Genomic DNA, 144,179 nt, shown 5'->3' with positions numbered 1-144,179 from the left:
AGTTTAAGTATCGAACCCCCGTGACTTCCGGCCCTTAGCCGAATGCGGTGAATGCGCTCGGAGTTTCACCATTGAGCTCAGCGACCACGAAAGCTATGGATTTGATACTTATATCGGTCATTTTAGATAATTGTTACATGTTTCGGTAACCTCCCTCCACATGTGACCCGGGCCCGCATACAATTTCACCTGAATTTGCAAGTCATTAGCGAATGAAAGTGTCACCATTGATCTCAGCGACCGCGAAAACTATGTATTTGATACTCATATCTGTCATTTTGGATTATTTTTACATCTTATAAACCTCCTTCCCCACATGTGACCCTCGGTCCGCATACAATGGTAGCTGAATTTGCAAGTCATCGCTAATAAAATTGTCACCATTGACCTTAGTGGCCGCGAATATTTTGAATTTGACACTAATATCGGTCATTTTGGGCTATTTTAACATGTCTCGGTATCCTCTACCCGCTGACCCGCGGCCCGCATACAATAGTAGTTGAATTTGCAAGTCATCGCTAATGGAAGTGTCACCATTGATTTCAGCGAGCGCAAAAACTATGGAATTGTCACTAATATCGGTCATTTTGGGCTATTTTTTACATGTTTCGGTATTTCTTCCCCCCCCCCAATTGCCGCTGACTCCCGGTCCGCATACGTTTGTTATTAAATTTGCAATTCATTGCTAATGGAAGTGTCACCATTGATTTCAGCGACCGCGAAAACTATGTATTTGACACTAATATTGGTCATTTTGGATTACTTTTATATGTTTCGATATTTCAGCTCCCCCCCCCCGGTGACCCCTGGCAAGGAGCCGAATAGCGTGAATTTGGAAGTTTATTGCGAGAGGAACTTCATTATTGATTTCAGCGACCGCGAGAACTATGAATTCGACACTAATATCGGAAATTTTCTACTACTTTTACATGTCCCGATAAACGCCCCCCTGCGACCCCTGGTTCGAATTTTGAGAAAAACGTTTAACTTTGATCTGGAGCGTGGACCAAGGTATTTGTGACTAAAATTTGGTAACTCTCGGTCTATTTTTCTGGTTCCCTAGCCGGTTCTGGTAAAAGCCCCCCTGATACCCCCCTGGTTCGAAATTTGAAAAAACGGCTTCGTCTTGATCTGGGGCCTGGGCTAGGTACCCCTGACCAAAATTTTGTAACTCTCGGTCCACTCGTCTGATTCCCAGGCCGCACACAGACAGACAGACAGACTTACAGACAAACACACAAACAAAATCTTTTTTTTATTTATATTAGATAAAGAATTGATATACTGAATATCAGCTCTCCAACTTGAACGGCTTGCGAGATACTAAATTTTTCGCAAAAATTCGGACCCTCTTAGAATATGTAGTATAATGAAACAGATACATGTATGATAACTTCCTAGTTGAGATTGAGGCTGAAGTATATACCAAAAATCATTTCATTTGACTTTGCAATTTGGATATGATGATCATGCACACATAGTCACATTCAATTTTTTATATAATAATTCATATATTACACATGATTCAAACATTTTTCCCAGTAGTTAGCTCCTCTACGAAATCACAGGCTGCGTCTCAAATAAGTCCTATTGCTATTATTACAATTGCAAATATCAATATCTAAAATTGCCTGAAGTTCTTTCGTCAATAGAAACAAATGAAAAGAAAAAGGATGCCTTGAAAGTAAACAAATTCACCAGTGTTCAGAAGCTGTCTACAATGCACTGAGCAGAATGAGTCTGTGGGTCGTAATACGTTATTAAGTCAGAGTGGGTCCTGGTGGGTTTGGGGTTGTAGTGGGTCACGTTCTGTTGACCCGCGGCCCCCGACCCGCTCCATCTCTGGACTCTACATACGGATAAAACAATCATATATATGTATTTTAACCTTCTTGATTTTACTGAACCTTCACTAATTTAAGATAATTTACAAAAAATGCAAGAAAGCAATTATTAATAACATATATAAAAATATAGAAATGTATTTTGAAGGAAAAAGTAATTGGTGTACTCGAGGTTCGAACTCGAGTTGCCTACTCAATAAGCAGACACCTTACCGACTTATCCAGGGCACAACGTGCAAGTTGTCGTTTCGAAACTATTTCTAATGTGTGTGTTACGTAACACCGCTACCAGATGTCAGTAGTTGTGCGATCATCCATTTCGCAGTTACGAAATCACTCTTTTAACCCCCATTAATCCGATTTTTATATACCTCTCTCTCTCTCTTTCTCTCTCTCTCTCTCTCTCGCTATATATATATATATATATATATATATATATATATATATATTGACACAGTAAGTAAGAGTATAGATTAAGTTATTCTTGATTTTAATCTACAGAACAAATGCTTTTAATGAAAACATGGGGCCTGTTGTCGTAGATGGCTAAAGGCCGTAAATAAAATTCAAACTTCAAGTGTAACTGGGGTAACTCCCGACAATAGCTGATTTAAGACGTTTGATAGCGCGGGTAATGGCTGGTTTATAAACATACTAGCTATAGCGTGTATAGGTAAGTGGTTACAGCGTCTGACTGTTATGCTAAGGGTCCGGGGTTCGAATCTCGGCCTGGACTGAGTTACATTTTTTTCAAGGAGTTAAACACTATAAATGATGTTCGCGTTTGATGCTGAATGAGATTTATCCTATGAAGGGAGAAAAACCAGGACGGATACAGGGGGCAGGAGGAAAGACGGACACTGTTTATCCTTAAGTGTTAAAATTTAATTTATTCCCATGTCTTTTGCTCTTTCCTTTCCCTCTTTCCTTCTTTTCTCATTTTGTTTAGCTTTCCATACTTTTTCTGTCTCTACATGATGCGTATTATTCTTTTCTGTTTCCTTTGCATTAATTCCTATCTCTTTGATCTTAAAGTGAATGGAATTTCTGCAGATTTATCTCGTGGTTGTTTCTCTAAGTGATGCTCTCAGATAGTAATACTTTTTCCTCCAAGTGGAGGAATATCCTGGCATGTTATGTTTTCGGGCACGTATTTGCTGTCATGTTGGTTGTCCAACTATCAGACATAGAGTGAAACTATCCTGCTACTGGAAAAAGCTATCATTTCTTATGTATCCAACCTCCACTTATTACAGTCGCTGACTGTACATGTTTCATTCATATACAACGTCTTTCTGATGAATCACCTTATATACGAATTCTCACTGATAGTTTCCTTCATGAGTGATGGATGGATAGTTTCTTGGCAAATGGATCATCCTGGTCTACATAGAATGGCCAGTAGGGTGGGCCGAAAACGGCCGAAATTTTTTTTTTTTTAGAAAATTACGATTGACTACCGTGCAAAAGTTGTATAATGTTATATTATGTTTCCTCACCAAAACAGAGCCGGATTAAAAGATATTTTACCGGGCCTTGGGGGCCCCAAAGAACGTTAATTTTGAAAAAAATATACCCAGCAATGAAAACATTATTAAAATATATTTTTTAGAAAGTTAAGTTTGAGTACCATGCAAAAGTTGTGTAATATTACGTCATGTTTCTTCACCAAAATAGGGCCGGATAAAAAGATATTTAACCGGGCCCCGGGGGCCCGAAAGAACGGTAATTTTGAAAAAAAAAAGTAGCCAGCAATGAAAATATTATTAAAATATATTTTTAGAAAATTAAGTTTCAGTACCGTGCAAAAGTTGTATAATGTTATATTATGTTCTCTCATCAAAACAGAGCCGGATTAAAAGATATTTAACAGGGCCCCGTGGGCTCCAAAGAACGTTAATTTAGAAAAAAAATAGTTGCGAGTAGTGAAAATATTGAAATATTTTTTAGAAAGTTACGTTTGAGTACCATGCAAAAGTTGTATAATATTATGTTTCTTCACTAAAATAGAGCCGATCAAAAGATATTTAACCGGGCCCCGGGGGCCCGAACGAACGGTAATTTTGAAAAAAAAAGTAGCCAGCAATGAAAATATTATTAAAATATATTTTTAGAAAGTTAAGTTTCAGTACCGTGCAAAAGTTGTATAATTTTATATTATGTTTCCTCAGCAAAACATCCGGATTAAAAGATATTTAACCGGGCCCCGGGAGCCCAAAAGAACGTTAATGCTCAAAAAATATGGTTGTGAGTAGTGAAAATATTATTGAAATATTTGTTTTCAGAAAATTAAGTTTGAGTACCGAGCAAAAGTTGTATAATGCTATGTTTCTTCCCCAAAACAGAGGCAGATAAAAAAAATATTTCACCAGGCCCTGCGGGTCCGAAAAGTGTTATTATTATTATTTTTAATATATATACCATTATTTTAAGTATGTATAGAAAATTGGTTAAGATTCCTAATACTTTAACTTGACCCCAGGATTTTAAATGTTCTGATCTGATGTGCAGCTCTTCGCCTGATTGGTGTTTAGTAGATATAATAGTACGGACACAAATACATAAGGTAAGGTTGAAAAATTGACCAACAAACACCAAACCAGCGCAGAACTCACCACGTGGAGATGGCTACACAGCGAGTTCCTCCCGCCCACCCTCCTCTTACTTAAAGCTCCTCAGCGGAATCTTGGAACAAAATATTGAGATTTATGTCCGAAGCTTGGTAGATACTTTCGTGCTTCCAGTTTTGCGCGAATATAACCGTCTCGTGCAACACTACCGCATACTTCTGAAGAAGTTTCTGTTACTACCTTTAGACACTTCTCCAAAGCCTGCGTGTGGAAGGGGAACGTGACAAACTGAAACGCCCTCTTTTCCACAATCATTTCGGTTGGTTCTTCTATTGATACGTTAGCCGAAATTGGAGGTTTCGTTACTATTACTTCTGACCAATCGGTCAAATCGATATAATCCGCATATTCTTCAGTGCTTTGCCTATTGCAATTGTCAATTAGAGCTATAGTTTGGTATTTTCGGCCATCAAAATAGAGACCCTTAAAATTAGTAGCTTTACATTGTAGACGGTTTCTTTTTTCTTTTTTGCTAGTTTCGTACGGATTTTGTTTTTATCTACTACCTTGTCTTAGTTAGTTTTGTCCAGTAAATTCATATCTTCTAAAACAGCGGATACAATTTTAGCAGCCGACCTATTCGATATACCTGTTAAATCTTTTGCGGTACTCATTTGCTTAGGGCTCACTATTGTTTATTTAGGTTTACTTTAGATTTTATTCTCCAAACGATAGCTCCATGCGAACTCTTCATTGTCTGAATTCGGGGTGGAAGCGCTTAATGTATGTTCCAAGTACGGGATTGAGGCTAACGATTGTAACCCTCTTGTAATTGGTACCGCAGCATCATAATCGATCTGTGTGTCATGCTTTCTTTTGAGCCTATGGGTTTCTGCTTCATCTACATTGCAACTCGTCATTTGTCTCTGATTTCTCTGATCTAATATGAGCTCCCACTCCAAAAGCGGTATATAATTTGATTTACCACACTTACAGGCTAATCTATCGCAGCATTTGCAAGAGAAAATATCACATAACTTCTGAGCACCGTTCTTAAATTTCTTTAATTTGGCTCTTAATGGGGTATATCTCATTTCTTAATGGGGTTAATGATCGTTTTGCATTTTGAGTAGTATTTCAAAATCATATGCTTAATTCGAAGTCAAGACAATACAGGAAGAGAGGCTCGCAGCCATATTGTTTCTAGTTTATTTGAATTCAGCAATGTAAGCGCCGCCTTCGGAAAGCCAGTGTTATGTATTTTGCATCCAGATGCGAAAAAGTGATATTCTCTTAAAGTTTAAGAGTTCTGAGCTGGGCTCAATACAAAGGTTTTTCGTGTGTTAATATGGTAGTTATGAAAGTTAGTTAAGCTCTTAATAGTTATTTGCGTATATTGAAACCATGTATTTCATGTTTTATGTATTAATAGTATTGTCTGGTAAAATGTTATTATTACCTAAAACCATTTTATTTGAACAAAAAATTGGGAACTTTAGGGTCACGGGGGCTCGGTTAAATATTGTTTTAAAATCAACATATTTGACATGGCTTCATTTCGTACCAATGCACAACTTTTGATAACTACTCAATCCTGAATATCTGAAAAAAAAATTTTCGGCCCACCCTAAGGGCCAGCCAAAAGCCCTAACGTAATACCCTTCAGCTTTTTTTCTTTGGGGTTGGTTAAAGAAGCAAATCCACTCTACTAAATCAACGACTTTCGCAGAACTTGAAGGCAAATACGAGACGTCATGTCTTCCATTCTATGTCAATTCGTGCTGAAATGAGTTCAGGAAGTTATTGAATGCCTTTAGAAGATGGTGACCAATAATAGTGCTTATATCGAATTTTAAATAAAATTCCATGCTTTCTTCTGATATTCATTTCTTTTAAAAGTTGTATTTATGAAATAAAAGATAGGAAGTTTAAAACAGGGAGTTACTTTTCAATCACCCTGTAGTTTGATTCGAAATCCAACATACAGTAGCTCCGATTGTAGAACATCAAAGCTTTATGCCCATGCTAATTTAGCAACACTAGATGCATTGGCCAGTCATGTAAGTTATGTGATATGAATTTAATTCTGCTAAGCAGTGTTATTCTTTGTATTGCAATTTTCACCAACAGCAGTATCTAATATAAAGCATTATTTTGTACCTAGGATTTACATATAAGGTAACCAAAATAAAACTGGTAAAAGTGATTACAAACTATGTTCATCTATAGTACAGTATTTGTTCTTTGCGTTCCTCAGGAAGTCATTAAACATTTCCAGTAGTAAGGTGTAAGTTAGAAGAAATGTAAAGCTGCTATTACAATAAGAAATTTTAAGGCAATAGGGTATGGATTAACATCACAGATATGCGATGTAAATGAAAAAGTGAATGCAAAATGGCGGTACATCCATGATCATGATTCCTAATCAAAGTGAACCATTTTTGTGTTACGATAGAAACTGTTAGCGTTCTCTTTATTTGAAGCCAGAATGGTTCTCACTTGATCATAAGTACATTTAAAGTTTTGCTAGTAATTCTAAGTCACCGAAAATCTGATAACGAAGGTAGATACTGATGGCTGCGAACATATATTAAGATTCTCTAAACAGAGGCTTTTTGAATTAATGTGCATTTCACCATACAGTATATCACTTGACATTGGCCATGGATTGGACTACAGAAAGGCCTGTGCACGTAAAATTGTTTGCATATGTGAAAAGAGCGATAAGATGGGATGTATTTGCCCCATGACTATATTTTGAAACTCAAGAACCCTATCTTTTCTTTGAAAACTTGATTACTAGAAGACAAACCAGATCTCTTTTCCAATATCTTTAGTTTCTTGAAGAAGTGTATCTCACGTAGATCTACAGCTTAATGTGGAATCTAAACTACGTAAACTCCAAGTGGGAATCGAACCCTGGTCTCAACCAAGAAAGACATAGCTGTAGACCGTGTAGCTACGAGGAACTTTACAAATTGGTTAGGTTCTACGTATTAGTATTTTCTCCACTTTTCCGTTTCATCATTGATTTTTGCACGAGTACGAGTACTGAGCTTGTAACGATACGTGAAATTTTACTTGTATTTTATACTTGTATTTCAACATCTTTAGGCAGAATGTATATTTTCAATTGATACACAAGCTATTTAAGAAAAGGAAGAAGAAATATATATATAAACGAGGACCTTTATATAAGTGTCGTCTTATAAAATTTTGCTGGTCCTCGCCGCAGGATTGTTGTTATAAAATTTTGGTGGTTTGTCGCCAGGAACCTTGGGAGATTCAGACGAAGTTTAGTAGACAATCTCCTAAACAGTAGAATTCAAGTGTGCAGATTGACTTTATGGCTACATAATAATTTCGATAAAAGAAATATCAAGACGGAGTATACTTTATTACGGAGTGGCACGAAAATTTTCAGGAATATCAAAATGAGTCGTCCTGATATGGAAAATACATCTGAAGCAGATGGCAACAGGAAAATGAGCTTTTCTGACCTGGCCGATCTCATTAAACAACAAATGGTACACATTGATGACCCAATGGATCAACAAACGGAACAAATGAAACAACTCGACAGTAAAATCGATCAACAGATGGGACAATTAAAGAAAGATTTTGCTGAACAAATGAATCAACAGATGGGACAATTAAAGCAGGATTTTAGTGATTGCATGAATCAACAAATGGAGCAAATGAAACAACTTGATAATAAAATCGAACAAACGAATCTAAAAATTGAACAAAGTGGCATTAAAATGGAACGTATTATACGTAGATTCAATGAGATGCAAAATTCTGTTGAAGTAATAGAAACTATAGTTAATGAACGCACCAACCAAGCTAAAGAGTTACAAGAAGATTTGCCAGTTACTGAAGAAATTTCATCACAGGCTAGCATGAATGCTTTAAGTGAACCTGAACCTTCCACAGCTACTACAGAAAATACAGATCCTGAATTTGCATCTACGAAAAAGTATGGCATCATTGATTTAAATGTATGGATGAACTTTGCTGAGTGTTCACAACAGGGACGGCGCCAGGAACGCTTGATGGGGTGGGCGGAATGAGGCGGACCTAGTTGCTGGGTGGGCGGACAACGAAAATGAGAACTGGGCAATGTAGACATTTTTTGACAATAATTACATTTCAGTTTTTATACTCTTTAGTTAGCTAAGGCTCAGACCGAAATAGGGGAGAAACAAGGATGTGGAAAACAGCTGTGTTGGCCTTATAGAAGGTGCCATTCCAGCATTCACCTGGTGAGACTGAAGAAATGCAGGACTTAGGATGGGTGCGGGAGTTCGTGGCAATATGCTCGACCTACCGAATTCCGCGTGGCACACACACTACCTCTACTTTCAGCTTTTTAAATAATAATAACGGTGTATTCTGTGTAGTCGAAGAAGTTCAAGACTGCTTTAACTCCTCTCCCTCCAAGAAGCACATGAATGCATAGAAATAAAAGAAGGTTCAAACAACGCAGACTAACAGATAATACTCTACTTTTCGTTAATAACATAAAATACACAATAAGTAGGTAAAGTAAAACAAGGATAAAATAGGCTGCTGCAAACATTTTTATCTTTGAAGTATTTATTACAAGAAAGCAAGAGGCAAAAAATATAAATGAGTAACTTCAGAAGCAATGCTGTCGTCTTCGCTCTCTCCAACATCTAGTTCATTTTCACTTTCCTCGAAATCGAACACTTCAAATTGCGAATCCTGGTTGTCACATGTATTTGTATTTTTTGTCTTTTTCCCCATTGAAGAAGAAGGATTATCACTAACATCAACGGATTGAAAATCGCGCTTCTTTGAACACGAGAAAGACACCGAGCCTGAGAAGGAATCGCTAAATTTTTTCGACATATTAGCTGAATAAGCACCGACCGCCAAGACTTCTGAACGCAACAAAGATCAACTCAACAATGCTATAATAAGGGTTTTTACAAATCTGTTTAATGCCACACGGGTAAGACATGTGGTACATTGCTGTAAACAATTGCAAGTTGGAACCCTCTTATAAGAAGCTATCGCGCCAACACAAAGCAAGGGCGCCGATTTCTCTGTAAATTTGGGGGAGGGGGGCATTCAGATGCAGAAGGCATGCATGAGGATTTTAAGACAAATTGAATTCAAATTATGCCAAATATTGTATATTCATAAATAAAATGCGGGGGCGCACATGGGCTTTGGGGGAGCCCGGGCCCCCTTGGGCCCCCAGGATCGGCGCTCTTGATACAAAGCACTACTCTCCTCCCTCTCTTTCTCAAAATGAGACAATAGATAATACTGGCCAGCTCTGTCCATTATTTAGTTGGCTTTTTAGAAAGCACTTTTTTTTTTCAGTGCAGCACATACAAACACTGGCGTTTCAATAGCACGATTGTGCGTGTGTGTTAAACTTCAATTCATTAATCACGACTTTTGGCATCATTATATTACTACAAGTATCTGTCTTAAAATCATTGTCCATTGCAGAGTTAAACAGAGTCATAGAACCTATTACATTACAATCGAAAGTAATACCTGTTGCTTGTGAAGTACAGGATGTCACCTTCAGTGCCGGATTTGCGTATAAGCTAAACAAGCTATAGCTCTCTTGGGGGCCCCAAAAATTTTAAAGAAAAAGTGGCTGTAATGTCATTTCCAAATAATAAGAAAAAGCAAATAAGATAAAACGCACATACAACAACGGTGTTCTGTACTGTTATGTATTAAGCTCTCATGAAGCAAGTAATAGGGCCCTGTTTTCCAACGCGCCTGCAATGGGATTTCTGTTGCCCAGTCCCGCTTATAATGGAACCCTCGTTTCCCAGCTCCGCTTGTAATGGGGATTTTGTTTCAGAGCCCCATTTGTAATCGGGACCCTGTTTTCCAGCCATTACACTTAGCTACTTTAATAAGACTTCACAGCATAAGTGATACAGTATCTTGTATGCGGATAGAACTCTAGTGCTACCAGTGGCGTATTTACGATTTTGTTTCGGGAGGGGCTTTGCTAACTTTCGGGGGGGGCCTTTGCCTGGAAATGTGAAAATTCTGCAAGATATTTCATTTACTTTACTCTACTAAGTAAGATTTGGGGGGGGCTTAAGCCCGGAAGCCACCCCCCTAAATATGCCACTGAGTGCTACCCTTTCTTGTACTATTTGGAATTCGACAAGAAATTGAATCTGGTAACAGTGGATGCTTAAGAAGAAGGCATGAAACGACAAGCTCGCGAAATAATAGTAAAATATAAAGGAATTACAGCCCTAAGCGGCAATAATCTTTACATCGCGAAATTATAGCTATTTTATTTCGCTGTACGTAAGTATGAAAAGTAGTTTGCAGAAGTATTTTCATAACTTTCAGAACTTGGCACTGATTTTCATAGTGATCTATAGAGTTGAGTTGATTTTGAGCTTAACGTCCCTTTCAGCAGCGAGGCTACATGAGACGGGACCTACTGATTAACGTGGAATCCAAACCACATGAGCTCCCACCGGGAATCGAACCCGGGTCTCCCACGCCAAAGGTGCGTACGCTAACCGCTTACCTACGGAGGAGCTCATATAGTGATCTATAGAGTGCGATAATGGACCACTAAAGGCAGGGGCGGATAGGTCTACGATCCCAGTTTTTTGAGTGACAAAAATAATTGAAGCCATTACTTACATATTTTTGAAAGTTTAGAGTAAACTCACGATATATCTATCATAATCTGGGTTTTAGTTGCCCCTTCTCCAGTTTAAACCTTCTAAGTTCGCCTCTGGTTTCAGCGAATTTGTGTCGTATTATACCTTGTGTAATCTTCGAGGGTTGCATTCCATTTTGAGTTACTCCAGTAACCTGACCTGGAAAAAGCTCACACGATTAGTTGAGCTTCAGGCAGTAATTACCAACCCTGGATGATATTTAGACTGTATTTACTTACACGGATCCCTGGAAACGTTTCAAACTTTACCAAACTGAATAGAAACAACTTGAAATGAGAAATGATGCGGTCTCCACATATTCTAGAAGCATGGCGTGGAGCGTGGATCATAGTTGGTGGAAAAAGATCGGCAAGGGCAAAGATTGGTACCAAATTAAACTACCGCTAATTTTACAAATTTTACAGTTTTTCTGTAATGTATTCAAAACAGTAAGTTAAGTTAACGAAATATACACGAAAACGTATTTACTTAATAGATATGTATTAGGTCCATAAATTACCATATAGCATATATTCAAACAGAAAAGGCGAAATTTTGTCGCTGGAAAAGAATGCTAGAAATAAATTGGCACAATTATCTTCAATAGCTTAGGGCCCCATCAAACCGAAATCCGGCACCGGTCACCTTTATTATTCTTCTTCTGTTGCAGGGGTGTCATTTCAGACTTCGCTTGAGGGGGCAAGAACACCAACAACATAAGACTTTCACAGTTTGCACTAGTATATTAGTAGACAATCGATAAAGTATATCTATCCCTCAAAATCTTGCGGGGGGCAATTGCCCCCTTCTGTCCCCCTTCAATGACACCCCTGTTCTGTTGGGGTGGGCGAATGGGTGGGCGAGGCCACCCATCGGGTGGGCGGTTGCCCACCCCCGCCCACCCTTAGCGCCGTCCCTGGTTCACAAAAAATACTGCAGTATTGATTGAATCTGATTATCCCGACTTCCCTCTTCATTCGAATGTTTTTGATTGTCTTACTAAAACGAATATTTTAGTATGCATCAATATGCAAAAAGTTATAGTCATCTTCGTCTAGTGAATGCTATTGACTGCTCGTATTCACGGTACATTCAACATGATATTAATCATGGAGATGAAGTAATTGTAATGAAACCGTTTAATGATATGTACACGACTTTGGTTCATGTAGCAGGGAGAAAATTGATTCCAGTATTCGTGAAATTCAGAAAGAGAACGTGTGTTCCCACCAATGCTTGTAATGATTGGTTGATTGAGTTGGAGCTGTTGAAATGTTCACTCAACGAAAAGACCAAAATGATAGTAGTGAACAATCAGATGGTGATTTTACCGAACGTGACGCAGTGCGTTGACTTCAATCATCTAGGTATGATATTACAAAATTTTGAAAATCCATCAATGGTGCAATACAGTACTAATCTGAACCATACTAACCTAAATCGAAACCAAATTCGAAACATCCATGTGAGATTAAAGTGTGATCCCAATGTAAAAGGTTATGTTAAATTCATGTGTACCGGTAATGTAACCGAACCTAATTACAGAGAAAACAAAAACCGTGGTAGGACAAATTACCATGAATATTGTGGAAAGAATAGGTACAGATCTGTTAGGAGACGCGACATTTTTCCTCCAGTAAAACGAATGAGAACTGAACCTAATTTTACCGGTAAGATAACCGAACCTAACCTTAATATAACAGTAATAGTGATCGCGTAACCGAACCTAATCCTGGTGTAGTTCGATTACTTACACTTAGAAAGCATGTAATCCGAGGAAACCGTACTCAATTGATTTTTGTTGTACTTTACTGTAAGTACCGTTATGATTTCGTTTGTTATTTATACTTCATTTGAGTTCTATGAAGATAATATAAATAATATATAACAAAAGATCCGGAATATGAATAATGCTTATCAAAGTTATGATAACTATGCTAATTCCTAATATAATAATTTCTTTATAGTAGTTTATGTTATGATGATGATTATCGTTGTGTGTTCTAGATATTGTCGATATTTCATTTATAAATTGCATTTTGTTTGAATATATAATATATTTGATCCTTTCTCATTTAAGAAAACAAACATACAGACATCATAATAATATCCTTTTCGCAATCTTCTTAGTTTTCCCCAAGAAAATGACATAGATTTTGTTAACTTCCAACTTGTAACACGTATCGATGGCCTCGAAAGGACTTTAAATTAAACAACTTTTATAACGTTATTTGAATGCACCTTCTATTGTCGATGTTGAATTGTATAAAATGAAATTAATTATAAGAATTAAGATAAATATGAAAACAATATTGATATAAAAGTAAAATATGATATATGATCGTATGAATTGTTATTATTGCATATACGAGGGTTATTCGAAAACTCAAATAGCCCAACATGTTATAACCAACGGTCCAGGATTTCTTTTTTTTATTTTTAAATAAAAAGTCCCATTTTTCGGGTGACATTATGTAACGATACGTGTATTTTTACTTGTGTTTCAACATCTTTGGGAAGAACGTACTTTCAATTGATACACAAGCTATTTAAGAAAAGGAAGAAGAAATATATATATATATATATATATATATATATATATATATATATATATATATATATATATATTGTAATTGCTTTGCTGTTGATATACGTTGCTATTTTGCGTTAATAAATAGAGATTGATTGTCATAGCAACAAAGTATCAATATTTATAATTCTGGAACCATTTTATAAAAAAGAAAGCTGCAAGCATAATCTTTGAGGTGTGTATTTATTTGAGTAATTATGAGCCATAATAAAAAGGAAAATATTAAATGTAATATAAAATGTGTTACGGTGGTTACAGTAGCCTAGTCTAGATATAAATATAACTGAGGACCTTTATATGTGTCGTATTATGCTCCACACACCTTATTTTCCAAACATTTTAAAGTCCCATTTTATTTTTGCGTCTTTGTACGAGGCGTTTGCTTCGTGAACCACAAAAGTGTAGGGTTGCCAGATTTGTAAAATCAGAAAGGAGGACATTTTGACTATTTAAAAAAAGTCACTAAAAAATTGCTTTTACCGAAACTTAAGTTTTCTTCCAGATTGTATCAAACAGCATATTTTAGAGAAAAACAAAAAATAATGTAGGAAATAATACATTATTAAAGTAAACTAATACAAAAAATACAACTACAAAATGATATGTATCTTACCAAATACAGTATTTTAGTGTCCCGCGATCAAGTATTTAATAAAGTCACGGTAGAAAGAACACATGAACTGTATATCTCCATTGTGGCAATATTTTATGCATATTGAAAATTTGTTGTCTTGTTTTATTAATTATTCTCCAAACTCGAAAAGGAGAACTAAAGCGAGTCCAGCTTGAGTACAAAACCGGACATCAATATTTACGTCCAAAAGCCGGACGTCTGGCAACTCTACAAAAATCACAACTATAGTGCTATAGATTTTCCGTTTCGAATTCTTTTGAGTGTAGTCGCAATGATAAAATATTTTTTCGTAATTTCCACCTTTAATTCTTCTTTTTTTTTTTTTGGTTAATTAGTCCTCATTTGTTCAAGTTGCACTCAAGTAGACTTATTAACTATTATTACATTAATTTACTTGCTTTACGTTATGATTATTGACTAGAAAAAGTTCCATTTGCTCCTTTAAAGTTCCTAGCAAAGGTTTATTTGCAGTTTGGTGGCTCTATGTTCACATTTATTGTAAACTAGGTCTGGGATCAGCAAAAAGAAATCAAATTCTAACTGAAAACTGAAGAATGAGAAAAACCTTAAAGAAAAATTAAAAAAGAAGGCGAAATAAAAGGAAATGTGAATAATAGTGTAGTAGTGAAACAATGTTTTTTTAAAAAGCAGAATGGGTGTCCTAATGATCGTTTCTTAGAACGTTGATGCAACTTCTTTCGAAATTAAAATTAATGCACTAACGTAACAATGAGAAACTGCCTCGATTTGTAATACAATGGAAGTATTAGAAACAATTGTATCTATTTCAATTTGTAAACAGTTGATGATCAAAATGAAGTGATAAAAAATATCTCGAACCTAGTGCTAACAACGTTCATAAATTCACTTCAAACAGTTCAGCCGTTTTATCATGAGATGGACACACTTTGTTGATTTCATTTCTATTAATATACAGTGTTGACCCAAACGAAAAGGAGACTGTGATTATATCCAAAGAATAGTTTATTACAGAACATGTGAAGTACAGTTAATATGTAACATGGCACCTACAGATAGTTGCCATCAAAAGTGTGCACTTCCTGTGCGTAGGAACAAAATGAATGGGTTCGCTCTAGAATCCGCTGGTTGCTGATGGATTTCTATCGCGTCCTTAGAGCGGAAAGGTTCTATGTCCAATTTTAGAAATTTTACAGGAAAGTAAACATAATGAACATAGGAGGACAGGAGGACATAGGACATAGGAGGACATATGACATAGGGCAATATTTCATTCATTATTTCTTGTAAATAATAACGATTTCGTACGCTTTTTTGTCGCTATGTGAAAGAGCACATCATGCGCCATCTATAAGTATAAAAACTCAATTTCGATAAAAATTGGACTTGGAATATTTGCGCTCTAAGGAGCGTCTTGTTCTACGGTATTCTGCACTTCCTAGTTACAGGCGAACCGTTAGTTCTTCAGTGGCCATTTTAAGAACGGAAGCAGAATAACAGATCTTATCGCTGTTCTGGAAAAACCATCTCGCACTCGACTGCGCTAAACAACTTTCCCCAACTAAGGTAACAGCAAGTTACAGCGTTCGATACAAATGGAAAATGGGAATCAAAGCGCGCCATTTATTGGCAAGTTCGTTCCCCCACTCCGATTAGATACTACGTCGCTACACTCAAATTTCTTTCCACATGAGTAATCCTTATAGTTTATTGCTCTCTTTGAGGTGAATAAGGTAAATATTTCTCTTTTTGATTCATTATTTTGTTTACTTCTTCTGTTTTTAACAAAAGACAAATGCATTCAAATTTTTAAAACTCTCCTTTGGATTTTCCTTGCTCACTACCCTGTGAGTCTTCCTTTGAAAAACACCAGTTAAAAATTTGATCTGACTTGATCTGAATAGTGCAGAACCCCTCTAATCCATCACCTTTGGGACTGGGTTATGGTCGGAACGCAAACGAGGTCGGATTATCAGAAAATACAGAAAATTACGGATTAAAATAAACTCAAATATGACTCTATTGTCTCTACAGTAAAAACAAACGAACAATGAGCACTAAAAACTGTACACTACAGTACAGGAAATATGCACAACGAAAGAAACGATACAAGAAATAACGGAGCACTAAAGCGGACAAGCGGTAACAGCAAGTAAACAACAATGAACCGACGGCAGTAAACGACAATGAGTCTCGTGAGCAGGGTTGCCAACTTTTCTTAAGAAAAAATCGGGACAGGGCCAGGAAAATCCGTGTTCCAGTTTCCCCTTCCGGAGACGATTACACTTACGGCGAGCCGTTGAAAACAATGTAAATAATTAGCTGAATAACTCGAACCTGAATGAATGCGGCACCTTGTTATTATTATTATTATTATTATTATTATTATTATTATTATTATTATTATTATTATTATTATTATTATTATTATTATTATTATTATTATTATTATTTTCCCACCTATTCTCATCACTAGGTATAAGCAATATAAGAAACAAATTTAAACCAAACAACCACAATTATTTAATATAAATAAAGTTTAGAGATAATTATATACAATTGATTCCATACACACGAGTGAATTAACTTATAGAATAACTTAAAATAGAATAACTTAATAACTTATAACTTATTCCTTTGTAAAAATGGTCCAGTAAAATATTAATTAACTTTGAAAATCGATAAATCGGGACAATATGCGTCCCGGCGAATGTTTGGTCGGGACGCGGGACAAATGAGTCAAAAATCGGTACAGTCCCGACAGAATCGGGACGGTTTGCAGCCCTGCTCGTGAGTCGCCGACGAGTCAGGATAAGTTCGGCTCGAGTTCGGACTATCCTAGGGCGGACGAGAGGGGTTCTACTGTACTTATAACTGTAATGTATTCTTCATTATCTTTCTTCTTAACTTAGCGCAGCAGCGTTATTTCATATTCTGTCAACAATAGTGTGGAAAGAAGGGGGAGGAGGAAATTTGTCCACCGACATAAGAGTTTCATACGTTGTATTAGTATATTAGTATACAATTGATTAAAAAGTATGCGATTCTCAAACTCTGGGGTTAATTGCCTAATCACCCTCCCACAAAAGGCCTCTAATTTGGTAGCAAAGTATCATTTTGTTCGAACGGTTCTTTGTTTAAAGGCAGGATATTTGAGTTTATGGCAAACAGAATCGTGTTCGTGAATTTTCTCGGGTACCTTTTTAATTTACTCGTTCTATTAATTCTGCCATCATCATTCACATGTGATCCGTTGTCATGTTGTTTGTGGAATGGGTGTAATTAACATGAAGATTTCAGTTAGTAAATAAATAGCATGCAAGTTTATTTTTATTGAAAAGGTCGACATATTAATGAGAGACATATAGCTACACAGTCAGAGAAAAATCCAACAAACATGGAACATTATCAATGTCATTCTGGTACTTTTGCATTCAAGGCCGAGGAAATTTCTAAGAACGTATTGAGTTCTCAATCATTGACAACACTGATATGTCAAGGTTAAAGAAAAAGCAGAAACAGGGAAGAAGTAACCGGAAGGAATTTCTCATATAATCTTACAGTTTAATGTATGCCTTGCGAACTTTAATTTTCTTTCACGTGGAAAGGTTCGCTTCAAATGTTCATTTTTGATGTTTTAGTGTTGTTTTCACAAATGTTATAGTTTTATATTTCTTTATTGTTACTATTATTAAAATGTCTTCTTACTGTTATATATTTTCTCTGATTTTCTGTGACCAGTGGCGTATTTAGGATTTTGTTTCGGGGGCTATGCACAACACTTGGAAGCAGGGAGGCAATTGCCCACCTGAGTTTGAGAATTAAATGTATTTTAATTCATGCATAAATTGCAGTTTTAATGGCAAGAATTGCGAACTGGTGAATCTTGTTACACACAAAAATTTAGCACTGATTCTAACATTTTATTCTATTCATAGAAGTAAACGGAAGCATCCTCTTTGGCTACCTAATTTCCCAGCTACTTATGCCCTCGTCTTGATTTTCTTTAATTCAAATATTTACCTTTCTTTATAACTAAACGATGTAAAAATTCCTTTGCTATAATAACTAAAGGCCTGTTATGTTGATATCCGTGCAAGTTGGGAACGGAACACCAGTTTCACCTACGTATCAGTTTCTCTTACTTTTGGTGTTTCTGACGACGCCCGACTTGAAACGGTTGAAAGTATGATAGGAGAAAAGAAAGAAAGTAACAACTAAGAAAAAGAAACAGAAGAGTAGAATGAACGAAAGCTAAAAGAAAAAAAAAAAAGAACACAATTCTTACACGGAATGAAATTTGACAAATACACTATTATTTCTGATCAAAGATCATAAGAAAGCGGAAAGTCAATGAAATTCTTAGAAATGGTAAAAAGGATTATTGTTGTACGTGGAATGCGAAAAACTAATAAATTTATTTCGGGGAGGGGGCTTGATCTCTATACTCCCTAAAGACGCCACTGGTGTATTTATTATTATTGTTATATATATATTTGTTATTTTCATATATTTATTATTTTATCTCTTTTTTCAGATTTTCATTTCTCTTTAGCAGCAATTTTTTAAGTGCAATTTATATCTCATCTGAAGATGGACGGCCCGCAGAAGAAAAACTCTTGGGCCATGAGGTTTTGCAGCAGTTTTTTTTTATTATTGTTTTGATATGTTATTTTTTAACTTTTATTTACAGCAGTTGTAGTGATCATGAGAGGAATAAATAGCCTCGGCTGACGTCCTCATTAAACCTCAATCAATCAATTAAATCACAATAAATGCATCCTCTAATTTGACCTCCAAATATTTACGTAAACTAACCAGTCATATGATCTTTTACGATTGATAACATTATCTACTAGCAATATTTAAAAACTGAGCTACAAAAATTACACATTTCTCCCGTTTGTTCAGAAACATGGGCGTTCGCAGAGTTTTTCGCAAGAAGGGAGAAAGTGTGTAGTCATTTGTTTTATTTTATTTTTTTTTTTTTTTAAAAAGGACTATAAAGATATATAAAGTTGAACTTGGAATAAGAGAAAGATTATTATTAACTATTTTTCCTTTTGGTAGGTCCCGGGACTAATTACATTTTTTTTTTTTCCTTTTTCTTGATTTCAATTTTGGGCCTACAAATGTTTCTTCCGGAAATAAGTTTCTCGATTTTCAGGTTCCTCTTAAAACTCCCAATTATTTTCTTCTATTTTTCAAATCATCCATTATTTGTGTTCTTCATCTTCCTATTCCTCGCTTTCCTTCCACCTTTCCTTTTATGGTGGTATGAAGAAGATGTGTCCAAGCCAATTGGCCTTTCTACGAAGGTTGGTGGCTAGAAGCGTCCTCTTTTCTCCTATCCATTTTAAACTCTTTCTGTCCATTTTATCTTCTTTATCTTCCTCCAACACCACATTTCGAAGTTCTCTAAATACTTTTTTCTTAACTTTTGTAATGTCCAAGTCTCTGAACCATGAAGTCCTATGCTCCATATATAGCATTTGACCAATTTCTTCAAAAGCAACCTTTTCTTGTTGAATGGTTCTTTGGCTATGCCAATTCTCGACCTGATCTCTCTGATGCAGTGCGCGTCTTTCGTCAAAATATTTGAAATGATATTTGAAATGACCGACCTCTTCATGTTTCCTCTGTTCTACTCTAACCCGTAAGGGCTTATTTCCACGGGATATTCTCCATGACTTTCGATTTTTAGATGTTTATTTCCATTCCATATAGAAGAGAAGGGTTAGTATATGAAAAGGATATTTATTGCGTAATTTTCAGCGAAAAAAATACGAAATTTTACTGGTCATAACGTAAAAAGTATTTTTACAACGGAAGTTGGAAACGTAAAGACAAAGAAAATATTGGAGAATTAAATTTTAAAAAAATAATGCTTGTGTATGGAAACTTAATTAAAATTATTCATTCACTTGCAGCGTAGGAAGGGGCCAGGGCTTCGTGCTCATATATATATATATATATATATATATATATATATATATATATATATATATATATATATATATATATATATATATATATAGATAGATAGATAGATAGATAGATAGATAGATAGATAGATATAGATATTTTTAAATACTACGAATGGAAAAATAAATTAATTTGCTTTGTTTAAGGGTCTTCACTACAGCGAAATTAAACTACCGCTAATTTTAGTTTTTCTGTAATATGTTCAAAACAAATAAAATAATACTCGAAGAGCAGAAACGTAGTAGACTAGATAATTCGATTTTGCATGTGACACCATCACAACTCATCTATCAGCTTTAGATTTGCAACTGTAGAAAGATTTAGCATTTTTTACGGGTTCTGTAAATAGTGGGATACCAAAAGCGGATAGGTGAATTGTGGTAAAAGTATCACGTGTAAAATCGTATTGTCTAGTTCACTACGTTTCTGCTTTTCGAATATTTTTATTTGTTTTGAAGATATTACAGAAGAAAAACTCTAAAATTAGCGGTAGTTTATTTTCACTGTAGTGAAGACCCTTAAGTGAATCATTGTTATTTACACTTAGCTGGAAACTAAGATTGGTTGCTTGGCAAAATTGCTAAAAATTGCAAAGTTATTTAATTAATTACAGGTGTATAGGATGTACGTGACACATACAGAGATATAATACACCTTGCAAGAGGTTGAAGAAACGCCAATGTCAGGTCAAAATTAATTCAGCTCTCGTAATATTTAAATTTGCAAAATATCAAATGGTATTGTTATCCACAGTCGGATTTATATGAATCATTTTTTTGGGGGGGGGGGTCAATCAAATTCTTTATTTAGAGCCAAGTATTAGAATTTCATAGACATAGCTGCCAGAATACAGACTTCTAAAGTAAGGAAAGTAAATATATTTTGGACATAACTATACAAGAAAATTTCTGGATAAATGTATGAAGAATATGAAGAATATAAAATCTGAATCTTGGTGTCATTTGAATCCGATTTTTCTATTCGAAAGCTTTGTGTTGTATCCACTATTTAAGCTCGTCAGTTTAGTAAGCTTCTAATATATATACGCAGTTGATACAAGCAGAATTAACCACAAACGCTTAAATTATAGGATAGGAAAATACTTATAGTATAAGAAGCATAGTGTTAGAACCGTAATTAACTTCGGAATTTCATAGCAATACTAATTGTTAATTAAGATGTTATTACTTGTAGTGACATACGAATCCACTGTTTGAATATTATGTGCAGGTAGTATGATGGCTAATGAAGTTTTAATTGCTTTTTTAGTTTATTTAGACCTCAGGTTAACTATTGCTCAGAGTTGGTTCTCATCACTCACTCTTACTACATTAAAAAACATTTACTCATTGTTTATGACGCTATGTTCTCTGTTTAGTAAGGATATTATGTAATCTTTCATTATCTTGGCTTAATACATCATGCGAAATTACACGTGTATTTAGTACCTGTAGTCATCTGCAAATAAAGTTAAGTTTTTAATAGTTAACATTATCATTTAGTACAAGCAACAGTGTTTTATTTAAGAGTTATCTGGAATTGTGCATGTGACTCTGCATAGCCTAATCGCTTACGTTCTCGCCTTTGTTGCAAGTGGTCCTGGGTTGCGGACACTTGGTCCAAAAAAGTGCACAATTACTTTTTTACAGGCCAGCCATCTTAATTGAGGTTTCCCTGGGTTTCCCTCATTTACATGTCGGGATGTTATCTAACACAACGGTCCCAGGCTGCTTACTTCCATCTCTATTCCTTTCTTACTCCTCGATTCCCCAGGCAGTGGGATCAACGAGATACATCTCTCATACGCAGGGTTGCCAACCGTCCCAATTCTGTCGGGACTGTACCGGTTTCTAACTTATTTGTCCCGCGTCCCGACCGAACACTCATCGGGACGCATATAGTCCCGATTTATCGATTTTCAAAGTTAATAAATAATTTACTTCACCATTTTTTACAAAGGAATAACTTATTCTCTTACACGCACAGTTTTATATATAGAATCAATTTAACGAATTTGTGTTTTAATTTGACTCATGAAAAAAAAATAGTCTTTAATTTATAGTTATTCCCTACTTGTTTTGAGTTGGTAATCCAACCGATTAGGATGAGAGTATATTCCATGTAGTGTTAAAAATGTTGTTTTTGCAACCTCTACATGAAAGCGACTGCTACTGCAGTGGCACTAACACTAACGCTGACTTCAGTGGGTGGTCGTCACGGTAACTATTAGTCATTTGTTTGTCATAAAAACCAAACATTCTGTATAGTTTTCTTTTTAAACGTTGTTTATAATAAAAAATTACAATTGTTTTGGTTTGAGTTTGCTGTATGATAATAATCAAAGAGTAAGCCTTGATTTTAGTAATACTTTTTATCAATAATTCCTTAACAATGTTATGCCCTCATTTGTGATAATCTATATAGTTTTCTCTTTAAACTTTGTTTATATTAAATAAATTGCAACTGATTTAATTTCAGTTTGTTGCATATAATTCTTCATATACCTAGTGATGAGAAGTGGATAGGAAAATAAAATAATAAGGTACCACATGCACAAGCCCGTATCCACGGGAGTCTAGGGGTGCCACCCCCCTAAAATTTTCACGATAGGTTTGCAAATGAACTATAATATGGTGATGAACTATAATGTGATTGGGTCGCCTCAACCCACTACATTTTTGGGCTGGCTACTGGCCTGCGCATTCATCCAGGTTCGTGTTATTGAGCTGATTATTTACATTGTTCTCAACGACTCGTTGTACAGTCACGAACATTAATAAATGGAAGCTGAAGCCATTATTTCTTATGGCTCTAAGTTCCATTTATTAATGTTCGTGACTGTACATGTAGTCGTCACCGGGGGAGAGGAAAAGGGGGCTCCAACACTAATAGTCCCGTCCCGCTTTTTTCTTTAGAAAAGTTGGCAACCCTGCTCATACGTGACAGGCTAACATTATTCTAATCTAACACAGAAATCTAATTCCTAATTCTAATCCTGGAATTTTGCATACCTGACAAATTTGCAGAAAGTTATAAATGAATATGATAAAGGAAAGCAGGTGTAGACATGTGTTTAATGTTTGTGCTTCTTGCTGTAGAAAATTTTTGTTCAAATCCGGTGACAAATACTAACTTGTGAGGGTTGCTAGGCTCTTATGTATACCATATTTACTATGGAGTATCTTATTTGTACCTTATGTATATCTTATTTACTACCCCAAATATAACCATAGACAGACTTTACGTCTCTCCATTCCGTTCGGTGTTAAAGCTACATGAGACAGACCTACTGCTTATACAGGATTAAAAACTACATGAACTCTCAGCAGGAATTGAACTCAGGTCTTCTTCGTATAAGATGTGTACACTAATTCTTGTTGGCTTCCTAGGTTCTTGCGTATGCCTTGAAGTGGCAATAATAATTAGCTGATAGGATCTATCTCAAAATTGTAGAGTATTCGGGCTTTGTGCCCATTGAGACTTTTCGTCAGGGGACTAAAATACGCAACATCCTGCAATACCTGCCAATTTAACGGAAATCGAATTTCCATAAGCTCTGAGCGGGGTCAATTTTCACAGCTTTGAATGCAACGTTGTTTGCTGCTTGATTTCGCATCATGGGAAAGAAGCTGAACAACTTGATTAGGATTAGAAATTAGATTTATGGGCTTTTGGCATCTATGCCCCGTCATGTATGAGGATTGGCGTCCCTGGGCGATCACACTATCCGTGGACAGGGAAGGAAGGAAGTGCACTGGCACCTATATATGGGGTACCATCCTGACATTTGCCTGATATAAATTAGGAAAACCTCAATCAGGATGGCTTGTCTGAAAAAGCTTTTACACTTTTTCGACTGAGTGCCCCCAATGGGAATCGAACTCGGGACGAATAGCATCAAAGACGAGAGCATTAGCGACTACGGTACGCGGGGCCACTATTACAGAGTTATTGGAATTTCGCGTTTTAAGAGGCGTAGGAAGGGAGAATTTTTTAATAATTATTTTCGCCAATTTCAAAACAACATTGTCTGCTATTTGTAACAGCATCGCGGGAAAATAGCTGAAAAACCTGAAATGGATTTTGAAACAGAATTATAACCAACCTAGAGCCAAATTAAGGATGTTTCAAGGGGCTAGGGTGTTTATCATGTATGCCAAAAATAGATGGGGTCTCATTATACATTCATTGAAATGAGAATCCTGAGTGAGGAATGGGACTCATATATTTTCCATAAATCAGTTTTGGAATTTGGCTACGCTCATATAATTTGAAGTACTCACCAACTACCTCTATAAAAACTATTGCGGAAGTACCGCAGGATTCTAAACATTGATTTTTGGATAGGGTACATACTACTTCGTAAGTGATGTCTTGAGCCGGCTATGGTACGTCCAATAGTATTCTATCTATGGACTTTTAAAGTTCACTTTTTTCATGTTTTCGGCAGGCTATAACTCCGAAATGAAACATTTGTGCACCTAGGTTGGTCTATACTTTTTGCCTTATCGGAATGTCAGGAATCACGTTCCAAACGTTGTCGGTGTGTTGTTTTTAAACACACACACACACACTCATATATATATATATATATATATATATATATATATATATATATATATATATATATATATATATATATATATATATTAGGGTGGTAACCAGTTATATGGGAAAATTTTGAAACTTATTTTTACCGAGCCTCACCCCCTACATTTATTCCTTTTGTTTGCTTAAGCATGCGCGAATATTTTTATGAAACTATTTTAATATTTAAATATCTCAACGCACTCAAACTTACAGCTATGTTTACGTTACTTCAGTGAAATCAGTACCTGCAAGCGTACCCTTAACAACCAGTGAAATTCTCGTGTTTTGGGAAAAGGCTTGAATACCCACAAAGCAGGATTATCACTTTTTTTCAAGAAAGTGAAAGGTTTAAATATCGAGTTGCAAAAACTAAAGACAAACTCACATGAAGAACTGAAACGAAGAAAAAGGAAGGAAAACCAAATAAAATGGATTTGTGGACACTCTTAATAATCTTTTCCATGTGGCTCATGCCGAAGCTCTTCAGCTTATTAAAATGCCAGAAGATAGCGAATTTTTATTGGCGCAGAGGGAGAAGGGCAGACGAGAAACGATAGCAGGAGTTGATATTAAATTGACAAGCCAAGAAGAAAGAGATAAGAAATAGGAGACCAACCTCAATCAAAAATGATGATAATGATAAGGACAGTTTATTCGACGCTGCCGAAAATCGCAACGACTCAGATTATGCAGGTCCTACTTCCCGAAAGCTGTCCATTACAAAGAAGCCAAAGATGTGTCGACCAGCAACCTTCATTACACCAGAGCTGTTTTCAACACTGGATCGTGCAAATTTCAGCGACAAAAATGCTTCTCATGTTCCTATAGCTGCTGCAGCTCAAGCTTTGGAAACAGCTCACGAGAAATCTATGTTAATATGAAATCTATTAGAAGAGCACGCAGAAGAAACCGCAAGGAAATCGCCAGTGAAATTTGTTCGTATTTTCCATCTGGTGGTTCACTTAGAGTCATTGGGATGAGTTGTTACCTGCTTTCACTTCCAAGGAATCAGTTAATCGCATGGCGGTTCTCGTTTCTGGGAATGGTGACACGAAACTATTAGGAGGTCCTGCTATTCCAAATGGAAGGGATGCTTTCCAGTCGGAAGCTGTTTTTAAATTTCTGTAGAATTGGAACCTAACCACACGTGTGCATTTCATGTGCTTTGACACAACAGCATCTAACACGGAGTGACAAAATGGAACTTGTACCCTGCTGGAACAGAAAGTGCAGAAGGATCTGATCAGAGTCCTTTGCAGGCATCACATAATGGAACTAATTGTGGAGAGAGTGTTCGACATGGTTTTCGTTGCTTCAATGAGTTCACAAATAAAACTTTTTCAACGTTTCTCTGAGACATGATACTTAAGCCGGAATCAAGGACGAACTCATCGCAAAAGTTTCCATCGCACTAAAGTATGAATTGATATCTTTCTTCAAGAAGCACTGATGCACTATCAATCCAGACATGATTACAGAGAACTTTTACAACTTGCTCTCATATTTCTTGGAGGCGTTCTTCCAGGAGGTATCACTATCTACGTTCCTAGAGCTTACCATCGTGCATGATGGATGAAGAAATTGATTTATTGCCTGAAAATATATCTTTTCCGGTCACAGTTTCACCTTACATTTACAGAGCTGAGCGGCCTTCGCGACTTCATCATATTTGTCGTTGTCGCAGTGTATTTAAAGGCATGGTATTCCTCTCGTTGTGCGCTTTCAGCTCCAAGGAATGACCTGAATCTCTAAACACGCTTTCATTCCTACAAGAATGTTAATGCAAAAATTGCAGAAGCAATACCATCGTGCTTCACAGTTTCTCACAACATCTGTGGTATTTGAGCGAACCAGTCAGTTCCTTTGATTCTGAAGTCCCAGTAGCAGTGAAGAAAGACATGGTTACAGCGTTATTTAGGGATGAAAGTGAAGGAGAACTCGTGAGCTGAAGATATGAGCAGACCAAGAGGGATATAATCCTTAGTGACTTCGTTTCCAGAAATACCAGGAAACTCTTTGAAGTACTATAAATCTCGGATTGTTTATTAGAAAACCCTGAGACACTGGAAACGTACGATACTTTCCTTCATACCTGAGAGCGTGTGAAAGCTCTGTATGTTTAAATGATCTGGCAGAATGAGGAATTGCATTGATTCAAAACTTCAATGGAAAACTGATCAATCAGGAAGAACAGGGCCAATTTCTTCTCCAAGTTGTAGAGAATTCACATATAAAACTATAGAATTCAAAAATATGTTCGGAAACATTTTTTAATAATATTTTTTTTTCCGAATGTATATTTTTTCAGTATTTAAGTTTTTCAATGTATATCCAACGCCAATGTATATCCAAACTTTGACTGATAATGAATTTACTCGGGGTGAGGAAATTTCTTTCTGTGGTGCTCTACAACTTTGTCCAAATACAATAGGAGAAATGAATATAAAAGAGAATAAGACTTTCCTAACTTGATTTCTTCCGAAGTGTTTGGACAGTCCTGGAAAAATGTCTTCTACCTTTTGCGACATAAATCGCAGACTAACTTCACTTACATATTACTAAATACGAAAGTTAGCATCACGTGTTAGTCAAGCTCTTAAACCGACTTTGCATAAGGATACATGAATTTTATTAGCAAAAGCATACAATATATTCAAATCTAATACTAAGTATTTTCCTTAAGATTTACATGGCCGGAATGTCAATCTAAGGAGACATTCGGGCTTGAAGGAGTTTGACTAACTTATAATACTTTTATTATAGATCGGACTCCCAGGATAGTTCAAAACAGGGTCGAAATTAAAGTGATTGGACCGACTGCTTTGAATGGGGCCTCACGCTAAAGTGAATTCTCGGTTATCAAATACACACAAAACCACATTTGCAGTATACGCTTTTCTTGATAATACCAATGATTGTGGTATCTGGAAAAAGGAGTGTTTTCTTAAGTTGATACTAATCAAAATTTAGTTCATATCGTCAATTTAATAAGAACGACTTGAATAGTCGTAAAATTTTGTCAATTGAACCTAAAATTAGCAGGAATTTGAGATAGCCAAATTTTAAAAGACTTTGCAGAGAATAAAGCAAGAAAGATGATTTTATTAAAAGGGACCAATAATAAGACTTATTTACAATTTAATCGATTTTCTGAAGCTGAAAAAAAATATAATTTGTTTCCAAAATACATTTAAATTTCATTTTATTTATTAATTTATTTTTGAAATAAATCATTTCACAGGCACTAAAAAGGTGGTATTGTGACTACATACTTTTCAGAAATAATCTATAAATATAAGTTGCTTCTAATATGCAATTTTATATCAAATTCTTACATCTGTTTGATCTGTTAGCTTAGATGCATTTTTAAGCATACAGTTTGATTGTTCTCTATTTTGCCATAAAGAAGTAAAGTCTATATAACTCTATGGTACGGTATTAATGAACTATAGGAGCAAAACATTAACCTTCAAACGCCGGCCAGGGTTTTCAACGAAATTATACTATCACCTAGTGATCCCGGTAATTATCAAAGAGTCGTGACTTATACATCGTTGAAAAGCTTATAGATCAAAGATTCCAACGAGGTGACACTTATGCAATTCGTTCTTTATTCGTAGAAGGAGAAGAAGAAGAAAAATCCGGAAAAATAGGAAAAGTAGAATTTGGGAGACCCTGGCTATCCAAAATTGATCAACTTTGAACCTCCCCTATTCCACACACATAACCAACAAGTACTTTTGCAGGGTATTAGCGTATAGTATACTACTGTATTGTTCGTATACCAATTTTTATGACTGTACCCCAAGGGGGAAGGGAGCATGCCCCAAAAAGCCGATGAAAAAAAAAAAACAACGAAAAACACGAATTTTACCTTTTACATCCTCTGCAGTGGCACTCTTTACATACATAAAATGCATGTCCTTGGAAAGCTTCATCCTTCGCAAACACATTGTTACCAAAATTGTCTTCGTGTTTTAATTAGGGGCTGATCTATGAAGGTTTAAATCCATGACGTAGATGTGCGTCAAAAAGCGTTTAAAGGTTAAGAGGTGATTTCTCGCATCAAATAATGATGCAAAAATCATATTGATCTGTTGGGAGGAGTTTCAGAGCAAGGGCTATCCAAAAAGTGTTGAACACAGATGAAATACGCGTTATTTCAAACACTAGGACCTATGAAGTGCTAGTCCCTAAAACTTTGGATATTCCAAAGACGCATTCCGTATTCACTGTTGTTAATGCTTATCTTTTGTCTTCTTTGGACTTATCTTGAAATCAGAACATATCTGAGAATTCTACCGCGAGCATACTATTTTGGGAATTATGTCCAGTGTTGCTTGCGCATCATGGAACGTTGCTGAAACTTACAACTGTGGACGGCGTATGTGTGACTTTCTTTATACACTACCTTTTCCAGAAATGGCGTGGGTCTATGAAAACTTGACCTATGACCCACTGTCTCACCACCCATGGTGACCCATGAACCACCATGACCTACTCTGACCCACCACCCACCACAACCCATCGTCATCAACTCTGACCCATGATCCACGCCCTCCTCTCCACTGACTGAAGAGTTTACACTTGTAACAAAAGAAAGCTGTATAATTATCACTAACCGGAGCTCAATTTTTACGGTCAATTTTTCAAATACCACGCATTGTTACAATTCCGGTAGATCTAATCTGCACGATATAAAATTGTAAAGTGTTTTTCATGGATCATATTACGATGAATTTCAATTTAGGCAAATAGTCTCAAGTGAAAAGAAAGTAGGAATTCTATTGTGTTTAAAAGCCAAATAGTAAGTCCAGTTGCTGTTATTACAATTACAAATATCAATATCCAAAACTGCCTGAAGTTATTTTTTCACTTAGATTATACTAATCTCAGGTAAGTAAAAGAAACAAATCAGAAAGAAGAAAAATGGAAGTCTTGAAAAATAAAACGTAGATAAATTCACTAGTGCTCAAAAGATGCTGTCTACAGCGCCCTGAGCAGAGTGGGTGGGTGTGTCAGAGTGGGTCAGTGGGACAGAATGGGTCATAGTAGGTAGCGGGTCGCAGTGGGTTACATACTGTTGACCGACTTGACCCACTGATTCACCCATCTCTGGCCGTTCTATGGTTCCTCGTGTTTGAAATAACTCGTGTTGCAATTTATTTTGTCCACGCCTTTGGACAGCCCAAGCCCTGAATTATGAACTTTTCTCCACAGGCCCATGTGAACTTTTATTTTGCCATATTTTGATGTAAGGAATCCTCTCAAAGTTTGTTGATATACACTTAGTTCATTAGTACCCTGTTGAATTCAGTACAAGTTGACAGGGAATGTGAAACTTCCCTAAAATGTTCCAATTGGGCCCCGCACTTTCTAAGATCGACCCTGGTCCAAAATACTTGTTAAAAAGAGAATCAACTAATGACTTAACAGAGTTTAACACAGGGGCGGATCCAGGACGGACTTCTGTGGGGTAGGCGGTGGATTGTAATATTGCTACTTGGAGCTATTTTTAAGAGTTTCAAACTCTGAGATGGGTCGATCGTCCCCCTGGATCCGCCCCTGGTTTAACATAACAGGAAACTTTGACGCATTTTTCATCTGGATTTAATAGATATTAAGGGATACCGTTTTAGCCATAGGTAGCAGGCACCTCACAGTTCATATTAACAGAAGAAATGGCACTTTCAGACGAAGTGAACTTATCACTTTTACCATGAGTGCTTATATATTGGGAATATTGTAATAAGTTACTTATTACAATGTCAGAAATATGCATTTTTCCTCATCCTCACTCACATTTACTCTCAGTCAACTCCCTCACACTCACACTCACCGCCCTTACCCCCATCATCACGCTCTTACCCTCAATCAACTCCCTCACACTCACTCTTTCACTCAAGTAGTACTTATTTCCTCCACTCTCACACTCAAATATTATGGGTGCCCTCACACTAATTCACACTCACTCTCAATCAAATCGCTCACGCTCACGCTCACTAGCGCTTACATTAACATATTAGACCCTTACTTACATTCAACCTCAATCGACTCTCAAACTCATCTTCTCTCGTTCTCATCCCTATCTACCAAAATGAGGGTGAGTAAGAATGGGAACAGCGCTCCTGAGCAAGGGCGCCGATTTCTCTGTAAATTTCAGGAGGGGGCATTCAGATGTAGAAAACATGAGGATTTTAAAACAAATTGCATTCAAATTATGCCAAATATAGTAAATTTACAAACATAATGAGGGGCCCACATGAGCTTTGTGAGGCCCGGGCCCTCTCGGCCCCCAGGATCGGCGCCCTTGCTCTTGAGGTCAAAATGACTGCAGAGGGTGCCCATGTCTGCAAAATTCTATTATCTCTCAGCGAAATAACTAATAAATGAAAACTAAGTCGCCATCTCTCGATTAAATTTGTAAACAAACTCAAACTCAATGAGCATTTAACTGCCATCTCTCGGCGCAACTACTAACGACATATAAACCGACCGTTTTCTGGAAAGTACCTAGTATACCTTTGCTTACAGGTATGTGCGTCGCCTCTGCATCCGTAACTATTTAGTGGGTAAGAAATAAGGAGATACGTAATTAATCTGTGTGAAATTCTTTAAATGACTTAAAATTTGCTCAAGCCATAACAGAAAATGAATAGCAGGAAAACTGAACAACGTACTATTCTGAGCACATTTTCCAGATTTCATGTACTATGCTTACTTGGAAAGAAAGGAAAAGATATACGATTAAAGCGCAATGGATCGACTGCAAAATCATCCAGAAAGCTAAAGTGGTCAAGAAACAACACAAACGAGTGGCAACAAGAACATGAAGAATGAAATCGGATATTGAAGTTCGGAATTCATTGCGGTCCTGACAGTGGAAAATTACCGAAGCCATTCCGTATTGTTCATTATGAGACTCTTGAATGACGGTATGAATCCTTCAGAAACCTTATTCGGCACTTTTATTTCAAACACGGTCACCTCAAAGTCCAAACAGAGTCATGTTGGGACGCTGAACATTTTTTCCAAAATCGGGGCTGTCTCGACAGAATGGCCACAATAGGTGGCTCACATAACCCTAAATGTAACGCGTTTAATATTTGTAAAGATTATTGAATAAATTTGTTTTTCTAAAGGGATTATCATTTTTTTTTACTTAAGACATTTCTTTTTTTAACCTCATGTAGGCCGTTCGGAGTGCCGAAGGGTATCCGACTCGCTATTAATAAAGGCAATGTGCAATTTTTCAGGTATTACCATATTTTTTTCATCCCCTGTAATTTAGTTCACCTCAGTAAAATCTATTGATTTTCATACGTAATGTGACCAGATGCTCCGTCTTCGCCGGAACAGCCCTTTATTATTCAACCGTTATCCCATTTTTTTTCTGATTCTCAAACGGGATGCCTAAATATCTCGTCTTTCAGCAAATATGAGCAAAGTGTTCTGTAATTGTTATTCAAAATACAGGGTTAGCCAATAATACCTCCCACACTTTAAAGGCAAATAAAACAAAAAGTATTCCAGATAGGTTTTCTTCAAAAATATATAATTGTATTGAAAACAGTTTGTAATAAGTCTGGAAGTGCATTTTTTTTTTTTTTGTTTTGTTTTTACAAAATTCTTCTTACACTCTCCTTACAAAGCGAAACATGCTTTCTTGCAAAACGTTTTTGAGAACTGCAAAACAGACTGTCTTACAGTCTCAATATTCTCAGGCGTAGGGGTCTACGAGCGCTATTGGATCAGCCAAATGAGATTTTTTCAACGCTGAGCCTGTTGTTTGGACATTCTCGACCCACTACAAGATAGTCTTCCTACCAGGAACATTTTTATTACGTAAAATAGAAAAATTAAGAGAAAAGCTCCTTACACAGTATACGCGACATAACTATAATTCTCCTCGCTTCATGGAAACCTGGAATATTTTCATCTGGATTAAATTTTCACCTTTTAATCACCTGGAATAAATTTTCTAAAAAGTTTCTTGCAACTTTATTTTTCCAGATTCAAAACTTGGCTACATTGACTTCCAGGATTGCATATTCCCATTCTATATGTCAAAAAATATAGTACAAAAATTTTGTGGTTGTGTGGTCAGTGTTTGAAGAAAAACAAGTGGTATTAGTAATAAAAAATAATCTCCTTACCGACTATAGGGAATGACGTTATATTACACTTTATCATACGTTGGAGTGTGCATACAAAATTTCAATATCCTACCGCAGGAAAAAAAAAAAAGCTTCATCTTCCTTTCAATAATTTTAGACGACAAATTTTACAATACCCAATCTTCTCTGTAATTTGCACTTCGAGAGAAACAAGTGTGCTAAATTTCAATTTACTACGCCAAGTAGTTTCGCAAATCTGGTGAAAGGCTGAAAAGTAAGATTAAATCACTCCCCCCTCCCTTAAGAGTTGCTTATTGTAAAGTTAAGTCTAATTGTAGCCTGGGGTTCAAGGAAAACAAAATTTGAAGTTCTTATGCCCAACAGTTTCGTGGAATTGAATAAGATATATGATATTCAAATCTACATTTTATCTCGTGGTGGTTGCATTTCGTAATACTCTGTCGTATCATCAGCCTATGTTTTAAGTAGAACATGTGTACAAAATGCTCCTGTTGTTTCAAGTTCCTGTTTCTAGCAGTTCTGTTAATCTGATCAAAGGCAAAAAATCATTTCAAGCTCCTTTTCAAACTTACGTTTTCAAGTGTTTAGTATTTTTCTTTCTTGTTTTTTTTTTTTTTTTTTTTTTTAAACACAAGTAGTATTCCTTCAAACCTATTTGTTCAAGGTAAAATGAAAATGAACAAGTCCTTTAAGGCGCTTACGAAATAAGCTAGTATTCAATATTTAGAAGAAATTTGCGCTATCATTCAAGGCTATATTATTCACAATAGTACATTAATTTAAAAATTTGTAGAAAAAAAAGTGACCCTACAAAACCTAGCGCGGATATCAAATCTATATAGAAAATGAGAACAATTCAGGGCAAATATTTATTTTTCTTTCCTAATATGTAAAACGTTAAAAAGTTGAGCTTTGTAACATACTTTAACGTTAAAAATTTGTACTTACAAGGGAACCTTCCGAAAATGATAGTTGCAGTGGAAGATGTGACCTATACCAATTGAAAGAGCTGTAACAGAGATGAGCATTCCCAAAATATTAGCTGCCCATAGCAATAGGTTCAAGAAATATAAGGGGTGGAAGTTCGGGAAACAGCAAGGTTGGACAAGGGGGAAAAGTGCAAATTCCGCAAAGAAGGAGGGCACGGCAAAATACAATACTGACAAGTAATGTATAGAAAGAGACTTGCCTCAATAGGGAACAAATGAAGGCCACCAGGGGGTTAACAGTGTTGCCAACTGCAATGAAAAGTACATGTTTTGTAAAGAGCACTATATGAAGTGAGTGCAATATTCAGTGTCAACCTGTCATGTAGAACATAAGATATGACGTGTATAATCAGTGGTACAATCTAACAAAAGAAATAGAAAAAACAGAAGTACGAAAAATACGGAAAAGACGGAGTTGGCCATAATGCGCAACATTTGATCACGAGCTGTACATATTAGAATGAACAAAACAAGAAAGCACCAACTATGCAGGAAACCGACGTACCTAGAATCGTAAAGAAAAACGAGTTCGAAAGTTGGCAACACTGGTCATGAAAATCCAGATAATTCTAATATAGTTAGGCCACTCGCTTCACAAAAAGAAAATTCCGGCAACAGGCATCACTCGGAATGCATCAATGCTGGAGTGATTGAGGTAATGTCAAGTCGGGGAACATGAAACAGTTGGGTTGAGCCAACAACCGATAGTACAAGTAGTGAACATTATGTCATGGTTGGGTCGTATGTGGGAATATACAGGGTGTCCCACCAAACTTTTGACCTGATAGATTTGCGAAACGAACAAAAATGTGATGGATCCAGTTGTGCAGGAATGTATCAATGTCAGGGGTGATAAAAGTCTGTAAGAAGCAAGTGCCCACAGGATCCCCTTCATAGGGCCCCAGGAGCTAACTTCAAACTTTCAAATGGCAACAGAGACCGAGTGGTACCTCTTTCGATAGAACATGGAATGTGCAACAATGCCTATAGGAAACATTTGCTATATGAAGCACGGGTTTCCAAATGGCCGCCAAAAATGCACATTGTTCTTGTCACCGAGCAGATATTTTTGGCGGTCATTTTGACTTTTCGTCAACTCTTCCGAATATTAAGGCCTTCCCAAATACAACCGCAAATATGCGAAAGTGTGATTTAAGCGTGTTTTATGCCAACGTGTTTTGGCCACGTTTGGCAGAAAGAAACCGAACTGATGTTGTGCTACTTGTTGATTCTTGGACAGCGAACAAAGACACCAACTTACTCTACGAGCATGTACTATTCGGAGTGAATTTCAAAGTTGAGCTGATCCCTCCTGGTTGTACGGGTCTGATACAACCACTTGGTGTTTATTGTTTTAGACCATGCAAGAACTTTGTGCGCTACTTTACAAAGCTTGTGTTATCAGATACTCACTTTAACATTTGGTCCCGCGAGAACTTTCTGAAACTTCAAGCGTTAACCTATTACCAGTTTATGGCATATTTATTCAAGCCTTTGATTATGTATGCGTTCTACAGGTGTGGATATGTGACAGAAAGACCACCAAAGCTTCCGACACCTCTAGAGTATTGTTTCGAGACATTCACAGGCGATCATTGTACCATGTGTGACAGATTGGCAGTATTCCACTGTGCTCACTACAAATGTATCTTCTGTTTGGACCATTGTCTGATCGAACAATTGCACGTACAATGTTGACGAGCATGCACAAATGATGCGAAGGTCAATGCCTGTTGCCAGAATTTTCTTTTTGTGAAGCGAGTGGCCTAACTATATTAGAATTGTCGGGATTTTCATGACCAGTGTTGCCAACTTTCGAACTCGTTTTTCTTTACGATTCTAGGTGCGTCGGTTTCCTGCATAGTTGGTGCTTTCTTGGTTTGTTCATTCTAATATGTACAGCTCGTGATCAAATGTTGCGCATTATGGCCAACTCCGTCTTTTCCGTATTTTTCGTACTTCGGTTTTTTTTATTTCTTTTGTTAGATTGTACCACTGATTATACACGTCATATCTTATGTTCTACATGACAGGTTGACACTGAATATTGCACTCACTTTATATAGTGCTCTTTACAAAACATGTATTTTCATTACAGTTGGCAACACTGTTAACCCCACTGGTGGCCTTCATTTTTTCCCTATTGAGGCAAGTCTCTTTCTATACATTACTTGTCAGTATTGTATTTTGCCGTGCCCCCCTTCTTTGCTGAATTTGCACTTTCCCCCCTTGTCCAACCTTGCTGTTTCCCGAACTTCCACCCCTTATATTTCTTGAACCTATTGCTATGGGCAGCTAATATTGGGAATGCTCATCTCTGTTACAGCTCTTTCAATTGCCTGCAGCCGTGCACCCAAATATTTTTGTTGGGCGGAGTCTAAGGTTTGGAGGTGGACGGAGTCAAACACTATAAGCCACTACCCGTCTATGTTGTATTGAACGGATACTATTCTGTAACCGATAAGTAACAGTAAAATATTTTCACCTATATTTTCAGAAAAAGTTGGTACAACTAGGTTGTTTTTATAAGAGAAAGAGTACACATGAATTGCAAGAGCAAATTTTCATGCTACATCAAACATTTCCTTGTTAAACAAGTAGAGTTCATTGAGAAAGTGTACAAATAATGTTGAGTTAGTAATTTTGAAGTGATCCATACGCTGTGCACCTCCGTGGGTGTGCACCTGGCGGTCTGTGCGAATCCATTAACCCATCATCTTATATAAAAACGATTACGTGTGACTCAACCAACAAATCAACAGTGAATCATGCAGTCCTTCACAAATTGAGGCTGCAATCTGTCCGCAAAGTGACCATGCCTATGTTAACATCAAGCATGTCGGGGAGCAAATTTAGAAGGCTGTACGAGCGCCAAATTTACTGAGACAATGGACGATGCATACCTCGGATTTGCCTAAGTGACCGAGGAAACTTTTGGGCCTTTATTACGTGTTCATGAATTTGTGCATAAATGGAAGAAAAATTTCTCGAAAGGATTTATAGTTGGTGCTGCCTTTCGCTAAAGAGGAGTACTGTCCAAAAAAAATGTTAAAATCAATGTTACTTATTACTAAGAATGTGTTCTATCCACAGTTTACACAAACCAAATATAAGTAACACGTGACAATTACATAGCTTCATAGTGTAAATCTGCACCAGGGCAAAGTTTGAATTCAGAGTCTTTACCGATGCAAGACAGCTGCGAAAGGTATCAATTCGAGAACATATCCGTTAACACTGGTTGGATTGGAGTCTATCGTTACTTTTAGCAAGCAGGCTATGTGAGACTTTGACCTAGAATTTCAGGTGGACTCCAAAACACAATAAATCGTTCAAATACCAAACCGTGCCACCGACAATCGAACCTAGGGACCCCTGCACTAAAGGTGCCCACGTTAGCCACTAGACTAATGATGAGATATTTCAATTACGAATCTCGACACGAGTTCAGTGAACTGCTGTGTTTTAGGATTTTTCAACCGGTACCTTCCTTCACGTCGGGTTCGCATGGGTTCGTAACCTCCAAACAGAAATCGGGAAATATTCCCTTATTTCAGAACACGGGTACCCATCATCGAGTCCTGCTACAGTGGAAACTGCGATGTCGTATAATAGTCCATACCACTGGTCATCACATTGAGCACGGTCGGATGGTAACGGAGTAGAAATGTCTTAAGCAAGCAACAACTTCAATTTCTTAGAATGGAAACAGATCACCGTCTGTATTAGAATGAAACGTCTTACTTTTATCAGATTTAGAATCCACGAAATTCTGATGAGATCAGTGCTAAAATTTACCAATTTTATTTTCTCTTAACTGTGTTGACATTCCAGTGAAAATAATGTTTCTCATGCATGACACTGAACACGCATAATTCCTTTTTTTACGTTTCTTTACTATTCTTGTTTGTTTACTTAAAGAAATACAATTTGAATAATTACGCAATATATCTTGCGTAACGGAGAATAAGAGGTTCTTTCATTTTTAACAGAGAAAACCTGACCATTGTCAATACCAAAAATATTTCCTCATATCTGTGTAAATATTCTATATAACTATGACTTTGTATTCAATTTCCTTGAGCATCTGGGCTGAAGAATATCACATTTCTTCATGTAATGTCCCTTTGTCAAGGATCCGTATGCTTGACACTGTGAGAAGTCGAAGTGTTTTACAATTCATGAATAATAATTAAATTAGGTAGATATGCGTAATTTCACCAGGCTAAGCTTTGATTGTTCACTGTAAAATCCTGATCATTGATATGGTAAAATAATGATTGCATAAGGTAGTTAGGTATTTGTAATATCTAAGACAATCCATATGACAACAGCTAATGCTTTGCAAACAGGGAAAATAAAACCATTGCAATTGACGAAATCGCCAGACAGGCTATAGACAAATTTCCCTGTTTACTATAGTGTATCCATAAAATCTGGCTACATAGGGAATTCTATTTTTTTTTTTTTTTTTTTTTTTTTTCAGATTGAATGATGGCTCTGTCTAAAGAAGAACTAGAAATATCAGTTTTACTAAAGACTGTTTGTTGTTCAGTGATGAAGTTGTATTTTATGTCAATGGTGAAGTGAACAAACAAAATATTTCATTCTGGTCTCAAGGCAATCCACATTGGATGAGTCCATCCAAACAGCAGGGCTGCCAAAAAGTGATAGTGTAGTGTGGTTTGTGGAAAGCTCATATGCTAGGACTTTTCTTCTTTGGTGAACATAAAACGGGTGAGACTTATCTGAACATGCTGAAAGACAAATTGATGCCTTAAATTGAGCGTTTGGGTGAGGGACATCCAGACTAGTTTCAGCAGGATGGGGTCCCTGTCCATTTTGCTGCAGCTGTTAGAGATTAGTTGAATGACAATTTTTCTCACTGGATTGGAAGAAGAGGTTATGTGGAGTTGTCCTCTCGTTCATCAGACCTTTCTCCTTTGATTTATTTTTCTGGGATATGCTGAAAGAGAAAGTTTACTCGATGAAGATTAGAAATTTAAACAATCTGACAGAACGCATTACCAGTCAGTGTGCTGAAATCGACGGCAATTCAGACCTATTCAATCGAGTTCACCTTAATCTTGCAAAGCGCATCAAATTATGCATTGAACAGCACGGAAATTGTTCAATATATTATTAAGTAACATTATTTTGACCAAAATGTGCCTTTTCCTATGTATCGGTACCCAACCTTTATGGACACCCTGTAGATTGTTCGGGAGCGAAGTATTCTATTAAAGGAAGAGAAGGAAGCTTGCTGCAAAGCTTAATTTTATAGTTTATACAGTTTTTGCATGTTAACTTAAAAGTTTTTACACAGTTTTAGAAATGAAAATTAAGTTAAAATTAAATCTTCCAGTTTAACGTCTCACATTTTAGAAATCAAATTATTATTTCAACACATTTCTTCTCGATATAACCACATTGATTATTAATTAGCATGTGATGCTTTGTACTCTTTACTCTTTAGAACGAACATATGATGCCTAGATTATTGCAGTCTTTGAAAATAAACAAAATAATTCACTAAGCGAATAATGACAACCAATCATTTCTACTTAGTTCCTATTCCTGGTGAATTGCACATTTTGAATAATCATATACTATATTAGATTTTCATAATATTAGCGAAATAGGAAACATGGCAAAATTGCACACACTACCTTGTTTTTGATGTGTGAGTGATGAAGCATCGATTACTCATTTCTAGTATATGTATCTGTAATATTATTTTTCAGTTCACATCTGTCCTACATCGCATTAATTTCCAGTTTTGCCTTTTATTCTTTTGCCATTTTTGTCATAAAGGCTGCAACGATGAAAGTATTGTTGCTCACGAGACGACGGAGACGTGAAATAACGTTTTCTCGTCTCGTCTCGTAAAGTTTTGTTGAATTCTCGTCTCGTCTCGATTCTAGAAGAATTATTTGTAGTCTCTATTCTCGGAACCCTTCTTTTCTCGTCTCGTCTCGATTCTAGAAAAATTCCTATTTAGTCTCGTCTCTAGTCTCGGATTCATTCTTTCCTCGTCTCATCTCGATTCTAGAAGAATTTTTTTTAGTCTCGTCTCTAGTCTCGGATTCATTCTTTCCTCGTCTCGTCTCGATTCTAGAAGAATTCTTTTTAGTCTTGTCTCTAGTCTCGGAATCTTTATTTCCTCGTCTCGATTCTAGAATAATTCTTTTTAGTCTCGTCTCTAATCTCAGAATCCTTCTTTCCTCGTCTCGTCTCGATTCTAGAATTATTCTTTTTTAGTCTCGTCTCTATTCTCGGAATCCTTCTTTCCTCGTCTCGTCTCAATTCTAGAAGAATTCTTTTTAGTCCTGTCTCTAGTTTCGGAACCATTCTTTCCTCGTCCTGTCTCGATACCAGAAGAATTCTTTTTAGTCCTGTCTCTAGTTTCGGAACCATTCTTTCCTCGTCTTGTCTCGATTCTAGAAGAATTCTTTTTAATCCTGTCTCTAGTTTCGGTACCATTCTTTCCTCGTCTCGCCTCGAAATGATCTCGTCTCGGTTTGTAAATTTATGTTCCAAAATATACATGTCCTGATTTTCTTCTTAATTTCATCTAGAAATTATCAATATTCATTCTTTTTACGAGAAGTCTTCGAAGGTACTGTGACGATTTCTGTATGTTATTGCGTTTATTGCCGGTGAACAATGAATTAAAGCATAATCTATTATAGATATTCCTCAAAATACAACTTTAGTATATCCCAGTTTTCTAAATAATGGACTCTCTTCCAACACCATCCACCTCTTCGACTGCTTTGATCACTGTTACTTTGGGGCGGTTCTTCTGGTCATCTAGATCCTTTATGTTGTTCCAGATCCCAAGGACTCTTTGATGCTCAGTGACTACATGACCTTGTTGATCTTCAATTCCAAACGTCCATACTCTTTGTTCCCTTTAGCAGTCATGGATATTTAGCAGCCCTCAACACTATATGCTCAGGCCACCTTTACTTTCCCAGTTTACCGAAGGTAGACATTTCAAAGAGGCTGGGTTAACTTCAGAACCACATTTGAAAAAAAAAAAAAAAAAAATAGAACATAAACCCCAACTTACCCATGTTCTGCGTAACTCTGTGATAAGGGTGTAACACTCATCAACATATGCTAGGTGGTCAATACAAACTATAATACTCTCATGTGAATCTGGATCGCAACTGGAAAAACTGTTTTGTCAGATGAATTCATATTCAAACATCGAATGAGGAGCGCCATTTTCTGTATCGCTCGAGGGACACCCGATATAAGCCTGGATATGTGGTTGCAAGTAATTGCGGTGTTTTTGTGTTTATTTCATGTTTTTTCACCAGCACCTTCTAACAGACAGAGGCAGATCCAGGGGGAGCAATCGGGGCGATTGCCCCCCAGAAGAGATAACTTTCTTATTTTATACATAAATAAAACCCATCCCAGAGTTTGGAGCACTTAAAAGTAGCTCTAAGTAGCAGTATTACAACCCCCAGATCCCTGTCAGAAGTCCGTCCTGGATCCGCTCCTGCTAGCGGATAAAAAATCATTCGAATATATCTCTTCAACACAGCGAGCAACTAACCTATACGTATCAACACACGAATCGTGGAAGACAGGTAAGGTCGTGCAAAATGTCCCAAAATAGCAGGAAAGTGAACCGTTAAGCTTCTGCAAGAATCTCCAAGCTTAGAGAATCTCTTTCTACTAATGGTACAGAGAAGGAAATGGCTTTGTGATTGCCTGGAAAATATTTAGAGCTCCATTTAGCAGTGACTTGCGTCAATCTGACAAAATCTGCGCTCTTGTTTGAGGTAATAGGCATTCCTGTTATAATTGATTTATGCACGTTTTCTTTTACGTTACACTCCGTAATTTTTTTCGAAGGTTGGCATGGAATGTGATGCTCTCGAAACTGTAAACGTACGACGTAAAATCTTTTGCTTCTAACAATATAAAATTAATTGTATTTTTTATATTTTCTCTTATTCACTAGTTAAAGTTCACCAGTACTTGTTTTCAAAAATGTAAAAACAAGAATATAAAATTTATATTGCAATATCTTGCTCTTTTTATTAGTTCAACGTCGCGCGATTATGTGCAGACTAAAGGAGGGTGACGAAGAGCTGTTCGTTCAACACAAGGTGAATGCTCTACTACTGAGCCGTCGAATCTGTTTATGATTTCCATATTTTGATTTCATATTACTTAGGTCTCTCTTTGGTATTACCCACAAAAATAGAACAGAGAATGTACAGTGGAAGGAAACGAAACATGTAGTTGATTGAATGATTACGTTCTATATCGTAACGAAGGTATATAAAACGAACGTATGTTTGAAATGGGCAGTTTGTTTGATCCGGGACAAAAGGAACCAACAGTGCGCACTCTGGTCACTAGGCTGACAACGGAACATCTTATATTGATAGTAGCATTGCCCAATCAAACAATGTGCAATCGATAGAGGAGTGAAGAAAAGTGAGAAATCTGAAGTTTTACGGACGACACCCCAAAACACAGGAGATACAGAGGAAAGAAGGGTCTAGAATCGTGTGAAGATAGCAATGCAAAAGATACACTGACACAGAAAGAACTTCAAAATGATTAAAGTAATCAAAATGACATTTATACAACAGTATAGTAAGCAACTGTACCCACATACATGCTCAATAACATCATATGTAATTCAGTGTTGCAAACTGAGCACAAAATGAAGTTTTGTTAAATGGCACCGAACATAAATTATAACATGTATAAAATCTAATTATGTGTACTTAGACCATACTCATAGAACCGTACCCATAGTTAGATTAGCGTTCACCTCCGGTGCGTGGGGTCCCTGGTTCGATCTCCGCTGAAGGCAAGTGAACGTTGTGGTGGACAAACACCGTGTGTGTGGGTTTTCTCGGGGTTTCCCCGTTTCCTTCCACTTTCTTCATTCCACAATTTTACTCATTTCTCATAATCATTGTCTCCTTTAGCCTAGTTGGCATAAACGTGGGACGCAGAACTCGAAGATTTTCATCATGTCTAGTTTCTGCCTTTGGAGAATTTTGTTGATGTGGATTTTACACGTGTTGCGTATATGAAAAATTACGTATGTTACCATTTATCTCTTTCAGAAAATATAACGCAAAAGATCCCACGAAATGAGATTTACTCCATAAATTGGTATCACTGGCTGTAATACCAACACTGTTTTCAATATATATCTCTCTTAAATTTTTCCCTCGCGGTGTTAAATGTGGGGGAGAAGCAAAAACCCAGACTATGATAGGTATATCATGAGTTTACTATAAAGATTCAAAAATATATAACTTAAATAATGCCTTAAATTATTTTTGTCAGTTAAAAAGCTGGAAGGATTAGTTCCCTTCCCCATTCGGTATCGTCCACTGCCCTCCTAGGATGGGTCCGCGCCCCTATATACCCGTACGAAATTACAGACCTGCTTACATCGTTATGGTTTTTAGCCATTTTACCTGTAAAATCTAATTCAGTGCTTACTTATTGCTGAAAACGTGTGACTGTAGATAAGTGTAAGATATAACTGTAAGATATAAAATCAAATAATGTTTATAGTAAATAAAACAAGGTAATTAAAAAGACACAATTCATCATCTGATTATTGATTTCATTTGTTTGTGGTATACCATCTGATATACCACTGAGTATGTTGTCTTAGAACAAAAAAACAAACCAACAAATACATGAAAAAATTACATCATCTTTTTGATAATTGGCAATTTTTTACAATTAAACTTACAATTTTATTACCTAAAATATTTTTAAAAATATTTATAGACCTGAAAATATTTTCTTATAAGGAACAGTTTCAAATAGTCTTTTCGTAATTCCCCAATAGAGCTCACTAATAGCATCTTGAATTCCAGGATTCATTTCTCTTATCACATCTTTGCTATTTTCATTCAGGAAAGTGTTCATTGTTTCACCTGAAACAGAGAGAGAAATTAGTAAAATTAAAATAACTGACAAAGTGTTAAAAAAAAGATCTTCTAAAACCTTGTTATGGGTTCAGACTTGTTACAAGTATTCCCGGCGGGAGCTCATGTGGTTCGGATTCCACGTTAAGGGTCTTCATTACAGCGAAATTAAACTACCGCTAATTGTAGAGTTTTTCTGTAATATCTTCAAATCAAATAAAAATATTCGAAAAGCAGAAACGTAGTGAACTAAACAATATGATTTTGCATGTGACACCGTTATCACAACTCATCTATCTGCTTTCGATTTGTAACTGTAAAAGGATTTAGCATTTTTTGCGGGTTCTGTAAATAGTGGGATACTAAAAGCGGATAGGTGAATTGTAGTAAAGGTATCACATGCAAAATCGTATTGTCTAGTTCACTACGTTTCTACTTTTCGAATATTTTCGTTTGTTTTGAAGATATTACAGAAAAACTCTAAAATTAGCGGTAGTTCAATTTCGCTGTAGTGAAGACCCTTAATCAGTAGGTCCACGTCTTATATGGCTTCGCTGCCGAACGGGACGCTAAACTAAAATCAACTCAACTCAACTCAACTTGTTACAAGTAAGTTACGTTTGATGGTGATGTTCAGTTCAGTGTAGTAAATGTATTAAGAATTATTGTGATATTTTGCTCCATGTAAACTTCACATTTCCATTATTTCAGTACCTACAAAATTAGCATTCAACTGGATACCGAACGATCAAGGACATGGGAATCCGCATTCCTGCGAGACATCTATACCGTATGCCAACACAGTCGCAGCAGTGAAACAACTGAGTCAGCATTAAGACAGTGTTACCAGATTGGGCTACAAGTTGCAAATTGGGTGATCTTTTAAGTGACCTCGCCAGGCACGTAGCCAAGGGGAGGTCCGGAAAAAATTAAGGAAGAGTGAAACAAAATGAATTGAGAAAAAGGATCACCGTTAAGAAAAAAGCTACAGGAAGCTTTTGGTTACTCTTTCTTTTGAGGAGATTTGTATTACTTGCAATACATGGTGGCGAGGTGAGCGAGATATCCTGAAAAAGTAAGGGAATTTGAAATTTCTAGAAAAGTTACGGAATTCTCAGAATTTCCGCTACTAGTCAGGGAGATTTCAAGCTTCCGAAAGCATAGTGCTTTTGCGTAATAGCGTGGACATTTTTTATCATAATATTTCGTCATTGCATCCTTGCAGTATTAACCATGTTATTTCAAAAAGAATTTCTGCTGCTCCTTTAACCTGTCATTTGAAACAGACAGTAATTGACGGAAAAATAAAAACAAAAATTTATGTGGAAAGAAAGTTCTGTTAACATTTGATTCAACAGAGAAAGGGACGCAGATATTGTAAAATATTTTACAAGATATTATTGAGTATGTACTTTTCATAATAGTGAATATGTATTTTTTATAATAGTTGTGGTCATAATGAAAGGAAAATTGTTATATTTGAATAAAGAGAGGAAGTACGTAAATACTGTAAAATCTTTTCAATTCGCTTTTTTATTATTTTACTCGAGATTTCTTCATAGTTTGCTATTAAAATACTTACCAACATATCCTCATTTTATTGTCCTAACAAACCAATATATGTTGTTAGTAAAGTAGTTTAGATTGATCGAGCTCCTGGCCTTTAGAATTTTATGTCACCCCTCCCCACATCCGAAATCCTGGCTAAACGAACGAATATATGTTCCAGTAAAATAGTCTAGAATGGTCGAGCCCCTGGTGTGATGACAACAATATTTCATGTCACGGACCCCTTCACGAAATCCAGTATACGTGCCTGCCTCGTTACAAAAAATTCGAATTGGGCGACACGCTACCTTTTGGGCCACTTTTAATTATCTGCTAGCTACAACTCTTACGAATGCGCTACGTTTTTATTTTCATATATATCATGTGTAACTTTACAAAACACTATTAGCTTTCTATAACACAATAAAAGTTTTATTTGTTGAATAATTCTATTTGCAAAGAACAATAGCTTTACTGAAATTAAAATGTTCGATACTGGTTTATTCCTTGTTTTAGTGCCTTTTAATCTTCAGATCTGACAGCACTAGACTTTTGTTTAGTTTGTGCTGTTGCAGCACAACCAAACGTGTTACAGTCTTAGTTAATGCTTAGCCAAGTAGTTGAACAGGGTTGTCTAAACGTAAGCATTGTGAATTTAATTATGTTACTGTATTATCCATGTTATCATATAGGAAATTGGATTAAGTACAGTAAAAAATTCAAAATTAATGACTAGCGGATAAAAAATTTAGCAAACGAATTGCAGAAGTCCGGAATAACAATGAAAGAGGTACTGCATATTTCGTAAAGTGTGGCTTAGAGCTCACAGACAAGACTGACTTAGGCAAACATATATCTCTTGTAACAAAGTTTGCCCTAATACCCCCACTAACAGCCCGGAGCTTTGCTCACTCCTTGAACGTTGCCATTCACGTATCTGATATATTTCCGGTTCCAAGTGTAAGTGGGCTACAATCCGGATGTTATAAAATAGAGGATCTGCCCATACGTATCTTCATCATATGAACTCAATGAAGCCAAAAAACCAACCGAGCATCGTCTGAGCTGATACGTCTGATTGGCTACTCTCGCTTCCGTCATGATTGTTGGCTCGAAAGATTGCGATCTTACTGGTGCGGAGCGAGCGGAGTAGGTGTGGCGAAACTGTGACATATGGCTTCACGATTTTGTTGTATGGGCAGATCCTGTATTTTATAACATCCTTGGTTACAATTAATTCAAATCCGTTACTTTTGAAGCTCAACTTCGCTACTTTTTAATATTCAAATCTGGCAACATTGGATGAAAACACAGGGATCTGCGGAAGTTAAGATCCCCTATTTTCCTAATCTTAGCAAACAACTGCTAAGGAAGAAACACATATAGAAGACATGGGTTCAGTCCTGAAACTTCCTGCAAGCAAAACTCGTCATGAAATGCTCAATACATGAGAAAAACTAAGAGATTTAATCTCTTGGCATTAGAAAATATCAAACACACTTTCTGTTGTCGAACCGAGCCTGGCCATCCAATATAACGATCTTTAGTTTCTAGGCGATGAGCTGTTCGCCAACCGAATTTCGTTCAGATCTAGTGAGTAGTTACCGACAAATAAAACGCTATATAGTTTATAAGATGAGCAGACCCAGCCTGCCCCAAAATACAGTAATTTTTATTCCCAACTCACCAAGGGTGAAATTTGGTTCAGTAGTTATGGAGAAATAAAGTACCACATACAAGGTAAGCCGATTCTGTCCCTGGCCGTGTTGGATCCAGGGATCCAAACTACAACTCGTGTTTGTATTTGAGACAAGAATCTCTCACTGCGAATCGAACCCGGGACCACTCACGTTAGCCAATCGACTATAAAGGGGCACATCGAAAAACCTCATGTTCATTCCTAAATTCATATACAAGAGAACTTAATAATCAAATAACATTAGTTAATAAAAAACTAACTTAGTGCAAAAATAAACACTTCAGAGTTCATATTTCCAATTCAGAGTAGGCGAGATTTTGTACAAAAACTTTTCAGATTCTAATAACCTTCTTACCTCTAATTACGTCTAATTTTTAAAATGTACAGGTAAATTTTAAGACAGTAACATATTATGCTATATAAATGTAATAATTATATAAGAAAGTCGAAAAGTTTGTTTCTTTTTAGCGAATATTTGTAGCTTTTGTCAAAACAAATATTTTCCAACTGGATTGTAGGAATACGCAATTACCATCAGAGAATAGAACAGGTTGAGGAAATTAAGGTAGGGAACGAAATAGGGAAATGGAATACAACCAATGTTGGCAATTTGGAGAAGCAGTGTTAACAGTTCTACATGTTTATTTGTAGATCTAGAGGTTTTAGATAGCAATACGAAAATGAGGAATATTTGGTCCGACCTATGGATTTTTTAAAATATCGACGGCAAAGACATACTTCAAGTTACAATTGATCCTTTGATAATATAAGTAACAAACTGAAAACCTACAACATCACATTATTCGCTTCAGTAAACGTTTCCATTTCTGCAAGGAAAATGCCTAGATATTGAGCTACAGAGCAGATTTGAATTCAACGTTTTTCTTTCTCCCTTCTCCGTCGCTTTTTTTGCTAGTGGTTCGTTCTGAAGAGCTAAGTGTTAAGTTCATGTTTCTTTTTTTTTTTCGAGTGTCTAATTAAACGAATAAGTTTGTCCCTTGGAGAAGAAACCGACCAACTTTGCTTGTAATTTGTCTGAATGGTACTAAATCGAATTGATTAACTTGTTTCGTTTGGGCAACTATTAAATAGACCTACCGTGTTGAAGAATTGATAGACAGCTAACATAACTACAAAAATAATTACAAATATTATACGTTAGATCTGCAGATATTTTGGCATTCCGACTTGGCAACGCTGTAAGGAAGTGTCTACTACAGAACTTTTTCCATGATGGAGTGAGCAAATACCCACTTTCAAAGGCCGGCACCCTAAAAGGCTTGAATTTACATGGCTTACAGTAGTTGTTTATTCGAAAGTGAACCCAAAATTCAATAAAGCCTCCCGAAGAAGGGTGATAGGATGCAATTACATGCACGATGGACCGAGATCCAATTTTCTAGTTCTACCTACTAGTGGAGAGGACTCCCGTAGTGAGGAGATGTGTCAATGGGCGTATTATTATCTTAAAATGTGGTGTCATTACCTCAAAACATCTTAGCCATAGCATGCACATAGTCCTTTAAATGATTATGTAAAGATGGGCAGTTACGGGACTACTACTGCGGCACTCGGTACTAGTACCTCATCCTCTGGCACGTGTACCGTAGTCACACAACATTTGTGACTGTCAATCCGTTTTAACGCTTAGCGAAAATTTTCACTGAGGGTTTCTTCCGTTCACTGTTCCTTTTCGCCGATGTAATTTCGCGGTGCGTTTTGCAGGCTGTTATTACCACAAAACTCACTGAAAACCTAGATTGTGTGGCCCACAGTATCAGAGAGCTGTTGGGCACAGACAGTGCCAACCATACGACTTTTTGAGCGTCTGTAACACATAAATACGACCCGTAGTTTGAAATAAGATTAACGATGACTGATGCGATCACATCACACGTTTCCAGCTATCAGTGATTCATACTTCGTGTTCGTGACACCATTGGCGCCATGCTAAAGCGTTATAGTCCTTAACGGAAGTTTTACTAGCAAATCCCGACCCAGTATGTCCATGTCATATTACTTACGGTAGTCTGTGATTGTCGACAGAGGTTATGGGAGGTCTTACTTGAACTCCTCCGGCACTTGCACCGCAGTCACACGACGTTTGTGACTGACAATCCATTTTAATGTTCAGCGGAAACTGTTACAGATTGTTTCTTCCGATCTTTTCGCCGATGTAGTTTTGCAGTGAATTTTGCAGGCTGGCATCGCCTTGGACAAATCTAACACACTTGCCACTTTCATCACGTTCACATTACATAGACGAACACCAACAAATTATCTTCTTTGGAAGTCAGAGAGATCGCCGATTTTACACTTATCACTGTATGCCATTCTAGTGCTCGCCACGTAGTACAAATTTGCCCTACCATACCACAACAAACAGACTAGCGCTACATTCGCAGCCTGTTTTTAACCTAGACGTTTTACATGTTTCCAACTCTACTGTTTCCATTAAATTGATTAATATTGTATACTGTTTATACTGTTTAACGTAGACATTTAACTTGATTATCCCCACTAAGAATAAAGCATAGACTTCCTGTACTATTAAAATCACAAATATACTAATACAGCCTATTGTAGTGCGAAATTATACTTACCTAGTAGTCTATTTCCATTAAATAAATTATCAAGTCTGATATAAGCTCTCTCGGACGTAATATAAACTCTAAATTTGTTAAGTTTCATGTATAATTCATCTCCCTTATACATGGGTTCACCATCCAATACCCAGCGCACTTTGAGATCATCTGAAATAATAATTATTATATTATTATACAGCTAAAATGATCGAATCGTAATATATTTTAAATAAATTAAATGGTTTTGTAATTCTACAAAATAATGATGAAAATCAGATACATAAATCTTTTGCATTGATCAAATTACGAACAGTTTTATACTTAATTATGCTAAATTAACTATTTGACTGTTTATTCTGCTTTTTAAAAAGATCATTAGGAAAAATATATATTACATACGATTTTGAAAATTCATTTGATCTTGACTAAACTTGGCACAATACTAGACCTCAACTCTCCAATTAAATTTGTGTCGATGTAGTAAAGGATATCTTACAAGGATAAGTTTCCATACAAATGCTGAAAACGGTGACTAATATTTATTTCTCCTTCTCGGGCAGGTGAACAAATTGAAAATAAGATGCCACTAACAAAGAAAGAATGGATTAACTTCATTCTGTTGGCAGTGGTAGAGCGTTCATCTCTGTTGCTTGGGGTCCCTGGTTCGATGCCAGCCCCCACCAAGTGAACTTTGTGGTGGACAAACACCGTGTGCGTGGGTTTTCTCGGTGTTCTCTAGTTTCCTCTCACTTTCTTCATTCCACCATTTCTTTTATTACTCATCATCACCGTCTCTTTTAGCCTAACCAGCATAACTGTGGGACGTAAAACTCAAAGATTTCATTTCACTTTTCATTCTGTTGGCTAGGAGTGGTACCACAATCATGTAGAGACGTAATGTAGCAAAAGTTATCATAAATTCAGAAGAAAAAGTTCCGTTGCCGATGAACCGAGACCTAGAAGACGAAAGACAGTAGCTAATGAAGGTACGTCAATAATGGTCAGTGGCGTATTTACGATTTTGTTTCGGGAGGGGCTTTGCTAACTTTCGGGGGGGGGGCTTTGCCTGAAAATGTGAAAATTCTGCAAGATATTTCATATACTTTACTATAGTAAGTAAGATTTCGGGGGGGCTTAAGCCCGGAAGCCCACCCCTTAAATACGCCACTGATAATGGTACTTGCAGCGATGACCAGGAGTCCGACAAAGGGGACTCGGAGCGTCTCTGAGGATATTGGAATCAGCCAAAGCAATGACATGCGCGTTTTGCACGATAACAAGTGGGACCCATACGCAGTGCAGTTATTGCACCATCTTACAGAGGACAATTCCTTACTGTATACCAGAGTTCTCTGAGCGGACATTGAACATGAACGGGAATATTCCTGGTTTTGTAATTCTATTGTTTTTTTTTTTTTTTTTCAGACGAGACTAAGTTGTCTCTGGTGAAGTGAACAGCCAAAATATTACGCACTGGACGGATAGCATTCCACGTGTGATGTCGGACTGCAAAAAGCAAAGGGGTGGAGTGCTAATATCTTTTGACTACAGAAAAATGTAATCCCAATTTGGAAAAAGAAAATCAACATTAGTCACCGTTTTCACCACTTGTATGGAGACTTATGGCGCACCCTATATATATATATATATAGCATGCTATTGATAGAACTCATCCGATTTTGATTTAACGTAGTTTGCGGTAGACCTGGACTTCCTCAGTGGACATGTAAAATATTTTTCTGTGCATACTTGTTATTCTTGAGAGTTCATAAAATCTTGGATTTTGGTTTAGTCGAATTTTACCCAAAATGCCATTTTTTAAGAAGCAATATTAGAGGCAAGTTCATGGAACAAATGAGATAAATGTTAACTTATTTTTCACCACGGAGAACATACAACAGTGATAACTAAGAATGGAAAATGCTTCTAGATTGTTGACTATTATCTAACTAACTAGTTGGAACGAACCTTTGTAGACGATTCGAATGGTGGTTAATCCTAGTGTAATGAAGAAAGCTTTCAATTGATGAAGGACATATAATGAAAGATGTGATATAATGAAGGAAACTCGTGATTGTTGTATAACTCCAGGTGGAAAATGGTACGCCTTTAATTCCTATGAATATATGCCAGAAAGGTAATCAAGGAAGTTCTGTCCCTTTTTGTGGAAGTCTTTGTTCAATTGGCCCTACACAGTGAGTTGAATGCGAATGGAAATAAGGCGAAGGTCAGTTGTTGGTATGGACATATCCAACATACTACCTGGTTGTGGCAGTTCAGTTATACCGTGAACGTGCGTAAGACCAGAGTGAACATGGAATCTCCACAAAGCGTCAAGCACGGCGTGTATGCTGTACGACATCAAACGGTTAGGGTCAAATGCCGGTGCAGCGGGGCGGAAGATATGCCAGGCCTTTGGTGAGGGTATCGTGACTATGCGGACAGTGGTTTCAGAAGTTTAAGGACGTTCAGAAGTTCAGGAAACACTCGATGTACATAATGATCTTCAGGCAGCAATTGAGACGAACAGTGGCCAGACATGTGAGGAACTCGGACTACTGAGAGAATGGAGAAACCTTTCGGCAGCAACTCCATCAACCTGGGAAGCACTACAAGTTGGGTCGATGTATCCCACATGATTTGACTTCAGACCAGGAGGCAACGCGAGTAGACACCTGTGTTTCTTTGCTGTCTCGTCTAAGGAAGGGGCCATTTCTCGACAAGTTGTTGACATGGCATGAGAAGTGGGTCCTGTAAGAAGCTCCACGGCGCCGTCATCATTGGCTAGCATCCCAGGAACGATTCCAAAACAGTCGAAGCCAGCACTCCACCGAAAAAAATCCTCCTGTGTGTTTGGTGAACTGCTCGCGCCATCGTGTATCGGGAACTGCTACCAGCTGGTCAGAGGATCAATGCAACTGCGTACTGTCAGCAGTTCAGCCGTGTTCAAGAAATACTCAAAACTCTGAAGACAGCACTTCTGAATCACAAGCATGTATATATACCCATGAGTTTGCAGCTTCAATTCGTCTTGCCTAGAGTGCAAATTCGACAAAAATCTGAGAGAAATGTATTTCAGAGCTTCCTCAATAACAGTTATATCTTACAAGAAGCGTAAAGATAAATCACTAAATCATCAAATTAATTCATTACCACAGTTAACATATTTATTCGGAAACAAATTCAATCGTAACCTACGATAGGTATGTTAAACAACACGAAGAGTTCTTCCCAAATTGATTTTGCTTTCTGACTACATCTTTGTGTTGGCCAAAGTGGATATCCGAACTCAAAATGTACCCAGAACAAAATTGTAGAACTAGGAGTTTTATTGTGAAAAGTTCAAAAATAAAGTAAAAGTTTGTTACTATATATAGCCTAAATTTGAAGTATTCAAACGTGGAAAGAGTAACCACGCGAATTAACTACAGGAGGAAAAATATTAATGAAACAGAATATTATCGAAGAATTTCAAATTTCAAATAAACGATAATTATTTATAAGGCGCAGTTTTGATGCGAAACATGATTGATTTCTTTCAAGGAAGAACACAGGCTGAAAATATCGAAATTTAAAATAAAATTCCGAGGAAAATATTCGGACCCAATAGAAAAGGAATAGGAGATAGCGGAAACAGCATAATGAGTAATAAGTCAATTTATACTCCTTATCTAACATTGCTATCGTTATTAAATGTAGGAGGTTCAGGTGGGCAGGTCTAGTGTTGCCACGAGACGAGACGGAACCCTTTTAGACGAGACACGAGACGAGACAGACTACTTGTCCCGTCTCGAAAACGAGACGAGACACGAGACGAGACGGGACGTCTCGTGAAATGTCTCGCCCCGTCTCGTGTCTCGAAAATGCAAACGCTGGAGGGAATGGCCAAGATTGAAATTGCCAGTGGTCATATAGATTGCAAAAGGAAAATCCCCTTTGTGAGAAAACATGTTGAAAAGCCTTCATAGAAAAGTGTCCTCTGTCTATTCAATAAATCAATCGTGATACATGAGCTTCCAGGAATATCATCCTTAATGTCTTGTCCCCAATTCCCCTTGCTGTAAACTGAGGAATTCTAATTTTTTTTTTTATTTCTGGCTGGAATGATAACAAACAAAATCAAAGAAGGGAAGATTTTTACAAGGTCAAGAAACTGAACTACCACCCCATCTATTCAATTTGAAAACTGGATAAGGCCTACACTCATTACAGACTGTAGTTGAAAGTTCTGGTTGAGATGGCGGATTCTCTGGTGGTGGTATTCTTTTTGCTATATGAACCGAAATTAACCGAAAACGGCAATTGAAGTATGTCATCTTGCAACTAATATTTTGTCTTCTCTCTCGTTCTCTCTTTCTCTCTCTCTCTCTCTCTCTCTCTCACACACACACACACACACATACACATAAAAATACACTTTTACCATATTACCAATCGCTCGCTTATTATACAGCAGTCATGTTGTAAAATTCACCTCTTCGTTTGGAAGGCGGGCGCAGGAGAAAAAAAGCAGATATTATCGACGAACCCTTCAAATTGTTTGCTTTCAGCAAATTTATGATACTAACAATAACACTTTAAATGAAGAGGTTTTAAACGGGTACCTTCGTTTTGTTACGCGGAAATGTTTGATCTGACCAGTGTGCGAAATTGCCCTCTGCTTCCAAAGTTCGCAAACCCTACTGTTCCTTTCCTCTTTTAAGGTCGCGTCATAACTACCCTTCTTTGAAAACCGAAGATGCAGTAAAATTGTGACGTCACGGCGGGAGCAGAAACAGCTTTCGCCCAAGGTCCTTGTCATTCACCCTTGTTTGTTTCTTTGATTTTTGCAAGAAAGTGAGTGATTCTTGCTTTCCTGTATTAAGAAAACATTAATTACTGTAGTGCTCGTGTTAGCCTATAAGCATGTCGAATTCTACAGTACTTGTCGCAATTATAGTAGAAATACTACGGGTTGCAAAGTTATTTATCATGTATTTCCCTCGATTCCTTTGCGGAAAGTTTGGCAAAAGAAATGCTGTCAGAAAGATATCTTTAAAGTTGAAAACGCCAGCGTCTATTCCGATCATTTTATTCCCGAAGCTTATGGACATAATTTAAAATGTGAGCTTCTAAATATTCTACCCAAGAAAAAGTTTAAAAAAGACGTGGCTTCACTAAACTTACCTTTACTATACGGAACCGTGTTGATGTAAATAATGAAAGAATTAAATGTACGGAAGTTAGGTGTTTAAAGAAAAAACAAATCAGACATTGGGGTGCAGCCAGATGAAATAACTATTGTGACTGAAATAAAAAATAACTCTTTGTTTATGTTATTTTTCGTTTGTTTTGTGGAGAGTGAGGGGCATAAACCAAAGGAAGAGCTCTCCTTTTTGCGTAAAGAGAACGAAAAACTGAAGTCTAACAGTATGTACAAAGCCAAAATAATATGTTTACAAACGAAGTTAAAAGAATTTTAAAGCAAATATAATAAAGAATTAATTTCAAAGGCCAGTTCTAAAATATAATATTGTGATCGTTTCAATAAAGTGGTTAATAACCGGTGGTGGATATATTACGAAAAAGTTTTATACAGGGCCAAGTAAATATGCTAATGAATGGCAAGAAAAAACTAAGATGGATTGATTAAGATATCATTCGTGCATTAACACAACATGCCTCATTGATAAATTATACAATCATCTGCGGTTACAAGTTCGAATCCCCGTACCCAATGTGTCAACATTTCGACGTTGTATGATTGCGAATAGATCACGACACTATAAGAAACTTTAATCCAAAATGGCCACCCAAAAATCAACTTTTTTTAGACCACTAGCTAATCTGGGTGTACTGTCATGAGTTTGTTACACAAACGGGGCAACCACCATATAGTGGCACACACCCCGCGGTTATGGGAACAGATTTGTACTATGGAGGTGAAGACTGGCCCCAAGCATTCTTTGGTCTGATGTGTCGTTCAGCTCCCATTACTATGGCACTTTAAGTAGAGCTTACTGTGCAGTAACATATAAAATTTCAATCAAATACTTTCCATTACTCAATAAAATTATTTGGTTCCGAGCTTTTTTTAAAAAAAAATAATTGCAACAAATCTAAACATGCTAAAATTGAAAGTAGTTTTTGGATTGGTATGGAAACCTAAAGGCTGAAATATATGAAATCAAAGTGTGCATATATATATATATATATATATATATATATATATATATATATATATATATATATATATATATATATATATATATATATATATATATATAGATAGATAGATAGATATATATATATATATACAGACACTATAAAGCAAGTGGGCTGATAGTATACGATAGTGTCGTGGATGGTGACACCTTTACATCGAACTTTGCTTGTCGTGTAAACATTATTTGACATTAGTGTCTTCATCTTCAAAGTACCTATGAGCAATTTACTGTATATTCGTGTATTGAAACTGGTGAAGCAAATTTCAATGTTTCAGAATGTAAAAAAAAAAAGAAAAAGAAAAAGAAAAAAAGCCGGGGTCGAGAAGCCTCAGACAACTAACAGCAGAGATATATTATCTTGTAAACTATTTGTCCTTGCCTTGTGAGCTTATTTGAATTTATTTTTAAGACCTTTAGGCAACTTTGGCCTATCCCGAATAGACGATGATGGGAAAATTAATGGAATGAAGAAAGTGGTAGGATACTAGACAACTTCGAGAAAACACACACATTCGAAAAATGAAATGAAATGAAATGAAATATTTGAGTTTAGGTCCTACGGATATGCCGGTTAGGCTAAAGGAGACGGTGATGATGAGTAATGAATGAAATGTTGGAATGAAGAAAGTGGGATGAAACGGGAGAACCCCGAGAAAACCCACGCACACGGGTTCTACTTGTCGCAATTATAGTAGAAATACTACGGGTTGCAAAGTTATTTATCATGTATTTCCCTCGGTTCCTTTGCGGAAAGTTTGGCAAAAGAAATGCTGTCGGAAAGACATCTTTAAAGTTGAAAACGCCAGCGTCTATTCCGATCATTTTATTCCCGAAGCTTATGGACATAATTTAAAATGTGAGCTTCTAAATATTCTACCCAAGAAAAAGTTTAAAAAAGACGTGGCTTCACTAAACTTACCTTTAATATACGGAACCATGTTGATGTAAATAATGAAAGAATTAAATGTACGGAAGTTAGGTGTTTAAAGAAAAAAAAAACAGACATTGGGGTGCAGCCAGATGAAATAACTATTGTGACTGAAATAAAAATTAACTCTTTGTTTATGTTATTTTTCGTTTGTTTTGTGGAGAGTGAGGGGCATAAACCAAAGGAAGAGCTCTCCTTTTTGCGTAAAGAGAACGAAAAACTGAAGTCTAACAGTATGTACAAAGCCAAAATAATATGTTTACAAACGAAGTTAAAAGAATTTTAAAGCAAATATAATAAAGAATTAATTTCAAAGGCCAGTTCTAAAATATAATATTGTGATCGTTTCAATAAAGTGGTTAATAACCGGTGGTGGATATATTACGAAAAAGTTTTATACAGGGCCAAGTAAATATGCTAATGAATGGCAAGAAAAAACTAAGATGGATTGATTAAGATATCATTCGTGCATTAACACAACATGCCTCATTGATAAATTATACAATCATCTGCGGTTACAAGTCCGAATCCCCGTACCCAATGTGTCAACATTTCGACGTTGTATGATTGCGAATAGATCACGACACTATAAGAAACTTTAATCCAAAATGGCCACCCAAAAATCAACTTTTTTTAGACCACTAGCTAATCTGGGTGTACTGTCATGAGTTTGTTAAACAAACGGGGCAACCACCATATAGTGGCACACACCCCGCGGTTATGGGAACAGATTTGTACTATGGAGGTGAAGACTGGCCCCAAGCATTCTTTGGTCCGATGTGTCGTTCAGCTCCCATTACTATGGCACTTTAAGTAGAGCTTACTGTGCAGTAACATATAAAATTTCAATCAAATACTTTCCATTACTCAATAAAATTATTTGGTTCCGAGCTTTTTTTAAAAAAAAATAATTGCAACAAATCTAACCATGCTAAAATTGAAAGTAGTTTTTGGATTGGTATGGAAACCTAAAGGCTGAAATATATGAAATCAGAGTGTACTCACATATCTATCTCTCTACTTATCTATATATCTTTCCATCTCTCTGTCTCTCTCTCTCTCTCTCTCTCTCTCTCTCTCTCTCTCTATATATATATATATATATATATATATATATATATATATATATATATATATATATATACAGACACTATAAAGCAAGTGGGCTGATAGTATACGATAGTGTCGTGGATGGTGACACCTTTACATCGAACTTTGCTTGTCGTGTAAACATTATTTGACATTAGTGTCTTCATCTTCAACGTACCTATGAGCAATTTACTGTATATTCGTGTATTGAAACTGGTGAAACAAATTTCAATGTTTCAGAATGATAAAAATAAATAAAAAAAAAAAAAAAAAGCCAGGGTCGAGAAGCCTCAGACAGCTAATAGCAGAGATATATTATCTTGTAAACTATTTGTCCTTGCCTTGTGAGCTTATTTGAATTTATTTTTAAGACCTTTAGGCAACTTTGGCCCACCTGAATGGATGATGATGGGAAAATTAGTGGAATGAAGAAAGTGGTAGGATACTAGACAACTTCGAGAAAACACACACATTCGAAAAATGAAATGAAATGAAATGAAATATTTCAGTTTTAGGTCCCACGGTTATGCCGGTTAGGCTAAAGGAGACGGTGATGATGAGTAATGAATGAAATGGTGAAATGAAGAAAGTGGGATGAAACTGGAGAACCCCGAGAAAACCCACGCACACGGTGTTTGTCCACCACAAAGTTCACTTGGCAGGGGCTGGGATCGAACCCGAGACTCCAAGCGCCAGAGATGAACGCTCTACCACTGAGCTACCGCGGCCCCCACACACATTCGATGTTTGTCCACCACAAAGCTCACATGGCACTAACCGAGATCGAACCGACTACCACATACACCAGAGGTGAAGGCTTCACGGTGTAGTTACCGTGACATTTCTTGTCTTTGTGTTCTGGTTAATACTTGTAACTTAGTTGTATCTTGATTAGCATGGTGCAGTCTCCTACATTTAACTTTCGTTCCCATGGTATGCTGCTATATTTTTTACGAGACAAGACGAGACAAACGAGACGAGACGAGACGAGGACGGGATGAGCACATTTTTTTCGAGACGAGACATGCTTTGCACGAGAAGAGACGAGACAGCCTGAAGTCTCGTCTCGTCTCGTCTCGTGGCAACACTAGCCAGGTCATTTAGCCATAATGGAAGAAAGTAGGAACTCTTTCAAAATTTTTAACTGGAAACCTAATCGGAGAAAGATTATTAGGAAAACCTAGATGAAACGACAAAATTAAATAGATCTAGCATAAAGTATAAGCTAGATCCAGTTGACTATGGACAGAAGCTAATGGAGAGCTTTTGTGAATACAGCATAGAACCTTTCGGTTCCACAGTTAGTTAGTTTAGAGCAGAGAGATGAATGGATGAGTGCAGGAAACTTCTGACGAACTCAAGTATTCCCTAAAGACGTGTGAATAAAAATAGCAATGATATTCCAAAAAAAAAAAATAGCGTACAGGAGAGATTAGACAAGACCCAGGTGCCTAAATCTGACGCCAAACAAGGGCATTTAGAACACAATTTTTAGGCTCTAGTAAAGCATGAATTACTTCGGGTTCGGGCCGGACTCGGGCCCTAAATTTGAAAATATACAACCATATTTCTCGGGCCTTTTCGAACCTATCTTTGTAAATATACTGTACAGCGATATATATCGGACCATTCTTTCTACAGAACTTTTGAAGGACATCTAAATTTGTAACATGAGACGCCCACACTAAAAATCTGATTATCATTGTGCAATTAGCTTATCTGTAAGTGAAAGTCTGAGCAGCCAGAGCGTGGATTCTATTTTCTTTCTTCACAGCAATCATCAATGACAAATTTGAGGAACATCTGAGTGAGATCAGAACATACACAAAGAATTTGCACACTTTGACATTTTGTTTTAAATATTTGGAGTATACATTTCAAGTTGGGCATTTCATGAGAATTTATATAAATGAAGTGAAATGAAATACTTCGTTTATGATTATGAGAAAGACGGAATTTATATAAATAACTACTTTCTTTAGAGAATTCATATAAGTGTAAACAATAACCTTTATTTCGTTATTCTCCCTGAATCGCGTAAGGTTTTAAACTGCAAAATTAAACCTCTAATTGTTATTATTAAGTATTAAGTCTCTGTAATTCGGGCTTATTTCGGGCTCATTTTATTATCACACGAGTTCGGGCCGGGCTCGGGCCTAAAGGCTAAAACATGTTTCGGACTCGGGTCGGGCTTCACATTATTAATCCACGGGCCGGGCCGGGCCTGGGCTAAAAATTACGGCCCGTACGGACCTCTATGCTCTAGATCTGCTGGTCTTACGAAGGTATAATAAACTATAAGTCCGTTCTGAACAGCCAAGTTATTAATGCTAAACTGTATTCAGAATAGTTAGAAGGAATGTATGGCATTATATGCCAACTATACTCTGCATTTGTAATCAGAAAGTGAGTCTTTTTAGCATGACAATGCAACGCAACATAAATCTCAAAGGACCAGGAACTTAAGGAAAGCGAAATGGTATTACCCTTAGTACATACTTCGGACTCCGTACCCTTAAAAAATTACATGTTCTTATCCATGATTTACTTGTGCACAAGTGACCCGAAATACTCGAAAGACAAAAACTATTCTAGTGGAAGAATCAAACAACTGGCGGTACAGCACAACAGGGACGGATCCAGAACGGACTTCTCGGGGAAAGGGGTGGGACGGTGGGTTGTAATACTGCTACTTACAGCTACTTTTAAGGAGCTTCAAACTCTGGGATGGGTGTTATTTATATATAAAATTAAAAAAAAAAAAAAAAAAAACTTCGCTCTTCTGGGTGGCAATCGCCCCGAATCCGCCACTGCAACACGATGACCTCTACTTCGAGTACTAGGCACTTTCGTTATAATTTTACGTATAAAGCAAGAACAGATCCGAAATACGTATTGGAAATCTTTTGCCTCATTCTTCTATAAGACAGTTTGAAAATTTCCAAATATTATAGTGTTACGTGAAACTAAAGTAATTATTTACTGGTCTATACATTTTTCACATTAATTGCATTGTCTTTCAATTAGGGGATTTTTTGATATTTTGAAGATAATGAAAAAAATAATGTACGCAATAGCAATACTGTCTGGATTTACTTAACAGCGCATTCCCAACACAGAAGTTGTATAAAGTTACATTAATTACTTATTTTACTTCTATTTCAGACAAAATTGTTGCAAATATGTTGTACCAGTTTTATATTGTTATATCAAATGGTAACGTTTCATACTCACGTATCTCAATCGTTATTGCAAACACAGAATTTTAGTTTTGGTATTAGAACTGAAATGGAACAGAGGAAAGACAATGATATTATCTGGAAGTTACTCATAAAGGAAGTGGACCAAAGAGACAAAGGTGCTAATTTTTTATAAATATTACAAGGTTGTAACTCTATAGGTGTCAGTAGAAGTTCTAATTGAATTTTGTTTCACTTTGTGGAAACTTTGTTATAGTTTTATCACAAGTAAGCGAGAAGTTATTGTGAAATATAATGCTACAATAAGATTTTGATCTTATGGGTGCCAGCTTAAGGTTGAAATTAAATCTTGACATTATAACATACGAACTCGGGAAAACATTCGAATAAAATATCAAATAAAATACTCTGAGATGTGATTTCTATATGATCGTAATCTTTTGTTATATGAAGTGAATGATTTACCCAATTTCCAAGGATCAAGTCTTATTCGACTAAGAATTAAAATCTGAAAAAGTACGATCAGTAATTATACTCATTGATATTTTCATTTCAATTATCGTATAAAGTCAGAAAGTGACTATGTGGAATTTTATTCTTTATTATAATGTTAGGTTTACTAGCTGATCTATACATCAAATGCTTCCGCACAGAAAGAAGTCACCTAGCAATGAAGTGAAATCATTCAGTTTACGGCTAGGCTAAAGGAGACGGTGATAGTGAGAAATGAATGAAATGATGGAATGAAGGAAGTGGGAGGAAACGAAAGTACCACGAGTTAACCCAAGCACACGGTGTTTGTCCACAAAGCAGTCATCAAGTTTGGTAAGCGGATAGATCTTCCTCAAAACTCGCATGCCGTTTTTTTTTATTATTATTATTTTCGATTTGGTGAGGGGAGATTGGAGGGGGTCAAAATGTATGGGGTTAAGTTTAGAGTTGCCCCAACATTTTTTAATAAAAATTAGGAAAATTTACAGGAGAGATAAGGTGAGAAATGATGATTTGGAGTTCTTATGTGATATTTAGGTGTGTAAGTTTCGCAGTAAAGTAATGTTTAATACGAGAAAGATATATACTCTGTAGATATATTTGCAAGACGCGGAAGATTTCGATGATTCAGCAGCATTGTAGTCGTATAGGATGGAAAATCGTTGTGTTGAATGTGATATTTCTTCATTGAGTTTTACAGAATTATATAAGAATAATGAAGAGAATCTATTAAATTGTTATGAGAACCATGGGTTACTGAATATAAGTGATAGTTGAAGCTTCTATGGGAACCGGATCTAGTCACTGTCCTAAAGTCTTACGGGTAACCTAACCTAAGTAAGTGATTGATTGGAGTCAGAAAAAGCAGTTAAAACATTACAAATTATTAGGTTAGGTTTTGTTAGTTTAGGTTAAGTCTTACGGGTAACCTAACCTAATAATTTTTAATGTTTTAACTGCTTTTTTTGTAAGTTTTAAACTGGAGGGACACCTCTAAACTTAAGTCAATGGATGCATTAAAGAAGATAAATACCCAGGAAGACGAATATTAGTGGTAATAAATTGGAGTTTAGTGTCCTTCTCAGCAGCAAGGCTATATGGACCTAGAACTTAACAGGCAATCCAAACCACATGAGCTTCTCTCGGGAATGATTGCCAAGTCTCACGCACCAAAAGGACGACGCTAGAGACGTTCCTTTTCGTTTAAAAACGGATGAATAAAAGAGAAGATTGAATACTAGATATGATAGTGTCAAATTCACAGTTTTCGGGCCAGTAAGATGAGTAGTGACACTTCTGATGAAGATTAAGTCTAACTTTAGTCCCTATCATCAACGAAACTGAGAATAGCATGTCCAAATATCCAGTATTAGTGTCGAATTCATAGTTTGCAGGATCGCCAAATTGATTACTGCTCTCATATACTTTTTCTAAGGTTTTGAGCGATGAAAGGAGAGAACAAAGTATGGTGATCTTATCGAGATTTTAACGGATTTCAAAAGAATCTGTCCGTCCGTTCGTTCCGATGTGAACATATTCACTCTCCCACTGTCAATACCGTTTAACGTATATCCATAAAACTTTAAACCTAAGGTTTTCATAGAATATTCTAATGGGTTTTGGATTTTCTTACTACTGAAAAATTACTTTATCTCACATGAGGGGAATACTATCTGCGATCCTACGGTACTTACTACCTATATGGTACAGCCCGCAGCAAAAAACCTGCAACATGAGCTTGTAAGGTTATTGTGAAACTACGCCTAACAGCGCAGGGAATCAACATGACGTCTAAGTGACACGAATCACGCCAGGAGAAACCTCGGCGTCCTCCCCTGCACACTTATTTTGGAGCAAAAGACTTCGTCGTTTCCCAATAAACTTACATGCTCATGTTGCAGGTTTTTTGCTGCGGACTGTACAAAAAAATACATATCATTTGACATTATCTTTAATCAGCTTTAAAAAAAAGATTCTCAATTTGACCCATATATATATCTATATATATGCACTAAACTTTGTGGTTGCACGGCGGGATATATTCTACTTGCACCAAAAATTTGAGAACTTCGACACTCTTGTACTTTTCTCGAAAATATAAATTTTCCGAACTTGAAACTTTAAACAGTGCATGTGCAATTTCAATGAAGTAAAAAGGTCAAAGATAGAACCTGTTCCTCGGACGCTGAATTATCAAAAAGCCATTACTTGTTATTCCTCACTGTTTTTGATCTATAGCGATAAGAGTTGAAACTAAAAATTGCTTTTTTTTAAACTATTTTCGGTTTAAATAGAGGGCTAAGGGACACTAATTGATTGCAAAAAGCAGCTTCTTAATAACACTTACCGTTTTTGCTCTATGAAAATCAGTACTGAAACCGGAAGTAATAGTAAAGTTCAACCACTTCCGGTTTCGGTAGAGTGTTGTGGATCGCTTTCAGAAAACTGCATCTCGCTATCTGAAGTGAAATCTTCCAGTTTAACGTCACATGTATATGTACTGTAGGCTAAGGGAGACAATGATTAAAGCAAGTTAAAGATTATGAAAGAATTAGAGAAATGATAATGTGCGAGGAGACAGGAGTACCTCGATGAAACCCACGAATACGAAGTTGTCCACCACAAACTTACTTGGTCGGGGATCGAACTAGGGACCCCACGTACAAGAGGTAAGCGTTCTACCATTGTGCCACCGTCTCCCGCATCATTGCATCTTGCTATCTGTTATCGTTTTCGTTGTATGGTGATAAACGTTGAAACCGGTATTGAAACCGGAAGTAATAGTAAATTTAAACCTCTTCCGTTCTTGGCAGATTGTTGTGGATAGTCAGGATACGTTGTCTTGAGACGCGGAATCGTTTGCAAAAATCGCTTCTTACTATCTGTTGCTGTTTTCATTCTATAGAGATAAACGTTGAAAGCGGAAACTACTAATTTGAACAACTTCCGGTTTGAAAAGAGACTTAAGGAGGAGATAGACCCTATTCTTCGGACGCTGAATGGGTTGGAAAAGATAAAATCTGGATCTCTCTCACCGTTTTCACTGTGCTACGTGTCAACAGAACGATAAAACCATTCTATAATACTTCCGATATTTATGCATAGCATAATTTGGAAGTGTAGAAATCAAACAATTCCTGCAACACATAACAAAAAACCTTATTCTAAAATATTCGGCAAGTAGTCAACAAAGTAAAGTGGGTTCCATATAAGCAATGAATTAAAAAGATCTTTGTAGCCAGCTTTCACCAAATGATTTAACTTGCTGATCGGTGTTAAAGTCAACGGCGAAGGCATGATTGCTGTGATTGGTTGGCCGTGGATGCCGTGTTAAAGTCATCCACTTTTGCTGTGATTGGTTGCCCTCTACGAGGAGAAACTTAGACATCGTTATTTACAGAACGAAAGCAATGGAACCATTATTTGGTTGTTGCTTTTGACAATCTACCTTGCTTATAAACAGTACACATTTCTTAATGGGCCTGCGCACTAAGACTTTTGCGCCATTATTGAAATAATAATAGCCCAGTATTGCGGAATGTTCACCAATCTTCACGGTGCAATACCTTACATGTGATTATAAGAATGCCAACACTTTTTTGCATTTCTGACTAGCTTCAACAGTTAGCTGTCAAATGATGTTAGATCTGACCCGCTGCAACTTGTATACCCTACGATTTGGTACACTAACGCCACCTCGTGCGCAAAAGGCTCACTACTTTTTAGGCTACATGATATTTTGATGCAGTTTTCATTAATATAATGAGTTATTCCCAACGAAAGTTGATACACTGACAAAAATGCATAATCCAGTCGGCATGTAAATGCTGTTTTTACCAGGTTACGCGCGTCACCACATTAAGCAATGATTTTTCATCCTTAGTACGATCTACACCACCGTCCAGCGAAAATTTTGTATTGTGGGACCACCATTTCAAATCTAGAATTAACGCCATACCCTTTCCGACGGTGGTAACTTACGTATATAATGTTGTTACTACCTTCCTACGAGAGTGCCCTCTTGGTTCTTTCTAAATCTGTGACTCCCTACCTTACGAGAGTAATAGTTTTTAACACGAAACCAATCATGTGAATAAAATTATCCAATCATAGCGAGTCTAGTTCGACGTCGAATTCCAGACTTGGCATGGTGTTCCCACCTGCTGTACTTTTATACATGAAATTACATTACTTAAGGAGCGCACCCGCGTAAATACTATGTATCCACACGGAAATTCTAGTCCTTTTTTTCTCAGTGTACCTATAGTGAAAAAATCAATAATTTTGATAATTGATTACTATGCATGATAATTAATTACATGTTTCCTAGGGAGACCAATTTTATAGGGAATGAATGCCTTACCTTTATTCTAGATAGGTAATCTAACTACTGTTGGGTTAACGAAAAGTGGATAAAATTAAAAAGAAAATTAAAAGAAAAATAACTGACTTCAACAACACAATAATCTGCAGGAGAAAGAGTACGACATTTTTTTATTATCTATAAAAATATTTTTTTAAGTTGTACTAAGCCGAACCAATTAATACCTAACATAAAATTATTATTTGGACGGTCATTTTATGAAGCATGCCAACTCAGTGATGCCAACTCATGGGGAAAATCCAATTTTGTGGGATTTTTTTGACATTAATTATTGGGAATGGGATAAACGGAATTTTAGTGGAAATTGGAAATGTATATGGGATTTTTAACTATATGTATAGTACACGCCAACATAATTCTCTGCAAGCGGGCAGTAGACACAATAAGTCATCAATAAGCATATTAGTGTTGCCAACTTTTACGTTGAAGTTATTTTTTCTTTGTTAACGGGAAAGTGCATGTTAGTGAGGAGTGACTTTGTCATATGTGATTCTTAAAACCAAGTACGAGGAAACGGAATTTGTTGTCCGGTATTTGAAGAGTGAAGAAAAATGAACTAATGAAAGAAAAAAATAAAATTCTTTGAATCAAATGAGAAACAATAAATTTTTAAACGTTCTACATGAAAAGGTGGAAAACAAAACGTTTTTAGCGTCATTTGGCTTAGTTATATGGTGATGGTACAAAATTGTCCCGAAGTAACTGCGTTTCTGACAACATAACAAGTATCCTTTCTCAATTAAGAGAAACAGTTTCTCACGATATATTTTATAAGTGTAGATTACAATTTATTGATAATTCACTCAGAAGCTGAAAAAGTTACACATGGTATACATAACTATAATTTTGATCAGTGCCATAAGGTGGAAAATCAGTGCCCGGAGCGAGAGTATACAACGGCGCCCCCGTACTAAGAGCGAGGTCGACAGACCAGCCGCGAAGCGCCTACATGGTTCGCACGAATCGAAAGAAAATTTTCAAAAATGAGCCTTGCTTTTCCTTTACTTTCTTCCTTAGTTTCTTCCTACTTACTTTTTCCTTACTTTCTTCCTTCTTATTTACACTTTCTTCATCCATTCTTTTTCCCTTACTTTCTTCCTCCTTACTTTTTCCTTACTTTCTTCCTGCTTACTTTCTTCTTACTTTTTTCCTCTTTTCTTTTTTCCTATTACTTTTTTCCTTCCATTTTATATATGTGCACATGTCTTTCCTTCTTTTCTTTGCTTTCTTCTTCCTGAATTTTGCGCCCCTTAATTTGGCGCCCGGGGAGTTTCAGGTTGGTATCACTCGTACGACTTCAAACTTTTCTTGTAGATAATACTAATACGGTGGAGTCCCAATAATCGAATACGTTTAATCCGAACAGGACAGGTAGGAAAATTTTATTTTATTTTTATTTTTTGTTATTTTATTCTTTTATGTGGCGAAATTAACTAAAATGATGAAGATGCGTGCGTTTTCTTAGAAAACAAAGTAAACCTTCGGTAAATACAGTTTATGACTTTAACACCTGTATGATATTTAGGTCTTAAGCTACATTACGACAACTGCGACAGTAATACAGTACGTACTGTACAATTATGAAACTTATAGGTTTAGTTGCATCATGAGGGACCTTCTAGAGGGTATGGTGGCGGGAAAGAGAGGGAGGGGGCGAAGGAGACTACAATTAATGGATGATGATCTACGCGAAGACGAAAAGGTTAGCGGAGGACCATGGAGCATGGAAGCTTCTCAGCTGCGGCAAGTGACCTGCCAATGAAGGCAGAATACCTATGATGATAGGTTTAGTATGAGTGAAATACAATAATGTGATAGAATAAGTACGTTTTTGTAACATAAAACTGAACGTACAATACTGGTAGTGTACAGTACGAACGGAAAGATATGTAACTAGTGAATGTGCTGTACGTGGAAAAATAAAAGCTTCAAGTTTTTCCAACATTTTAAGCATTTTTCCAGTACAATCCAGAAACCCTGTTTCGAAATACTATACGCTATGTATTATAACACAATAGACCCGTTCACCTACTTCAAACCGCGATTTTACTGTTATTTCAGCTAATCCGAACAATCGCTTAATTCGAACAAGGTTCGATCCCAATTTAGTTCGGATTAACGGTACTCAACTGTAAATTATATTTGTTTCTAAGTGCTTGCTTTTTTATTATTCTCTGCACTTTAGTGTTATGTTGAAGACACTTAATTTAAAATACTTTTTTATTGGTTATTTTACCCACTTTGGAAATTATGAAAATCTACCGCAAAAATACAACGAATATTTCTTTCACTCCAAACACTTACACATTGTTAAATTGCTTTGTCCAGAGCCAGCTATTGGGAGCAGGAGAATTCTTCCTCTGGCCTGGTAATCTCCAACAATTCCATACGAGGCAAAAGTTAGGTTCAATTCTAGATGGTACTTTCTAGGATCCACTCTGAAACATAAATACTTGCATAAGTGTAAATTAAATTTACCAGTCGTATTGATTTTAATATGTATATTAATTCCGGCAGCCAAAAATTAGTGTATTCAAGAGGAAAAAGTCCTACATTTTTAGTGGTGTAGTGAGATGAATTCGATTCTCAGAAGCTATTTCGTGTATATCCAATATTTTTAGATATTAAATTAGTATTACTTATATATTAATACCAATACAAAATGACCTCTTTAAAAACAAAATATTACTTATGGCATACTTCTAGTCCAATTTCTAGTGGCGTAATTATGTCTAATCTGTAGAAAATGTACCTTAGAATCAACCTAATTGCTTAATGTGAACTTTATTTCTGTTTTTCTCGAAAACTCTTCACTACAACTTCATTATTTCTCAACACATCGTAGCGAAATATTCTTGTTTATGATACTTTAGACCAGTGATCGACAAGTGATGGTCCGCGAGTATGTTTTACTATTTGTTGGTTTGAAAATCTATTATGTGCTCTTTTTTTATGTGTGAAATAAAAGCAAGGATATGAATGACGAAATAAACCTTTAGGAGGAAGAAAAGTTTATTTTGTGGGACCTTCAATAAAGAGTTGAGAAAAAGACTCATAAAATGCTTCGTGTAGAGTATTGTACTGAATGGAGCAGAAACATGGACTTTACGCAGAAATTATGAATAAAAGACTGGAATCTTTTAAAATGTGAGTGTTGAGAAGAATGGAAAGAATTAGGTGGGTCAAGAGGAAAACGAATGAAAGGGTGTTAGAAATGGTGGCGGAGAAAAGCACAATGTTAGATATTACTAAGAAGAGGAAGAGAAATTGATTGGGCATTGATTAACATTGTAAGAAGGAACTGTATCATGAGGGATATTTTAGAGGGTATGGTGGCAGGAAAAAGAGGGAGACGGTGAGAGGCAACAGTTGATGGACGATATGAAAACAGAGAAATCGTAGGTAAAGACGAAGACCGTGGTGCATGGAACCTTGTCAGTTGCAACACATAACCTGCCAATAAACGACAGAATACCTCTGTTGATGATGATGACATTTTTATGTAACAGGAAAAATCGTAGCTGGGCATCATAATAGGTCTATATACCTAAATACAGTTGATTTAAACTGTTAAAATATTTTCTTTAATATTTGGAGTGTATCCTATTTTTAAAAAAATGCAAATTTCATAGAGTTTCTTTCAAATGGTTGTACCCGATGATCTGACATATGGATCTATATTTATTATATACAGTGAATGCAACCAGTGAGAAAAAGAATTGTAAAATATTTTGACATTAATTTCTCCAAAAAGGAATAATAGGAATTTTTGTCGCAAATCACAACATATATGGGATTTCTCATAGACCCTTACTTCACCACCAGCAACAAAATTCTCTATTGTCAGGAATTAGACTAAATGTACTAGTACAGAAGTAACTTGTGAAACGTAAATTGTACTGTGGTATTTAATAACTAAAATTTAAAAAAAAAATTAAGAAAGAAGATGTAAAATACGACACGAGAAACAACCAACGTAGAAAATATTCCACACAAAGTGACTGGAGAATGTCTTTACGATCATTAAAAGGTGATCTCACAAAGCATGATGTAATTACTAAATGTTGGCAAAAATGTACACTCTTTCGTTCATATTTTCAATTTTCTCTTTCAATTAAGCAAAATACTTATTCATAAGCTATTTGATAAATGCAGGGATCGAAATTTACGAATAGACTACTTCACTTACATATTGAAGAAAGTGAGTGGCATACAATATATTTCATCAGAGCAAAATGGGAATTCCTGGCTCTCTAGATGGGAATTTGTAACGTTTCAGGTTGGTATCACTAATCATATATCATCGTTAAATTAACCAATCGTTGTAAGATTAACGATAGCAGTAAGCATCTGTAAGAATTTTGTGTGACGATGGCTTCATTACTGAGATATCGAGTTGATGAGAAGGCGGAGCGTTTTTTAGATCACATAAAATCACTTTTAATGGTGCTGATGTTAACTGAGAATCGCAAATTTTGAGATATGCAAATTGGTTATTCCAACGACGACATATGTTGTCTATACATAAATAGAACAAAGTATAGGATGCGCAGAATAGACCAAAGATTCAGGAAATATTTGACTTACATTCAGCGAACCGTGGGAAAGAGAAAGGAAAAATACAAAACACTGGTTAACAAAGGTGGAGAAATTAACTTTGATATAGTTTTGCTTTCTGAAGCTGAATCCGTACTCGAAATTTATCCATCCCCCACAGTTTGTCAGAGTCAGTATATGTTTATACAATACAACAGGGGGCAAAATTTCCGGTCGCCAGGTCGCCAGTGGGGACTAGAAATTTAGAGCTGGCGTACAGTGTTCAGTAATAAGGAATGGTTTCTGCCTAAACGCACAGGGATGCGCAGTTTCTGTTTTGCACGAAAATAGTCATCGAGTGAGAGAAAACATGGAATGTGAAGCCTTCACAACGTTGTAATTCGCCTCTCCCTTCCCATCCCTCAATCGAAATGGTTTGCCTTCTGGCTCGTCAACGCGAGAGATAGCTTCCCTCGTTATTTGAAGCTATAATAGCTGGGAGGACAGCTCAGTGCCTAGAACAGATCAACCAATCACGTTACGATATCAGTGATAAATAAATAAATAACAAAATAAATAAATACTGGTACATAAAATATTTTTTAAAAAATGCTTCCAATTGTCACATTTTGTACAATTTTACCTGTGAGTACTGCTTCATATAAGAGAGGCTTCAGCAGTCTCAACAGAGTTAAGACTTCCTACAGGAATTCACTGAGGACTGACACACTGTATAATTTGCAGATAATTTCCATCAATGGCCCTTCCCTTAAGGACTTTGATTCGAAAACTGCAATCGATAACTGGTACATACTTCAGTGCAGAGAGAGAGCTTTACACAAACGTCCTTAGGGTAAGGTATTTTTTAACATGTATATGAATTGTCCAATTTAAAATTGATTACGATGAATCTAATTGTCTGGTTTTGAAATTTTATGCGCTGATGTAATCTCTTTCTTTGCCAAACCAAAGGCCGTGGCGGGGGGGGGGGGGGTAGTGACCTTCCATAATTTGTACGTGAGAGATACCGGTGACCATCATTTTTAAATTGGCGAGTACGTGTGATTTTGAAATTTTGCCCCCTGCAATACAACTAACCCTGTGAACCGGTTGCAGGTTTATAAGAAAGTAGCTACTGCTGCAGGACTATCCATCCGAGTATCATGGTTCGTGCGTCATTCTGTTCAGAATGAAACAAGTTTTTCAAGGGTAGCATGTGCATGTGTGCATAATGTACGCAAAACGGAAAATTAAGGACAATGAAGGAAATCTGCTTCAAAAAAATCTCTATTTGTAAAGTAAGTTGGCACCTATGAAGCTACCCTGGCTACAGGTATCAAAATATGATGCATCTTGAAAAATACTATAGGTAAGACGTAATTTGTGTACCAAGTTGCATTGCAATATCTTCCTTTGCGAATGGGACAGTCGGGACAAGCAGAATCACTATGTTAAGAAAGTATGGCCGAAACGAACTTGACCGACTCCAGGTGAAAGAACGTCATGTATCTGTCAAGTTGATCCGCAAAAAATCTTTTTATCCCCTCTACACACAAAGTTCGGTCTGATCAAGAACCTCATTAAAAGCATAGACGGAACTGGCACGGGTTTAAATATACTATAAGAACTAAATTTCCCACAATGAGTGATGCTAAAATCAAAGAGGGTATTTCTGAAGGCCCTCAGATCAGGGAACTGTTCCGTGATGTGTAGTTCAATGACGAACTTAATGAACTCGAAAAAACCGCATGCTTGACATTTAGAACAATATGCAGAGATTTTTTTGGAAGAATCATAAGTCCGACAATTTCCACAATGTTGTGTCCGACCTCGTAACTGCCTATCAGGCATTGGGGTGCAACATGAGCCTTAAAATTCACTTCTTGGATTCTCACGTATACTTCTTCTCCCCAAATCTTTGAGCTGTGAGTGGCGAGCATGGTGACAGGTTTCATCAAGTTGTTGCAGAAATGAAGAAAGATTATCAGAGAAAATTGACCCCCTCCACCTGCAAAATCCAGCTGATTATACTTGGACTTTGCAGAGGGATATTTCTGACGCCAAATACAGGCGAAAATCATACATCCAAACATTTTAGAGGTACGTTTTCAACATGTTTACACTGCTAAAGCATGTTCTTGCATGCAAAGTTACATGAACCGACAGTACACATTTCTTTCCGCTGTCTCATCAAAACTGTGGGAGACAGGAAAAAACTAAAACCAGATCTGAAATCACCGCTGTCAATACTATTAGATTCACCTATCGAAGTTCTTGAGACAGAGAAAAACTTTTTCTGTTAGCCAGTGAAATGGTTCCCAGGTGTACTTTTAATTTTTTTTTTCGGTCCGCAATGCGTTAATTACGAGGTTCACTACGAAAGTTTTGAGATACGCATTGTTGTGGCACAGTATTTGAAATCCAACGATTGCGTTCGGTAGTGGTATCCAGAGCAAAGAAGTGAAGCAAGTTTCAACTCGCCTCCCTTATCGGCGTGGCCGTATCGCCTTCACTTGTTTCTTGATTTGAGCAGTATTCGGCTGTCTAAAATGGAGCTCGAAAGGGAACATTTTCGGACAATGATCCTTTTCGATTTCAAAAGTGGTGACACAAACTCTTGACCGTTTGTAGGAGGCATTAGGGGACCTTGCTCCTTCCCGTGCTACAATGTTTCGGTGATTTGGTGAATTCAGAAGAGGCTGGACATCGGTTAAAGATGCAGAAAGGGCTGGACGTCCGGCAACAGCTGTATCAGATGAAAACATTGCCGCTGTGGAACAAATGATTCGAGAAAATCCTCAAACAACTTTCAAGGACATTGAATCTACAGTCAACATTGGATCGCCAGCAGTAACAAAAATTCTTTATGATCATCTTCGGCTCAGGAAGGTTTCATCTAGTTGGGTGCCTCACACTTTGACTGAACAGCAGAAGCTCATGCGTGTGGAACGGTGTGAAGAAATGCTTGCAAGATTTGATGGAGGCAATTCTCGACGCGTCTCTGACATTGTTACTGGTGATGAGACTTGGATCTATCAATTTGACCCTAAAAATAAACGCCAGACTACAGTTTGTATCTTTCCAGACGAAAATCCACCCACGAAAGTGAAGCGACCGCGAAGTGTGGGGAAGAAGATGGTCGCAACTTTCTTCTCCAAATCTGGCCATGTTGCAACTGTTCCAGTTGAAGAACAAAGGACTGTTTCTGCTCAGTGGTACACTACTGTTTGCCTAACAAAAGTGTTCCAGAAGCTTCGGGAACTGCGTCCAAGAACTGGATTGCGTGGGACCCTGCTTCATCATGACAACACGTCCACACACAAGGCCAAAATCACAATTCAGTTTTTAAAATCTATGGAGGTCAAACTTATGACTCATCCGCCGTATAGCCCCGACCTGGCCCCGTGTGATTATTTTCTGTTCCCCAGGATCAAAGATCGCATGCATGGGAAGAGATTTTGCAGCCCTGAAGAAGTTGTAGTGGCTTACGAGAATGAACTTTCAGCACTTGAAGAAAAAGACTGGCAACCCTGCTTCCAAAAGTGGTTTTTGAGGATGCAAAAGTGTGTACAGTGTAATGGTGAATACTTTGGGAAAGTGTAAGTGTTAAATTGATTTTAAGTATGTAAGTTATTTCACATCTCAAAACTTTCGTAGTGACCCTCGTATTGGGTATCACAGCCATAGACAATTGCCGTTATTAGGATATTTTGCAGGGAGAAACCATGGCTTCTTACTTCTGAAAATGACTACAGTTTCAGTCTCCGGTCCAATGGTATTCTAGGAAGACCTTCCAACCTATCATAGCTCTTTCGGCTCCTACACTATAAACACGCATTCCAACCACCACTGATATCTATCACTCCGTGTACAACCACTGATATTCATCACTCCAAAAATTGTTACCTATGATATTGTCAGTGGTATCGTAGCATTCGTTGCCACCCATGACTCTACTTTTCGATGACACTACTTTCCGATATATGTAAACCTGAATTTAGATATTTGCCCTACCATATTAAATTAACTTTTATATCCTAATGTATATGAGTCGCGCCAGAATATGATAGCCTCTACAATTGTTCAAAACTATCAAAATCTTGCCGGACAAGAATCTTTTGAGATGTATGAAAACATGAAAATCGCTCGGAAGAAGACTGCTATACGGAGGGTGGTGAAAAACATCCCAGAAGAATAAATGCAGAATATCTTTTCCTGGGTCTTGCTCCAAGTGACTTTTATTATCTTCTTGCGCTTCAAGACATTTCTGTCTGATAAGCATTATGATAGTGATTAACAATTGCAAATTTCTGTCATACACTGTTTTCACATCCAGGCAACTGACCTTTATCACATCGGATTGCAAAAGTTGATCCCACTATATGACAAGTGTCTGAATTTTTACACTGAATATGGTGAATATCACTTGTGCTGTGGCGACACATGTTCCAACGTCACTGTCTCGTTTCTGTGTGTTTGACGCCTTGTAGAAACTTACTTTTTGGATATTCTTCGAACATTTGTCTCTAAGGTACAAAGACAAGATCAGCATCTTAACGGTGTGGACCTGAGGCCAGAAGCTCGTTTCTTCTTTTAAATGAAAAAAAGATAATTACTCTGTCAAAATGATATACAGGATACCGCCTAAAGTTTTCAATTTCGTCTGGTAGACATCAACAAAGGTGCCCACTATGGACTAACCTTAATCAAACTCACGTTCACATCTTTTCGACCTCACGCTCACTCAAATTTACGCTCACAACATCCTTCGACCTCACGTTTACTCGAGCTCATGCTCACAACATCATTTCGATATTACGCTCACTCGAACTCACGCTCACAACATAATTTCGGCATCACGCTCACTCGAACTCACACTCACATCATTTCGACATCACAGTCACTCGAACTCACGCTCACAATATCCTTTCGACATCACATTTACTCGACCTCACGATATCAGAACATCATTTCGACATCACGCTCACTCGAACTCACGCTCACAACATCCTTCGAGCTCACGCTCACATCATGATTTAAAACTCGCGATCACTCAACCTCACGCTTACTTCGTGAGGGTGAGGTCGAGTGATTGGGAGTTCCGAACTCATGAGCACAGACTTCATGAGTTCGGTCACCTTTGGACATCAACCGCTGGAGAATGTTTGTTTCCATATAGCGGTGTGAAAAGTAATTTGTAACATTCTAAAATTATACAGTTTTGTTTAAACAGTAGAAAATGGGATGTAGACAGCCATTGTCGCCTTTGAAGATGTTAACGGGTTGAGTCCAGTAACGGATTTGCCGAAATAATTCGTTCAAACTGTCTATCGAAAAAAAAAATCGTTTTCGTTGAAGAGTGATCGTGGTCTCACGGTGGTTCAGTGTACTTTGTGGTGGACAAACTCCCATTTCCTCTTGATTCTCCCGTTGTCACCCATTTTCGTCATTCCATCATTCCCATCCATGTTATCATCACCGTCTCTTTTAGCCTTGGTGCATAATTGCGGGACAATAAACTATTTTTTAAAAAAAGAATTATCATTTGTGTAGTAACGGACACCCGAACCTTACAATTTTATAAGGCTTACTAGCGTTATCTTGATCCTTGTTTCTGATACAAATCCATTTGAATATCTCTTGCGTTGGGAAAATTAAGTTTTACAATACAGTAGAATTTCAATTATTTGAACTACAGTCATTTGGATCGACATTCGGAAATATTTTTTTATGGAAAGTGAAAAAGGAAAGAAACATTAAGCAATAAATAAATAAATAAATAAATAAATAAACTTATTGAAATGCTAGCAATACAAACACATATTCGTTTCCAGAAAATACACTTTTCTTGAAACATCTCCTTAATCCAAGGTTCAAAATTATGTTTAATTGGAATTTTCTGTGCTTTTCTATATAAAAAATATTTGTAATAAAAATGATTTTATATTCAACATATTAGGCCTATATTTTTACTAAACATAAGCGATTTTAAAAATTGATTTAATTCACATCTTTTCCCCCTAAATATTCAGATTTCTGCATGTCCGTGAATTATGTTCAGAATGCATTAATACAGATAATTTATGCTTCATTGTACATAGTTTTAATAATCAAATATAAGTAATGTAACAATTATATGATGTGTAATACACATTTATTTTAATTAAGCAAGGGGAATAAAGTTACATTTAGGGAAGACATAAGTAAAAACAAACCATTTCATTGAATTAATATGATCATAATTGTATTATGGTAGTGGACACTTTATAAAACACAAAAATTAAATTACATTTCTTTTACTTTGTATTTTGTGTATACAATATAGCGAACTCACGTGGCTCCATGAAATTTTGCAATTCCCAGTCCATAGTGTTTGGAATTTGAAAGAGTAAGTACGAGCCCCACTGGCCCAACTCCCTGATCTATCTCCATTTTAGGAACAAATAATGGTTCTAACGGTGGGATACCATAGTCTTTAAGTCCTGGAAGAAAGGAAAATAAATTTTAAACATTAGTTCCCATATATATAGGAAAGGGGGGCAAGAGTACGCAAATTTTAATTAAACTTATATATTTTGGTAAAAAATAGTTACAACGGAAAACTTTTACATGGAACACAAAACTTGAACTCTCCTTTACGAAATGTGAACTCAACTTTTATATACCTCTATTCTTAGAGGAAGTAGAACTCATAAAATGAAAACATTCAAATTCGTACTCTTGCCCCTATATGTGGGGCAAGAGTACGAAATCAAAGGGGCAAGAGTACGCACCCAAAAGAGCATTAACAATTATCAGAGATGAAGGTACTACTCCTTTATATGATGTGCATTGTTCATGCCACCATTCATGGCATCTTGCGCACTTGATCCAGTCTTCTATTGGTGGATCACTGTAAATGATATTGCATAATTGACACTCGTACACTACTTCCTCACTGACCTGAGGAGTTGTAGCTACAATTTCGGTTGTAGCTTTCCTGGTGCAAGATGATGTTTGCCATTGCTCTTTGGAGGGCGCCGTTTCGAAAGTAAGTTCTGCTTGAAAGGAGAGGATGTCAGAATCTCTGACTTCGAGAAGATCAAGATCTACTGGTTGAGTGCTTGGTAGCAGTTGGAGGAGGACTGACAACCACCAAAGGAATGCATGGTGTAAATGGTCCACGTGGGCCCCCTGCTTACCTCCCTTACTCCTAAGATCTAGTTTACTGGTTGAAAGTTTGGTAACCGATGAACGAGCAGCCAGCAGAGAAGTGTTTGATGTGGATAATCCGCATGAGCTCCTGCTTGCTTCTAGTGAGAATCCAGTGTTACTGGTTGAAGGTTAGGTAACAGATGAATGAGAACGAGCAACCGGCAGAAGAGTATTTGAAGTGGACAGTCCGCATGAGCTCTTGCTTGTTTCTAGTGAGGATCTAACGTTACTGGTTGAAGGTTTGTTAACAGATGAATGACAACGAGCAACCGGCAGAAGAGTGTTTGAAGTAGACAGTCAGCATGAGCTCTTGCTTGCTTCTAGTGAGGATCTAGCGTTACTGTTTAAAGGTTTGGTAACAGATGGAGGAGGACGAGCAACTGGCAAAGGAGTGTTTGATCTGGATGTACCGCATGGGCCCCTTTTTACTTCCAGTGAATCATCCGATGAACGATTTTGGGCTCTATTCAGGTCTGATGCTTGATTTTTTGCTTCAGGAATGCTTTCGTCTTCAGTCCTGGCATCTACATTTAAGTCTATCACATCCACAATAGAAGGAAGAAAATCTTCTTCAGTGAACACATCTGGATTCAGTAGGACAACTCCAGATTCTTGAAGGCTGGATACCAATGTTTGCAGCTTTGTAGTCATCATCATCATAGGTATTCTGCCTTTATTGGCAGGTCACTTGCCGCAGCTGAGAAGCTTCCATGCTCCACGCTTCTCCGCTAACTTCTTCGTCTTCGCGTATGATCTTTCTGTTTTTATATCATCCATTAATTGTAGTCTCCTTCGCCCCCTCCCTCTCTTTCCCGCCACCATACCCTCTAGGACGTCCCTCATGATACAATATCTTCTTAGGCAATGTCCCAACCAGTTTCTCTCCCTCTTCTTAATAATATCTAAAAGTGTTCTTTTCTCACCCACCATTTCTAGCACTCTTTCATTCGTTTTACGCTCGACCCAACTAATTCTTTCCATTCTTCTCCACACCCGCATTTCGAAGGCTTTCAGTCGATTTTCATCCTTTACGTAATGTCCACGTTTCCGCCCCATACAGTACAACACTCCACACGAAGCATTTTATGAGTCTTTTTTGTAGTAAGCCTCAGTAAATAAACTCGTGGGATGTTGGGATGGATGGTTCCTCATCCATTTATCACACACAGTTGAATATCAGGATTTCATCGGGTCAAAAAAGGAGCGATCTAATAGTTTCAAATTATGACCGGGATTTGGTGGTAAACTCAACATCACTATCCTATTTTGCCTGCAGAAATCAATCGGTTCGATTGAAATGTGAGAGGTCTGATTGTCAACAAGTAAAAATACCTTTTTCGTAACCGAATTTGATCGCACATGTTGGTGTAAATAATATAACCATTCTACGAAAAGTTGTGAGTTGATGAACCAGAATTAGATATTCCCACAGAACCTGGCGGCGAACCATCGAATAATTCTTGTTTCATTTGTTTTGTGGGAAATATCTGGGGAATAAAGGAACCAGATGCACTCACCATGAAACAGCTGTTATGTTAACTCCAAAATCACTAGATACAGTTTTATTCACAACTGAGTTTTAGTCGCCTTTTGGCACTTTATGAGGAACCGTGTTTATTCCAGTTTCGTATATGTTGTAGGTATCCCGTGGAGAAAAGACGTTTTGTCTTACAAGATCTTTTAGACAATTAAAAAAACATTCAACTTGTGGCTTGCTAAAACCACGAGCTCTACCCAGACCAGTCTTTGAAGGCTGTTGCAAAGCACTTGTTAAATGTCTACGACGGAAAGACTCTGTCCAATCTCTTTCTGCCATTCGATTCACACGACTAAAGGATATGGGGCACCTAGTTACGTTCAGCAAAATTGTATGCCATTCTTCTTATATCTTTTAAAGTTAATTCATAGAAGAATTGATCCAGTAATGTGATATATTCCACTAATTCGTTCTCCATTTCTTCGGTAAATAGGCCTACTGGCTTTATTGTACCTAAAGACGTTGCAGATTCTCATTAAAAAAAATAAAGAAAAATCCTTAATTCTCCTTATATCAGTAATAGGAATGCATAGATACAAAAAAATCAGATAATATTTAGACCCTTTATAAAAATATATTTCCAGCTTATTCCATCAGTTACAGAATGCTTGCCACCTACAAGGGTAACTTAAAAACTTCCCGACCTATCCTTGATGAAGCTACATATTGTCAAATGTTAGGTTAGGTTAGCTTCATACATCTTTATAGAATCCCTTACCAATCATTGGGCTGATACCGCCTTATGCAGAGTCGTTTTAACGTATGATTACTAAAGGACTGACCACTACAGGAAACATACGGTAGTCGAACTTTTTAGTATGGCACTAATCACGTGTCAGAATGACTCTGCATAAGGCCCATTGAAATTTATTACTGAAGACTACTGACATTTAAGATAAAAGAGGACAAAGCGTAGTATTTCTGAAACCTGAATAAAATAAGCAAGCGTAACGTTATTCAATAACTGCAGATGTCACTATCTCGCACGTTTATCTGTTTCGAAAACTCAAACACCACCTTAGATACTGTTATGTAAGGAATGGAATTTAGAATAAAAATTTATCCCTCGTACATAAGAAAATATCAGGATTCTTCAGAATTCTTAACGTTAGAGGCTACATATGGGAACCAGTATTCGTAAAGTTTGCCGTCACTCTCTATTACAACGGAATCTACATTCTTTTTTGATTGTTAGTTCTATATCAAATTTGATTCTTTTTCATAGAACAGAAGGGGCAAGAGTACGCACGCGTACCCTTGCCCCGTAGGTATCTGCGTACCCTTGCCCCCTCACCTCACAATTGACTTTCCCGTGATGTTGTACAGCCAACTGTTGGAAGAAAGTCAATTTACTCCATCCTGTCAAACAATGGATATGTTAGAAACTAACGCTTTATAGTACTTTGAAATCGTTATAAAATTGTGTAAGTTATTCATTAACTACTTATGTTCCAATATTATATCGAACTATTAGAAAAACATAAATAATTACCTAGATAGTTTGTAGTTTACCGCAGCACACTCAAATTTGTTTAGGTTCTAGACGCCATTAACATCAAACTCCACGTGACGCATTATTGCCATACGCGAATATATTCACCTGATTTTAGGGAATCGTATCCTTACCCCCCACGTACTCTTGCCCCCCTCTACTCTAACAAGGTTACTAAATCTACAGAGGAAGTGACTAACTTACAATACACTATGCGCAATGTTTCAACTCAACAAAATTCAATTAATGATATACAAGTGGTGTGACTATCATTATTGGTATATTTAATTCATTTATTTAATAAACTTCTAAGTTCAATCTAGGAGATTAGTTTAAATGTAAAGATAATGAGTAACAATGTCACGTGTACAGCGCGTGAAGGAGTTTGGTTTGTAAAAAAATGAAATGATTGTATGTAATTTAGGTTAAGGGAGACAAATGATTAGACAAGTGAATGATAATGAAAGAATCGTTGGAATGGGAATGTGTGAGGAAACGGCAGTACCTCTAGAAAACCCACGGACGCGATGTCATCCACCACAAGCTTACTTGACTGGGGATTGAACCAGTGACTCTACACATCAGACATAAGCCCTCTACCACTGAGTCACCGTGCCTCCAGGTCCAGGAGTTTGGATTGTATGGGGGGTGAATCTTCTGAATTAATATTGAAGCCAGAGGTGGGGCATCTCAGTGGTAGAGCTTTTATCTCTAGTGTGTGGGGTCCGGGGATCGATCCTCTGACAAAGGTGTTTGTGGTGGACAATATTGAGTCCTTCAGTTCTCTCGGAGTACTCTAGTTTCCTCCCACGCTCTCATTCAGGCAATTCATCCATTATCATTCACTTGAATTTATTTATCCGTCTCTCTTAGCGTAAAAGAGATAATCATATTAGGACCTTGAACTGAAAGATTGCAGATCAATCGTAATATTGAAACCGGAACTGGTAGTAGATTTCTTGAACTTCCGGTTTTACTAGACAGATTAATGTAGATATGAAATATATTCTTGGGTTGCTTTAATGATTAAGGAAACCGTTTCTCGATTTATTACCGCTTTTATTTTGACGATAAAACCGGAAGTAGTTGGTGGATAGAAACCTAGGAGAGAATATGACATCTATTCTTAGAACGCTAAATTATTTACCAAAAAAATGAAGCTTAACGGTATTTCTTATGGTATCTAAACCGGAAGTTACAGTGCATTTCTATTATTTGCGGTTCTAATAGAGAGTTCATTATGGAATTGAAATGTATCTTGGGGACGCTTAATCGAATGCAGAAGAGCATTTCTTTCTATCCATTATAGTGTATGATCTATAGTGATCAACTTAAGAAATCGGAAATGGTTGAACGAACTCGATTTCTGATCTTAGATTTTTTTCATCCTGATACAAATCCATCATGATCTATCAAGTAGTTATTGAGACTTCTTTTGTCTTCCGGACGGACGGACGCACGGACAGACATGGTTTTGTCTTCTAAATGTACTACACATGGACAAATGGGGTAAATGTATATAAAAAAATTTCCATATACCAAACTTACAAAAGAAGTGCTCCTACTCGAGACCGTCTGTAATAAAGACCCAAGATTTACCGACTGCGTCACAATATGAGTCAAAATTTCACTGTTATAGTTAAAAAGTAGTTATAAATTATGTGAGCAAAATGTGCTACCTTTAATACTCTGAAAGTGATGACTGTGCGTATCACTGTTGACAGCGTATTAGCCGAAACCAACAGAATTATTCACCATTTGCTTCTTAACATATAAAATATATACATAAATAAATAATCATATTCAAAATTTACATAAACAAATAATCATATGCAAAATATACTTAAATATATCATTATATGCAAAATATATATAAATAAATTACCCTATGCAGATTATACATAAATAAAAGTTCATATATACATATACAATATAATCAGATACAGTATATACAGCAGTGTAACAATTAGTGGTACTATTGTATACACTACGTGAAGGAGAAAAATCAGTTCTGCTAAAGACGGTAAAGAAGATCATATGAAACGTACATTTACTCGTGAATGAGTGTGCATTTATAATAAGGACTAAAAAATCAAAATATTTTCGCCTTAATTCTTATGGAACCCGTAAGTGCTTTCACGTTTAGAGGGTTGCATATTAACATTGCGTGAATCATATACGTATTTATTAATGAATGAATTGTATATGGATAGCCACCTTTGAAGTCACGTCACCCATTAATCTTTTAACAGATTGACTAAAATAACGAACTCAGCCGAGATTATTTAGTCTTGCTATCTATTTCGAAAGACAGAATTCTAAAATTCGTTTTCGTTCAAGTATTATTCTGAGTAACGAACTGACGTGCTAACCTAATACTTTTTATAAGACTCACTTTATACTTGTATAAGTTGGTCAGAGATTACATTTAAAGTAAAATTTCGTCATTCCACGTACCGGTATGTACTTAAACTGAAGAAAACTCCCGGAATACTTCTGTCATTTTGCCTAACGGAATTGAGGCCCAGAACCTTCTAATTACGAACATGATCATCAACTATTATTCTGCGCTCATTTGGTGTAGATTAATTAAAATAAACAAACTGATTAACTATAGTTTAGCTTTCTTTACAGCAGGTATTTGTGTAGACATTATGTCACTTCTCTAGTAGGTTGGCCATCTCAAAGCTACATCGTTCAAAGCAATAGCTCAAAAATAATTAAACTAACCTTAATCTCTTTCCCGAATTAATAATCTAATTATTACAAATTCATTAACGTATTCATGCACTATACCTTCCTTCAACATGAAACTCGCAAATTCAGAATTGAAACGGAAAAATACATGGTACGTAAAGATCAGTTGCATGTACATTTCAGAAAATGATCACTAAAATAGTCTTATGCATATATTTAATTAAAGTATTTGTACTCATATACTGAAATAATTCACTTTTCTCACAAAATAGCTTGAGAAAATATAGTTGACTGCAGGCCCGTAGACAGCCCAAAAGTGTAGGGGGGCCGATCAACCATAGTATAGTTCATCACCATATTATAGTTCATTTGCAAGCCTACCGTGAAAATTTTAGGAAGGGCCAGTAAAAATTTAGGAGGATCCGGCCCCCTATACTCCCTTGCTACGGGTCTGATTCACTGATGGAAATGTACTTTGTTCGCCCGATTTTCAAAAGAAAGGCCGACATTTTTTTTCTTCCCCATAAGATGCATCTGACGGTTATAACCTTGATCAACTTCGTAAAGTTCGCATCCTAAACTTGTAGCAACTTACCGTCTTTTTCAAGATAATTGTCAAATACTGCTTGTGTGGATGCCCTAACACATTCGTTCAATTCTGGATCGTTTACATCACAGATTTTGACATAATCCGCTGCAAAAGAACAAGCAAAATAAATGAAATGAATTTCACACTTAAACAAAGATACAGGTGTAAAAGTTTTAAGTAACAATCACTGATTACTTAGAAGATAATTACTGCAGAAATTATAGAATGTTTGAACAGGGGAAGCTGCTATTACTTGATTATTTTGAACTTGACAAAATTATGCAATAGAAACTTATTTATTCAACATCTCCATTGAACTTTGACATAATTAGTATATTTCCACATCGTTTCTTAAATTTTTACAAGATTATGTGAACAAAATGCATACCTTGAATACTCTATATGCATTCATGACTATGTGTGCCACTGTTGGCAGTGTATATAACGTTATTAGCAGAAAGCAACAGAAATAGATACAATCATCTTCTTAATATATATAGTGGGGTGGGGGGACACTGAACAATTTCATGGTAATTTATCTTATAACAAACGGTTCGCAACGAATGGAAGAAACTTTACATGGAATCGAAACCCCAATATGTTGTTCAACACTTGGTGCAAGCACTGCGCGATATCTGGTATAGAATGGATGCTACGTGCGTGGAAATGAACACGTGTGTTCTGTTCAGAGTCACCCACGATCGAGAGGTGAAACTGAACAAGGCAGGGATGACACTGAACATTTAAAATAAAAAGCACTAAAAATATGAAGAAATACTTAACGTATATATTTTAGGGAAGAATAATCTGCATCTATGATCTGCCCAATAAGAACAAAGGAAGAGATTTACTAAAGTCAAAACAAAATCAATAATATATCTACTGTGTATTAAAACTCCTTGGGGAACGTAGACCCCGTAGAACCAAGCAATGCTGACATGTGCTCAGGCACTGGTTCTGCATCGTCCACAGATAAAAAGTGCATTGTCACCAGTGCTCACACAAACTATGCGGTACCAATGGCTGCATCTTGAACATTGGATCCAGTTACCTATTGCAGATAACCCAGAACAGAGAAATGAAAGCGCTTGCAGCATTACATCACATAATTAACGAAACATTTTCTCCTTTCTCGGCGCATGTCACGAACACTGCATTTGAACAACCTTTGTCTGCCACAACACGCTTCGGTTTATTGTTGAGAGAAAGGTCAGTCTCTTCCACATTGTAGATGTGTTCCGGAGAGTTGATCAAGCCAGTGCCTTCTACGGTTTGATGCAGGAGATCAAAATATTTTGTGACAACTTCCTTGTTGAAACATTTTGCTCTTGTAAGAGATAGCTGTTTCAGGGCTCGTAATAATAATTCAGGGTTTCGTTTGAGAAACAATCGAAGCCAATCTTTTCCCGCCGATCGCTACTCCCTGTTGAAATGATGTTTCAGTGCTTTCTTTTCAGCGTAGTCAAATGCGGCTTTTCTTATATTTTGCAGTGTTATAGGGAAAGCTTTTACGTGCCACCTTGAGCAACAAGTTTGCCATTTCGTCTTCCTCTTCTTTCCCAAACACGGACTGACCTCCTTGTGACCTCCTACTGACAGATTTCAACCGCAAGTGTAACGTGCCATCTCGTATTTCTCGGCAGCCTGGCAGAGGGACAGTTTTTTTTTTTTAATTTCCTCAAGGCTTCCGCCATTGTTTGCTCATTCCATCGTTCGTATTTTGTGCCATTCTTTACTCTCTTGTAGTCTCTGGGCAGTTGTAATGAAACATGAAACTCTGATAAGGCACAGTATGCAAATTGTACAGTAAAAACATCATAACAACAATACAAAGCTAGGTTCAGTGTCACCCCATCAAATCTGTTCAGAGTAGCCCCACAACACAGGTTGTCGGTTAAGTGTTCGTAATTTTTCACAGATGGCAGCACCAGTCAGCATGTAGCAGTCAGGCATGACTAAATCTCTGCCAAACTTCCATGCATCAACAACGTGGTTCTGTGCTGTCTCTCATAGAAATTACACACTGTATACACAAGGTCTCAAACTACAGTATGGCTATTTTATTACTTGATCCTTACATTTGTGTTTGTCTCTTTCGCTTTCCTCTCCAGAAGAAACGTGAGTTCCTCACATCGCACGAGTATTTAGCTCACCACATAAACGTCTTCCAATTTCACCATTTTCTACCAAACTCAAGGTGGCGGTTTTTGGAAACAAATAACAAACGTTAATATGTTCAGAGTCCCCCCACCCCACTCTACAGTAGGACTACATACAGGGCCGGATTTAGGAGGGGCGCAAAGGTGCACGTGCACCCCCCTTCGTTGTAAATATACACTATCTAAAATGAGAAGCTAGCACTGAAAATAGTAACACATTCCGAAACTTTCTGCCATTATGTTTCCGTTTGGGGCTTAAAAGAATGCAGAGCTTTGCAAAAGCTATAGTTTAAGTTGATTTTCTGAAGATTGAGGAAAAGGATTCACCAAGCAAAATAATATAACATTTGTCAAATAGTGAAGAAAACAGAAGGGAAGGGGAGAGAAGGACATTTTGTCCTGCATTCCTTTTGCGACCCTCTTTAAAATACTTTCCTCCGTTCTATGCATTAGTGTTGTCAGGGGTAAAGAATATTGTCACATGTCACTTTGAATAGTTTCAGTATGACTGGTTATTTTGGCAGTTATTGGTGCACCCCCTCAGACAATCCTGGAACTTGCCCTGAGTGTATACATAAATAAATTATCATATGCAAAAATATACATAGATAAATTGTCATATAGAGAATACACACAAATAAATGATATTTTGTAAAATATACATATTGATAAATAAATTATCATATACAAAATTTACATAAACAAATTATCATATGCAGAATATACATAAATAAATTATCATATGCAGAATATACATAAATAAATTATCATATGCAGAATATATATAAATAAATTGTCATATGCAGGATATACATAAATAAATTATCATAACTATCATACGCAGAATAAATATAAATAAATAATCATATACAAAATGTACATATAATCATATACAGTATATACAGTAGTATAACAATTAGCAGTGCAACTATGTACACCACGTGAAGGAGTTTGGTTTTGGTTATGGTAAACTAAACGCCTTAACAAGTTAAATTTCATCAAGCCTAGGCTTAAGTACAACCTTAAAATAAACGAATATTTGAAAGTATAAGATATTTAAGTATGTCGAGTGGAAATGCAATTATTTTTATTCTTGGCATTGCATATTACGGAAAGATTAGTGTTTTGCTTTCTGAAACAATACTAACCCGATAATCTGAACAGCTCTGTGAGTAGTCCATCAACCAGAAACAATGATGATATATATAATGAGTTCCACATAAATACATAGGGAACCTATTTTTGATTGTCCATTTTTGTTTCAATCACCACCCTCAACGAACGCCATTTCTAACATTTTAACATTTTACACCCCGTTGTTCATAAATTGATGGTGGCTCATAATTAGTAGTTCTTAATAATAATAATAATAATTTGTCTCTCCTGAACAGACACACAGAAAGACAAAATGAATATGTAAAAGAGTTTTCGGTAAACCAAACTCCTTAAAGATTATAAATTACATGAGATCAGCAACGATCGAGATTTTTTTTAACGCTATAAAGTTTCGTTTTCTTAAATATTATTTTCTCGGAAAATACACACAAGAATTTACCTTTGAGCACCTCATTTTGTGTAACTCGAAGTGATCTCTCAATATATATGAAAGCGACTGTAATTTTCTGTCTGCTCGAACCACAGAATAACTACAGATACAATTAAAATTATATTTGAACTGACTATTAACTTTAGGCCTCTTAAAAATCTCAGGATATTGCATTGACAACTTTTGTCACAAAGTGAGGTGAGGTGAGAAATTTTATTATGTAAAAACATAATTGAAAACGACCAATAGCAGGGTCCAATCCATAGTTTTCGGGGCCGCTGAGACGGGTTCGATTCCCCGCCGGGGAGCCATGTTTTGTAACTTTTAGATAGGAAGATTTTAGTTACTAATTGAATAATGACTATAGGATATTGTTTATTGTTATCCTCGGTAGAAGAACAATACTACTTCAGATGTATCTTGATTTTTAATTAACAAGTTACATAGAAGGATAAGTTACAAATAATAATTATGGAAATTATAACTTTTTACAATATTACGCCTGTCATGAAGGAAGACCTCCATGCACGAACTTTTTATGTATTGCTTCTTAGCATAATTAACAAAGTATTTACAGGAAGGTTGGATTGTACAGACTGAAGTCCATTACTGACAAGAATCCAAAGGTCGACTCACGACGTTCGTCTGACTGATCCAATGACTGACCAATTAACTCCCCTTGTTTACCATTTCTTTAGTTTATGTATCCTGTTTTTCGCTTCTCACTTGTATGCAGTTCCTTATTATTATTATTATTTTTTTTTTTTGACATTTTCACTTTCAATTTTTAAATTTCACTTCCTTGAAAGTGCATTTACGGAACCTCAGCCTGTTTGTTTCTTTTATTTTTAATCTTAAAAGTTTTTAATATACATTGAAGAATTGAAATTACATTACAGTGGCAATTACAAATACATTACATTACATTATGACGTTTAAGTGCAAATTTAAAATTCATCGGCATGAGGGGGGTGAGGTGACAAACTGGTGATATTGGTTTTTATCCACACACTTTCAGTGAATGATTTATCCTAAGGGGGATAGTTTCCCTAAGCCTATTTTCCCGATGGAAGAAAGGAGTGTTTCAACTAGTTTATTGATATCTGTATCGTCTTTATAATATTATAGTTGGACAAAAATTAAAATTTTAGTATTATTCCCAATTTTTGAGTTGTATCTCCTTAACCATATTACAGCATATACTGTCGTCTTGCTAGTATGGTAATAGATAGCTTGAACATTGTTACTTCAGTATCAATTTCATATTAATAGGCAGGCCGGTAGCCAGCCCAAAAATGTAGGGGGGGGGGCCGACTGAAGTTACGGTGGGGCTCGATCCAATCATATTATAGTTCATTTGCAAGCCTACCGTGAAAATTTTAGGGGAGCCCGCAAAAAATGAGGAAGGGGCGACCCCCTAGACCCCTGGATACGGGCCTCTTAATAGGTGAAGTGCTTATCGTATAGGATGAATATTTATGCTTACAAGCAATTCGTGTTTTTCGCTTTTTCTCGAAAATTACACATGGGCATCTAGACTCGTCCATTTCATTTTATTTATCCCAATGAAATCTACCTGGGGAATATCATACTCCATATGTTTATTTTCGTTTAGGGTACCAATCACATGCAGAATTATTTTTAAACCAATAATGCTGTCATAGCATATCATATCGTATAAACTATGATAAGTTAATACTATACTCAGGATTGCCAACTAAATGAAATTTATATGTCTTTATATATTATGATGAATTTTTCTGATCAATACTATTTTAACCTTATTTAGTTGCACATCACTGTTACAATACATATCACATTGCTTAATTATTAATTTCTAATGATATTAATAAACTCAGGATTGCCAACTACATATAGAGTTTCGTGTGACTTTCGAATCAATGACATTTTTGTGTAATGCCATTATGATTAAAATTTGCATCCACTTGAAATAAAAGAAGAATATTTTCCAGTCAAACGCGTATGAAACATAATCCACTGGATCAGCTTACTTGTTAAAGAATAATGGACAAATACCTCGAATAGCTGTTGAAATCCTAAAGAAACAATGTTGCCACATTATAAAGACTAACCGTGAGGTATGTTATATCCTAACGCACCTAGTAATTATTATAGAATTTTCCACTTTGCACTGAAAAAAAAATGTATGTGGCGTACTTAAAAAGATAGGTTACATGAGTTATTCGTGTAGTTTTTGGACTTAACGTACAGCAGACGTGTAACGGAAAACGCATGTTTTATAATACTTTCTGTGTAAGTGTTCCATCTGTACGTACTTTCCGTATGAAACAATATTGATGGTCAGGATCTCACATACAAATGGACGTATATAACATACAGCTGATGAATGCAACATAAGTATATGCATGTGATATACGGAAAACTGTTAGATGTCACACATCCCGCAATGGCATGATGTACCATCCTGGAAGGGCAGTGCCTATGTAGCATACGGATAACGTATGCTCCGTACTGATTTCTGTAATAAAAAAGAGGATAACGTATATTTGTACAATATTCCGCTGTTCGGAGAACGGATTTTTCCCAGTGTACTTCTTATTTCAAATATGTCTATTTAATCCGTGTATTAAGTGTGTTATATTCAGTGAAATTTAAGTTAAAAAAAAAAGAAAAGGAAAAAGACAAGACATGTTGGCTAACATGATTTGAATGCATGAAGTACAAAAGCAGTTTGATTTGAGTAAACGAAGCCAACGTACGTACATTAAACATATGTGACATACTTTCACTTAAAATGACACAATTTTACATTTGATTAACACTAAAGCTTGATTGAAAAAGTAATATTGTTTCTTAGTTCGTACACCTGTCCTTATTCTGAGTCGAAAGCTGTATGTAAATTATTTTATTTGATGTGGCAATTACATTATTTTTGTACAACTTTAAGGAAATGTCTTCATAAATGTTTAAACTAGATGTATTTCTTGCTTTTTCTTTACATCTTATATACAGTACTTCTTGCTTTTCTCTATTGTATGCAATGTGTAATAAAGGGATACACTAAATTATATATCTATCTAGCTTTTTAGCTATTATATTAGTCCATTGAGGCATGAGCGTCGCTAGCGCTCATTCCATTGCACACTGGTCCCAATTACCAGAATCATGGCTAAAACCTCCAAAATTGAAGTTTTGATTTTGAGACTTCTAAGACCTTAAAATATCAAGTTGGTACCTTTACCGGTAGAAATTATCGTTTCTGAGGGCCGGATACTCATATCTGACTGTCGACTGTCTGACTGATGCTTTCAATGTAAGCGTCAAACCAATCACATTGGACCTCACTCACAGGGGATGTACATGGTTCTGAACATGGAATCTAGGGTTAACCTATATATATTCAGAAAGTACGCATCATATGATGGGAGAATCCGCTTGCAAAAGTTAAGAAGGGCCTAACCACTCTAAAGTAGGGGATCCGACAAAACAATTGAGCTACCCTGTTGATCTATAGAGAAAATTACTTGTAGCGCCCTCTAGAATATTGTTCAGGTGAGTTTAACACGATTCACACGGAACGACAAAAATAATTATAGTACTCGCGCCGAGTCGTGATGCTTGACCTAGATCTACCGATTTCACCACCCAATAGAACGCGAGGGTGTGTTCCGGTCGTCAACCCCCACCCATCAAATTTTGTCAGTGTCTTCTCTCGCGCTACATGGAAAACATTTTCTGAGAGTACAGTGTTGTCGGATTGGCGTCAAGTTCCGTTTTGTTATTATTATTATTATTTTTATTTATTTATTTATTATTATTATTATTATTATTATTATTATTATTATTATTATTATTTTTTTTTTTTGTTGCGTTATATTTTCGTTGTTACTATTTGTGCTCTTGTTACCATTTTGGAATAGTTGTTACAGTAGTTATTGTTGTGCAGTGTTATTATTGGTAATTTTAAAATGCTTTTTATATATATATATATATATATATATATACTCGTTTACTATGTCTTCAAAGTTTGGCAACATTGTTAGTGAATTTCAGCTATTTGACGTTTCCCCAAGTGTGCGCTCGGTAAGCGGCTCCACGAATTGTACCGAAGTTTTCCGATGTGTTAGAGCACAAACAGAATATTTCTATGATTGGTTTAGAGCCCAAGCTTCACGACTCGGCGCGAGTACTATAGTGTAAAAACATATTTCAGCCATTTTGTCCTATATACCATAGGGAAACCAACCATGAATCCGTAATCTACTCTCCAAGACGAGTAGTGTGGTATGTCGCAGGCTATACCGTGACAGAAACCTCTATGACTTGTAATTAGCTCACTACAAGTATATCACCATGTATGCAAAACGTCTAGAAACTTCTCGAAATTGTCAGTGAAATCTAATGGAAAGTGCTAGGAAGTTCTACAGACTTCCACGAAATTCTACTAGAACGTGCTAGGACTATCTAGAACTTTCTCGAACATTCTAGAACTGTCTCGACAAATCTAGAACATTGTCTAACTTACTCGAAAATGCTAATCACTAACTATAAAGACGTCGGTCACGATCTAGCGTGCGGTATATCCAACAGTTCCTCTTGACGAGTGATAGGCTATACACGAACCTATCCAGAATAATATCTTGGGTACATCGAATAGCATAACATTTCTAGAATGTACATTTTGCATACTTGAAGTGAGCTAATGACAGGTCATAGAAGTTTCTGTCAGGGTATAGTATGGGACATATCACATTACTCGTTTTGCAGAGTATGCCACGGATTCATAGTTTGTTTTCCTATAGGTCTCGGTATATAGGACAAAATGGCGGAAATATGTTTTTACAGTAATTGTTTGTGTAGTTCCATGTGAATCGTGTCAAACTCATCTGAACAATATTCTAGAGGGCGCTACAAGTAATTTGCTCTATAGGTTAACAGCGTAACTCAATTGTTTTGTCTCTGGTGCCTGGGGTCCCTGGTTCGATCCCAGTTCGCGCAAAGTGAACTTTGTGGTGGACAAACATCGTATGTGTGGATTTTCTCGGGATTCTCTCGTTTCCTCTCGCTTTTTAAATTCCACAATTTAGTTCATTTCTCATCACCAACTCCTTTAGCCTAGCCGGCATAACTGTGGGACGTAAAACTCAAAGATTTCATTTCATTTCATTTCATTTTCAAATTGTTTTGTCGGACACCCAGTTAGATGGTGGGCTGTGTTAGGCCCGACAGAACTTTTGTAAGCAATTTCTTCCATATGGGGCCAAGAGCGCCGGCTACTCTGTAAATTTAGGGGAGGCACTCAGACGCAGAAGGTGATGTTAAGACAAATTGCATTCAAATTATGCCAAATATTGTATATTCGTAATTACACTAGGGGGCACACATGAGCTTAGGGGGGCCCGGCCCCCCAGGATCGGCGTCCTTGCATGACGCACATTTTCTGAACATATATAGATTGACCCAAAGTTTCATTTTCAGAACCGTGCACATCCCGTGTCAGAATGCATGTAAATGAGGTTTTTAATCGCGCTTCATTTCCTTGTGTTAGTAGTTATTTTATTTTTCTTCAAATGAGGTCAACGATTGAAAAGAGAAACTTCAGATACATAAATAAAAACAGAATAAAATTTTACTGCTGTCTGATGAAGATCTTGGCTAGAAGATCGAAACGTCACCTGTAAATGTGTTTTTATTAAATAAGTGCAGTCTTGTTCAGCAGTGTGTTTATTTTTCTGATTTTATTTGCAAGACGTATGACTATGATTGTGTGTCAGTTTAAAATTTTACTGTTATTAAATTATTCGAACATTACAGTTTGTTTTCTCTTTGTTTTTCTTATTGTTTTCAGTTGAAATTGCAAATATTAAAATATGCAAAAGCCAAAAATTCCACGAGATCCTACTCTCCAAGAATTTTTCTTGACTTATTACAAGAGTTCATTCATACAAAACAAAAAGTAGCTGCACCAACTTGCATCATTTTGTTTCATCTACGTTCTTCTACGACAGAATTTCTCAACTAGGGGGTCGTGACCCCTAGGGGTCTCGAGAGGTTTTTATGGAGGTCTCGAAGATAAGTGAAAGTGGTAAATATAATTAGAATCTAATGCTGGAAAATATTTTTAAATATTATTTTGAATTTTTGTCCTTATAATCACACTTTTTATTTTTGTACATATTGTTAAGAACAAACAAACAAAACAAAAAAAAAGTGTACTAAACATTTTCAACAGGTGCAGAGTTGTTTAAAAATCAATTTAAATGAAAGAGGTACTATATGAAACTAATGAGAACTGCATATTGAAACTAGAAAAATACAAATGCAACGAAACCTCTATATTGAAATACAATTAAATTTAAAAAACTAATGAGATACCTGAGGATGGTATGATTTCACTAGAGCAGCAAAGTCCGGTTCAGTCTTCGTGACGCACATTATCAAGTCATTTAAATTTCCAATAACTTTTTTAATAACTGTCCAATTAAGGGAGTTATGAAGTCTTAAAATATTAAAACGGCTTCCATTTTGAAACAGTATGACGGATCGGATTCGATATTTGTAATATGAATGAGCTGACCAAATTTAGTTTTAACCCATTCACTTTTAGAGAAGTTACTGTCTCTACTATATGCAAGAGATGGATTCTACTATTATAGAAATAGACGGATATCGTGAGTTCTGCGCCAATAGGTATGCGAAAAATCCTGTACAAGCTTATTACAAACCACAAATGATAAGGGGGTCGCTGGCAAAAGGATGTGATAAAGAGGGGGTCGTGATAGGAATTGGATTGAGAATCACTGTTCTACGCTAATACATAAATTTGATTTTATGCGTTCGTTGCATTTTTTTCTTTTTGTTTGATGTAAAAATGGATAAAAACATTCGACAAAATGTAGTAACAAATTCATTTTGCCACTAATTTGTCCAAAATTTAAAATCAGTGACCTCAGGAAGCTCTCAATCCCGAATTCGAATTATTTTAAGTTTAAGACAGTCATATTGGATGCAGCATTATTTTTTAAAAAAAATCTTTCAAACAATAATATCAAAATGAACATCAACAATCTAAAAAGAAAAAAAATTCTTATACAATGAGATTTAGAAAGACTTGATTATGTTTCTGACTTTTGTTCACGTTTAGGGAAGTTCGGGACCACTTTGCACTGGAAAAAAGTGTCCAAGTTTAAATGAATTTCTACGCTTTTCATGCTTACTTGATGATGTTAAATTCAAGCTGCAATGATTTATTTTTACTTTAACGTCTTACGGGCATGTTCTTTAGGCTAAAGGAGAGGATAATTAACGATTGTAAAATTGATTTTAGTGTTCTCCCACCGGGAATCGAACCAGAACATGTGCATTACAGGAGAAGGCGCTAGCCACTAGATCAGCAAGAAGGGCTGCTGAATCCAATGGAACTATTTCTTTTAAATATTCGTCAATGAACTCAACAACAATAACAAAACCAAAAATGAACAACAACAAAAATGAACTCAAATTTGGGATATTTGACCTACCGACTTTGTCAATTGTACAAGTGAACACATTTGAATGTTAAATTGTTTTAAATTGACCTTATTGGACTGTATGCGTCAGAAGGATGGGAATTACGCAAACGTGGAAAGAAACTACTAGAACCTCTCGAAATGTGGTTGTGGAGAAGAATTGAGAGAATTAACGGGTCAAGCGGAAAATGAATGAGGAAGTCTTAGAAAAGGGGGGAAAAAGAGGAAGAGAAACTGATTGCTATGGTACATTGGGTAAGAAGGAACTATGTCCGGAGGGTATGTTTGCAGCAAAGAAAGAAAGGAGGAGAAGGAGACTACAATTAATGGCCGATATCAAAACAGAAAAATCGCATTTGAAGACGAAGAGGTTAAGAGAAGATCGTGGAGTATGGAAGCTCCTCAGCTGCGGCAAGTAACCTGCCAATAATGGCAGAATACCTATGATAATTATTTTCATACTAAGGGAGGTGCAGGTAAATTCGCCCACTTAAGAGTGTTAGACTCTTTAAGACCTTAATTTTCATGGAACACAAGAAACAACACATGCACTTTGCAGAGTAGCCTCTTCCGCGTGTAGAAAAAATGTGGTAATAATGCCACTTACTTCTGTGTTGTGTCCAAGATAAAAGAAAAAGTGTTACATAGTGTCGTATTTACCAACACGTACAGGTAATTACGCCAAGTCTAGGATACTGCTAGAAATTTGTAATAAATCTTGTAACTGCTTACATCGTCTTTATCATACGAACTCAAATATTACTACACAACATAGCTGAAGCAAAAAAAAAATATATATATATATATATATATATATATATATATATATATATATATATATATATATATATATATATAAAATAAATAAATAAAAAATAAATAAATAAATAAATAAAATGAGTAACCAAAGTGAAAGATGAAGATAAAAAGATAAAATGTAAAAACGATAATCTCCAAAGTTGAAATAAAACTCCAAACTGAAAAACTTTAGTCCATAAGAAGATGAACAAACCGCGTCACTGTACTGTGACTTAAAAAAAATATTACATGGAACATGTGGGACAAATAAAACATCTTTGTCTTCTGTAGTCAGTCCTGCACAAGCCCTGGCGTATTTATCTGCACTATGCTTGGTATTGATTTAGTAGCCATGAAACTAGAAATACTGAAGTTACATTTACAAAACAAAGTGTTCCTAGACGGATACAGATAAGGCGTACATTGCTGTAAACAATCGACAATGTTCTGAGTTAGTAAGGTACTAATAACGGATTCTTTCCTCTATTGAAATAATAACGTCCTTCCATTGAACCATTCCGAAACAAACAACACTGCACGGCGTGGCGGTTTCAGCACTGTCTCCCAGAGTATTCGTCGAATCAAACTTGTTCAAGTCCATGGTACAAATTGGAGATGCATTGTAGAGGATACATGAGAAAATTAACCTCAAAGTTGTGATATTTATATGTATTACAATCCAACTTTGTGCCCATGAACAAATATGTTTAAAAGTAGTCTTTATTGGATTCAATGTCTTCTAATCGCAATAAAAAGCGGGAATTAAAATGTATTCAAGCATGGGCAGTTCTAGCATTGGTAAAAGCAGTAGTTCAAATATCCTAACTTTGAGGTCAGTTTTGTCGTGACTTCACTGACGAATATGTTTTGAAAATAATTACATTGTATTCAACAGCCTTTCCTACAGATGTAGTGGCTAACGCACGCTCCTTTGGTACACGTGATCCCGGTTACATTTTCCGTAGAAAAGCACAAATAATATATTCCACAATCATTCACTTTCGTTAATCATTTGTCTCCTTTAGCCTAAAGGGTATAATAGTCAGACATTAAAGTAAAAGGAAAATCGTTTTGGATTCAGCATTTTCAAGTAAGCCTAAAGGGTATAATTATCAGACATTATAGTGAAAAAAAAATATGTTTTGGATTCAGCATTCTCAAGTCAGCCTAAAGTGTATAATAGTCAGACATTAAAGTTTAAAAAATCGTTTTGGATGCAGCATCCTCAAGTAAGCCTAAAGGGTATAATGGTCAGACGTTAAAGTAAAAAAAATCGTTTTGGATTCAGCATTCTCAAGTAAGCTTAAAGGGTATAATGATCAGACATTAAAGTAAAAAAAAAATCGTTTTGGATTCAGCATTCTCAAGTAAGCCTAAAGGATATAATGGTCTGATATTAAAGTAAAAAAATGTTTTAGATTCAGCATCCTCAAGTAAGCCTAAAGGGTATAGTGGTCAGACGTTAAAGTAAAAAAAAAGTTTTGGATTCAGCATTCTCAAGTAAGCCTAAAGGGTATAATGATCAGACATTAAAGTAAAAAAAAATCGTTTTGGATTCAGCATTCTCAAGTAACCCTAAAGGGTATAATGATCAGACATTAAAGTAAAAAAAAATTGGATTCAGCATTCTCAAGTAAGCCTAAAGGGTATAATAGTCAGACATTAAAGTTTAAAGAATCGTTTTGGATTTAGCATTCTCAAGTAAGCCTAAAGGGTATAATGATCAGACATTATAGTGAAAAAAAAATATGTTTTGGATTCAGCATTCTCAAGTCAGCCTAAAGTGTATAATAGTCAGACATTAAAGTTTAAAAAATCGTTTTTGGATGCAGCATCCTCAAGTAAGCCTAAAGGGTATAATGGTCAGATGTTAAAGTAAAAAAAAATCGTTTTGGATTCAGCATTCTCAAGTAAGCCTAAAGGGTATAATGATTAGACATTAAAGTAAAAAAAATCGTTTTGGATTCAGCATCCTCAAGTAAACCTAAAGGGTATAGTGGTCAGATATTAAAGTTTAAAAAATCGTTTTGAATTCAGCATTCTCAAGTAAGCCTAAAGGGTATAATGGTCAGGCATTAAAGTAAAAAAAAAAAAAAATCGTTTTGGATTCAGCATTCTCAAGTAACCCTAAAGGGTATAATTATCAGACATTAAAGTATAAAAAAAACATTTTGGATTCAGCATTCTCAAGTAAGACTAAAGGGTATAATAGTCAGACATTAAAGTTTAAAAAATCGTTTTGGATGCAGCATCCTCAAGTAAGCCTAAAGGGTATAATGGTCAGACGTTAAAGTAAAAAAAAAAGATCGTTTTGGATGCAGCATCCTCAAGTAAGCCCAAAGGGTATAATGGTCAGACGTTAAAGTTAAAAAAAAAAAAAAAAGATCGTTTTTGATGCAGCATCCTCAAGTAAACCTAAAGGGTATAATGGTCAGATATTAAAGTAAAATAATCGTTTTGGATTCAGCATTCTCAATTAAGCCTAAAGGGTATAATGATTAGACATTAAAGTAAAAAAAATCGTTTTGGATTCAGCATCCTCAAGTAAACCTAAAGGGTATAGTGGTCAGATATTAAAGTTTAAAAAATCGTTTTGAATTCAGCATTCTCAAGTAAGCCTAAAGGGTATAATGGTCAGGCATTAAAGTAAAAAAAAAAAAAATCGTTTTGGATTCAGCATTCTCAAGTAACCCTAAAGGATATAATTATCAGACATTAAAGTATAAAAAAAACATTTTGGATTCAGCATTCTCAAGTAAGACTAAAGGGTATAATAGTCAGACATTAAAGTTTAAAAAATCGTTTTGGATGCAGCATCCTCAAGTAAGCCTAAAGGGTATAATGGTCAGACGTTAAAGTAAAAAAAAAAGATCGTTTTGGATTCAGCATACTCAAGTAAGCCTAAAGGGTATAATGGTCAGACATTAAAGTAAAAAAAATCATTTTGGATTCAGCATTCTCAAGTAAGCCTAAAGGATATAATGGTCAGACATTAAAGTAAAAAAAAATGGATTCAGCATTCCCAAGTAAGCCTAAAGGGTATAATGGTCAGACATTAATGTAAAAAACTTTTTTTTTATGTTTTAGATTCAGCATCGTCAAGTAAGTTTATAAAGCGTAATTAGATATTCATCTAAGCTTGGGCACTTTTCTCCCAATGCATACCGGCCGCAATTCCCAAAATCGTGAACAAAATGTCCTGTTTGATATTATTGTTTAAAACAAGTGAATATCGTTTCACAGAGTGAAACTAAGACTTCCAAACTATGTGAATTCAGTACTTGAACTTCAAGTTATCAATCTTTAAGTACTGTCCGTTCCTCGGACGATGAATCCATATTAGGAAGCCATTTGTCGCTATCCCTTACTATTTTTGTTCTAAAGCTATAAAGGTTGCAATCAAAAATCGTTTATTTCAACCACTTCCGACTTAAATAGAGCGTTAAGGAAGGATATAAAACGCATGCTTAAGACGATGAATGGATGAAAAACACACTTCTTGATAGCACTTTTCGTTTTTACTTTACAGAAATAATTACTAAAACCGGAAATAATAGTAAATTTAAACCACTTCTGTTTTCTACAGAGTGTAATATATAGTAATAAAGTGATGTCTAGAGAGACTGAATCTTTTTCTTGTTTATATAAAAAAAAACTTATTGCTATCTGTTACCGTTTTCATGCTATGGCGATAAACGTTAAAACCGGAAATGGTTAATTTTAACCACATTAGGTTTCAATAGAGGGTTCACGGAGCAGATGCTACCTATTCTTAGGATGCTAAAGAGATTGCAATAAACATCATCTTGATAGCATTTTACCCTTCTTAGTCTACAGAAATCAGTATTGAAACCGGGAGTAACAGTAAATTTGACCAACATCCGGTTTTGATAGAATGTTCTGTATAATCACGATATATTGCTTAGAGAAACAATCGTTTGCAAAAGACCGCTTCCTGTTATCTGTTACCGTTTTCGTTTTATGGCAATAATCGTTGAAAAAGGAGATGGTTAGTTTTAACCACTTCCGGTTTGAATAGAGGCTTAATAGAAAAAGACAGAAACTATTCTTTTTGACGATGAATCAATTTTTAAAAATTGCATCTCGATATCTCTTATAGTTTTTGTTTTATGGAAATCAGTATTGAAACCGGAAGTAGTAGTAAATTTCAACCAATTCGAGTTTTGGTAGAGTATTGTGGATAGTCAAGGCACTTTACCTTTAGACGTTGAATCTTTTGTAAAAAAACTGCTTTTCGCTATCTGTTATCGTTTTCGTTCTGTCTGGATAAACATTTGAAGCCAGTATTGAAACTGGAAGTAAAAGTGAATTTGAATCATTTCTAATTTTAGTAGAGTGTTTGGGATAATCATGATATGTTGTCTTAAGAGTCCTCATCCCAGCGAAATTAAAATACCGCTAATTTTACAGTGATTATGTGATATCTTCAAATAGATAAAAGATAATCGAAATGTGGAAAAAGAGCGCCCTAGACAATATAATTTTACATGAGATACCGTTATCACGATTACCGTTATCACACCTATCTGCTTTCGATTTCGAGCCATTTTGAAAATCGGCATTTATTTTCGCGTTTCTAAACAGCTAAAAAGGGAAGCCACTAGGTGACTTGTTATAACGGTACTTCACGCAAAATAATATTGTCTAGGGCGCTCTTGTTCCATATTTCAATTATCTTTTATCTATTTGAAGATATCACATAATTACTGTAAAATTAGCGGTATTTTAATTTCGCCGGGATGAAGACTCTTAAGACGTTGAATTTTTTTTGCAAGAAACTGGTTCTCGCTATCTTTTTATCGTTTCTGTTCTATGGCGATAAACGTTGAAATTGGAAATGATTAATCTGAACTACCGTACTTTACGTTTGAATAGCGGATTGAAGAAAGAGATGGAACCTATTCTTGGGATGTTGAATCGATTGCAAAATACATTTCTTACAGTTTTTGCTGTGTGTTTATCGTAGGCGGTAGACGAACATATAGAATTTTTCGATATTTATGCATTAGCATAGTTTAGAAGTGTAAAACCTAGAAACAAAAACAAAATGGCGGATCCAATATGGCGGTCTTAAAATAAAAGCAATTTGAGTTTGAGAGAAATGGCATTGAGGGATTTCTGAGGTCACTGATTTTGAATTTTAGACAAATTAATGACAAAATAAAGTTTTTAATACATTTTATCAATTTATTTTCATTCATTTTGTATCAAATAAAAATTAAAAATGAAATGTGCGTCAAAATCAATTTATGTATAATTAGGTGTAGAAGAAACGAAGATAAAATGAAATGATGTAAGTGGGTGCAGCTACTTTTTATTTTATATGAATGAACTATGTAATAAGACGAGAATTATTGTTTCAGAGTGGACTTCTGTGTGAATTTGGCTTCTGAGAAACGTCACCGTTTGGAGATTTACACCTTTTCGCCCGCCTAAAGGTTGTATTTATATATCACAACGTTTCTCAACGGAATATTCAACTGTGTATTCATATGCTATGCTCGTCGCTAGAAGGTTTAGAGACAATTATGTATCTTTCTTTGGAGACGAAACAAGTGGATGGCCTAAACGCCATTCAAGCTTATGATCGGATATTAAATGACTTAATTACAAATTAAATACAAATGAACAGTTTAATTCAGTTTAGATTAACTAAATGTTTAATGCAAACATGAAATGAAAGGAAACAAGCCACTTCTGTATTAAGGTCTCTTCTCCTGAACATTTTAGTCAATTCACTTAAATGTCCCTGGGTATTTTTAGTAAATTTGCAAGGAATGTGTTGGCATCCTTGGGAACTTATCTAGTGATATTTATGATTTAGTGGCCTATCTTAATTCGTAGAAATATTCGTTGAGAAATATGAGGCGCGTTCGGAAAGTAACCTCCGATTGGTCACTGTGTAAGAAGTAGTGGGGGCAACGCCAGCATCTTTGCACAGACGTGCGCGGAAGGTCAGTCTGCATCCAGAGGTAGTAGACCCAAGGTTATCTGATCACTAGTTCCACTTTCGTAGTGTTTCAAAATGTGTGCTGCAATTTAAAAGAATAAAATAAAAATACCGCCAAGTGCGAGGTGCGAGCTGTTATACGTTTTCTTATTGCAAAACAATATTTGGCAGCAGCTTTTCATCCCGAACTTTGTGCCGTGTATGAAGCAAGTGTGATAAGTAAAGGAGTTGTTCGTGAATGGGTTTGTTCATTTAAAAGTGGACGGATGAACAAACATTCATATCGAAGAGAGAAGTGGCAGGTCATCAATGGTCACTGATAAACTCCTTCCGAAAATTGATGGAAAAGTTCGTGAAAATCGACGATTCATAATATAAGAGCTTTCCTATGAATTTCCATAAATTTTCTGGATTGTGTTATATGATATCAGCGCTTTGGTGATGATGAGAAGCTTAAAAAAAAAATGGGATCACAGGCTGGTTTAAGACACAGGTTGGAGAGGAACCAAGTAAAAAAAGAATAGAGCAAAGAATTAGTTTACACATGCATATAATAAATTTATTATTTACTTTAATGTTTCTTTTTTAACCAATCGGAGGTTACTTTCCGAACAACTCTCGTATTATAAATACAGGTTGCCTCCTTTCGGAATAGGTCATGAAAGCTGAATGCCTGTGTATGGAGGTAAAGAATTCGCACTTTCATGTCTTCGGCGCTCATGAAGAAGATGGTGTAATCAGAACCAACAACATCCAAATTCGCGGGCTCGATGCTTGCGTCTGTGACTCGCACGCAACCATGTTCGGACTCGGACTCTGTAATTGAGCGTAAGTGAAATAAATGAACGTGAACCGGAGTGAGTGGGATCCCTATTAAGGGAAGTGCACCTAAGTGCAAGTCAAATTCAGATGATTGAGCCCGAACTCCAACGAAATAATTGACGCGATTACAGTTGAGAGAAGTGTTCACAAGCGCAACTGAGATTAGTGAGCGCGAGACCGAAGCATGCCCAATACAAAATTGTCAAGTATGACCAAAAAGCTCCAATTACTACACACAGAGCCAGAAGACATTGATATGGCATAAAAATATATGTCAAATCTGTCTGTAATAGGGCACACACACATGCCGTAATGATACTAAACACACTGCCAACAATGTGAATAATATTGTCACTAAACACACTGCAAGAAGATGCTAGAAATATTAATTTTAGTGGAAATAATGCTAGTTTAGTCACTATACAACATTTAAAAGATGCTAAATTTATATTCTAACAATGATAAATGAACCAATTGTTTTTGATAAGAATATTCTTAAAAAAATTCTAGATCAAGCGACAAAGCGCTACATTGGTAACACTGATAACAAGAGACAAATGACAACCGCCTCATGTTACCGTGTACATTTTTGACGTACAAATTAGTCTACAGGGTTTGTCCGGGAAGTAATAGGACTGATTTTATTCCGCCATGACTGTACTTCGGAGCGTGCGTGCACCGACTAGATCCGGTAGAGGGCGTTCCTAGCTAACGAACGAGTTTCTGGTCAGTTGTCTCCGAGCACACGGAGAGTCAGAACAGGCTTTTTCGCGTGACGTGTTTCTGTGAGTGTGCAAGCCGAAAATGCAGCGTTCGTTAGAGCAGAGGTACTATTAAATTCTGTGTTAAACTCGGTAAATCTGCGACAGAGACGTTTGATATGATCAAGCAGGCTTACCCAGATGATGCTTTAGCAAGAAGTGGTGTGTTTCGGTGGCACAAGGCCTTTTCGGAGGGCCGGGAAGAGGTCGCCGATGAAGACCGTGCTGGAAGACCTTCGATTTCGACAAACACCGACAATGGGACTCGTGTGCGCGAACTTTTGAACTCAGACCGTCGACTAAGTATTCGTTTAATTGCCCAGATGTTAAATTTACCAAAAACTGTGGTTCATGAAATTGTGAAGGAGCATTTGAACATGCGCAAGGTGTGCGCGAAGATTGTCCCAAAAGTGTTCACTGACGACCAGAAACTGCGGCGAGTGGAATTGTGCCAAGAAAATTTGAACATGTGTGAAAGTGACCTCCAATTTTTGAATAACGTAATCACAGGTGACGAATCATGGATCTTTGAGTATGATCCCGAGACAAAGAGGCAATCTTCCGAGTGGCACACGCCGACGTCTCCTCGCCCAGAAAAGGGAAGAATGAGCAAATCCAAAGTGAAAACGATGCTCATTGTCTTTTTTGACATCAAAGGCATCATCCACCATGAATTTGTTCCTCCTGGACAAACCGTCAACGCCAAGTTTTACGTGGAAGTGCTCAAGAGACTCAAACGAAGGGTCAATCGGGTCCGACCAGACATCGGAGCCGACTGGAAGCTGCACCACGACAACGCCCCGGCTCACACCGCCTTTCTTGTGAACAGCTACCTGACCAAGGCCAGCATCCCAACGCTTCCGCCGCAGCCCTACAGCCCAGATGTGGCCCCCCGGACTTCTTTTTGTTTCCTCGCCTGAAACGCCCGATGAAAGGCAAGCATTTTGAGATGATAGAGGAGATCCAAGCAGCTTGCACCGCGGCTCTCAAGGCTATTCCGGAGAATGACTTCCGTGACGCCTTCAATGCTTGGAAATCGCGCTGGCAGCGCTGCATCGACGCAGAAGGAGTCTATTTTGAAAGTTTTTAAAGAATTGTAACGATTGTCTAAATATATATATATATATTTTTTTAAATCGACTCAGTCCTATTACTTTCCGGACAAGCCCTGTATATAATCTCAAACAATGATATAATTGCTCCAATGATTAAAACATAACATACTAATCCATCATAACTAATGATCGTTTTGACATGCAGTAGATCGTGTGACCAGGCAGTAGATCGTTTTGACATGCTATAGTTGCTCATATTTTTTATGTTCATGGCGGAGATATCCGCAATGTCAAAAATCGACATATTTTCTTATGTTCACCATTAGAAGGCAATTCATTTGTACACATTAAAGTATGTCCAAATTTTAATACATGCATTTTTGTGTCGTTTTGAGTCGTTTTGGGCTCTGTGTGTAATCCAATTCAGGTTATTGTAGGTATCAATTTTAAACAGCTCATTTAACCTAAGAAATGTTTTGAATCGAGGATAGAAGCAAAAGTTCATCTTTCAACGGCAATCGGCCACGGACAGCTTAGTTGACAGATAAATTCCCTATTACTACTATATTGAGGCTCTATTTGTTAGAGGCAGCTAAAGTGATTGGTACCTGTTATTTTTTTAAACGTTGCGTACTACAGAAGTTATGAGAGAAGGGCAATAACATTTTTTGGGGGGGGGGGAAGTACTCACGCTCATGACGTAAAATGTGCCCACGCTTGGATAAATTTGTAATAAACCTTTTAAATGTATTTGTAATAAATTTGCTTTTAATGTAAACCAAGCTCATAAAATGTATTCATATGTAAGTTTTTTCCTTTTCATAGTTGTGTCCCTTATAGATACACAGAGAAATAAAAACTGTGTGGCTTACCTAAAAACGTAGGTTACATGCGTAAATCCTGTCGTTTTTGAACTTAACATACGACTATATATAATATCCATCAGCAAACGTGTATCTGAAAACGTAGTTTTAAATATTCCATCTAAATATTCCATCTTTCCGTATAAATATTCCATCTATACGTACTTTCAATATGAATGATAGAACTGTATATAGGCGGTAACAATCTCACATACAGATGGATGTGTATCCACGTCTATAAATGCTCAGTGATAGAGCGTTCACATCTGGTGCATGGGGTTCCGGATTCAAACCCTGTTCCCGCCAAGTTAACTTTGTGGTGGACAAACACCGTGTGCGTGGGTTTTCTCGGGGTTCTCCCGTTTCCTCCCACTATCTTCATTCCACCATTTCATTCATTTCTCATAATCACCGTCTCCTTTAGCCTAACCGGCATAAGCGTGGGACGTAAAACTCAAAGATTTTTTCACGTTTATAACATTCTGTAGCGACGTGATGTAACATCTAAGCGGTAAAAAGGCAGTACGTATGTAGCATGTGGATAACGTATGGCCCTTACAGATTTCCGTAGTAATCATAAGGATTCCGTATATTTCGACAATATACAGCTGTCCGGATAACGAATTTTTCTCAGTGGACAGTAAGTACGTGAAGGGTTGCTCAAAGAGAGTTAATCTTTACGGGATGCAGTTAGTAGAACGTTAGAGCTGTTTCAGTTGCAAAACAACCGGAAATCATAATGATGAGTACAACAAGTTGGCGTTAATCCCAGAAACGATTAGAGTAAGTTTTCCAGCTTCAATAGTGTGAATTGAACGATTACCCTCTTCAAGTTGGAAAGTGGGCGTGGAATAAATCTCATCAAAATAATTAATCAACAACAACAAATGTTTAATAAATCCTTGTATAGTAAAATACAGTATTTCAAAGTTGAATTAACTCGCAGCAGGATATCCTGAGAAAGGTTACCTAAAGAACATAAATAGACGTAATGCTTCAATTCTTTCTCAAAAAAAAAAAAAAAAAAAAAAAACTTTCTCAACGTATAACCTTGCAAAATCAATCTACTATTTCATATTTGCGACGTCTAGTTCAGGATTGCGACACATAGAAAAAAAAAAACTCAGATTAAACAAATAGATTAAGAACATAAGTTCATTGAATTGCATACATATTGGCATTGTGCAACGAATTAACTTAAACTGACGTCATTACGTTCATGTATTTGCAGTATAACGTGCATGGGAAATACATAAGGAACAAAACGCCCTAAGCTTTTTTTTACAATCAGAATCCAGTTATACCTGAATTCTAATACAGTCAAATACCAATATAACAAAATTGAGCGTACCTCCGAAATTAATTTTTTTTTATAGTAAAATTTGTTGGGATATTTTGTGTAGGTGTTTAAGTAGATTTATTATTTGAAGGACAGATTTAAGTTGGGTTGGCAATAACGGCTTGTAATTTTGTGTCAGTAAGTTGTATATAGTAAAGTAAAGCTAGTTCGCTCAGAATTCAACATACCTGCATAAAATAGCCAAATTTAAAGCAATATTGTTAAGATCGTCGTAGCGTATGTTTAAGTACATTGTACACAATATCAGATCCGCAATCATTGTTGAAAGTGAGTGGTGCCCGTTTTTCAAAACCCCTATTTTGCGCAATCTCTGCCACAAGGATAGGGAAGATTGCGTACATGGGCAGGTGAGATTGCGCACGTCATTGATACCACAAAAACAACTTGGTATAATGACCATCATCATAGGCATTTGGTCATTATTGCCAGGTCACTTGCTGCAACTGAGAAGCTTCCACGTTCCACAGTATCCGGACAGCGGTATATTGTACAAATATACGGAATCCACATATTTACTACGGAAATGTGTAAGGAGTATATCTTATTCATATGCTACATAAGTTATGTTAGCCGGAACAGTTCTTTCTTTCATACGGAAAGCACAAATAGATGGAACACTTACACGGAAACTATTATAAAATATACGTTTTCAGTTAAACGTTTGCTTCAGGATGTTATACAGTGTGTCCATAAAGTCTGGGTACATAAGAGATTCTAAGAATTTGTTTTTGATTTTCTGGATTGAATGATGGGTCTGTCTAAAGAAGAACGAGTCGAGTTGGTATTCTTAAGTAGACGAGAAGGTTGGTCATATCGCAAAATTGCAGAAGAATTTAAACCTTCAACACCCTCAACGTCAACATATTTGTTTTACTGCCGTCGGGAAATTAATCACCAAGTTGAAAGAAACAGGCAGTATGTTGGACAAACCCCGATCCGGACGACCAAAGACTTCAGACGAAATGAAACAGGCTGTCTTGGTTAACGTTTATGCTAGTCCAAAGAAATCGCTTCGTCGGACATCCACGGAGTTCGGTGTTCCAAGGCCAACCATCCACAAAATCCTAAGAGAGGAGAAGTTTCATCTGTAGAAGTTACAGATATTTCATCACTTAAATGAAGATGATCCCAATAGACGCATGCAGACGTGTGGATTGTTTGCAGATAAATTCGATGAAAATATCAATTTTACTAAAGACTATGTGTTGTTCAGTGATGAAGCTGTGTTTTATGTCAACGGTGAAATGAACAGTCAAAATCCTCGATACTGAACTCAAAGTAATCCACATTGGATGAGTCCATCAAAACAGCAGGGGTGCCGAAAAGTGATGATGTGGTCTCGTTTGTAGAAAGCTCATGTGCTAGGACCTTTCTTCTTTGATGAACAAGTAACGGATGAGACTTATGTGAACACGCTGAGATTGTTGATGCCTCAAATTGAGTGTTTCGGTGAGGGACTTCCAGACTGATTTCAGCAGCCCATTTTGCTGCAGCTTTTAGAGATTGGTTGAATGACAATTTTCCTCACTGGATTGGGAGAAAAGGTATTGTATAGTGGTCCCCTCGTTCGCCAGACCTTTCTCCCCTTGATTTCTTTTTCTGGGATGTGCTGAAAGAGAAAGTTTAGTCGATGATGATTAGAAATTTAAACTAGCTGACAGAACGCATTACCAGTCAGAGTGCTGAAATTGACGGCAATTCAGACCTATTCCATCGAGTTCACCTTAATCTTGCAAAACGCATCAAATTATGTATTGAAGAACACGGAAATTATGTTGAAAATATTATTCATTAACATTAAATTGACAAAAATGTGCTTTTTCTATGTACCCATACTTTACGGACACCCTGTAGAAAGAGACAATATTTTAAAAGACACTCTGTAGATACTCTGTAGAGGGAAGCGAGTCAATTTAGAGTTTCAAAAATAGTTATAATCTCTCTTGACCCTCTCTTCAAACCAGAAGACTCAGAAATGAACTATTTCTGGTTTTAAAGTTGATCATCATGGAGTAACAACGATAACGATACAGAAAAGCTATTTTCTGCAATCAATTACGCGTCTTTCCACTCTAATCTCTCTATTAACACTGGAAATGGCAGAAAATAAACCACTTAGGGTTTTAATATTGATCGCTATATAGAGTAAAACTGTAATAATTAGAAAAAAGCGATTATTCTCTGCTATCAATTAATCATCCTAAGAATACATGTTATCCCCTACTTTAACTCTCAACTAAAACCGGAAGTGGTACAAATGCACTTCGACTTCCGGTTTCAGTATTGTTATTAATGTAGAGCAAAAACGATGAGGGTGGAGAAATGCGGCTCTGTGGAGTCTATATAGAGTTCTAAGAATAGGTACCATTTCTCCCGTAATTCCCTATCTAAGATAGAAGTGAGAGAAAATCAACCACTTCCGGTAGCACTGGTGATTGTTGTAGGGTCAAAATAGAAACAGATAGAGATAAGAATATAGGTCTCCATCTCCACTCTAATGTCTCTACCAAAACGGAAAGTGGCAGAAATCTATTATTCCATTTCAGCATTAATTGAGCCATACACACCAAATTTCTTCACGTGGTGAACATGTAAAACTGTTACTTGTTTGTAACTACTTTTGATCAATGTTTGATATATCCAAAAGTGCCCTGAAGTGTACAAAATGTGCATGTGTTCAATAAGTATACAAGCTGAAACGACTTTTGAAAATATTTAAGACAGTTTACATATTACCGATAATCTTTGAACAACCCAGGATGAGTGTTCACCTCTTCATTTGTGATGATTGTGTACCTTACTTAAGTTTTTTACATTCGTGCAACGATGGAACAGAAGAAACAATGGCGATTCTACAGCAATTCTGCAGAAACTATAGTAATTCGAGATTTCAGCGGCTTTAAACATTTCAAGGCCCATACAAGACGTAAAAGTTATGTTTGGATATTCGCCGGTCCGTCCGTTTGTCCCCTTGTAAATGTATTCCCTCGCCTAGAGGCCGTAACGCTCAACATATATCTTCATCAAAGTTTAAAGTTAAGGTTTTTATAAGATTCTCCAGGCAGGCTTTTTGAATTGTCTTCTTACCCCCAAAATAAAGTTAAGAAAATTTTTAAAAAATGTAATTTTCTCGAAAACGGCTCTAACGATTTTGTTTGTTCTTCATACACCAATATTTCATTAGCAATCCTATAGTGTGTGGTTTAAGTGGTCTCTCTGGAGAAAACCCAGTAGGAATAGTTTACTCTTGGGAATGTGTAGTATATAAAAACGACTTAGTAGATTTTGTTCATACTCCACAGATAAATTTGTACAACTACGCGAATTGCAAGTAGCCAGGGGCGTAAATAAGGGCCCCGCAGATAACGCATTGCGGGAGGCCCAAGCCGTCACGGGGCCCCCAAATTGTGAAGTGAGACGTAGAGAAGAGGCCTCATTCCACACTGTCTGCGGGAGGACCCCCAAGCATTTAGTTACGCCCCTGCAAGTAGCATATGAGGCGTAACTGGAGTAAGTCAGACAGACCTATTTTAAGATCGTAATTTGATCTCAGATGTACTTTTAAAATAAAAATTTGTTGAGAATTAATGAATTCTAAACCAAAATAGTATTAAAAATGTTCGTTTGCTAGATTTGTAATCACACAATAATTTATCGTGAAATACGATAATTAAGCCTGGGGGGCGCGGTGGCTCAGTGGTAGAGCGTTCACCTCCGGTGCTTGGGGTCCCTGGTTCGATCCCAGCTCGCGCCGTGTGGACTTTGTGGTTTACGAACACCGTGCTCGTGGGTTTTCTAGGGGGTTCTCCCGTTTCCTCCCACTTTCTTCATTCCACCATTTTCACTCATCTCTCATTATCACCGTCTCCTTTAGCCTAACCGGCATAACCGTGGGACTTTAAACTTAAAGATTTTATTTTTTTTATTTACGATAATTAAGCCTTAATGTTGTATGCGATAATTCCTTTGTGATAAGAGGTGAATATGCGATAATTTTAGTACGCACACATTTTTTTTTTCAGTTTTCAATGTGCAAATAATTTGTAGACGTGCATTTAATAATTATAAAACATACAGTGACACTGAGGTTTTTAACGGTTATTCCCGCTAAAATAAATAAATAATGATTTGAGAATTGGCAAATGGCAACCTGAATCCATTCTTTAAATTCAATTATGTTTAAGAGGGAGTGATGGTATTGTTGTTGTTCAGGGTAGTGTAAATAAGGATTTTAAGAAATGGTGAAGATAGTGACGCCGATTTGGAGTTAGAAAGTGAAGATTACTAGATAATTTTATTATGTATTATTGCTATTATTAATAGTATTATACCTGTTTCTACAATTATCACGTTAAATAACGATTTTTCGATAATTTGTTGTAACGTACGATGATTTGAGACGAAAATCGATAATTTTGTTCTTTGGGGTTGGCAACTCTGTTCTTGTGGATTGAGTTTCTGTGCAGTGTTTCCAATTTGGGGGAAAGTCGCTAAGTCTAGGGGATTCGCCTTCCAGGATAGCGACAAAAAGTAATTTTTCCGATTGGCGACCTTTTTTGGTGATTTTGGAATGGCGATTTGGCGACTGACTTACAAATCTAGCGACTTTTGTGCTGCGAACAACTTGTCCTAAAATAAGTACTATTAGCTCGAATCAGTTCAGATATATGTTTATTTTCCTTTTGCTTATTTGACTCAGTGTAGATGTTGACGAGCTGGGAAAGTACATAACATTTACCTCTATATTCCCGCTTTGATTGCTGTTATCTCTTACCTTCTAACGGGAACCAAATCCCGCTTTTAATGTCCTTTAGTTTACAGAGCTTCTGTTTAGAGGCACAAATAATACATTACCGATAGCCTGTAGAAGCGTGAGTAGAAGTGAAGTAAGATATTTTTCTAGACCTTTAATTTTGTTCATTTTTGTAAACTCATCGTTGATTTCGTTGAAGCAAAATTGATCATAAAGTTAAAAATATATAAAAAGTAAATTATTGTTAGTTATATATGAGTCTTTCATATACGTTCTTGTAGCGTAGATAGTACTATGGCTTGAACTGATCACGTATATTACGCACACACACATTTTATAAATAGCCAAAATTCCACGAAAAATTCTTTTAGCGACTTTTCACCCAAAATTGGTCATTTCATCTCCTATTTAGTGACGTTTTGTACCAACTTGTTGGCAACACTGATTCTATGAGAAGTACAGGAATAGAAACTTGATTACGTATAATTTGACGAGTGTGAACTTAGCAGGACCACTTTTGAAAGTTATAAATGTTTGCACACCATACGTTTGTACTGCGTTTGTACCGGTTTGTACCCTAAAAATTTTCGTTTGTACCGGTCTCAAATTCGAAAAAATTGAAAAATAAAGTGGTCCTGCTAAGTTCACGTGAACTTAGCAGGACCACTGATAAATTTCTACAAATTTGATGATTTTTCTGTACGATTCGTTTGTACTGCGTTTGTACCGGATTGTACCGTAAAAATTTTCGTTTGTACCGGTCTCAAATTCGAAAAAATCGAAAAATAAAGTGGTCCTGGTAAGTTCACGTGAACATAGCAGGACCACTTTGTTTTTCGATTTTTTCGAATTTGGGACCGGTACAAACGAAAATTTTTACGGTACAAACCGGTACAAACGCAGTACAAACGTATGGTGTGCAAACATTTATAATTTTCAAAAGTGGTCCTGCTAAGTTCACACTCGTTATAATTTGTATGTCAATAATCACTTAAAAGTCTCAATGGACTCAATTATTGTAGACTACATTCAATTGTTATACAATGATGTACTATATATAGTTGCACAATAATACATACAATAAAGTTTTTCTCTTTCTTTTATATGATGACTTGATCCCTGTTCACATTCTTTCTTAAGTTATTGTTGCATAAGATTCTTCAAAAGCGAGAGTTATCGGGTTCACTATTTTCTGTTGCATCATATCATTCTGAATACAATATCAACAAGGACTTGTCCACTTATTACATACTTCGAGACAAAAAATATTTTTACACCAACTATACGAATAAATTAATAAATATTTTTACACCAACTATACGAATAAATTAATAACTCATTTATATTACTATTTTCTTGATTGAAAATACTCACATATTTTGGCACAAATAAATGGTAATCCTAGGATTATTAAAACACAACTGTGATAAAGAGGCGACCACATTGTCACTACCTATGAACACTATCTGGTAACATTGAATTCACTCTAGACGGATAATGTTCCGCACTGGCATACAGGACGCGGAACGTACCATTCATTCATTTATCCTCCAGCGTATTTTTTTTTCTTTCTTCCAGTTGTTACTGGTTTATCTTACTTATAAGATTCGTCCCACTTTCTCCACGACCTTGTCAGCGGTTGGATAACACTCATTAGGTAACATGGACATTGCACTAGGGCGGTGAAAGTTCACTGTGTATACAGTTTTTTTTCCTATATATTATTTTTTTATTATTCTTTTCGTTCAGCGTTTGTTCTATAGTCTACCAATAAACAAATATTGACTGTACGTTCTTAGGTTCAAGCATTCACATTACTCAGTAGGCGTTAGGGAAGCATCTTCTGGTTTCGACCTCCTTAGTAGCTAAGCGGATGTTTATCTCACTTTTCGAGTAAAAGAACTGAGATCGATTCTCAGTAGGACATTTGACTACAAAATCCTGGAGGGAAATTAAAGAGGAACTTCCAATATTTTTCCACCAAAATTGCTGTCATTAATAAGGTACTGGAGTTGTGTGTGAATAAACTGATACTATTATCAAAAGTCTGCAAATTAATTACAATAATTTATATGATATTAACCTAGTTTCTTATGTAATTATCTCTTCACATTTGCTTGTACTTTGCACCACCTTTTGTTACATACGTTAGCACAACATCGCTAATTTCACATATTTGAACAATTGAACAGAGAACGTAGTGGTAAAAGCCATTTCTGGTAAAATTGAATTATTAGGTGAAATAGGTTGTGATTGTACCACAGAAGAGTATGCAGGTTGCTTTATTTTGGAAGTATACTTGGAGACGGCAGGAGAAGTTTGTTTGGTATGTGTAATTCAATTGAATTTCATGAGAATGGTCAAACTTCTTTTCCAGTTGACTCGAAAGTTAGTAGACGTGGCATACCATTATATTCGCCTGAGTTTCTCAATTCATCATCACCATAGGTATTCTGCCATTATTGGCAGGTTACTTGCTGCAACTGAGAAGCTGCCATGCTAGATGGGCTTCTCTTAACCTCTTCGTTTTCATGTACGATTTTTCTGTTTTGATATGGTTCATTAACTGTAGTGTTATTCGCCCCTTTCCTCTCTTTTCTGCCACCATACCCTCTACCACGTCCCTCAATTCCTTCTTAGCCAATGTCCCAACTAGCTTCTCTTCCTCTTCTTAATAATATCTAAAATTGTTCTTTTCTCTCCTACCATTTCTAACACCCTCTCATTCGTTTTACATTCGACCAAGCTAATTAGCTCCATTCTTCTCCACACCCACATTTCGAAAGCTTCCATCCGTTTTCATCATTTTTGCGTAATGTCCATGTTTCTGATTCATGCAGTACAATACTCCACACTAACCATTTTATGAGTTCTTTTATTAACGCTTAATTCAACGTCCCGCAAAATAGTATTTTCTTCCTACTAAATTCTTCTTTCGGACCAGTATCCGTACTCTTATTTCACTCTCACACTCCACATTACCACTAATAATACTACCCAGGTTTCGAAAACCAGTCACTTGTTCTATTTACCTCCCTCCCTGCTCTCCGCATCTATTTATATTATGGTATCGACCACTTCGTTTCAATCACTAAGACTTGTCTTTCTAACATTTATTTTCATCCTATATTCTTCACAACCTTCCTCAAGTTTTCTAATATCTTATTGATTTTCTATTCACATTTTGCATCAAGCATCCATCATCTGCAGCACGTATACGTTTAATCATTCTACCTCCTATTGAAATACCAGATTCATTTTATAGTCTTTTTTTTTCACTATCTCTTCTAGATAGTTTTTAGACAATGTAGGCGAGAGAATAGTCTTTTTTTCACTATCTCTTCTAGATAGTTTTTAGATAATGTAGGCGAGAGAATAGTCTTTTTTTCACTATCTCTTCTAGATAGTTTTTAGATAATGTAGGCGAGAGAATAGTCTTTTTTTCACTATCTCTTCTAGATAGTTTTTAGATAATGTAGGCGAGAGGCAGCATCCCTGTCGAACTCCTCTTCCAAATTACATTTCCTTTCCTATTTTAACACTTACTTGTTTTTTGGTATATAAGTTTCTTATGAGTCTTCTCTATTAAGGATGTTTAAATATGTAAATTCTCTGTTAGAGCATTCCATTGCGAATACTATTTTTCATACTTCTGTTCCACCTCATCCCTTCCACTTTGATTGTGACTATTTCGCATCCTGCTTTACTGGTTATTTTAAGTTTTGCATGGGGAGGGGACGATACTCTCCGATATAAGAAGATTTTAGACATTTTTCATTTGTATATTATATTGTTGATTAGAGTGTATTTATATCTCAAACTCAGGTGGGACAATTGTCTCCCTATAGCTCCAAATGACGCCACTTCTCATAGAACTTACTTGCTGAAAAGCGAGTGCGCAAATCCAACCATAACAAAGAAAGTTTTCACGTTGACAGATTGAGTTTTCTGTTAGCGTATCTTGTTGTTATAGTAAAATGACAACCAAAAACATAGTAATATACTACTATCCTATCATTACGAATTATGTTACAGTATGTGTGGCAAGAGAAACTCTGAAGCTCGTTTGTAGCTATAAACGTGTCCTTGGCGTGGGAGAACTAAGTTTTGATTTCCGGTGAGAGCTCCTGTGGTTCGGATTCCAAGTTAGGCTTGTAGGTACGTCCGATATAGCCTCGGTTTTGAATGGGACTTTTAACTCCAACCAACCAATCAGAAATACAGTAATAGGCCTATTTTTAAAAAATCGATGGTGTATACAGAATTTCATTAAGGACGTTTCAAGAACCTAAATTCATGATCGAAAGAATTGTTCTATAAATCCTAAGCATCAATTCTATAAATCAGGAGAGCTCCTTCGTGGCTAAGCGGTTAGCGTACGCGTCTTTGGCGTGGGAGATCCGGGTTCGATTCCCGGCGGGAGCTCATGTGGTTCGGATTCCACGTTAATCAGTAGGTCCACGTCTCATGAGCCTCGCTGCTGAACGGGACGTTAAACTCAAAATCAACTCAACTCTATAAATCAGGAGCTACATTATACAAATCCAATTTTATGCAAGAGGCTACATGTTTTGTCTTGAATTATATCTAGGCACGAGATCTATACTTACAGTTGGCATGGCGACTTCTGCCATCCAATATTCGACTCCTGATAATAACATTCCGGGCGGGAGCTCATGCGGTTCAGATCCCATGTGAAGCTGTAGATTCACGTCTCATAAGCCTCACTGATGAAAGAAACGCTAAACTGAAAATGAAATTCAAAATCCTGATAATAACACGTATAAATGTGTATTATAACTTATATCTTACATAATGTATCTACACATCACTATTTTAATACAATAATCAAGCTAATGCAGCCCTCTCCACTGGCTTAGTGGGTAGCATGTGCTCATTTGGTGCATGTGGTCCCTGGTTCGATTCCCGGTGGGAGAGCATAAAAAGTTTAATTTCATAATTATTCCTTTGCATTAATTAGTCAACCGTTTTAGGCTAAAAAGCACAACAGTGGGATGTTAAACTAAAATTTCATTTTAACAGAGTAATGTATTTGCGTATTTGTAAATTAATACTGAAAATGCTCAATCATGAAAGTAAGGTAACCAAAAAGTTCCTGTCCTTTTTAACGTCCCATCAATCATATGCTCACAGAGAGAAAACGAAATGACGCACGTGCCTGCCGTGCGATCGGGAGTAAGTCTGTCCATCGACCTTCAGTAATAAAGGCACGTTGCGCGCACACATCAGTCATAGCTCATCCAGTGTCGAAGAGAAATAATAAAGATATCGAAGCAACTTGTTAACGAGTGTCTGTTGTACGACTTTAAAGTGACAAGGGTCTGTCAGCTGCCGCATTAAGTTGCCGCGTATGCCAGGCGTTTGGGGAGAATGCGCTTTACGAACGCACCTAGTGTTGTAAAAAAACTGTTTTCTTTTCTGTGAAGTTTTCTTTTCAATAAAAAACATCGTTCTTTTTCATGTTTTTTTTTTCAAATGTCAGTTTTTTTCTGGCAACTATTATTTATTGATTTATGTTGCAGATTATTGAAATAATCAACAGAACATCAGTCGAAGCCCTCGTAACTTACAAATCGTTTCATTCTTTGTACCTATACGAGCAAAATTATGTGATTATTCCTTTCGGACCCAGGTCATTTTTGGCGTTTTCCTACATTTTCAGTTAGTGACTTATTGCTCAAAAACCATCCATTTGCTGATATGGTTAAGGCTTTGTTTTTCTAGAAAATGGATGTGGCTATGTTTTGGTGTAAGTTGCACTGCAGTGTTGCCAACAGGTGGGAAATTATTGAGGGAAATGTAGGGGTGAAAATTTCCTAACCGAATTTCAAAATTTTTTGTATCTAGCACCACTGCTGCTATATGGGTTCAAGTCACTTAAAAAAATTATTTGGTGTGTTGACAAGGTACAATGAAATCCTAAACTCGCTGGCTTCCATTCAAAGAGGGAAAGAAAAAAAATCTCTCTCATCATACACATGAAATTTTGACACTTTTTACTCCTCAGAAGCAAAAATCAACAGATATATCGGGGCTACAGCTTCTCTAATTATCCCATTGAAACTTTTTATGGTGCGTTCTGTAGGGCAAAGAGGAAGCTTTCAGATAGTGGTACGTTTGTTTCAATGTAGCTAGCAAGAGGGTAATAGTAGAAGGGAAAGAGAAATTTTCCGAATTTTTAACCTAAAATCGGTAATTAATTGTTTTGGCTGGAAACACTGCCATCAGACAGTCGAAAACTGTCTTGAAAATAAACCGTAGTACTCCAACAATATATCCTACAAGTATCATGGCAATATCTAACAAAGTAAGCATGAAATTTTAAAAAATATCTCATTCTACCTCAGAAATTCATCATTTTCTTACCATTTCCAGAACATAGTTCATTATAAACCTCAACTGTACTTCCCCTAATTATTCTAGTGAAACTTTTTATAATGCGCTGTGTAGGCTAAGAACGAGGATTTTAGACACTGGTACGTTTGTTCGAATGTAGCCAACAAGAGGGAAATAATAGAAAAAAGGGAATTTTTCCAAACTTTGACCCTAAAATCTGGAATTAAAATTTTCTGTAGCTAGCAACACTGCTATCAGACACCCCCCCCACACACACACAAACTATCTTAAAATAAGCTTTGGTATCCCTCTAATATATCCTACAAGTATTGTGACGATATCTAATAAAGTAAGCATGTCAATAAAAAATATATCATTCTACCTTTAAATAATCACAAGTTATCTTTCCAATTAGAGAACAAAGTCTACTGTAAACCTCAACTGTAGTTCCCCTAATTATCCTATTGAAACTTTCTATAGTGCGTTGTGTAGATCAAAGACGATACTTTCATATACTGGTATGTTTGTTCCGATATAGCCAACACGAGGGAAATAATAGAGACAAATTTTCCCAAAATTTCCTCCTAGAATCTGGAATTAAAATTTTCTGTAGCTGGCAAAATGCTACCAGACAGACGCAAAATATCTTAAATTAAACATTGACACACCACTAATATATCCTACAAGTATTATGGCGATATTTAAGGAACAAAGCTTCTAATTACCAAAAATATATTACGGTAAACAGAAAAGTAGGGAAAAACTAGAAAAATCAAGGGTTAGAACCTAAATAGGAATTTTTCGTGCGCCCCCTAATTACCCCATTGTAACGATCTGTACTTGCGTTTGGTAAGTAGGGACAAATGTTCGATTGGCGTAAGTTGTCTTGCACTCGGACGTATAGGTACGGATTTATAAACAAAATTTCGAATTTTTGCCCAAATTTAGGGAAATTTTAATTTCCCTAATTGGCAACACTCGTGCAGTCTCATCCAATTGATGTCAACAGTTATAGAATAGAATAGAATAGAATATTTTATTGTCATTGAGCTTTACAAGCAATAGACAACGTCCGAATGAAATATACATAGCTATAGATACAGATATATATATATATATATATATATATATATATATATATATATATATATATATATATATATATATATATATATATATATATATAAAATAATCATTACATACAGACAATCAGTTAATATTATTATGAACAATCTAATAATATTTGAAATAAAGTGATACTGCAAACTAGGACACAATGTCTTGACATTCAATAAACTCTTGAATCGAGTAAAATGGATTCGTTATTAACCAGTCATATAACTTTTTCTTAAAAACCTTAAATGGCAGCTGTTGTATGGAGGATGTTAGTTTATTAAATAGCTTTGGTCCTATAACTAAATAACTATTTTTGATCTTCGATAATCTAGTGAAGGGTATATCAATTTTCTTACACAATCTAGTATTGTATGTATGTACTTCATCTCTGAGTGTCATATTTGCCAGGTTTTGCTTAGTGTAAGGTAGGACTTGATAAATATATACATTAACTACTGTCATTATCTTAAGCCTGATAAATAGTGGTTTGCAGTGTTCTTTATCATGTGTTCCAACAATAATCCTGATGGCTTTCTTTTGCAAAACTAGAACATCATGTGCTTGGCTACTGTTACCCCAAAGCAAAATCCCATATCCAATTATGCTGTGGAAAAATGCAAAATATGAATTCCTCAGATACTCATAAGGAACTGTATCTTTCAATTTTCTTAACAGAAAGAGCACTCGGGAGAGCTTTGTACATACATATTTGACATGTTGTTCCCAGGTTAGTTGGCTGTCTATACGTATACCAAGAAATTTAACCTCAGATACATCATAGTTTCCTCTATCATTGCAGTGATTGAGACTAAAGGTTACTTTTTTTGTTTTATCTTGATTTAGCATAAAACCATTTCTTTTAAACCAGGTCGCTGCCTCTCTTAATGCAGCTTGAGCTTCTATATACACTTCTTCAAAGCTTGTATTTATGTTAAGTAGCGTAGTGTCATCCGCGTATAGAATTGATGTGGTATTAGTATTTAGAGGCAAATCATTTATCATTATTAAGAATAGTACCGGACCCAGAACAGAACCCTGCGGTACCCCATATTTCGCTTCTAAGATGTTTGAATGCATGTTGTTAACACTGACTATCTGTTTACGTTCCTTTAAATAGGATTTTACAAAGTTTAAACTGCTACTGTGGAATCCGTAATACGCTAACTTATCACATAGAATTTTATGATCTACACAATCAAATGCTTTACTTAAATCGCAGAATATAGCTAGAGCAAAACCCTTATTTTCAAAAACTTTATATTTTTTATTTAATATTTTTATTTATATTTTTATTTATATTTTTATTTATATTTTTTTCGTTAGTGATTCTACTGCATCAATTGTGGATTTCCCAGATCTGAATCCAAATTGAGCTTCTAGAATTATGTTTTGCTCAGTCATATATTTATATAGCTGATCTTTAACAATAGTTTCCATAATTTTAGAAAAAACTGGAATAAGGGATATTGGACGGTAATTAGATGAACACGATTGACCTCCCGTTTTGTATATAGGAATAAATTTTGCTATTTTAAGTGCTTTAGGAAAAATACCTTGAGAGAAACATTTATTGAAGCATATTGCAAGGGGTTGCGCAATTTGATTAATGATAGCTTTTATAAGGTTGTTCGATATGTCAAATATATCCTTACTGTCCGAAGTTTTCATTTTTTTAACTACTTTTATGACATCATCAGGGCTAACATGGTTAATAACAAAAGAACTATTAAATGGACTATGTTGACTTAAATACTGATACATATTTACATTAGTATCTGCATTGTTTTTTCTTGATTTCCTCTACGGAAGTAACAAAATACGTGTTAAGAGTATCAGGCGACAGCGTAACATTATTGTTGTTATTATTATTACTATTGCTTACCTTGTTGATTATCTTCCATGCAGTTTTGCATTTATTTGATGCTAATTCAATGCAATTTTCATTGTATGTTGCTTTCGCTACCTTTATTGCAGATTTATATTTACTCCTTTGAGACTTATAAATATCACTGGATTCACTAGTCATTTTATTCTTATATATATTATAATACTGCATTACTTTAGCTTTCATGGCAGAGAGTTCTGGGGTATACCACGTTTTTTTACCTAACTTTGTTTTCTTTGATGAATTATATCGGACCACCCTTTTAGGCACACACATATCAAAAATATTTAGAAACTTTGTTAAAAAAAGATCAAATGTATCACTGGCATTTAAATTATCATACTTAATGTTTACTTCCCAGTTTATACACGATAATTGTTGAATGAAACTTTGCAAATTAGTTTCTCTGATGGGCCTAGTTGCTATAAGTTCGGTGGTGGGAAAACTAAAGTTGCAGGATTCTACTTTTGTTGTACTTAGATTGACTAGCAGGGCATCATGATCTGAGAAAGGAAATTGACATACATTACTGGTTAAATATTCCGTTTTTACATTGGTAAATGCATTATCTAAGCACGCTTTGCCTCTAGTCGGTTTACGATTAACCACTTGAAGATTATGTTGTCTGAGTAGATTAAGTAACTCATGGACAGTTCGTTTGTCAGTAGTCACATCAAAATGTGCATTTACATCGCCCCCTATTACTATCTCATAATTATGCCAGTTGCTGAGAAAGACCAATAACTTCTCCAATTTTTCTAAAAAAATACTTGGATTACTATCAGGAGTTCTATAAACAGATATAATTATTAACTTGTACTGATCCAGAAAAATTGCAGTTGATTCAAATTCACGTTCAGTATTAAGAAAAGTTATATCTAATTGACGATATTCTATTTGGCTATTAACATACATAGCGACCCCACCATGTATGTATATACTCCTACTGTAACTATTTGCCATAGAAAAACCATCTATATTGTTGTATTGGAGTTCACTGTCTGCACTCCAATGTTCACTCACACAGAAAATATGTAAATCATTTTCGTAGGCAAAATCTGAAATAAGGAATGATTTGTCCTTCAACCCTTGTACATTAAGAAAGCACAGTTTAAGAGCATTGCTGGTCACTGAGTGTGTATCGTCAGCTTTATTAGATAGTTGGGCTAAGTGGACAGCATTGACTGAAATCGATTCTACTCCCTGACTCATGTTACCTTAGGTATGCATCCGAGGTATCTACCTGGCAAGTCTTGAGGAGGTCTTTCTACAACGAAGGAAGCTACAGGAAAAAAAAAGAAGTAAAGGAAATTCGAAATTAAAAAATTCTAGAATTTTTGACACGTGAAATTTGAGAAGGAAATTCTACACCAGAAGAAAAAGAAATTAATATGATAAACTATGGTCCAACCATATTTGGCAAGAATAATATCCCGGTATCTTAATTAGTGTCCACACAGGAGCGGATTAAAAAAGTGACACACCCGTTGTGCCAGTTTGGCCAACTGGGCCACCGAGTGTACATTTGATTACATTTTTTGACTACTAACCCGTGTTGTTGTTGTAGTTATAGTCTCGACTAATAAGAACATCGTTGTTGTAAACAATAACTTTTTAAGGAAAATTTTCTCTCCTTTTTACATCTTAGTTCCAACACTGTTGGTGAGAAATGCAGGGTGTTTCAAAATGAATATCGGGTTTTAAGTCTTCGTAGTACTTATTACTTTTTACGTACAGTCACGAACATTAATAAATGGAGGTTGGAGCCATAAGAAATAATGGCTTCAGCCTCCATTTATTAGTGTTCGTGACTGTATAATTATAAGCTATGCATCAAGTAAAAGAGCACCTCAAACAGTCTTTGCTACAAGTGTTCGATGTGAGATTCATTCGTTACACGACACACATCTAGTCGATAGGCGAGAAAGGCCCATAAACTTTCTGCCATATGGTACAAAACAAATTCAATTTAGGGGAGTCTCGTTTCAACTGTACCATCTCCTGAGGTTTTGCTGACTGGCAGGTACAAACATTATGAGTGTTCACATTAGCTCTTAGGTGAAATGTCGATTTCTCACTGAAGACGACACGATCCAGAAAATCTTCATTGTTATGCAGCAATATTTCACTTGTGAAATTGGCACGTAAACCGTAGTCTGTAGGCTTTAGATCTGTAACAACTGCAAACGATAAGGACGTAGTTGCAAGCGTCTCCTTAATATTCTTCACATAGACGGTTGCACTGTGTAGATTCAGTCTTTATTAAAACACAAAAAGCTTTCTGCTCTCTAGTCTCCATCTTTGCTATTTGCTCTTTCTAACGGCAGACAGAACAAACAATGCATGTGCATGCGTGCGTACAAAACTGTTTGAGTTGCTCTTTCATTTGATATAATATTTATAATTGTGAGTTAATTGTAATAGATACTACAAAATTTCAAAAGCCTAATATTAATTTTGAAATACCCTGCATTACTTCAAATTGTGTCATCCTATATTCATGTCTTGTATATACATATCATCAGAGCCGACCCTAGGCAATTTGTCGCCCCGTGCAATGGCACGATTTGCCACCTCCTCCTTTCTCCAGAAAGAACAAATCTTATAAGTTATGATTTTAAGTATGCTACTCCAGCATGAACAACGAAGGGGAGGGTAAGTGCAGTCGCACTCAGAAAGGATTAAATACTTACTAAAAACGCAACCCCATTGTGTCTGTATTTCTTTAAATATTAATATATTATGTTAGTGAAAGATAAAGCAAAACACACTTGCAGAGGAAAGATGGTAATCCTTTTTATAGAATTCAATATCGAGCTTCAATCTCAATGTATCAGTTTGCAATTCCAGTGTAACTAGCTCTTTCATCTTTATTTCTTTATTTTTCTTCTACATCTGTTAACATTTTTTTAAAAAAAACTGTTTCTATCTTCAATGATAAGGAACTTGTTTCTGATAAAGACATGACTAGTTGTCATATCAAAACTGTGATAACTTACTAAATGAAACAGATATTCGCTACTATTCGAGAACTGAATTCTTGGATTTGACAACAATCAAGCAATTTATGCTTGGATTTATTCGACCATTTGCTTTAGCATTGTCCATGTGATCTTATACTAATGCAACCTAAACATAATTTATGAATGTAGTATTCAAAAAGGTCAGCTTAGTAAATGTAACTACCATCATCGTGAAGTCTGTTTCCAAGAAATATCTAATTTAAATAATATACTGATGACAGATTTTGCCGTAACCTCCAAACTTGCCGCTCCATGCAAATGCACGTGTTGCATATATGGTAGAGCCGGCTCTGCATATCATATATATGTAATCGACAAATTATTTATATATGAGATTTAGAAAAATACTATTAGGTAAATTAGTATTAGTTTTTACCTTTAGACAAGTTATTTGAATTTTATACTGGTCGTGACATTATTTTCGTACTTATTAAAGGCCTGCTTTCGAAAAAAAAAATCCATTTCTACTTTTATTTCTTAGTAGATATTGATGAAAACTGCTGAAACCCGAATTGTTAGTAGGTATGGTATTCATGTAAATTGTAAAATATTTGCAGCGCATCAGTATCTAGTGTTTAATTTATGTTGCATTTTACGGTGATTACACCTACATAAAAATATTTCATACTTAAAAAGGCGATAAGATGCATTACAAATGACTGTTTGAAAAAAAAACGAAATTTAGAAAAAACGAGAGGCAATGTATTTTTTCTAAAAAAAACGTACATTTCTGAAAAAGTACAAACTTTTTTTTTCCTATTTACAACACTAAACGCACCGTCAGGCATTGGTTCCAGAAATTCCGTGCGGGACGTGTGAGCCTTTCAGATGAACTTGGCAGTGGACGACCACATGTGTTGGATGACGAGGCCTTGAAAGCAGCAGTTGAGAAAGAGAGTGGTTTAATGTGAGGTGAACTTGCAGAAAGGTCCCATGTTTCCGCTAAAATAATCAGACTGCGTCTGAATGGGATACAGAAGTCATACAAGTTAACCAAGTGAGTACTCCACACATTCTCGGCAGCCAACAAGGAACAATAAGTAACAGTCTGCTTGTCCTTGCTCACTCGGCACCTAAACACACCCATTTCTGATCGCTTGCTCGCTGGTGCTGAAAGGTGAGTCCTCTGTGATACTCCCAAGAGTACCAGGCATCGGTTGTAGCCACGTTACCCTGTTCTTTACATCCAATACCATCTGTGTATCTTCGTAAGGTTATGTTCTCAGCATGGTGGAATTGTCGGAAAATGGTGCAATACCATCTCCTCCCACCTGGTCACAAAATCACTGCTGACCTCTATTATCAGCAGTTGCAAAGAGTGCAGCGCCAACAAATTGCGACAGAAGAAGCATCGCAAGGTGAATCCCAAGGGTATGTCGATCTTGTACGATAATGCCAGCCACATGTACAAAGAGGAACCTTAGTAACTTGACTGGAAGACGTGCCAAGAACCATATTCATCGGACTTTGCCAACAGATTGCCACCTGTTTTAATTTCCTTGGCAACCTCCTCTGTGGGAGATCCTTCACAAATGAGGGGAAACCTGCAGAATACACTCAAGGATTTCTTCCCATCCACGACCGCCGAATTTGATCACCACAGGATTGTGCAGCCGCAGGAACTTTCGGAAAAAGCGTTGGATGTTGATGGAGATTACTTCGAAACCAAAAGGTACTTACTGTCCACTCTATTTCTCTTTGTTATCGCTGCTCTAAAAAGCAACAACTATTTTGTTACCTTGAACAATAACTTTTTATGACAATTATAATTATTGAAGATTTGAATCTAAGTACTAAACTCATTTAAGATGAAGATGTCATAAAATCCACATCATTGATTTTGGAGAATATTAAATGTTCCAGAATTTTGCTGTAATTTCCAATTAACCAACATTACACGATCCTTGAAAATTGTTTCTTAGAATGATTCACAAGATATAGGAAATATTCATATACTATTCCAGAAAAATAATGTAAATATTTCAGGAAAATTCATTCTTTTTATTTTCATTATTAAATAAATTATGTAGATTTGTTCGAGTTTAAAGGGGGACGAACTGGAAATTTACGTGGTTGCAAAGCATGCCAGTGCATTCCAGTGGACAAGAGATACTTGTTCATCTCGTGTCTTAGAACCAAATACGTCTGAATTAGCATAAAATAGGTTTGGTTTACGCAACCTTTAAAACATATAGGTAAAATATCGTTAGAACTGTACGTACGACATATAGGATTAAGTGTGTAACGTGGGCTCTGGGACAGAAGTAGAAAGAAATTTCTTGTGCTCGAAGGGAAGTGTAATTTCAGCTTGCCATTTAACCTACATTATTAATGTTCATTCTTGACAACGGCAAGATGACCAACGGGAAATGTGAAGATGAGACACCACATTTTCTTGACTCTGGTAAATACAGAAGAAGATGGATGGATAAGGTGAGAGATGGAACCTGTTCGTGAATAGCTATATATTAGTTATCTTTTTTTTTCTAAGGGAAGAAAAATGTTAAAACCGCAAGTAGTAGCAGACTCCTATAGCTTTCAGCTTCTTGTGGAAACGTAAGAGTGGAAATATAGGCTTTCCTTGCCGTAGTTGATCCACAACATAAAACAGTTTCTCGTTTACTATTACCGCTTTTAATATTTCTAGAGATCAATTTCGAAACTGGAATTCGAATACTTCTACTACTTTCGGTTTAAAAAGAGGGGTAGAAGTGAAGGTATAAACATATCTTTTGGATTCTGAATCCATAACAAGAAAAGTCATTTCCCGTTACATCTTACCATTTTAAAGGAAGTTGATTTACTAAAACTTTTCTCTCTCTATGTATCCATTGGCAGACAAAAAAAAAAAAATCTCGAATATCTTGATTAATCACCATCAACTTTGACCAGGGTGTAGAGGATAAAAGGTTACAAATACCGTTCAGTTGCTCTAAACATATACACAATAAAAAATCCTTACCTTATTTACTTATTTATTTATCGCTCTTTTGTAGTATGCTGCCCATGTTTTCATACCGTTGAGTTACTTTCAATCTAACCAAACTTCTTTGCGTGGTGTACAACGTGATTGCTACTTGCTGTTTCTGGAGAACAATATAGAAGCCGAAATGGTTATAAATTTCATTAAATAACGGTGTTAGTAGATTCATAATGACAACAATGGAACTATTTAAAATATATATATATATATATATATATATATATATATATATATATATATATATATATATATATATATATATATATATATATATATATATATATTGCTTTTTGCTATCTATTACCGTTTTTACTCCATGGAAATCAACTTTGAAACCTGAAATTACATACTTCTACCACTTACAGTTTAAATACAGCTTGTTCGTAAAGTCATGCATAGGAATGTATCTCATAAACAGAGAAGGCTTGTCCTTATAGATATTTTTGAAATGAACCGTTGGGTAGAGATTTGACGTTTGTCTTTACGAGTACTAGAGAGAGACGAAACCTAAGATTTTTTTTTTTTTTTGCATAAAATGTAAAAAATATAGAATTAAAAGCAGTAATGGCTTTGTTTCTGAACAAATCGGAATATGAGTGGGTAGGCGAGGTAGGAACGTATTGTTCTAAAACCAGAGTGACATAATGACACCAAACATAGCCATTCCACGGCCGCGAGAGTGGCGTCTCGTAAACAAAGACTATTTTGCAATATTATCGCGTAATATGTCAACTCTGACGGTATCAGATGTTGTCAACACATGTGGATGGCCACCAAGAATTATATAATTCTATCATTCAGGAAGCCAAGGCTAGGCGTAGACTTCAGTGGTTTACAAATTTCAGTGTTTGTTTGAAACAGTCTATCTGAAGAGCGGTTGGTGGTCATCCACTTGTATTGACAGCGTCTGGTGCCGTTAGCGTTGTCGTATTAAGCCATAATATCGGAAAATAATTGTTCTTTTTTACTGCACGTCATTATCACAATCTTGGGATATCTACACATGATATTAATACATTCCTACCTATTTAAGTTCCCATTTGTTAAAAAAAAAAAAAAAACACTGTCTTTAATTCCTGATTTTTCTTGTTTTGTGCAAAAGTTTTTCTTCGTCTTCTCTGTTTCTGACATTCTTGATGTTGAACGTCAAACTCCCATCCCACGGTTTATATCTAAAATATCTAAGAAAACTTCCTTGAGTGAGAGTTTAATTTAATTCTCACTTATTTTTCAAAAGGTTCGGGCTGTGTGACTTTACGAACACACTGTGGAAGGTTAAGAGAAGATATAAAACCAATTTTTATGATATTGATATATCGATTCTAGCACTTACTAATAGATACTCGCACTCATAGGACTTGGAACTCAGAGTTGCTATCTTCAATTATACTCCCACTTGTATGCACTCTGGGCCTGGCTCATTATCTGCTTACAAAATAGTTCACTGCCACACGGGATTGCTCTTAATTATGAAACTCAATTCCATTTGAGTAGAATAGTTAAGTTCGCGATTTCTCATCTAACTTATTATTATTATTTTTTTTTAGCACAATTTCGTCAAGAGGAGAAAAGGATGAGGGAGTCACGTGTAATAATAATAATTCAAAACGACCAATATTAGTGTTCAATCAATGGCTATTGGGGTCGATGAGATGAATAATGACAGTGCAGACAGACCGTGACTAGAGAATTCGGCGCCCGGGACAAATAGAATTCGGCGGGAAGACTATTGCAACAGCCAATAGCAATCATCATATTCTTCTCAAGTAAGATCTGTTTTCAAAAGGCTTATTTTGGAATTTTTGTTAAACTTGCCTAAGAATTACCTTTGGTTGGTATACAGCTCCCCTCGGAGAACGGTTATGGAAATGTTTTTAAAATGTTCGGAATGGGTGACAGCATTAATTTCGATCAATAATTGTAAATTATTGAAATTTTATTCTGTATGTGACCACACAAATAGAACTTGATTCTTTTCGATTCTTTTACGGTAAAAAATATTTTGGGAAATGTTACGAAAACTCAGAAGAAGCGTTCTTTGCGAATTTCTCAATATTGATCAATGAAGACGACGTTTAATTTTTGTATTTAAAATCCAAAATATAGTTTGGCTACTACATAAGTTTGAAATTACAGTAATTACTTAATTTCTTAATGAATGGAAGTTCTAAATTTAAAGTTATTTGTTATTAATTAACATATTAAAGATACACTAACACACATACGCACGCATATACTATATAATGTGTGTATACATTTGTATGTATGTACGTAGATTATAACAAAATACTTTGGATTGAGTAATAATTACCTGTACCTTGGGCAGAAAGTGCTCATACATGTGCACTATACTTAGTAGAATGTTAATATCATATTAAAAAAAGAAGAATGTTTTTAAGATATGTAAAATATTATTATGGGATAGTTGTTGCTATGTACATGTTTATGGATACCTAGTCAGCAAGTTGGTGTGCTTGACAGTTTTAAGGAAAAGATATTATAAAGTATATCAACTAATAAACCATTTTTAACACCGTCCATAGACGTTATCATTCTTATATAAAAGGTGAGATTAATAGTATATAATTATCGAAGCTAATTTTTACATGCAAAGAAATACTACCACTCGAAATTTGTATATCTTACTTAGCCGAACCAGGTTAACGACTATCCAGTGATAAGTCGTTGTAAAAATTTTGGTTTACCTCACCCGGGATATACTGTAAATTCTCATCCCGAAGCATAGTAGGAGTGAATTTACTTTTTTAGTTAATGAATACAAATTTGACCGTATTGAGAAGTGGTAGAATAATTGTAAGAAAAATGGTCAACGAAACAACGGAGCATGAATCAAATAATAGTGACAACGGTGAAACTAGTGTAACACCAGGATTGACATCGGAAGACCGAATCTTGTTAACTTTACAGCGACAATTGATTCAGATGTCTACCGAGATAAAGCAGACCATAGAACAGAACTCCGAAAAATCCAATAAGCAATACGAAGAATTAAAGCAGACGATAGAACATAACTCTGAAGAATTAAGTAGACGAATAGAACAGAAGTCTGATGAATCTAACAAGCAATATGAAGAATTAAGTAGACGAATAGAACAGAAGTCTGATGAATCTAACAAGCAATATGAAGAATTAAGTAGACGAATGGAACAGAAGTTCGACGAATCTAACAGGCAATATGAAGAATTAAGTAGACGGATAGAACAGAAGTCAGATGAAACGAAACAGACAATTGTCCAGGTGGTGAATGACATATCCTCACAGTTCGAGGAAAAGTTAAAAAGAATATCCGATGATTGTCAGGAGAAGCACAATCACCAAAACCAAGAAATCAGTACTGTAAAAAAAGATTTAGAAGTAATAGAATCTTCCGTCCAACAGCAAAAGATCCAGATCATCAACAATTCTAACAACATACGTGTAAATACGCAATTGTTAGCTACTATACAGGAAGAGATTAGAACGCTACAGGTTAAGGACAACACATACCGTAATAACTTGGGTAGTGATCGCTTGGAGTTTCCCCACTCACCAGTGATGAACTCACCTTCGCCGGGGTCTGATGAGGATATTATATTGGACGAAATACATCCGAAGAGTACAGATGGGCGAAACATAGATGGTGTAACGACACATCACGTAATGGATAGGAACTATCACTCAACAAGTACACGGAATGATAAAAGGAAGGTAAAATTAAGTGTTAAGATGAGTGAAATACGAGCTATGAGCAAATTCAGTGGTAAGTGTAACGAGAATGCTACTTCTTTCTTAGAAAAATTCCAGGACGAGTGCAATATTATGTGTATAGATAGATCACAATATATGAAATTAATCCCTCATGTATTACTCCCACCTTGTTCATTATGGTTTAAAGCAGTACGTGATCACATCAGTACTTATGAAGAATTCAAAGCGGCACTAATCGCAAATTATGAAAATGACTTTTTGCTGGCAAATAGAGATGCCACCATTAGAAATCAACACTTCAATCCTCGATTGCATAAATCTGTTGTAGAGTTTGTTGTAAATACATACAACGAATTAAAGGTCGTTAATCCATTGCAATCGGAATCGAGAATAATAGCATCGATTCGAAATTTGCTTCCATTTAAGTTACAACAGATCTTATTTTCCACCCAGTGTATGAGTTTCAACCATTTATTAATGCTCGTCCAATGCTATGAAACTCAATACCATGCTATGAATCAACAAGCCGGAATGGGTAAAAATAAGAATAATTCAGATCATTTTGTGCCAGTTCGGAATTTGAATATCCGAAGTGTGAATAATACGGAACATAACCTAAGCCGAGTAAATTCTAGCAATCAAAATGAGCAAAATAGGCAAAGTTATGTAGGGAATCCGCCTAACCTAATTAATCGTAGCAACCCATATGTTAGATCATATAATCAAAATAGGTTTAAAAATAGACGTAATGTATGGCGAAATTCCAGGAATACAGCAAACTACGCGGATAGATGTAATTGGATATCAAGAGATGGCACTTCATATCAAAACCAGAATCACGATGAAATACATGTACAAAATAGTACGGAACCTAATCACGATTGTGCAGTACAATGTACTTTATTAGAATCGTATGCAAGTACGAATGTAACCTGATTACCGTTAATGAAATTTGGTTAACTCCATATCAGCTATAGATTTTCATGAACATTTATTTTATTTTTATTCAATTTAATTCTCTTTAATTCTCATTAATCAATGATAATTCTCAAATGTTTTTAATATATGTAAGAATTATAATTTAATTCATAAATGATTAAAAGCAAAGATTATTTATATTAGATTGATTTGTGTTGAAAACTTAATTGTCAAAGATTATGTTAAGAATAAGATCTATTCTGTAAAACTAAATATTCGACAACTATCTTGAATGAGATTCTTCTATGTTTTGATACCTTAGGAATCCAATGTTTATTTTAAAACATCTAACTTATTTATTATATAATGCGCCCTGACTATTTGTAACTCATGTTTGTCCTTTACGATTTTTGAATTCGCACCCTTCAACGATTAATTAAATGAGCGACGATATTTTTAATAAGAAAATATAATAATAATATAGTGAATAATAATGAAATAAATATAATTATTGTAATAAAAGATAAGTATTGATGAAGTGTAAGATTTGTTAAAAACATATATATGTGAAATGTAATGAAGAGATATACGAGGTGCGATCAAAATATGATGGACATATGCAATGTAAGAACACTATTGTAAACGGACCAGTGGTTCTTGAAGATAAAAGCCAAGCTTACTCATGACTTTTATATTCAGTCCAATTGTCGGGCGACATTTTATATAACAAAATACTTTGGATTGAGTAATAATTACCTGTACCTTGGGCAGAAAGTGCTCATACATGTGCACTATACTTAGTAGAATGTTAATATCATATTAAAAAAAGAAGAATGTTTTTAAGATATGTAAAATATTATTATGGGATAGTTGTTGCTATGTACATGTTTATGGATACCTAGTCAGCAAGTTGGTGTGCTTGACAGTTTTAAGGAAAAGATATTATAAAGTATATCAACTAATAAACCATTTTTAGCACCGTCCATAGACGTTATCATTCTTATATAAAAGGTGAGATTAATAGTATATAATTATTGAAGCTAATTTTTACATGCAAAGAAATACTACCACTCGAAATTTGTATATCTTACTTAGCCGAACCAGGTTAACGACTATCCAGTGATAAGTCGTTGTAAGATTAAAATATCACACAACTAAATACGAATAAACACACAAAAAAATATCATGGCAATACAAGTAGTTCATGGAGAAATGATCCCAATAAATTCATATTCGAACTATTTATTATATCAATGGAATAAAAAAAATCAGTAGCAGTGATCAGTCTGAAACATGAAATTTGTTGGGTTAAGTTCTGACCCCTTATTATTCTATTTTGCAACTGCTTCAAGTTCGAAAATATTATTATTTCCCTTGTTTACCTTCATTCTTAATGTTTCCGCACAAACAGCAGCTTGCGTGTGTCTCTTTACCCCTCTCATTTTCATAACTTCATTCTCACCATCATGATTAATTCGATTGAGTATAAAAGCAAGATTAACTAACCAAACTCATCATCATCAAAACGCCAAAATGTGTTTCAGGCTTTAACCGTTTTGATTTCGAAAATGCCCCTGGTATGATATAAGTCATTACTTGAGTATCTAGTATATTGGATTATCATTAACAAATCGTATGTAATATTTTTTTTTAAAAAAAGTAGTAAGTGAAATCTTGCTGTGACTCTTATTGAAACGTTCGGGTTGTGAACGTAGCGATTTTTTTTTTACCAAATCTGTTTCTTGGCAAACCGACAACAATATTGATTTAATAGAGCGTTAATACTTTTATGGGGCCCTGCATCGTTTACTCTCTCTAATACTTTTCCTATCGTCTTGCTCGTACAGCAGCCATTTGTTATCAACGCCCGGGGCAACGGCCCCGCTCTCCCCCCAATAACTACGTCTCTGAGTCCAGATGTCAATTAAGTCCAAATTTATTCCCCCACAGCAAATGGGAATGAGATCTGAAGATGGGAAGGGGGTTGACGTGTAAAAATAGTCGAAAATGATCAATATTAGTGCCCAATCCATAGTTTTTGTGGTCGCTGAAATGAATTGTGACACTGCCTGTCCTGAGGGAGAGGTATGGGTTGATTTTCAATAAAACTATTCTCCTCGCGGAAGGAACGAGAATTTCAACTAGTCTATGCAGGCACGTAGCCAGGATTTCGAAAAGGCGGCGGGAGTCCGTGACATGAAATACTGTGGTCATCACACCAGGGACTTGATCATTCTAAAGTATTATACTGGCAACATATATTGGTTCGTTTAGCCAGGATTTTGTAAGGGGGTTGACATAAAGTATTGAAGACCAAGGAGCTCGAGGATACGTTAGTAAGTATTTTAATAACAAACTATGAATAAATCTCGAATAAAGCAATATAAAAATATTGAAAAAGGTTTTACAATATTCTATCTACCTTTCTACCTCTGTTCATTCAAATATACCAATTTTCCTTTTATTATAATCTCAACTATTATAAAAAGTACATATCCACTATTATAAAATGTATATACATGTCCAATATTGTCTTGTAAAATATTTTTAACAGAACTTTCTTTCTGTCTTTTTTGTTTTCATTATTCCGTCAATTACTGACTGTTCCAAATGACAGGTTAAAGGAGCAATAGAAAACTGTTTCTCAAATAACATGGTTGATACTGCAGAAAATGAAATGAAATCTTTAAGTTTAACGTCCCACGGTTATGCCGGTTAGGCTAAAGGAGAGGTGATAATGAGAAATGAGTGAAATAATGGAATGAAGAAAGTGGGAGGAAACGGGATAACTCCGAGAAAACCCACGAGCACGGTGTTTGCCCACCACAAAGTCCACACGGCGCGAGCTGGGATCGAACCAGGGACCCCAAGCACCGGAGGTGAACGCTTGATACTGTAGAGAAGCGATTACAAAAAATTATGATAAAAAATGTCCACACTATTACAGAACGGCACTCTGTTTTCGTAACCTTGAAATTTCCCTGACTAGTAGCAGAAACTTTGATAATGCCGTAACTCTTCTAGGAATTTAAAATTCCCTGACTTTTTCAGGATATCCCGCTCATTCGCCACCGTGTATTGCAAGTAATACAAATCTCCTCATAAGAAGAGTAACTAAAAGCTTGCTGTAGCTTTTTATTTTTAACGCTGATTCTTTTTCTCGTTTCTTTTTCTTTCATCCTTCCTTATTTTCTTCATTTCTGGTCTCGAAGGAGGAGTCCCGAACCCCTGGACCCCCCTCCTTGGCTACGTGCCTGAGTCTATGGTAAGACCTCTAACAAGCTTAAGGCTTAATAATATATCACAAACAAATACAGATTTGAACTATGGTAAACTTTGCATGCATTTTGGAAAGAAATTTCTTCCAAGCGATCGCCTTTCACATGAAACAAAAATTTATTTATTATTTTAAAACTTTATATCTTAATTAAACGTGTTTCCTCTCAAAATTTGTGAACTATATACAGCATCCACGCGGGTGTTCCATCGGGTCCTGGGACAATATTGCATCTGAAATTGGATAAAAATTTAAAAAAAAAAAATGAAGAACTAACTCTATAGCCTATGGAACCCAGAAGGTCAATGCGACGTTCACAAAATCTCTCCACTGACTTCTATCCTTATTAACCGACTGGATCCAGTTTCTATTTGTATTCCTATTTCTGCGAGATCCATCTTAATATTGTCCCCCTCATCTGCGTCTAGGTTTTCCTAATGGTCGTTTTCCGATAGAACTTCCAGTTAAAACTTTGAAAGTGTTCCTACTTTCTTCCATTCTGCCTACATGACCTGTCCACCTGACCCTCCTAGACTTGATGACCATAATGATGTTTGGTAAACCGTATAAGTTGTGCAATTCCGAAGCTTCCATCATTCCCCATTCCCGTTCCTGTTGGGTCCGAATATTTGTCTGAAGATTTTGTTCTCAAATACTTTCAGTCTGCGTTCTTTTCCCAGAGTAAGCAACCATATTTCGCAACCATACAGCCCAACAGGCAGGGTATATTTTAAGCTTCAGATTTCTTGACAGAATTCGTGTCGACAAGAGATTTTGAATTGAATAATAACACAAATTCTCTGCTTTCAGTCAACATTTAATTCAGCGTTTCCCAACCGGTGTGCCGCGGCACAGTGGTGTGCCGCGAATGGATCGCTGGTGTGCCGCGAGAAAATCGGAACAAAATTATTAATTCTATAGCAATCAAATTGCAAGACATACAGAAAAAGGTATATTTGTATTTCAAATTACTACTATGAATCTAAAATTTAAAGTTTCATACTGTGTTACTTTTCTGTAGAACATTTTTCTGTACATTTCTAATTTTGAAAAAAAAAGTATTTGTTATCATTGTTATGACCATTATTGCTTCTTTATTGTTGCAGACTATTTCGTAACTTGAAATTTTAAAATATTATTCAATCCTTCCGGCAAAGTAAACATGCATACGAATTACCTATATTTGTGTTTTAAAAATAAAAGAGATTCGTTTGTTCGTTCGTTATTTAGTGATCCTCCTTCTTAATGAAAGGTTGGATACAGTTTTCGAAAAAAAAGTGTATTTTTAACAACTTGAGCCCTATATCTGATTGTAATTGTTTTCTATTTTTAAATTAAAATGAAAAATAAGCATAATGAATTACCACGGGGAAAAACAGTGGTCTAGCTTTCTTCTCTGTGAGAAAAATGTCAGTAATCAGAAAAAAATACTACAGTATTTTATATTTTCAAATAATAATAATAATAATAATAATAATAATAATAATAATAATAATAATAATAATATGTGTGCCGCGAGAATTCAAGTTACCCTGAAGTGTGCCGCAAGTTGAAAAAGGTTGGGAAACGCTGATTTAATTTCTTCGTGAATATAGTTTTGGTCTGTTAATATTGATCCTAGATATTGGAATGTATCTACTTTATTGAAAGTATTATTTGTATCAATAAAGAACAAACCAAAAATATTTTATAGATCTACTAACTCATGATTACTTATAACACTTCTTCTGTAGTTGCTTAAAAACAATCAAAAGAAAAATTACCTTTAGAATGCCCTACGAGTAAAATTCAATTATGTAAGACTCCTTACAACTCTGTGAGTGATTATAATACTGCAATGTGTTATATTATGTCATTAATAATATATCGATGTTTCTTGTCTTTCTCTTATGTAACGAATATTACTGTTAAGACGAAAACATATTCAGATATGAATTGGATTCAATTCTCCTGTAATTAACTTTCTTGTTTATAGAACTCTGGGTGCAATTATATTACGTCAGATCTTCCATATTCTTAGAAATGACCTGCATTTTGCGGGACTGCAAAAAATGTACGGTACATAAAGACTATGAAAAGTTTTTTTTATTATTATGGCTTCCACATCAGGTGATTCTATTAAGATGTTGTGAGGTGCCAGGTAGCCAGAGCCGAAACAACTGTTACCTAAGAACACCAACACAAAATAATAATAAAAAAAATAATAATAATTGAAGGAGAGTGGCTGGGAATATTCAAATAAACTACAATATTTGCATAGAATGCAAATTACAACTATATAAAAATGATTTCTTCCCTCTTGGAGATAAGGTTCTCTCCTGTAAGGGCCGCCACTCCCTTATGAAGTCGGTAGAGCAATATTAATTATTTTGTTGTTGGAACAGCAGATCTCAGGGCCATCTGCATAACAGCCATGCTCAAAGATGCTACAATAGTGAGTCAGTTTCAAATTTCAAATAATTAAGGTTAAAAAAAAATTTTAAATTTTTACAGGTAGCAGCCTGTATTTGAGCTCACTATCTCATGGCTGTTCTTTGGTTCCTTGGGCAGAATATTCTCTCTGTGCCCTCATACAGAGAGGTGGTCAAACATACACAATCAAGGGGAAAATGCCTCCTTGAATCACACTCCTGAAACAAACATATCATTAGCACAGGTACTCACCCTACAGCAAATTGAATAGACATTTGTTCTGGTAAGAGCTGGCAGTTTTATTTTCCACATAGAAATCAGGAACATAGATATGGTAGATGTGACGAGATCCACACTTCAATACACTAAATACTTATCACCTTTTCGTAGTGCACTACCACACACACACTTTAATATATATTGATATGCTTGATATATTTAACACACTATAACACACTATTTCATCATTATAAAAATAAATAAAAGTAGAGGGAGGATGAAAACATGAAGTTACAAAGGTCTGTCTGACCTTTAAATAGATAAAAAAATATGTAGATATATACAACTTTCTTTTATCTCCTCATATTCATGAGTTTCTAGTCTCTAACAGTTTTTAGAGGAGAGATGTATTTCACTGAAAACATATTTCACTATTTGTGAATATAAACAACACAGATTGAAGAAACAATAAAACAAAATTAATATGCTGATTCACTGTTCAGATATTCACTCGACGTACACAAGTTCTAAATTGAATGTCACAGTGTCCTTCTAGATTCTCATTCCACTGCGAAGTAAAATGTTCTGTATGGATATGGTACACAGGAATATTGATGTTTTATGAAGGAACTTTTAGTGGCTCCTATAAACAAGCAAAATAATTGCTTGAAGCCTTGTTCTAAATGTCCAAGGACAGGCACGGCTTAAAGGCGTTACCGGCCTATGTTTAATATCTCTACTTGAGATATCTTAAGTTATATATTTCTTCCATATTGGAAGAACTGGGTTTTCCCATATTAAAAAATGGGATGTTCGACGTGATTCAAACTACGTGGTCTCTATTGAGTGTCCATAGCACTCAGAGAATGAACGATTATTAACTGAAGATTAAAGTTAACTCTTCATTGTCACTATATGTAATAATCACCACTGACGTATACACTACTGATATGTGTATGTCTTACACATTTTGTGACTGGACTATAACTTCATATAGAAAAACTGAGTTCTACACACTCGCGTATACAGTTGTTCACAGGACCATCCAGGGGAACCGGACAATTGTTCACACCTTGTCCCAGGAATCAAATTCTCTGTAAGAGAAGTCAGGTGACTTCCTTCTCAACGAAAAACTATCTCTTGTCACCGCTCGATTCTAACTTGAACTACCCACGTTCTCTCCTGAAAACGAGTATATGTCTTTGCCAAAACAAGGAAACGAAGAAACTCGCTTCCTCAAGCAACCTTTGACAAAGGGTTCTCTGCCTTGCGGCGATATTGCGGGTGGTCCGACCTGCCAATACACATTTTCAGCTACCTTCCGTAGCCAAATTCACCCTTTCCTTGCTGACACGTGCTGCCCCTACTTCAAGGACGGTCAACACTGAAGCTTTTGCTCCCAGCAGAAGCTATGAGAGTTTTTAACACACTTTTGTTTTCCTTCACTTGTTTCACACAAAATAAATATAAGAAACATATGTTATTATACATCAAAATAAAGGAAAATATACAAAGAATACATATATATACAATTTATGAACTGTCATCTCTCTCAGAAGCAGCAGTACACCCAATTCCTGTGGCTGTCTTTCGAAACTGTCTGCTACTAATGTAGCCATGTTTGCTTGGAGAGAGATTGAGGAAACATCTTTGTTAATTATTTATTTTCCACAAATACAAGATCCAAGTGTCTTGTTCGATAAGGGATACACGATGATAAAAAAAATCAGAATTTTGTGCGGTATTTCCAAGAACATGTTTAGCTTAGTACGTAAATATTAATATTTAACACAGAAAATAAGTCAAATCAGAGTATACATTTTCAAATTGATGTTGCATTTCGGGAACTAACTAAAGGCTCGCTGGCCAGGTTTACTGGTCTCTGGTGAGCAGGGGGGAGGAAATGACGCTTGAGCTCGCTGCATTGGAAATCACACCTATAGAAAACTAAAATTTCGCATGTAGAAGCGAAAAAGTTTATGGCATTTGAAACAATACAAACTCTGTGTTTCAACACACTGTATCAAACTCAGTGTAGTTTCACCAAGGCAGTCCATAGACTACTTCCTGTGTATAAAGATTCTTATTTAGTTCCTATTCTGGTTATTTCTTTCCATGGTGAGTCGTGAAAGACCTCACATCTAGTAGTCTAGGCGACAGCAAGTCGGAGAAAAAAAACTTCTCTCAGCGTTAGCTCTCTTATAGCGTTCTGAAAATTCATGTATGATTCTTATAGAATCTGCTCATTTCCTATATAATTAATCCTTCATCTATGCTTTTATATCATTGCTTCCATCATCCCCTGTAAGTTATACATTATGCAACGACGCAGTAATTATATGCAACCCATTAATACACTATATAATGCCTATAAATGAAAATAAACACAAATGAAATAAATACAATATAATACAATATTGTATTAATATTTACGTACTATGCTAGGTGTTTTCACACTTCATTACTAATAATATCAAAATAATATGCACTGAAATATGCTAATGTTAAGCAATTAATTATACCACAAAATTATTATATTTACATATACATATGCAAATGTGCCCCTCATCTGCATTTTGATATGCAGATGATGGAGAAGGACATCGGCCTTCTACAGTAATTTCCCCCCTATGATTCTAGGTGCTGTACTTTCTAGTACAGGACGTAGATCATACGGAGGGCACATTTTCGTTCCTGAAATATTATAACTACACAAGACATCCAAGGTTAAAAAAAAATCAAAGTTAAACACACAGTAAACATAATAAATGAAAATCAATACACAAAAGCTAAATATAGAGAATTCAGTGTTCCCTAAGTTACATAAACATAAATGACATAGTTTCCCAAAACATACACTAATACACTTATACACTAGTTCACTGAAATATACACTAACACTAACACTATATACACAAGTTGTCAAATCCGGTTAAGTGATGCATTCACTGGGTGAATCTGTTTCCTCACTTTCTTCTTCTTCTTCAGTGGTAGTTGGAACAACGGATGGAGAACTTCTGAGTTTTCATGCTGGAACGTCTATTAGATTGTAGTTGCCAATGAAGGAATGCAGTTACTTTACGTTCTGTGGTGTTCTATTATCCAACACCAGCTTCACTTTCGCCGGATCTTTACCGATACCGGATTGCGAAAGATGGAAACCAAGTATGTTCAATGATTTTCTGGCAAAATTGCACTTTTCAGCCTGAGAGTTAGGCCGCCCGCAGTGAGTAAACCCAACACTCTGTCGAGGTGTACTAAGTGATCATCGAAGCTCCTGTCGGCTAAAATTAAATCATCAACATAAGCGCCGCAGTACTCTCTAGCTTCTGATCCAATCAGCATATCTAATGCTCTTACGCAAGAAGCAAGGCTCTGTTTTGTCCCAAACGGAAGTTTTTGAAAAACATACGAAATTCCTTCATGTAGGAACCCAAGATATTTCTGATCACTTTCTTTCACTTTAATCTGCAAAAACATCTCGGTTGCATCTACGCAACTGAACCAAGAGTTGTCACAGATGTCTTGGAGAACAGATAGGGGTGGCATAGGTCTGTCGGAGAGATCCCCTGAAATTTTGGCCAGAGCTCTTCCATCAATACAAACTCGAATGCGTCCGTCACTCTTCGGCGTCACTACCAGAGGGTTTATATAAGCTGTAGGCATCTTCTTGATCACACCCCAGGCCTTCCAACGCGAAATTTCATTCGATACTAAATTCCTGAATTTCTTTGGGTAAGGATACAATTTAGTTTTTATGGGACGTTCGTCCGTTACTCCAACCTCATGCTCGTAGTTAGCTATGCAACCTGGCTTGATATCAAAAAGCGCCTGGTGCTTTAAAAGAACAGCTTTCAAGTTTTCTCTTTGGGAGGCTGAGAGATCTGAGTAGTTCGAGACAAACTCCTCAATATCTGAATGGGAGGCACGTGTGTTCACTTTCAACCACTCTTCTGGTGGGAATACATGAACTGCCATTTCTTGGGCACTTGGGAATCTACCATCATCCAAGTTCGGGGCACGAGCGGCCTTTTCTCTGCAGGTCTTATGCTCATTCTGTGCGCTAACCCGTATGGCCTTCCGTCTTTCATCTGACGGGGAAAAATTACACTCAAAAGTATCTACTTCCTCTATGAAACTATATGGTTTCTCGCACTCACCATTCAATTCTAAACAACGAACTACTAGATCCTCAGTCTCGCAGTCTACTGATCTAAACTTTACTTCTACATCATGAGGATGTTTGAGATGTAGAAGGCCGGTGTCATAGTCTAACACGGCACGAGATTCTGTAAAGAAGTTGGAACCTAAAATCAAAGATCTGTTCAGACCTGAAATAATGATGCCTAGCGTATGAAATTCCTTCCCATGTATCTGAATGACTAACAGCGTCTGGCCTATGATCGTCGCTGATTTACTTCCGAAAGCAGACGTAACCCGTATATTCTTAGCACTCAAAAATGCGGGTGTGGGTTGGCTATTTGAGACGGAGTCCCAAATTTCTTTTGAAATGGCGGAGCAAGTAGCCCCTGTATCTAATAAAGAATTAACTTCCTTTCCAAACAAAAGTACATTAATCTCTGGCAGTGAGATGACGTTATTACTGGGTAGTTCCTCATTACTTGAATCAAATAAATTCTTAAAAATGCCATTTGCCTCTTCATATACAGCCCTATCTAAATCGATGTGTTCTCCAGCCCTACTTAACAAGGTTATCTTATTTTCTAACATGCCTTCGCTGAAATGCTTCTTTGCCTTAATTTCTAAACAAATTTTACAATTTTCTTCTTCCTTTTCTTCTGCATTTTCAAAAATTTCTTTAACTGCGGTTTCACATGAATTTTCATATAAGAGTATATTTTCTACGTTCTCTTCTGTTTCGCACATACTTGGAATTTACATTTGTCAACTCAGATGTACTCGTATTCTCCATACCCATCTTACCGTTGTTCCAAGCACATGCGGACAATCCTCATTCTCTGGGTGCAGAAGAAGAGGATTGGTTACTCCTGGTATTGTTTTGGTTCTGGCTGGTAGAAGGAGGCGCTCGGTCATAACGTTCCAACAGCTGAATTTCCTCGTCCTCGTGACGGAAGGAATTTCCTGGTGGTCTATCCGTGTTGCGCATTCCTCCCCTCCTACCGCGGGCTCCACGAACGTTGTTGTTGTGAGAGGAGTGGGAGTTCCCCCCACGTGACCAGCCAGACGACCCACTTCCGCTGCTCTGATGGCGAGGCGGGGATCGCTGGTGGTTGTTTTGATTCGTGTTTTGATGTCTCTGTCTCTGGTAAGGACGCTGGTTTTCTCTCGTTCTATTCTTCTTACGAGCAGCTTGCTTACCACTGTGGCCAGAGGGGTTATTGTCCTCATTTTCCACGCTCACTTGGAGCATGTTGACCCCTTTCCTCTGGTTGCTCTGATAAAACTGGTCGCGATTCGTCATCGACGACTGCAGTTCCTGTACCAGATTTAAAAGTTCTGCTATGGTCTTAGGGCGAGACGAGACTATCGCCCTAAATAGCCAGTTCGGGAAATGCCGCGGAAGTACCTTCAGTAATGTTGCATCAGACATTCTTGGCTCTAATATACTATTCTTGTGTAACAAATCCAGCAGATACTCTGCGGGGGATTTGTGTACACGATTGTCGAAGTGGGAGGTGAGAATAGTTGCCCTTAGATTAGCCAGCCGCTCTTCGCTAAGGTAACACTGCTTGAAATTTTGCACAAAATCTTCGTAGGTGTGGATTTTGTTCCGGTTGACTTGAAACCACTGATAACAAGTGTTTCTTATAGCTCGAGGTATGAAACTGAGTCTCATCTCGTCCGGTACTCCCGTGACCTCAAAGTACCGATCGAGATCTTGTAGGAAGTTATAGGTTTCAGTCTCTGATTCGGTCCCCATGTACACAGGTAGAGTGACATCCCTGTGAATGAGACCTAATGCTGTAGCTAAGCTTTGTCTCGTCTCATGATTACATGAGCGAGACGTCGATGGCACAGGTTCTGTCTCGCGGGAAGTAGCGAGGTTCTCAGGTTGAGAACCGGGCAGATCGCGCCTCGAGGTGTTATTTGGTGATGTAGGACGTTCTTGTGCACTGGAGACCGAGATGTTTGCGAGTTTCCCCTCAATCACCTCGCTCGTCTCCTTTTGTATGGAGTTCCTCCACTCCTCCATCTTCTTTTCAAGTTGCGTGCACACCTCCTGCACGGTATCTTGCATCTGTTGGATGCTACCGTTACATTCGGATCTGATCTCTTCGAGTGGCGTGTCCTGCTCTAGTACCCCCCTGATCCTTGCTAGTTGGGAAGCGAAACTCACTTCCACTCTCCTGACCTGGTTATTCAATGCTATCGTGGTCTGTTCGACGCGAGACGAGACCTGTTTAACACTTTCAGAAAGCTCTGAGTAATTTTCATCTAACTGTCTGGCTATGCTAGAAGCATTCTCCTGTACTTCATCTAACCTACTGGCAGTTTCGGTTAAACGAGTAGACAGTTCTTCTCTGGTATAGTGTAGCTCCCCCCTAAGCTCTGCAGTCGTGAGCTCCAGACGTTCCGTCAGCTGACGCTCACTCTGCTCAAGTCTTGAACTC

General features: G+C 36.3%; 1 protein-coding gene across 1 annotated transcript; it reads right to left on the bottom strand.

The window, feature by feature from the left end:
- Positions 1-43,604: 43,604 nt before the first annotated feature.
- LOC145691982 (protein takeout-like) lies at positions 43,605-113,234 on the bottom strand. The gene is made up of 6 exons (XM_081767279.1): positions 113,063-113,234; positions 84,117-84,215; positions 76,936-77,083; positions 68,370-68,503; positions 49,785-49,934; positions 43,605-43,943 (listed from the first exon to the last, which is right to left on the bottom strand). The coding sequence occupies exons 1-6, from the start codon at positions 113,130-113,132 to the stop codon at positions 43,789-43,791; spliced, it is 756 nt and encodes a 251-aa protein (XP_081623405.1). The 5' UTR covers positions 113,133-113,234; the 3' UTR covers positions 43,605-43,788.
- Positions 113,235-144,179: the final 30,945 nt, after the last annotated feature.

Source organism: Thermobia domestica, chromosome 8 (assembly GCF_964235325.1).
Source record: "Thermobia domestica chromosome 8, izTheDome1.hap1.1, whole genome shotgun sequence".
Taxonomy (NCBI): Eukaryota; Metazoa; Arthropoda; class Insecta; order Zygentoma; family Lepismatidae; genus Thermobia; species Thermobia domestica.
Note: the sequence above shows the minus strand (reverse complement) of the source record. Positions and strands in the feature narration are given on the sequence as shown.

Coding starts and splice junctions, on each gene's coding strand:
- LOC145691982 (XM_081767279.1), bottom strand. CDS start 113,132: ATGTGGTCGCCTCTTTATCACAGTTGTGTTTTAATAATCCTAGGATTA. Junction 84,216..113,062: donor ATTTATTTGTGCCAAAATAT/GTGAGTATTTTC, acceptor GTTCTTTTGCAG/CGGATTATGTCAAAATCTGT. Junction 49,935..68,369: donor ACAAAGCAATTTAACAATGT/GTAAGTGTTTGG, acceptor TTATTATTTCAG/ATGATCTCAAAGTGCGCTGG.